The following is a 144179-nucleotide window of genomic DNA, read 5'->3' as shown; positions in this document are numbered from 1 at the left end:
GCTGATTTACGCCTAGAATATGTAAATCAGCTAGATACGCCTATTCACGAACGTAAGCCCGGCCGTCGCAGTAAAGATACGCCGTTTACGTAAGGGGTTTTTAAGGCGTAAAGATAAACCACCAAAAACATGGCGCAGCCAATGTTAAGTATGGACGTCGGAACCGCGTCAAATTTTTAAAATTTTACGTCGTTTGCGTAACTCGTCCGTGAATGGGGCTGGCCGTAATTTACGTTCACGTCGAAAGCATGACGATTTGCCGACGTCATTTGGAGCATGCGCACTGGGATACGTCCACGGACGGCGCCGTTCGATCGAAACGTCATTTACGTGGGGTCACAGTTAATATACATAAAACACGCCCACAGCTTCTACATTTGAATTAGGCGGGCTTACGCCGGCCCTAGTACGCTACGCCGCCGTAACTTTGTGAATACAGCACTTGCCTCTCAAAGTAGCGGCGGCGTAGCGTTACTACGATACGCTACGCCTGCCTAAAATTACGCCGAGCTACGTGGATCTGGCCCTATGTTTTTTTTTATAAAGGTGTCAACTGGCAGCTCTACCTATCTGATGACTTCCATGGATGGTCCACGGGAATATAGAATGAAAGATAGAAACTCCACTCCACAAAGAAAAGTCAAACAGGGATTATTAGTTTAAAATAGCCATGGAAAAGCCAACAAGTTTTGGAGGTCGTAAAAAAATTTAATAAAAATAAAAACCCTCTTCAGGGATATAAACATAAAAAAATGATATATGTGTTTATAGCCCTGAAGAAATGCTTTACAAACATTGAAACGTGTTGGATTTTTAAATAAAATCTATTACTATGGGCCTGCCATTCCCGACCAGGGTACCATGGAACACTAGGGCTCCCCCAGAGGTTGCTAGGGGTTCCTCTATCTGTGTCTGATTGACCTCCTGTATGTTGGTGCCTGCATAGTTATGAGGCCAATGCCACTTGGCAGAGCCAGCCTTAGCTGAGTGCAAGGGTAGCATCCTTGCCACCAATGTAAGGAGCGTTCATCTCATTGACCACCAATATAAGGAATATTGTACCCACTGATTACCAAGATAGGGAATATTCTTCCCACTGATCACCAATGTAAGAAACATTCTTCCCACTGATCACCAATGTAAGGGACATTCTTCTCACTGACCACCAATGTAAGGAACATTCTTCTCACTGATCACCAATGTAAGGGACATTCTTCTCACTGATCACCAATGTAAGGGACATTCTTCCCACTGACCACCAATGTAAGGGACATTCTTCTCACTGATCACCAATGTAAGGGACATTCTTCTCACTGATCACCAATGTAAGGGACATTCTTCTCACTGACCACCAATGTAAGGAACATTCTTCTCACTGATCACCAATGTAAGGGACATTCTTCTCACTGATCACCAATGTAAGGGACATTCTTCCCACTGACCACCAATGTAAGGGACATTCTTCTCACTGATCACCAATGTAAGGGACATTCTTCTCACTGATCACCAATGTAAGGGACATTCTTCCCACTGATCACCAATGTAAGGGACATTCTTCTCACTGATCACCAATGTAAGGGACATTCTTCCCACTGACCACCAATGTAAGGAACATTCTTCCCACTGATCACCAATGTAAGGGACATTCTTCCCACTGATCACCAATGTAAGGGGCATTCTTCCCACTGATCACACATGTAAGAAACATTCTTCCCACTGATCACCAATGTAAGGAACATTCTTCCCACTGATCACCAATGTAAGGGACATTCTTCCCACTGATCACAAATGTAAGAAACATTCTTCCCACTGATCACCAATGTAAGGAACATTCTTCCCACTGATCACCAATGTAAGGGGCATTCTTCCCACTGATCACCAATGTAAGGGACATTCTTCCCACTGATCACCAATATAAGGGACATTCTTCCCACTGATCACCAATGTAAGGAGCATTCTTCCCACTGACCACCAATGTAAGAGACATTCTTCCCACTGATCACCAATGTAAGGGGACATTCTTCTCACTGATCACCAATGTAAGGAACATTCTCCCCACTGATCACCAATGTAAGGAGCATTCTTCCCACTGACCATCAATGTAAGGGACATTCTTCCCACTGATCACCAATGTAAGGGACATTCTTCTCACTGACCACCAATGTAAGGAACATTCTTCTCACTGACCACCAATGTAAGGAACATTCTTCTCACTGATCACCAATGTAAGGGACATTCTTCCCGATGACCACCAATGTAAGGGACATTCTTCCCACTGATCACCAATGTAAGGGACATTCTTCCCACTGATCACCAATGAGCCATCAATTAGGAGGTCAATCCGCCACAGCTCATGGAACCCCTACCAACTTCTACAGGAACCCTAATTGAGGATGGCTGGTCTAGGGCAACTAATTTGGAGCCATCAAATGGGAGGTCAATTGGCCACAGCTCAAGGAACCCTTGTCAGACCCTAGTTGAGGATGGCTGGTCTCGGACAACTGGTTTGGAACCATCAAATGGGAGGTCAATCAACCACAGCTCAAGGAACCCCTACCAACCTCTGAAGGTATTCTAATTGAAGATGGCTGGTCTATGGCAACTGATTTGGAGCCATCAAATGTGAGGTCAATCAGCCACAGCTCAAGGAACTCCTACCAACTTCTGGAGGAACCCTAGTTGAGGGTGGCTGGTCTAGAGCAACTGATTTGGAGCCCTTAAATGGGAGGTCAATCAGACACAGCTCCAGAAACCCCTGAAGGAACCCTTTTTGAGAATGGCTGGTCCAGGGCAACTGATTTGGAACCATCAAATGGGAGGTCAATCAACCACAGCTCAAGGAACCCCTACCAACCTCTGAAGGTATTCTAGTTGAAGATGGCTGGTCTAGGACAACTGATTTGGAGCCATCAAATGGGAGGTCAATCAGCCACAGCTCAAGGAACTCCTACCAACTTCTGGAGGAACCCTAGTTGAGGGTGGCTGGTCTAGGGCAACTGAGTTGGAGCCATCAAATGGAAGGTCAATAAAACACAGCTCCAGAAACCCCTGGAGGAACCCTTTTTGAGAATGGCTGGTCTAGGGCAACTGATTTGGAACCATCAAATGGGAGGTCAATTATCTACAGCTTAAGGAACCCCTACCAACCTACGAAGGTATTCTAGTTGAAGATGGCTGGTCTAGGGCAACTGATTTGGAACCATCAAACGGAAGGTCAATTAACTACAGCTCAAGGAACCCCTGCCAACCTCTGAAGCAGGGGTCTCCAAACTATGGCCCTCCAGTTGTTCCTACAATTCCCACCATGCCTAGTCTGTGGATGTCAGAGTTTTACAATGCCTCATGGGATGTATAGTTCTGCAACAGCTGGAGAGCCATAGTTTGGAGATCCCTGCTCTGGAGGAACCCTAGTTGGTTATGGCTGGTCTAGGGCAACTGATTTGGAACCATCAAATGGGAGGTCAATCAGCCACAGCTTAAGGACCCCTACCAACCTCTGGAGGAACCCTAGTTGAGGATGGCTGGTCTAGGGCAAGCGATTTGGAGCCATCAAATTGGAGGTCAATCAGCCACAGCTTAAAGCGGGGGTTCACCCTTAGAGGGCACTTTTTCCCCTTAGATTCCTGCTCGTTTTCTCTAGGGGAATCGGCTATTTGTTTTAAAATATGTGCAGTACTTACCCGTTTACGAGATGCATCCTCTCCGTCGCTTCCGGGTATGGGCTGCGGGAATGGGCGTTCCTTCTTGATTGACAGTCTTCCGAGAGGCTTCCGACGGTCGCATCCATCGCGTCACGATTTTCCGAAAGAAGCCGAACGTCGGTGCGCAGGCGCAGTATAGAGCCGCACCGACGTTCGGCTTCTTTCGGCTACGAGTGACGCGATGGATGCGACCGTCGGAAGCCTCTTGGAAGACTGTCAATCAAGAAGGAACGCCCGCTCCCGAAGACCCATACCCGGAAGCGACGGAAGAAGATGCAGCTCGAAAACGGGTAAGTACTGCTCATATTTTAATACCAATAGCCGATTCCCCTAGACCGAACGAGCAGGAAGCTAAGGGGAGAAAAAAAAAAATTTAACAAATGGGTGAACTCCCGCTTTAAGGACCCCTACCAACCTCTGGAGGAACCCTAGTTGAGGATGGCTGGTCTAGGGCAATTGATTTTGAACCATCAAATGGGAGGTCAATCAGCCACTGCATAAGGACCCCTACCAACCTCTGGAGGAACCCTAGTTGAGGATGGCTGGTCTAGGGCAAGTGATTTGGAACCATCAAATGGGAGGTTAATCAGCCACTGCTTAAGGACCCCTACCAACCTCTGGAGGAATCCTAGTTGATTATGGCTGGTCTAGGGCAATTGATTTGGAGCCATCAAATTGAAGATCAATCAGCCACAGCTTAAGGACCCCTACCAACCTCTGAAGGAACCCTAGTTGAGGATGGCTAGTCTAGGGCAATTGATTTGGAACCATCAAATGGGAGGTCAATCAGCCACAGCTTAAGGACCCCTACCAACCTCTGGAGGAACCCTAGTTGAGGATGGCTGGTCTAGGGTAAGTGATTTAGAGCCATCAAATGGGAGGTCAATCAGATATAGCTCAAGGATCCCCTACCAACCTCTGGAGGAACCCTACCTATTTGAGAATGGCTGGTCAGTGGCAACTAATTTTCAGAACGCTCATTAGAAATGATATTGAATAGCCTCAGAATCCCCTGTCAAACTCTCGAGGGAAATTACTCCATGGACCATTTGAAGCTGTAGCTGTCTCTGTTCTGTAAAATTCAAACTGCCCCATTATGGGGACTGGTCATTATTCTAATGCCGCGTACACACGGTCGTTTTTTGTGATGAAATAAAACAACGTTTTTCATCATGAAAAAAAAAAGAAGTTTTTCTAACTTCATCATAAAAAACGACGTTGCCCACACACCATCGTTTTCTGAAAATGCTCTAGCAAAGCGCGGTTACGTACAACATGTACGACGGCACTCTGCTCCATTCAAGCTCCCGTCTCATAACTTGCTTCTGAGCATGCGCAAGTTTAAAACATCGTTTTAGCCCACACACGATCATTTTTTATGACACAAAAAATGACATTTTGAAAAACGACATAAAAAATTAAAGCATGTTCAAATTTATTTTTTTTGGTCGTTTTTTAGAAGACAACAAACGATGTGAAGCCCACACACGATCATTTTAAATGACGTTTTTAAAAAACGTTGTTTTATTTCATCACAAAAAACGACCGTGTGTACGTGGCATAAAGGGTACATATTGGGCCAGATCCACACGCGGCGCATCTTTACGGCCGGCGTAGTGTATCTCAGATACACTATGCCGCCGTAACTTACAGCGTATTTCCTGTATTCTCAAAGAATTTGCGCCGTAAGTTACCGCGGCGTAGTGTAACTGTGTCAGCGTAAGGGCGCGCAATTCAAATGGATGAGATGGGGGCGTGTTTTATGCTAATACGTCATGACCCGACGTAAATGACGTTTTTTCTGAACGGCGCATGCGCCGTCCGTCGGGGTATCCCAATGCGCATGCTCGAAATTAACCCGCAACAAGCCAATGCTTACGACGTGAACGTCATTCTACACAAAGCCCTATTCGCGAACGACTTACGCAAACGACGTAAAATTTTCAAAATTCGACGCTGGCCCGACGTCCATACTTAACATAGGATACGCCGCATATAGCAGGGGTAACTATACGCCGAAAAAAGCCTTACGGAAACAACGTAAAACAATGCGCCGACCGGACGTACGTTCGTGGATTGCCGTATCTAGCTAATTTGCATACTCAACGCGGAAATCGACGGAAACGCCACCTAGCAGCCAGCGTAAATATGCACCTTTGATCCGACGGCATACTAAGACGTACACCAGTCGGATCTAGCCCAGCTTCAGGCGTATCTTGTTTTGTGGATACAAAACAAAGATACGCCGGAGCAAACTAGAAGTTACGCAGCGTATCAATTGATACGCCAGCGTAACTGCTTCGTGGATCTGGCCCATTGTGTTCATGATGATTTGCACTTTCATGATGGGAATGTAAATTAAGATCCGTTGAGTTGTACTGTCTGTTTTGTGGTTACGGTTGTAACTGTTTTTGTATACTATTGTTAAAAGCAATAAATTATATTGATTGCCATACGTTGCCTCATAGTAGTCGGCCAGGAAAGGGTTACGCCAACCCTCCCCTTTAATTACAACCACATCCACCTCATACAGATCGCTCGGTGAATTAAACCTTACCTGGATTTACAAAACCTGTATAATATATATATTTATTTGCGTGCCAGTAATTAAAAAGATGAGCTGGACGCCACCGGCGACAATGCGGCGTCTTTGCAAACACGACGCTCTAATAGGAGCCAGAGCCCATTCTAGACGCTGCGTATGTTCTCCATCTCTGGTCTCCTATACCCTCCTCCCGCCCCTGACTTCCACCTCCCCCCTCCTCCATCTCCTGTCTGGTTTAAGCCAGTTCATGGTGAAACACTGCAGACTCCGTATACACGCCCAGTGAATGTATACACGCCCAGTGATGGCGAGGCTCCCACGTGTTCCGACTCATACCAAGTTCTTTTTCAGTCTTCTTTTTGATCTTTTGTTTACAAACATTTTTTTAACATTGTTGTCATTTACAGAATAACAAAAAGAAACAAATAGTTACATCTACATGTAAACATTGTAATAATATAAACATTCACCGGCCACTTTATTAGGTACACCTTGCTAGTACCAGTGACTTGTCGGTATGGTTCCCCTATCGAGATGGTTCCTGTAAGGACTGTGCAGGCGCAATCCTTGCCGACGGAAATCTCCGAACCTCGGCCGGCATCCAGGCTCATTCCTTAACATCCCCGTGGATTGGAGGATGTTAAAAAAAGAGCCAGGAGGCCGAGTGAGCGTAGCGAGCCGTCCGAGCGAAGCGAGGACGTGAGGCCGACTGGCCACTTACCTCAAATTCCACGTCGCCCTGGAGGTTCGGTGATCTCCGTCGGCAAGGATTGCGCCTGCGCAGTCCTTACAGGAACCATCTCGATAGCCGGAACCATATCGTCAGATCACCAGGTTGGGCCCCCTTTTGCCTTCATTCTTCATGGCATAGATTCAACAAAGTGTTGGAAACATTCCTCCGGGATTTTGGTCCATAGTGACATCATGATAGCATCACACAGTCGCTGCAGATTTGTTGGCTGCACATCCATGATGCGATTTTATTGGATGAGATCTGGTGACTGTGGAGCAGTGTTCATTTTGGCAGAAAATTTTGATTTAGTTTTAGTCTTAAGCCGCGTACACACGACCGTTATTCATGACGAGAAAAATTCAATTTTTTAAATTGGTCATTAAAACCACTTCCATACCAGGCACTTACACAGCTTCCTGCCCAAGCCAATTTTCAGCTTTCAGCGCTGTCGCACTTTGAATGACAATTGCGCGGTCATGCTACACTGTACCCAAACAATTTTTTTATCATTTTGTTCCCACAAATAGAGCTTTCTTTTGGTGGTATTTGATCACCTCTGCGATTTTAATTTTTTGCGCAACAACTAAAAAAAGACCGAAAATTTTGAAAAAAAAAAAGTTTTTATTTTTTTCTGTATTTTTTTTTGTAAATAAGTAAGTTTTCTTTTTTAATTACGGGCACCGATGAGGTGGCACTGATGAGGTGGCGCTGATGGGCACCAATGAGGTGGCACTGATGGGCACTGATAGGCGGCACTGATGGACACTGATAGGCGGCACTGATGGACACTGATAGGCGGCGCTGGTATGCGGCACTGATGGGCACTCATAGGCAGCACTGATGGGCACTCATAGGTGGCACAGATGGGCACTCATAGGCGTCACTGATGGGCACATATGGGTGGCACTAATGGGTACATATGGGTGGCACTGATGGGTACATATGGGTGGCACAGATAGGTGGTCACTGGGCATGGATGGGCACTGAGAAGTGGCACTGATGGAAACTGAGGGGTGGCACTGATGGACACTGAGGGGTGGCACTTGTTTATTTACAATTTTTCCAATCAGTGCCCATGTTGCCAGTCAGTGCCCATTTGTGGGCACTGATTGGCATATATTGTGCATATTTTTGACATGTGAATGGCCATGGGGGATGTACCTGGCCATCCACATGTTTCCTCCAATTGCTGGTGGTCCTGGCGGCTTCCCTGTGGTCTAGTGTGGGCAACCGAGGGGGGGCTGCGCTGATAAACAATCAGCGTGAACCGCCCCTGTCAGGAGAGCTGCCGATCGTCTCTCCTCTACTCGCGTCTGTCAGACGCGAGTGAGGAAGAGCCGATCAACGGCTCTTCCTGTTTACATCGTGATCAGCCGTGATTGGACATGGCTGATCACGTGGTAAAGAGCCTCCGCCGGAGGCTCTTTACCGAGATCGGAGATGCAGGGTGTCAGACTGACACCCAGCACCACCGATCGCCGCGCTGCGCGTCCCCACGGGCGCGCGCCGGCATTAAATCCTGCAGGACATCAATAGACGTCCAGTCAGGATTTCACAACCACTTCCCGGACGTCAATTGTCCATTGACCGGGCGGGAAGTGGTTAAAAACGATCGTGTGTGGGCTCCAGAGCATTTTTCTCAACGTGAAAAATGGGCATTAAAAATTTAGAACATGCTCTAGTTTTTTGCGTTGTTTTTCATGTCATGAAAAACGGTCGTGTGTAGGCTTTAACGACGGGAAAAAAACATGCATGCTCAGAAGCAAGTTATGAGACGGCAGCACTCGTTCTGGTAAAACTAGCGTTTGGAATGGAGATAGCACATTCATCACGCTGTAACAGACTGAAAAGCACGAAGACTGAAAAGCTCGAATCGTCTCTCACCAAACTTTTACTAACACGAAATTGGCAAATTCAGCCCAAAGGGTGGCGCCATCCGAATGGAACTTCCCCTTTATAGTGCCGTTGTACGTGTTGTACGTCACTGCGCTTTGCTCCAGCATTTTTTTTCATGATCGTGTGTAGGCAAGGCAGGCTTGACAAGAATCACATCGAGAAAAACGTTGTTTTTTCTAGGACATTAAAAACGGTCGTGTGTACGCGGCATAAGACTAAAAGACTAATGCCGCGTACACAGGATCATTTTTCGGCTTGTAAAAAACAACGTTTTTTAAAAATGTCATTTAAAATGATGGTGTGTGGGCTTCACATAATTTTTCTGGTTCTGAAAAAACGGAAAAAAAAAAATTCGAACATGCTGCATTTTTTAACGACGTTTTAAACAATGTCATTTTTCGGGTTGTAAAAAATGATCGTGTGTGGGCTTTAACGACGTGAAAAACCTGCGCATGCCCAGAAACAAGTTATGAGACGGGAGCGCTCGTTCTGGTAAAACTAGCGTTCATAATGGAGTAAGCACATTCATCACGCTGTAACAGACAGAAAAGCGCAAATCGTCTTTTACTAACCCAAATTTTGGGTTGTCACCAGAACAGTATTAGAAGGAAAATCTTCCCATCAGGACACTAGATCTGGTGACAACCAGGAATTCTGTCACTTTAGGGGGATTTCCCCTCACTTCCTGTTTGGCTATGGGACAGGAAGTAAAGGAAAATCTCCCCAAGGGGACACATGGCAAAAAGAAATGAAGGGGTTACAACCCTCCCTTTCTCTATCCAACATTTGTTTTCTTTTAGTTGTACATTGAGGAGGAACTTGACCCGGCATTCCAAAAAGTAAAAGTCAGCAGCTACCAAAGGCTGCGTCATTCTCGCCTAGGTGAGGAAAGAGGAAGTGGGAGAAAATATCTGCTGAAGAAGAGGAAAATATGTGGGGAGGGGGAGGGGGACTGGCTGGGATCACCCTGCTATATAACCTATTGTATGGCACTATGGAGGGTCTGTAGGAGCACAAATCCATCCCCAAATCCCCCTTCCTAGCAGAAATCCATCCCCAAATCCCCCTTCCTAGCAGAAATCCATCCCCAAATCCCCCTTCCTAGCACATTTCCACCCCCAAATCCCCCTTCCTAGCACAAATCCACCCCCAAATCCCCCTTCCTAGCACAGATCCACCCATTAAATCCCCCTTCCTAGCACAAATCCACCCTTAAATCCCACCTCCTAGCACAAATCAACTCAGCCTAAATTTCCCCTCCTAGAGCAAATCCCCCTGAAACAAAAATTTCCACTTCCAGCACAATTCTCTCCCCCCCCCCCCCATACCATATCACCTCTTCTAGCACAAATACCCCTCCCTGTCCCTTCCTCCCAACACAAATCCCACTAAATTACCACTCCCAGCAATTATTACTCCCTGTGGCCCCCCAAATTGCCCCTTCCAACACTAATCCTCTCCCCCTCAATCTCCACGCAGTGCCCCTCACCTCACATGAAACCAAAGTGCCCAGGGCAGCCACCCCTCCTGCTTCCCCCCTTTTCCCAGCCCTGTCCAACAGGCCATGTTTTCAGGATTTCCCTCAAATGAAACAGCTGTGGTAATCGCTAAGGCAGTGAAACTGATGTAATCACCTGTGCAAAATAATGAGAAGCCTGAAAACATGACCTGTTGGGGCACCTTGAGGACTGGCCTGATACGCCGTCGTATCTCTAAGTCCGGCCGGTCGTATCTATGCGACTGATTCATAGATTCAGTTACGCATAGATATGCCTATGATCCGCCAGTTGTAAATGTGTTACACCGTCGGATCTTAGGCTGCAATTCCAGGCCGGCCACTAGGTGGCGCTTCCGTGTCTTTTACGCGTCGAATATGCTAATGAGCATTTACGCAGATTCAGAAACGAACGCCCGCCCGTCTTTTTTTTTACGTCACTTGCGTTCGGCTTTTTCTGGCGTATAGTTACCCCTGCTATGTGAGGCGTATCCTATGTTAAGTATGGCCGTCGTTCCCGTGCGGAGTTTTGAATTTTTACGTTGTTTGCGTAAGTCGTTCGCGGATACGGATGGACGTAATTTACGCTCACGCCGAAACCAATGACGTCCTAGCGACGTCATTGGGAGCAATGCACGCCGGGAAAATTTGCGGACGGCGCATGCGCAGTTAAATCGGCACGGGGACGCTCCTGATTTAAATACTACACTCCCCTAGCCGCAGAATTTGAATTCCGCCGGGGGATTTACGATACGCCGCCGCGAGTTTTGAGGTAAGTGCTTTCTGAATACAGCACTTGCCTCAAAAAATTGCGGCGTAACGTAAATCTAAAGATCTGCTAACCTATCTGAATCTACCCCACAGCATCTACAAAATAGGGGATCATTTTATGTAATTTGTATTATTATTATTTTTATTAGTAATGGCAGCGGTCTGCGACATTATGGCGAACACATCGGACACTTTTGACGCTATTTTGGGACCATTGTCATTTATACAGCGATCAGTGCTATAAAAATGCACTGATTCCTGTGTAACTGACACTGACAGGGGAGGGGTTACCCACTAGGGGGCGAGGAAGGGGTTAAGTGTGTCCTAGGGAGTGATTCTAACTGTGTGGGGGCTGGGCTACATGTGACATGACAGAGATCAGTTTTTCCGATGACAGGGAGCAGTAGATCAGTGTCCAGTCACTAGACAGAACAGGGAAATTCCTTGTTTACATAGGCATCCCCCTGTTTTGCAGCTTTGTGACACGATTGCGGGGCACCCGGCGGACATCGAGTCCATGTGTCCCGCGGGCACGATCATGGAGCTCATGGCAGGGGCGCGCGCCATTCTGCCAACATACAGTATATGTAGTGGCGGCAGTCAGCAAGTGGTTAAGCATTCAGCTGCAAGGTTATATCCTACCACTCCACCCCAACTCCTCCTCCCCCACAATCCCCCCCCCCCCACGAACAGAGGAACATACTAACTGTACTAGTACTACATACTCCTATATAATAACTGAGTTGTCTAAATAATTTGGTAAATAGACACAGAGGTATCCAGAGAGCAAAATCTGTACCATAGAGATACAACTAGAAACATCTCTGCACCCACTACATCAGGAAACAGTCCTCCTGACAACACGTGGCTCAGCATTCCAGCAACACGTCAGCACGCCTAAGTTGTGTCCCATGTTGTAGTAACCTTACCCGTGTCCATCTGCCTCCAGTCCTCTGTATTCACCATTGTTTGCTATACTGCGCCTATTGTGCCTAGCGCGCTCTTTGCTCCCAGTGTCTCCAGTGCACCCTTTGCACTTCAGTGTTTTCTGTGCGCCCTGTACACTCCAGTGTCTTCACTGCCCCAAAGCTCCTCACTGTCTCCAATGTGCCCTGCGTGCCCAGTACTTCCAGTGTGCCATGTGCTTCCCACTGACTTCAGTGCTTTGTGTGTTTCCTGTGCACCCTATGCTCCACAGTGTCTGCAGTGCGCCCTGTGCCCCCTCAGTGTTTCCAGTGCACCCAGGGCTTTTCAGTGTCTACTGTAAACCAGTGTTTCCAGTCTGCCCTGTGCGCCCTTGTGCTTCATTGGGAACCATGTGCTTCCCAATGACTCTAGTGTGCCCTATGCTCCTCAATGTTTCCACTGTGCCTTGGGCCTTTCCAGAATCTCCAGTGTGTTTTGTGTTCCCCAATGTTTCCGGTGTTCCCCAGTGTCTCCGGTGTTCCCCAGTGTCTCTGGTGTTCCCCAGTGTGTCTCCGGTGTTCCCCAGTGTGTCTCCGGTGTTCCCCAGTGTCTCCGGTGTTCCCCAGTGTCTCCGGTGTTCCCCAGTGTGTCTCCGGTGTTCCCCAGTGTCTCCGGTGTTCCCCAGTGTCTCCGGTGTTCCCCAGTGTCTCCGGTGTTCCCCAGTGTCTCCGGTGTTCCCCAATGTCTCCGGTGTTTCCCAGTGTCTCCGGTGTTCCCCAGTGTCTCCGGTGTTCCCCAGTGTCTCCGGTGTTCCCCGGTGTCTCCAGTGTTCCCCAGTGTCTCAAATGTGCCTGGTGTTCCCCAATGTCTTCAGTGTGCCTGGTGTTCCCCAGTCTCTCATGTGTGCATGGTGTTACCCAGTCTCTCATGTGTGCATGGTGTTCCCCAGTATCTCCAGTGTGTTCAAAGTTCCCCGGTGTCTCCAGTGTGTTCAGCGTTCTCAAGTGTCTACATTGTGTTCAGCATTCCCAAGTGTCTCCAGTGTGCCCCTTGTTCCCCAGTGTCTCCAGTGTGCCCCTTGTTCCCCAGTGTCTCCAGTGTGCCCCTTGTTCCCCAGTGTCTCCAGTGTGCCCCTTGTTCCCCAGTGTCTCCAGTGTGCCCCTTGTTCCCCAGTGTCTCCAGTGTGCCCCTTGTTCCCCAGTGTCTCCAGTGTGCCCCTTGTTCCCCAGTGTCTCCAGTGTGCCCCTTGTTCCCCAGTGTCTCCAGTGTGCCTCTTGTTCCCCAGCGTTTCCAGTGTGCCCCTTGTTCCCCAGTGTTTCCAGTGTGCCCCTTGTTCCCCAGTGTCTCCAGTGTGCCCCTTGTTCCCCAGTGTCTCCAGTGTGCCTCTTGTTCCCCAGCGTTTCCAGTGTGCCCCTTGTTCCCCAGTGTTTCCAGTGTGCCCCTTGTTCCCCAGTGTCTCCAGTGTGCCCCTTGTTCCCCAGTGTCTCCAGTGTGCCCCTTGTTCCCCAGTGTCTCCAGTGTGCCTCTTGTTCCCCAGTGTCTCCAGTGTGCCTCTTGTTCCCCAGCGTTTCCAGTGTGCCCCTTGTTCCCCAGTGTTTCCAGTGTGCCTGTTGTTTCACAGTGTTTCCAGTGTGCCTGTGTTCCCCAGTGTCTCCAGTTTGTTCTCTGTCCCCCAGTGTCTCCAGTGTGTCTGGTGTTCCCCAGTGTCTCAAGTGTGCCTGGTGTTCCCCAGTGTCTCCAGTGTGTCTGGTGTTCCCCAGTGTCTCCAGTGTGTCTGGTGTTCCCCAGTGTCTCCAGTGTGTCTGGTGTTCCCCAGTGTCTCCAATGTGTCTGGTGTTCCCCAGTGTCTCCAGTGTGTCTGGTGTTCCCCAGTGTCTCCAGTGTGTCTGGTGTTCCCCAGTGTCTCCAGTGTGCCTGGTGTTCCCCAGTGTCTCCAGTGTGTCTGGTGTTCCCCAGTGTCTCCAGTGTGTCTGGTGTTCCCCAGTGTCTCCAGTGTGTCTGGTGTTCCCCAGTGTCTCCAGTGTGTCTGGTGTTCCCCAGTGTCTCCAGTGTGTCTGGTGTTCCCCAGTGTCTCCAATGTGCCTGGTATTCCCCAGTGTCTCCAGTGTGTCTGGTGTTTCCCAGTGTCTCCAGTGTGTTCAGTGTTCCCAAGTGTCTCCAATGTGCATGGTGTTCCCCAGTGTCTCCAGTGTGTCTGGTGTTCTCCAGTGTGTCTGGTGTTCCCCAGTGTCTCCAGTGTGTCTGGTGTTCCCCAGTGTCTCCAGTGTGTCTGGTGTTCCCCAGTGTCTCCAGTGTGTCTGGTGTTCCCCAGTGTCTCCAGTGTATCTGGTGTTCCCCAGTGTCTCCAGTGTGTCTGGTGTTCCCCAGTGTCTCCAGTGTGTTCAGTGTTCCCAAGTGTCTCCAATATGCATGGTGTTCCCCAGTGTCTCCAGTGTATCTGGTGTTCCCCAGTGTCTCCAGTGTGTCTGGTGTTCTCCAGTGTCTCCAGTGTGTCTGGTGTTCCCCAGTGTCTCCAGTGTGTCTGGTGTTCCCCAGTGTCTCCAGTGTGTCTGGTGTTCCCCAGTGTCTCCAGTGTGTCTGGTGTTCCCCAGTGTCTCCAGTGAGTCTGGTGTTCCCCAGTGCAGTGCAGTGCAGTGTGCCTGGTATTCCCCAGTGTCTCCAGTGTGTCTGGTGTTCCCCAATGTCTCCAGTGTGTCTGGTGTTCCCCAATGTCTCCAGTGTGTCTGGTGTTCCCCAATGTCTCCAGTGTGTCTGGTGTTCCCCAATGTCTCCAGTGTGTCTGGTGTTCCCCAGTGTCTCCAGTGTGTCTGGTGTTCCCCAGTGTCTCTAGGGTGCCTGGTTAATGCTGTGATCCTGGGACATGGCCCGGGACACAGTTTCAAAGGGAGAAGTTGTAGGACTGTCCCGGACAATCCGGGACAGTTGCCATCTATGCTAACACTCTCTGCAGCACTTGTGCCATGGAGAAGAGGGAGTAACGCTGCTGAAAAGTTCCCTGCAGTGCTCAGATCATAGTGGGGATCCAGTATTGCAATAGTTGCATAATTGAACGTCAATGCCAAATATCCCACATTTTGTGCTCCTGACAGAAAATGAGCTCAGCTGTGATCTTACCGTCTTTCCTAATCTATTCAGCCTTGACTGGCCACACACAGGAACACAAATTCAGACTTCTCTACATGCTTCCTGACAGAGGCAGGGGTGACACCATAAATAGTGTCATGGTGTCTCAAGTGTGCCTGGTGTTACCCAGTCTCCTCTCCAGTGTGTTCCTCACTCGCGTCTGACAGACGTGAGTAGAGGAGAGCCAATCGGTGGCTCTCCTGACAGGGGGGTCTGCGCTGATTTTTTATCAGCGCAGACCCCCTTTGGATGCCCACACTGGCAATGCCACCCATCAGTGTCCATCAGTGCCACCTATCAGTGCTCATCCATGCCCATCTGTGCCCACCTATCAGTGACCATCAGTGCCACCCATAAGGACCCATCAGTGCCGTCTATGAGTACCCATCAGTGCCACCTCATCCGTGCCCATCGGTACCGCCTTATCAGTGCCTCTCAGTGCAGCCATATCAGTCATTGAAGAAGAAAACGTACTTATGTACAAAAAAAATTAACAGAAACTTTTTTGTCTTTTTTTATTTTTTTGTGCAAAAAAAAAAAAATAATCGCAGAGGTGATCAAATACCACCAAAGAGAAAGCTCTATTTGTGGGAACAAAATGCTAAAAAAATAGTTTGGGTACAGTGTTACAATGTAACTCAGAGTGAGCGTGACTATCGCGGAAAATGTATCCGTAGCGCACCGAGAACACGATACAAAGATTCAAACATTTACACAAAAAGTACAGTGAGGGGGAAAAAGTTCTTGACCCCCCGCTGATTTTGTACGTTTTCTCACCGACAAAGAAATGATCAGTCTATAATTTTAATGGTAAATTTATTTTAACAGTGAGAGACAAAAATATCCAGAAAAATGCATGTATAAAAAGTTATAAATTGATTTGCATTTTAATGAGTATTTGATCCCCTATCAATCAGCAAGATTTCTGGCTCCCAGGTGTCTTCTATACAGGTAAGAGCTGAGATTAGGAGCACTCTTTTGAAGGGAGTGCTCCTAATCTCAGCTTGTTACCTGTATAAAAGATACCTGTCCACAGAAGCAATCAGATTCCAATCTCCCCACCAAGACCAAAGAGCTGTCCAAGGATGTCAGGGACAAGATTGTAGACCTTCACAAGGCTGGAATGGGCTACAAGACCATCGCCAAGCAGCTTGGTGAGAGGGTGACAACAGTTGGTGCGATTATTCGCAAATGGAAGAAACAGAAAATAACTGTCACTCTCCCTCGGTCTGGGGCTCCGTGTGAGATCTCACCTCGTGGAGTCTCAAGGATCATGAGAACGGTGAGGAATCAGCCCAGAACTACGCGGGGGGAACTTGTCAGTGATCTCAAGGCAGCTGGGACCAAAGTCACCAAGAAAACAATTGGTAACCAGGGGCGGACTGACAACTCATGGGGCACCCGGGCAACAGGAGATTATGGGGCCCCCAGGCAACAGGAGATTATAGGGCCCCCGGGCAATAGGATATTATGGGGCCCCCGGGCAATAGGAGATTATGGGGCCCCCGGGCAATAGGAGATTATGGGGCCCCCGGGCACTAGGAGATTATGGGGCCCCCAGGCAATAGGATATTATGGGGCCCCCGGGCAATAGGAGATTATGGGGCCCCCGGGCAATAGGAGATTATGGGGCCCCCAGGCAATAGGAGATTATGGGGCCCCCAGGCAATAGGAGATTATGGGGCCCCCGGGCACTAGGAGATTATGGGGCCCCCGGGCACTAGGAGATTATGGGGCCCCCAGGCAATAGGATATTATGGGGCCCCCGGGCAATAGGAGATTATGGGGCCCCCGGGCAATAGGAGATTATGGGGCCCCCGGACAATAGGAGATTATGGGGCCCCTGGGCAATAGGAGATTATGGGGCCACACAATATACACACACACACAGTATACACACACAGTATACACACACAGTATACACAGACACAGTATACACACACACAGTATACACACACACAGTATACAAACAGTACACACACACACACAGTATACACACACACAGTATACAAACAGTATACACACACAGTATACACACACACAGTACACACACACACAGTATACACACACACAGTATATACACACAGTATACACACACACAGTACACACACACACACACAGTATACACACACACAGTATACACACACAGTATACAAACAGTATACACACACACAGTATACACACACAGTACACACACACACAGTATACACACACACAGTATACACACAGTATACACATACACACAGTATACACACACACAGTATACACACACAGTATACACACACACTATACACACACACAGTATACACACAATATACACACACAGTATACACACAGTATATACACACACACGCACACACACAGTATACACACAGACATAGTATACACACACACAGACACAGTATACACACACACAGTATATACACACACGCACACACACACAGTATACACACAGACACAGTATACACACACACAGTATACACACACAGTATACACACAGTATACACACACAGTATACACACAGACACAGTATACATACACACACAGTATACACACAGACACAGTATACAAACAGTATACACACACACACAGTATACACACAGACACAGTATACACACAGACACAGTATACACACACACAGTATACAAACAGTATACACACAGACACAGAATACACACAGACACAGTATACACACACACATTATACACACACAGTATACACACAGACACAGAATACACATACACGCACTGAAAAGGTACTGGAGAGGCGGGGTAGCTATAATCTTGGGATTTTTAAGAAAACACAGATTTTTACATACTGCCCTGGTCTTACTGAGGCTGGCAATCCTGATGGGGCCCCCTAGTGGCATGGGGCCCTCAGGCAGTGCCCAAATGGTCAGTCCGCCCCTGTTGGTAACACACTACACCGTGAAGGACTGAATTCCTGCAGCGCCCACAAGGTCCTCCTGCTCAAGAGATCACATGTACAGGCCAGTTTTCTAATGAACATCTGAATGATTCAGAGGAGAACTGGATGAAAGCTTTGTGGTCAGATGAGACCAAAATCAAGCTTTTTGGCATCAACTCCACTTGTCATGTTTGGAGGAGGAGGAATGCTTCCTATGACCCCAAGAACACCATCCCCTCCATCAAACATGGAGGTGGAAATAATTATGCTTTGGGGGGGTTCTGCTAAGTGGACAGGACAACTTAATCGCATCAAAGGGACGATGTACTGTCAAATCTTGGGTGAGAACCTCCTTCCTTCTGCCAGGGCATTGAAAATGGGTCATGGATGGGTATTCCAGCATGACAATGACCAAAACACTGTCCCAAGGCATAAAAGGAGTGGCTCAAGAAGAAGCATATTAAGGTCCTAGAGTGGCCTAGCCAGTCTCCAGACCTTAATCCCTTATAGCCAGATTCAGAGAGAGTTACGCCGGCGTATCAGTAGATACGCCGACGGAACTCGGAATCTGCGCAGTAGTAAGTTTAAGTGTATGCTCAAACTGAGATACACTTAAACCTATCTAAGATATGACAGCCTGCGCCGTTGTATCTTAGGGTGCAATTTTTCCGCTGGCCGCTAGGTGGAGCTTCCGTTGAGTTCGGCGTAGAATATGTAAATGCCTAGATACGCCGATTCACGAACGTACGTGCGCCCGTCGCAGTAAATATACGCCGTTTACGTAAGGCGTTTTCCGGTGTAAAGTTAGTCGAACAAATAGCTGGCCTAGTCAATGTTAAGTATGGCCGTCGTTCCCGCGTCAAAATTTGACGTTTGCGTAACTCGTCCGTGAATGGGGCTGGACGTAATTTACGTTCACGTCGAAACCAATACGTCCTTGCGGCGTACTTTGGAGCAGTGCACACTGGGATATGTACACGGACGGCGCATGCGCCGTTCGTAAAAAACGGCAATCACGTCGGGTCACCAAACATTTACATAAAACACGCCCCCCCCATCCTCATTTGAATTAGGCGTGCTTACGCCGGCCCCATTTACGCTAATCCGCCGTAAGTTAGGAGGCAAGTGCTTTGTGAATACAGTACTTGCCTCTCTGACTTAAGGCGGCGTAGCGTAAATACGATACGCTACGCCGCCTTAAAGATGCGGCGCCCTTCGTGAATCCAGCTAATAGAAAATATGTGGAGGGAGCTGAAGGTTCGAGTTCCCAAACATCGGCCTCAAAACCTTAATGACATTTAGGTAGATTCAGTAAGAGTTAGGCCGGCTTATCAGTAGATAAGCCGGCCTAACTCAGAATCTACGCCGACTTATGTTTAAGTGTATGCTCAAACAGAGATACGCTTAAACATATCTAAGATAAGACGGCTTGCGCCGTCCTATCTTAGGTTGCAATTTTTTGGATGGCCGCTAGGTGGCGCTTCCATTGCGGTCGGCGTAGAATATGTAAATGAGGTGATACGCCGATTCACGAACGTACGCCCAGCCGCCGCAGTAGATTTACGCCGTTTGCATAAGGCATTATCAGGCCTAAAGTTATTCCATCTATTTGGTGGAATAGCAATGTTAAAGTATGGCCGCCGTTCCCGCCGCGAGATTCGAAATGTTTACGTCGTTTGCGTAAGTCGTCCGCGAATAGCGATTTACGTCGTTTACATCCACGTCGAAATCAATAGGCCCGTACGGCGTACTTAGCCGCAATGCACACTGGGAACTGTAGGCGCCTGGCGCATGCGCAGTAAAAAAAAACGTCAAAAACGTGAGGTCAAGCCTCATTAACATAAAACACGCCCCCCTCAAACACATTTGAATTAGGCGGCCTTACGCCCGCCGCATTTACGCTACGCCGCCCTAAGTAAGGAAGGAGGCAAGTACTTTGAGAATACAGTACTTGCCTCTCTTACTTAAGGCGGCGTAGTGTAAACACGCTAGGCTACGCCGCCTTATAGTTGCGCGCCCCTACCTGAATCTACCTATTTGAGAGGATCTGCAAAGAGGAGTGGGACAAAATCCCTCCTGAGATGTGTGCAAACCTGGTGGCCAACTACAAGAAACGTCTGACCTCCAATTGCCAACAAGGGTCCAGATTCAGGTACATTTGCGCTTTATTTGCGGAGGCACAGGGTAACGATTTTGCCCTGCGCACCCGCATATTTTGCGCTGCCCTCGATTCACGGAGCAGTAGCTCCGTAAATTGCGAGGGCGCCCTGGCAAAATTGCCCGGCGTAAGCGCGCGCAATGTAAATGATCCCGCCGGGGGACGGGAATCATTTAAATTAGGCGCGCTCCCGCGCCGAGCGCATGCTCCGTCGGGAAACTTTCCCGACATGCATTGCGGCAAATGACGTCGCAAGGACGTCATTTGCTTCAAAGTGAACGTGAATGGTGTCCAGCGCCATTCACGATTCACTTACGCAAACGACGTAGATTTTAAATAACGCGATGCGGGAACGTGGGTATCCTATAGCATTGGCTGCGCCTGCTATTAGGATGTGTAACCTTACGCGAAACCCGACGTACGCAAACTACGTAATTTGCGTACGCAACGTTGTGAATCGGTGTTAGTATGAAATTTGCATACTATACACAGATCACAGTGGGAGCGCCCCCTAGCGGCCAACGCAAGAATGCAGCCTAAAATCTGCGTGGCATAAGAGCCTTATGCCACGCAGATTTTAGGCTGCAGTCGGCGTAGCGATGTTCCTGAATCAGGAGCATTCGCTACGCCGAAGCAAGTAAGCAATTGCGCTGTGTAACCTATGGTTACACAGGCGCAATTGCTTCTTGAATCTGGCCCAAGGGTTTTGCCACCAAGTACTAAGTCATGTTTTGCGAAGGGGTCAAATACTTATTTCATAATTCATAACTTTTTTGAAATGCGTTTTTCTGCATATTTTTGTTGTTATAAAAAAAATAAACCTACCATTAAAATTATAGACTGATCATTTCTTTGTCAGTGGGCAAACGTACAAAATCAGCAGGGGGTCAAATACTTTTTCCCCCCCTCACTGTACTAAAATTGGCGATTTTTCACTGCTGATTACTCGGCATCCACAACATCAAAAATGCTTCATCCTGCTCTGCGGCGCTGCGATCTTGCTCACCATGTGACCGATATGCTCCAACCTACTTTTTTTTGTGATCTCGTAAGATCGAATCCCGATGTACGTAGTTGTTTAAGAAAAAAAAAGGTTGAAAAATAATAAAAGACGACGAAAAAATAAAAAAATAAAAGTGGCCCCGCTCTATCCACATTGCGTCATTGTCTTAATCTCTCTGCAAACAGGAAGAAGGAAGCGCCATGCCTGTGTGAATTCTTCATTAGTTCTGCACTTTCTGTGTGCGCCATCGCAGTACACAAAGGGGAATCGGCGCGCACACCGCGCACACAGCCAGTTCCAGCCAGTTTGATTGTAAAGCAGCTGACACTTTGCAGCATAGGAGGGAGGAGGGAGGGGGGAACAGGGGGGGAGGAGGGAGGGGGGACAGGGGGGGGAGGGGGGGGGAGAGGAGACAGACTGCATAGAGAACACCAGCAAACACAAGGATGCAATATGCATAGAGGAAATAGGACACCGCGTGCGGAGAAAAGGAGGGACAGACATAGGACAGGAGGATGGATGGACATAGAAACATAGAAGGGTGATGGCAGAAAAAAGACCGAGTGGTCCATCGATGAGCCGGCCGCACCGCGTGATAGAAGAAAGCCATGCGGCCGTTTTAGATGCCGTCTGTTCTAGATGTGTGTGTCGCACTCTGCGGCAGATCCAGAGACTGGGGTTGGTTGGTAGATGGAAAGTAGAGCAGGGAGAGGAGAAGCAAAGGGAAGAGAGGGCTGAAGAGGAGAAGAGAGGTGCAGTAGAGAGACAGGAGAGGGCAGAGGTGAAGTAAAGAGAGAAGGAGAGAAGAGGAGAGAGGAAAGAGGAGAAGTAAAGTGAAGAGGGAAGGAGAGGAGAGAGGGAAGAGAAGTAAAGAGAAGAGGAGAGGGGGAAGAGGAGAAGTAAAGTGAAGAGGGAAGGAGAGGAGAGAGGGAAGAGGAGAAGCAAAGAGAAGAGGGAAGGAGAGGAGAGAGGGAAGAGGAGAAGTAAAGAGAAGAGGGAAGGAGAGGAGAGAGGGAAGAGGAGAAGTAAAGAGAAGAGGGAAGGAGAGGAGAGAGGGAAGAGGAGAAGTAAAGTGAAGAGGGAAGGAGAGGAGAGAGGGAAGAGGAGAAGTAAAGAGGAGAGAGGGAAGAGGAGAAGTAAAGAGAAGATTGACAGGAGAGGGCAGAGGTGAAGTAAAGAGAGAAGGAGAGAAGAGGAGAGAGGAAAGAGGAGAAGTAAAGTGAAGAGGGAAGGAGAGGAGAGAGGGAAGAGAAGTAAAGAGAAGAGGAGAGGGGGAAGAGGAGAAGTAAAGTGAAGAGGGAAGGAGAGGAGAGAGGGAAGAGGAGAAGCAAAGAGAAGAGGGAAGGAGAGGAGAGAGGGAAGAGGAGAAGTAAAGAGAAGAGGGAAGGAGAGGAGAGAGGGAAGAGGAGAAGTAAAGAGAAGAGGGAAGGAGAGGAGAGAGGGAAGAGGAGAAGTAAAGTGAAGAGGGAAGGAGAGGAGAGAGGGAAGAGGAGAAGTAAAGAGGAGAGAGGGAAGAGGAGAAGTAAAGAGAAGATGGAAGGGAGACGAGGACAGAAGAGGAGAGGTGAAGTAGAGAGACAGGAGAGGCTGGGGAGAGAGGGGAGAAGGCAGAGGAGACTTGAAGAGAGGAGGGGAAGAAGAGGAGAGAGGGAAGAGGAGAAGCAAAGGGAGGAGAGGAGGAATGGGATAGGAGAAGCAAAGGGAAGAGAGGACAGAAGAGGAGAAGAGAGGTGCACTAGAGAGATGGGAGAGGGCAGAGATGATGTAAAGAGAGGAGGAGAGAAGAGGCGAGAGGAGAAGAGGGGAAGAGAGGAGAAGCAAAGGGAAGAGAGGGCAGAAGAGGAGTATAGAAGATGAGAGAGGGCAGAGGTGAAGTAAAGAGAGGAGGAGAGAAGAGACGAGAGGGAAGAGGAGAAGTAAAGAGAAGAGGGAAGGAGAGGGAAAAGGAGAAGTAAAGAGAAGAGGGAAGGAGAGGAGAGAAGGAAGAGGAGAAGCAAAGGGAGGAGAGGAGGGATGGGATAGGAGAAGCAAAGGGAAGAGAGGACAGAAGAGGAGAGGTGAAGTAGAGAGACAGGAGAGGCTGGGGAGAAAGGGGAGAAGGCAGAGGAGAAGTGAAGAGAAGGGGGGGGGAGAAGAGGAGAGAGGGAAGAGGAGAAGCAAAGGGAGGAGAGGAGGGATGGGATAGGAGAAGCAAAGGGAAGAGAGGACAGAAGAGGAGAAGAGAGGTGCAGTAAAAGGAGAGATGAAAGAGAGGAGAAGCAAACGGAAGAGAGGACAGATGAATAGAGGAGAGGTGAAGTAGAGAGAGGGTAGAGGACTGGGAGGAGAGGGGAGGGGATAAGCAAAGGGAGGAGAGGAGAAGCAATGGAAGGAGAAAGGAGAAGAGATGGGAGAGGAGAAGCAAAGGGAAGAGAGGAGCAGGAGAGGTGAAGAGAAAATTTTTCAACGTGCTGGAAAATCTATTAAAATTAGTGATAGAAGGAAGAGTATGTGGGGTGTATTGGTAATTAGATGGAGAGGAAAGGAAGGGTGAAGTAAGGAGAGGAGGAGAACAGTAAGAGAAGAAGCAAAGGGAAAAGAGAACAGGAGAGAAGAGGTGAAGTAAAGAGGTGGAACAGGAGGGGGGGAGGAGAGAAGAAGCAAAGGGAGGAGAGGAGAGATGGGAGAGGAGAAAAGGGAGGAGAGGTGAGGGGAGAAGAGGGGAAGAAGAAGGAAGGGGAGAGGCGAAGAAAGGGGAAGGGAGGAGAGATGGGAGAGGAGAGATGGGAGAGGAGAAAAGGGAGGAGAGGTGAGGGGAGAGGAGTTGGGAGAAGAAGGAAGGGGAGAGGCGAAGAAAGGGGAAGAGAGGAGAGATGGGAGAGGAGAGAAGAGAAGAGAAGAAAATTGAGAAAATAAGAGATGGTAAAAGAGAAGAAAAGGGAGGAGAGGTAAATGGAAGGGAGAGGAGAGGGGGGAAAGAAGAAAGGGGGGAGGAGAAGAAAAGGGAGGAGAGGAGAAGCAAAAGAGAGGGCAGGAAGGGAGAGGTGAGGAGAAATAGTTTCAGAGGAATGGAAAATCTCTATTAATGAGTGATACAAGGAAGAGTGTGTGGGGTGGATTGGAAGATAAATGGAGCGGAGAGGTGAAGTAAAGAGAGGGGGAGGAGGAGAGGTGAGTGGGGAAAGGAAAAGCAAAGGGAAGAGAGGGCAGGAGAGAAAAGGTGAGGAGAAAAGGTTTCAAAGTACTGGAAAATCTATTGAAATTAGTGATACAAGGAAGAGTGTGTGGGAAGGCTTGGTGGATAGATGGAGAGGAAAGGAAAAGAGAGGTTAAGTAAAGAGAGTGGAGAGGAGGGCGGCAGAGTAGAGGAGAAGCAAAGGGAAGAGAGGGCATGGGAGGAGAGGTGAGGTAAAGAGAGGGGAGAGGAGGGGGGAGGAAAGGAGAGAGGGGAGAGAAGAAGCAAATGGAGGAGAGGAGAGAGAAGGGAGTAGAGGAGAAGAGGAGAGATGGGAGAGGAGACAAAATGGGAGGAGAGGAGAGGGGAGAAGAAAAGAGAAGAAAATGGAGAAGAGGAAAGGTGAGAAGAGAAGAAAATGGAGAAGATAAGAGATGGGAAAGGAGAAGAAAAGGGAGGAGAGGTAAAGAAAAAAGATGGGAAAGGAGGGAGGGGAGAGGAGAAGAAAAGGGAGAAGAGGAGGGAGGGGAGAGGAGAAGAAAAGGGAGGAGAGGAGAGATGGGAGAGGAGAAGCAAATGCAAGAGAGGGCAGGATAGTAAAGGTGAGAAGAATGGGTTTGGAAGTGCTGGAAAATCGATTGAAATTAGTGATACAAGGAAGAGTGTGTGCGGTGGATTGGTAGGTAGATGGAGAGGAAATTAAAGGAGAGGTGAAGTAAAGAGAACAGAGAGGATAAGCAAATGGAAGAGAGGTCACGAGAGAAGAGGTGAAGAGAAAAGGTTTTGAGGTGCTATAAAATCTGTTGTAATGAGTGATACAAGGAAGAGCGTCTGTGGGGTGGATTGGTAGATAGATGGAGAGGAGATGAGAGAATAAGTAAAGAGAGGGAGAGGAGGGTGGAGTGGAGGAGAGAGGGGAGAGGAAGGAGAAAAGTAAGAAATGGAAGAGAGTTCTAGTTGTGTACCTCACACTCTGTGGCTGATCCAGAGATTGTGGTTGGCTGAAAAGGTTTTGAAGTGCTTGGAAAATCTGTTGTAATGGGTGATACAAGGACGAGTGTGTGGTATGGATTGGTAGATAGATGGAGAGGAGAGGTAAAATAAGCAGAAGAGAGAAGAGGGGGAGAGCAGGGGAAGTAAAGGAAAGAGAGAACAGAAGAGGCAGGGTATGAGAGGAGAGGTAAAGTAAAGAGAGGGGAGAAGAGGGGGTAGAGAGTACAGAGGGGAGTGGAGAAGCAAAGCAGAGAGAGGGCAGGAGAAGAGAGGTGAAGTAAAGAGAAGGGAGAAGAGGGGGTAGAGAGCACAGAGGGGAGTGGAGAAGCAAAGCAGAGAGAGGGTAGGAGAGAAGAGGCGAAGTAAAGAGAGGGGAGAAGAGGGGGTAGAGAGCACAGAGGGGAGTGGAGAAGCAAAGCAGAGAGAGGGCAGGAGAGGTGAAGTAAGGAGAGGGGAGAAGAGGGGGTAGAGAGCACAGAGGGGAGTGGAGAAGCAAAGCAGAGAGAGGCCAGGAGAGGAGAGGTGAAGTAAGGAGAGATGAGAGAAGGGGGAGAGGAGAGGTGAAGTAAGGAGAGGGGAGAAGAGGGGGTAGAGAGCACAGAGGGGAGTGGAGAAGCAAAGCAGAGAGAGGGCAGGAGAGGAGAGGTGAAGTAAGGAGAGTTGAGAGAAGGGGGAGAGGAGTAGTAAAGTGAAGAGAGGGCAGGACAGGAGAAGGGAGGGGAGAGAATAGAAAAGGAGAAGGGAGGAAAGGGAGATGAGAAAAGAGAAGGAAGGATAGAGGGTAGGAAAGGAGAAAAGTAAGAACTAGAAGAGAGAGTAGAGAGAAAAGAAGGAGGGAGAAGAGTAGAGAAAAGTAGTGAGAAGAGGAGGAAAGGAAAAGGGATAAGTATATGAGGAGAGGTAGGTAAGTGGACAGAGGAAATGAGAGGGAAGGGATAGAGGAAGTAAGCAGAGAAGTGGGAAGAAGGGGAAAGAGAAGAGGGGAGTAGAGGAAGTGAAAGGAGAGGGGAGAGGAAATAAAATAAAGTAGAGGAAAGGGTAAAACAGATATTAGTGAGGAGAGAAATTGAGAAAAGGGAATAAAGAAATATATAGGTGAGGTAAGGAGGTAGGTCAGTTCAGTTTTGGGCCCCAGTTCTCAAGAAGGATATCGGAGAACTGGAGAAAGTGCAGAGAAGGGCAACCAAACTGATAAGAGGAATGGAGGAGCTCAGCTATGAGGAAAGATTAGAGGAACTACATTTATTCTCTCTTGAGAAGAGGAGAATAAGGGGGGATATGATCAACATGTACAAATAGGGGTCCTTATAGTGAACTTGGTGTTGAGTTATTCACTTTACGGTCCACACTGAGGACAAGGGGGCACTCTTTACGTCTAGAGGAAAAAAGATTTCACCTCCAAATACGGAAAGGTTTCTTTACAGTAAGAGCTGTGAAAATGTGGAATAGACTCCCTCCAGAGATGGTTCTGGCCAGCTCAGTAGATTGCTTTAAGAAAGGCCTGGATTCTTTCCTAAATGTACAGAATATAACTGAGAACTAAGATTTGTAGGTAAAGTTGATCCAGGGTAAATCCGATTGCCTCTCGGGGGATCAGGAAGGAATTTTTTCCCCTGCTGTAGCAAATTGGATCATGCTCTGTTGTTTTTTTTTTGCCTTCCTCTGGATCAACTGTGGGTATAGAATTGGGTATATGGGATTGTATGATATTATTATTGTTTTATTTCTTGTGGTTGAACTTGATGGACTTGTGTCTTTTTTCAACCTGACTAACTATGTATCTATGTAAGGTCAGGGGAAAAGGGAGCTGAGGAGAGGGAAGAAGAGAAGCAAGGAGAAGAGAAAAAAGAAAATGAGGGAGAGGAGAAAATTAAGGCAAGGGAAGAAAGGAGAAAGAATTAGAGGAGAAAGGAGAAGATATAGGGAGAGGAAAAAAGGAAAAGAGAGGAGATGATAAGAAAAGTGAATGGAGGACAGGAAAGGTAAGTAGATAAGGATAGTGAAAGAGATATATAGATAGAATAGGTTGATAGATGAGTAGAGGAAGTAGGAAAAAAAGACAGGAGAGAACAAAAGATTAATCTGAAGTGAAAGCTATTTAGGAGAGGAAAAGAAAGGGAAAGAGAAGGGAGGGAAAAAGGAGGGCAAAGAAAAAAGGAAAGGAAAGGAGAGAATGATAGTGAAAGAGAAGTACGGATTAAAGGAAAAGAAGAGGGAGGAGATGAGAGGAGAAAGTAGAAGAGGAAAGTAGAGGGGAAAGGAGAGAAAGGGAGGCTTAAGGGGAAAGACAGATAAATGGAAAGGAGAAGGGAAAAGATGAGAGGACAAGAAAAAAGAGGAAAGGAAAGAAGAAAAGTGAGGTGAAGAGAAAGGGCAAATAGATGGAAAGGAGAAGGAAGGAGATCAGAGTAGAGGAAAGGAAAGAAGAAAATGGAGGTGACGAGGAAGGGCAAATAGATGGAAAGGAGAAGGGAGGAGATCAGAGAAGAGGAAAGGAAAGGGTGAGGAGAAAAGAAGAAAAGGGAGGGGAAGAACAAATAGATGGAAAAAGAGAAGGGAGGAGATACTAGGAGAGGAAAGGAGAAAAGAAGAAAAAGAAGGGGAAGAACAAATAGATGGAAAGGAGAAGAGAGGCCATACGAGGAGAAGAAAGGAGAAAATAAGAAAAGGGGTGGGAAGAACAAATAGATGGAAAGGAGAAGGGAGGAGATACGAGGAGAAGAAAGGAGAGGAAAGGAGAAAAGGGAGGAAAGAACAAATAGATGGAAAGAAGAAGGGAGGAGATCAGAGTAGAGGAAAGGAAAGGGTGAGGAGGGAAGAAAGGAGATGTGAAAGAGAATAACACAGGGATGGAAAGGAGAAGAGATGAGATACGAGGAGAAGAAAGGATAGGAAAGGAGAAAAGAAGAAAAGGGAGGGGAAGAACAAATAGATGGAAAGGAAAAGGGAGGAGATACGAGGAGAAGAACGGAGAGGAATGGAGAAAAGAAGAAAAGGGAGGGGAAGAACAAGTAGATGGAAAGGAGAAAAGAGGAGATACGAGGAGAGGAAAGGAGAACAGAAGAAAAGAGAGGAAAGAACAAATAGATGGAAGGGAGAAGGGAGGAGATCAGAGTAGAGGAAAGGAAAGGGTGAGGAGGGAAGAAAGGAGATGTGAAAGGGAATGACACAAGGATGGAAAGGAGAAGGGAGGAGATACAAGGAGAAGAAAGGAGAGGAAAGGAGAAAAGAAGAAAAGGGAGGGGAAGAACAAATAGATGGAAAGGAGAAGGGAGGAGATACGAGGAGAAGAAAGGAGAGGAAAGGAGAAAAGAAGAAAAGGGAGGGGAAGAACAAATAGATGGAAGGGAGGAGATACGAAGAGAAGAAAGGAGAGGAAAGGAGAAAAGAAGAATAGGGAGGGGAAGAACAAATAGATGGAAAGGAGAAGGGAGGAGATACGAGGAGAAGAAAGGAGAGGAAAGAAGAAAAGAAGAAAAGGGAGGGGAAGAACAAATAGATGGAAAGGAGAAGGGAGGAGATACGAGGAGAAGAACGGAGAGGAAAGGAGAAAAGAAGAAAAGGGAGGGGAAGAACAAATTGATGGAAAGGAGAAGGGAGGAGATACGAGAAGAAGAAAGGAGAGGGGGAAGAGAGAAGAGAGGTGAAGAGGCATTTTTCTGGATGTAAAGGTACAGACAGCTGTTGATGACTGGAAGGAAAACTTTCTGATAAATGTTATCTTCCTGATTTGATTTCCTTGTGTAGACGGATAGGGATCTGTGCGGAGGGAGGAGGCGTTCATAGCAGGAAATGTGAGCTTGTGATCAGGGCTCGGTGAACGCCAAAGCCGGACTTTTCATGGATGATTGTTTGCAGCGCTTTGTTTTCATCCATTAAAAGCCGATCCACATACAGGAACCTTTCAGCACGGCTCTGAATGTTTTATGAAGATGGGAAAATAAAAGCGAATTTCACATTAGAAATAAAGGCCGCGCCCAATTACCACTCCGCCATGTCCGTGTCTATCGCTGGATGGTTACCAAATGAAACAGACACGGCAGGATCGCTGAATGTCTGAGACGGAGATCTGCTATAGGGTCAGACTTTTTGGGCCCTAAAAGAAAATTCTATTTTTGGAGTCCCAGGAGCAAGCCATGTATATTTTGTATCTTTCGCCTTCTGTTTTCATTGCATACATTATTTCAGACCCAGTAATGTCACCCAATGAAGACAGTTCTGTTAATTCATTTTAAATCTATTTTTTAAATTCAGGTGTGATGACCTGAATATGATTGGTCTCCTGCGGTCTCTGTACAGCAAAGCTTAGACTGGGAGAGGAAAAATGAGAAACAAGGAGTGCGAGGCCTTAGGCAACCGCCTAATTTGCCTAATTAAAGAGCCGCCTCTGGTTGAGAAGTAGGGTGCTGATAGCACAAGAGAGCAGAGTGACCACATGAGGAGCTTATCACTGTGCTGCTTTTCCTTTCAATGTCCATTTACAGACTGGGGCGGGTCCAGGGTAAACTGGGCTCAGAGGAAGTGAGTTGAATAATCTGAGAACGTCTAGCAGCCGAGAAAAACGACTGCAGGGGAAAACATTGGAGTATTAAAGCAAAAGCTTTTTTTGGTTATTTTATCTTTTAGACCCCTTTCACACTGAATAGTTTTTACAGCGTTTTAGCGTAAAAAACAGCGCTATTAAAACGCTCATAAAACGCTCTCCATGCATCTCAAAGGACTTTCACACTGAGTCCTGCAAGCAGCATCTTTGGAGCAGCTTTTGGGTGCTGAAAAAAACGCTCCAAAAACGCAACTCTCCATTGAAATGAATTGAAAGCGCTGTAAAAACGCCTTACCCTTTCACACTGAGGCACTGCAAAAACGCCCTAAAACTTTAGGGTCTTAGCGGTGCTTTACCAACACATTGGGATTGCAGATGAGGCTTCACTCGAATAACGCTTGAATAACGCTCGAAAAACGCTCGAATAACGCTCGGAAAAAGGTGGGATAACGCTCGAAAAACGCTCGGAAAAAGGTGAACAAATGAATGGAAAGGAGAAGAGAGGAGAAACTAGGAGAAGAAAGGAGAGGAAAGGAGAAAAGAAGAAAAAGGAGGTGAAGAACAAATAGATGGAAAGGAGAAGTGAGGAGATACGAAGAGAAGAAAGGAGAAAAGAAGAAAAAGGAGGGGAAGAACAAATAGATGGAAAGAAGAAGAAGAGAGGAGATACGAGGAGAAGAAAAGGAGAAAATAAGAAAAGGGGTGGGAAGAACAAATAGATGCAAAGGAGAAGAGAGGAGATACGAGGAGAAGAAAGGAGAGGAAAGGAGAGAAGAAGAAAAGGGAGGAAAGAACAAATAAATGGAAAGGAGAAGAGAGGAGATACTAGGAGAAGAAAGGAGAGGAAAGGAGAAAAGAAGAAAAAGGAGGGGAAGAACAAATAGATGGAAAGGAGAAGGGAGGAGATACGAAGAGAAGAAAGGAGAAAAGAAGAAAAAGGAGGGGAAGAACAAATAGATGGAAAGAAGAAGAAGAGAGGAGATACGAGGAGAAGAAAGGAGAAAATAAGAAAAGGGGTGGGAAGAACAAATAGATACAAAGGAGAAGGGAGGAGATACGAGGAGAAGAAAGGAGAGGAAAGGAGAGAAGAAGAAAAGGGAGGAAAGAACAAATAGATGGAAAGGAGAAGAGAGGAGATACTAGGAGAAGAAAGGAGAAAATAAGAAAAGGGGTGGGAAGAACAAATAGATGGAAAGGAGAAGGGAGGAGATACGAGGAGAAGAAAGGCGAGGAAAGGAGAACAGAAGAAAAGGGAGGAAAGAACAAATAGATGGAAAGGATAAGGGAGGATTAAGAGTAGAGGAAAGGAAAGGGTGAGGAGGGAAGAAAGGAGATGTGAAAGGGAATGACACAAGGATGGAAAGGAGAAGAGATGAGATACAAGGAGAAGAAAGGATAGAAAAGGAGACAAGAAGAAAAGGGAGACGAAGAACAAATAGATGGAAAGGAGAAGGGAGGAGATATACGAGGTGAAGAACGGAGAGGAGAGATGAAGAAAAGGGAGGAGAAGAACAAGTAGATTGAAAGGAGAAGGGAGGAGATACAAGGAGAAGAAAGGAGAGGAAAGGAGAAAAGAAGAAAAGGGAGGGGAAGAACAAATAGATGGAAAGGAGAAGGGAGGAGATACGAGGAGAAGAAAGGAGGGGAAAGGAGAAAAGAAGAAAAAGGAGGGGAAGAACAAATAGATGGAAAGGAGAAGGGAGGAGATACGAGGAGAAGAAAGGAGGGGAAAGGAGAAAAGAAGAAAAAGGAGGGGAAGAACAAATAGATGGAAAGGAGAAGGGAGGAGATACAAGGAGATACCAGCACTTTGGGATTGCAGATGAGGCTTCACTCGAATAACGCTCGAAAAACGCTTGAAAAAAGGTGGGATAACGCTCGAAAAACGCCCCAGTGTGAAAGGGGCCTTAAAAGCATATTCAGCTTTATCTTGTCATTTGATGTGAATATGTATGTAAGGCACGGCATGAATTATCACAACTATACTGTATATGTACCTGTAATGAATAAATAATGTATGACTGGAGTTCTGCTTTAATTGTTTTATTGATTGGAATCTGTCATTTGAATGATGTTGGTGATAGAGGATGCAAAATAAAAGGAAGTGACACAGTACAGCCTTCAGGAAATACATTCCCAGTGGCCCTGTGAGGTGCTCTGTGAAATCTGTCTATAATATTATTATAATACTATACTATTATTGTCTATTATAGAGGATTATAATTACTTCAAATATGATTATTAAAATAAACTTCTTGAAATTGTTCTTGAATTCTTTTTTCCCCCAAATGTGTTTTATAGTTAATAGTCAATCCTTGTTACCTGTATTTATGTCGATTAGACTCCTCCCCCACCCCACCCCAATCCTCTATTTCAGCCTATTGTTCTCCTCGTTCTTTTCTCTCTGGTGATGACTCTCTTTTTTCCCCACCTCCCTTCCTGTCCTTCTTTAGCCTCTTCCCACTCAGCCCAGATTTCTTTTTAAAGGGGTCTTAATGCCCAGGGTTGGGATTTGGGAATGACAACTGATCACATGATCACTGTGATTGGCTGTCACAGAGGTCATATGACTGGTAACCTGTACTGCGGCTCCCAATTATTAATAGAGCCCCAGAGATGTCACATACGGTATATCATTGCCTGTAGTCTTCTGTGCAATCATTGGGCTCAGGTGCAACCCTCTGAGCCATTCCTATCATAGACTTTGCTGGGCAAGGCTTCTCAGTGATGATTTAGTGTTGTTGTGTCCGGTGGTGAAAATGGAACACTTGTATTACTCAATCATTATACACTGGAATGACATGTCAACAGCAAAGAAGATCTAATGGAAGACATATTTATTTTCTGCCTTTGTAGAGGTAATGTTGGGCCTTCAGTACCATGAAGCAGTGGTTTGCCAATTTTGGGCCGGATGCGGCCCCTTGCTTGCGTTTATATGGTCCTTGGGGCACCATTTCTCCCACTGACACCCATGATGGGCTTTATTCCTCCCACTGACACCCACAATGGGCTTTATTCCTCCCACTGACACCCATGATGAGATTTATTCCTCCCACTGACACCCATGATGGGCTTTATTCCTCCCACTGACACCCATGATGGGCTTTATTCCTCCCACTGACACCCATGATCGGCTTTATTCCTCCCACTGACACCCATGATGGGCTTTATTCCTCCCACTGACACCCATGATCGGCTTTATTCCTCCCACTGACACCCATGATGGGCTTTATTCCTCCCACTGACACCCATGATGGGCTTTATTCCTCCCACTGACACCCATGATCGGCTTTATTCCTCCCACTGACACCCATGATGGGCTTTATTCCTCCCACTGACACCCATGATCGGCTTTATTCCTCCCACTGACACCCATGATGGGCTTTATTCCTCCCACTGACACCCATGATGGGCTTTATTCCTCCCATTGACACCCATGATCGACTTTATTCCTCCCATTGACACCCATGATGGTCTTTATTCCTCCCACTGACACCCATGATGGGTTTTATTCCCCCCACTGACATCAATAATGAAGTGCTATTCCTTCCGCTGATGCCAATGATGGGGCACCATTCCTCCCATTGATACTAATGATGGGGCCCTCTTCTTCCCACTGATATCAATGATCGGGGCGCTATTTCTTCCATTGATACCAATGATGGGGCACTATTCTTCCCACTGATATTAATGATCAGGCGCTATTCCTTCCCACTGATACCAATGATTGGGCGCTATTCCTTCCACTAATACCAATTATGGGGCGCTATTCCTTCCACTGATACCAATGATGGGCACCATTCTGTCAACAGATACCAATGATGGTGCATTATTCCTTGCACTGATACCAATGATGGGACACTATTTTCCCCACTGATATCAATGATCGGGCGCTATTCCTTTCACTGATACCAGTGATGGTGCGCTATTCCTTCCCACTAATACCAATGATTGGGCGCTATTCCTTCCACTGATACCAATGATGGGGCACAATTCCTTCTACAGACACCAATGATGGGGCACCATTCCTTCCACTGATACCAATGATAGGGCACTATTACTTCCACTAATACCAATGATGGGCACCAGTCCTCCAATGAATACCAAGGATGGAACATTATTAACATTATTTCTTCCACTGATACCAATGATGGGGCACTATTCCTCCCACTGGCACCAATGATGGGCACCATTCCTCCCACTGATACAAATGATTGGGCACTATTCCTCCCACTGACAACAATGATGGGGAACCCACTAATGCCAATGACGGGGCACCATTCCTCCCACTGATACCAATGATGGGCTTCATTCCTCCCACTGACACCAATGATGGGGCACTATTCCTCCCACTGACATCAATGATGGGACACTATTCTTCCCACTGATACCAATGATGGACACCATTCCTCCAAAGGACACCAATGATGGGGATCCCCCTAATTCCAATGATGGGGCACTATTCTTCCCACTGACACCAATGATGAGGAACCCACTAATACCAATGTTGGGCCATTTTCTACAGTCTGCCTACAGGTCATCTTTCTGTTGCACCCCAATGCACCCTGCATTTGTCGCAGTGCAGTACTAACTTGCCATATGCTACAAAAAAAAACTGCATGCACAATTTTGGACCCACTCTGGTGTATTGGAAAGCCAATTGAAATGAATGGGCTGCTCTAACGCATTGCGCATTACCACGTGTGTATTTAATGTCCCGAGGCAGACAGCCCAGGCTTGTGTGTGTGAATGGGCCTTTAATGTGTTTTTCAGTACTAATTGTATAATTATTCAAAATCAGTTTTTATTTAAAAGTTTCCATAATCCTCAGCATACCACATAATGATGGCAATCAGAGCGCCAGCAATGTAAGCCAGTAAGGCTGTACTACACACTGCTGCTACATGTTTCAGGCATTGGGGGAAGGGACGTGATTAGGCAGTAGCATTACAGGAGGAAAGCACAAGTAGAAGCTCATTCACATTCTAATGACTAAGCTGGAGACAGGGAGGTGACAGAGGAAGCTGCGGAGCTCCTGGCTATAAATGGGGACAGCAATGTGTGAATCATTGTAACTTTTCAGAAGCTAACGAGGGTTCACTAGATCTATTAACAAAGACAAAACCTCCATTGATCTGACTTCCAACTGGCTGGATCTACTTTGTTTTGTCAGACACACATTTTAAAGAGTTAAAGGTAAAAGTCCCGCACACCCTACATTAGGCCTCCTATTACCTTTGTGAGCCTCTCTGAAACATGACTTCAGGGCTGTTCCCCGGGTCCCTGTCCAACCTGTATATATATGGCACCGCTCAAGGACTACATCACTCACCCTGCTGCTCCGTTACCTCTATACCAGGGCCGATCCTAGGGTCACAGACGCCTGGGTGCAGAAATATTTCTGGGGCCCCGCATGGGCGTGGTCATCTTACTAACTCCTCCCCTTTATAAATGTTTCTATGGCTACGACTCAAACACAGAGATGCTCCAATAAGAAGTCTTCATTAGTGTCCCCCATCAGAGTCCTCCCCAGCAGGTGTCCCCCATCAGAGTCCTCCTCAGCAGGTGTCCCCCATCAGAGTACCCCCCAGCAGGTGTCCCCCATCAGAGCCCCCCACAGTAGGTGTCCCCCATCAGAGTACCCCCCAGCAGGTGTCCCCCATCAGAGCCCCCACAGTAGGTGTCCCCCATCAGAGCCCCCCACAGCAGGTGTCCCCCATCAGAGTCCCCCCCAGCAGGTGTCCCCCATCAGAGCCCCCCACAGCAGGTGTCCCCAATCAGAGCCCCCACAGGAGGTGTCCCCCATCAGAGTCCCCCCCAGCAGGTGTCCCCCATCAGAGCCCCCCACAGCAGGTGTCCCCCATCAGAGACCCCACAGCAGGTGTCCCCCAGCAGGTGTCCCCCATCAGAACCCCCCAGCAGGTGTCCCCCATCAGAGCCCCCCCAGCAGGTGTCCCCCATCAGAGCCCCACACAGCAGGTGTCACCCATCAGAGCCCCCCACAGCTGGTGTCCCCATAGATTAGTACTTGTCTAATAGATCCCTGTAGCTCAGAGCCCCCCACAGCAGGTGTCCCCCATTAGAGTCCCCCCCAGCAGGTGTCCCCCATCAAAGCCCCTCACAGCAGGTGTCCCCCATCAGAGTACCCCACAGCAGGTGTCCCCCATCAGAGTACCCCCCAGCAGGTGTCCCCCATCAGAGCCCCCACAGCAAGTGTCCCCCATCAGAGCCCCCCAAGCAGGTGTCCCCCATCAGAGCCCCCCAAGCGGGTGTCCCCCATCAGAGCCCCCACACAGCAGATGTCACCCATCAGAGCCCCCCACAGCAGGTGTCACCCATCAGAGCCCCCACAGCAGGTGTCCCCCATCAGAGTCCCCCATCAGAGCCCCCCAACAGCAGGTGTCCCCCATCAGAGTCCCCCCCAGCAGGTGTCCCCCATCAGAGCCCCCCCACAGCAGGTGTCCCCCATCAGAGCCCCCCAGCAGGTGTCCCCCATCATAGCCCCTCCAGCAGGTGTCCCCCATCAGAGCCCCCACACAGCAGGTGTCACCCATCAGAGCCCCCACACAGCAGGTGTCACCCATCAGAGCCCCACACAGCAGGTGTCCCCATAGATTAGTACTTGTCCAATAGATCCCTGTAGCTTGAGCGCACTGAGAGCAGAAGCACATTACAGGGGGGCGGGGCATATGTGGCATCTTTGGTTACTTGGAGGGTGGCACTCGGAGAGCATTTCTGGGAGTGTACGGGATGATTGGCAGCAGCTCCAGCCAACCCAGAAGCCTCTCATCACACCGTCTATGGGAGAAGAGTCGACACATTCAGAGGGGGTGGGGCAGACAGGAGACTGCTCCATGCGCACCGGACAGAATTAATTAGTGAAGCCTAGTACCGGAACGTGTTCCGGTACTAGGCTCCGCTGTGGTACCCAGCCCGGATTCCGGGTATGCGCTCTTGTCAGTTGCCAGCAGGGAGAGCAAGCGGGATAAGGAACCACAGCACCATCTACATGCGCTCCGCCTCTGGACACAGACAAGGAGGAGGGAGGGGAGCACTTTGGAGCTTTGGCGCCCCCCCCCCCCTGCAGCGCCTGCGTGCACCCTGCCTAGGATCGGCCCTGGCAGGCCCTGTATGCCGACAGGAACATGGATGCAAAAACATTTTTTGTTGGCTACTGAAGTCCTTTCATTGGCTAGGGTTCCTAGTGGGGTTTAGTAGAACTAGTTTCATAGGCACACAGAGGAGGGTTCTCTAGCTCAGTGGTGCCCAACTGGCCCCTGCTGGACTGAGGCCCCTCTTCTGCTGGGCCAATGACCAGTTGCAGAACCCTTTAACCTTCCACAGTGCCTCCCGGCAACTATGGTGCTCCCCAACCTCCCATAGTGGCCCACAGTGCCCTTGGGGCCCATTAACACTAACGCCTTATTGTATTGTGCATTTCCCCAAAACACATTACATGCATTTGTGCAATATGGTGGCATTCATTCTGCCAATGAACATGCGTTGCGTTGCAGTGTGCTTGCACAATTTCTAGTCAGCCTGTAAAAAGCTGCAGTTAGCTAGTTTGCCACCAGAGAGGGGCTCTGTTCCAGAATAGGGTCTGGTTACAGAAAGCAGTGTTGTATCATCAGGTGTTAGGTCCATTTTAGTTAGAGCCATAGGCGTGTGCACAGGGTGTGCCAGGTGTGCCCAGGCACACCCTAATCACCCTGTACAGCACAGATTCTCTCTACTGCCCTGGGCCCCCCCTTCCCCCATAGTGCTCTCAGCTTCCCTCCTCTCCTTTCCCACCAGCTGCTTCTGCGGGCACACACAGGGGGATGTTTTAGGATGAGTGGGGAAGGGGCCGGTAAATATGTGATTTACTGGCCCCTTCTCTTTCTGAGTGAACACAGTGAGTGATTGGTAGCGTGTGTTAGAGCTTTAGGGTGCACACCCTAATCCAATAGGCTGCGCACACCTATGGTTATAGCCCTCCTGTATTGGTGTCATGGGTAAGTCAGGGCCCAGTTATAGGATAGGCTGAGAGGAGCCCTAGTGCAGTTGGTGCATGGGAGCCAGAAACACCATCATCAGGCAGATGTAGACAGCAAGTGGAGGCCCTGGACAAGGTTGGAGGCCGGCGAGAGGTAGACCTGCAACTAGAAGAGCTGGCTCTGTACTTCCTGATGGAGGTGGGGGCTAGGGCAGGTTGAAAAAGGCCTTTTAGCCCAGGGCAAGAGTTCCCTGGAGGGTTTGGGGAAAGGTGTACACATGGAAGAGGTGACAGCAGAGATCCCATATTAGTGAGTATTAATTACCCCGGGTGGAGAGAGACTGTTTAAGTGAAGATTGTTTATTGAAAGTGCTACATGATGCTTTCACATATGACTACTGCACACTGTCCACTAAATGTTCCCTGAAAGAAGTCATTTGTAATGAAACACATAGGGGGGAATGGAGTGCTGACGTCATCATGTAAACCAGAAGTGATGGTAAAAATGCCATATTTTTCGGCCGGAAGTATTTGCTATTGTGCAAACTGATTTTATATACAGTATTGTGATTGTATTTTTAAGCCTTAATAAATAATTTTAAATGTTTTTTTATGCTATGGGGCATCTGTCTCTCCTTCCCTCTAAATCTGGGGTGTCCAAACTTTTTTCTAAGAGGGCCAGATTTGATGAAGTGAAAATGCGTGAGGGCCGACCATTTTGCCTGACATTCTTTGAACCATTAAAATTCAGTCTAAGTGTGTTCGATCGAGCACTAATACACTGCCTAACAAAAATTATCTTGCCTTTGTGGCTGTGTGTGAGTAAAGAGATGAGCTCATGCGTATTATTTGGATATACCGTATTTATTGGTGTATAACACGCACCTTCACTTTAAGAGGGAAGTTTCAGGGAAAAAAAATATTTAAAATAAAGGTCTGTGAAGCAAAATAAGGGTCAGTGCCCACCTGCAGCCTCACAAGTGCCCATCTGCAGACCCACCATTGCCATGAATGCAGCACCCCCAATTGCCAGGAATGCAGCACCCACTGTTGTCAGGAATGCAGCACCCACCATTGCCAGGAATGCAGCACCCACTGTTGCCAGGAATGCAGCACCCACCATTGCAAGGAATGCAGCACCCACCATTGCCAGGAATGCAGCACCCACCGTTGCCAGGAATGCAGCACCCACCATTGCCAGGAATGCACCTACAGGAGAATCTCCTGATTATTATAATAGTAAGTCCCGCCTCCTTTGATGGACAGAACAGTCGTCCAATGGCAGCGCCGGAGACAGGACTTTCTATTACAGAGGCCGCCCGTAAACAGTAAAATTCTGTGTGTGTACAGCACTCGTCCCGCCTCCTCCTGTCCCCTCCAAGGCAGCCAGCATATACATTTTTTGTGGCCCCGGCGCTGGGAGATCGTTGGGGGCTACAAAAGATTTATATGTCCAAATAACCAGGCGGGCCGTTCAAACCCGGAGCGCGAGCCGCGATTGGCCCACGGGCCGCGATTGGCCCACCGGCTGGACTTTGGACATACCTGCTCTAAATGATAGTTGGAATGTGAGATGAGGAGGATATACAGGATACTGATGTTCCTAAACACCACCAGTGGAAGTGACATGTCCCAGGTGAGGGTTTCACCATGAACCTTCATTGCCTACTCTTTAGTTAGAGGGTCATTACCCGTTGGTTAGCCTACATCTGTTCCTTTAAGGTGGTGGCTCTCTCCAGGAAGTGGTGGTGGATCTTCAAACACTTACCTATATAGATTGTCTTGGCTATTTTCATGTCAGGTGGAAACCTCTGGCATTGAGTGGGGTACAAGGTCGGGGAGGGTTGCAACCCGAGGGTCACTGTTCTAGGAGGAGAGGAGCAGGGCAGGGACTTGTGCTTTTGGCATAAAAATCTAGACAATCGCAAGCCCCTATTACAAGCCCATGCTTTTGAACGGGCTGCCCTATTGCACCGCACATTAACACGTGATACATTTTTATTGCCTATATGGTTTTAGCCCATAGAAAGTTCACAATGATGTCGAGGTGACCTTGAGGCAATGTGATCTTCATTGTGACCGTCATCTCACCTCGACATAAACCAGATAACCCCTCCATTTTCATTGTGTGTGTCCACGCTCCATCAGCCCCGGCGCGGCAGCTGTTTACACCTAGGCTTGGCAGGAAAGTTATACATTATACAGTGTGAGGCTTTGTGCAGCTCCATCTACATCGTTCATCAAACAGAGCGCTGCAATCTGAGCATTCCAATACATCTGTATGTGAAGAATAAAAATGACTGATTTCATTGTCTGAGTATTTGGGGTAGTTTCGTTTATTTATTGTTCTTTGTATTTGCTGTGAATTTTTATGGATGGGTAAGGGGGTGGGTATTTGGGGTATTCTTTTATATAGAAAACGAATTTAAAGTTTGTGGTTTATTTTGTGTTTACTTCATGTTATAGCACATTAGATTTTGTGTGGTTTTAGTACAGACCAGTGGCAGAGGCGTAACTAGACCTTCAGAGCCCCAGTGCAAGAAACCATGAAGGGCCCTCCTGATCCTCCCCCCATTTTAGCCCTGGGCTTTTAGTTCTGGGAGGGCATCCATGGACATTCTCCCAGAACTCTGCCTCCTGCTTGCCCCCTGGGGCACACATCCAGCGCACTCTGTGACTTCTGAAGATCACCGATCATGGTAAATAGTCAATCACAGCAGCTCTTTACCATGTGATCAGCTGATCACATGTAAACAGACTTGCCATTTATCGGCAGTCCTTTCTTTCCATGCTGTGTCTGTGTGAGGAAAGGAGAACTGTTAACCGGCAAGACTGTCAGGGCACTGATTATCAATGCAAACCCATCAGTGCCGCCTATCAGTGCCCATCAATGCTACCTATCTGTGCCACCTAACAGTGCCCATCAATGCTTCCTATCTGTGCCACCTAACAGTGCTCATCAATGCTACCTATCAGTGCCCTTCATTGCTGCCTTTCAGTACCACCTATCAGTGCTCATCAATGCTGTCTATAGGTGCCCATCAGTGCCACCTATAAGTGCTGCCTATCAGTGCCCATCAGTGCTGCCTATCAGTGCTCATCAATGCTGCGTATCAGTGTCCATCAGTGTTAATTAGTGCTCATCAGTGTAGCCTATCAATGCCACCTATCTGTGCCACCTATCAGTGCTCATCAATGCCACCTATCAGTACTGCTTATCAGTGCTACCTATCAGTGCTCATCAATGCCGCCTATCAGTGCAGACTATCAATGCCCATCCGTGCCGCCTATCAGTGCTCATCAATGCTGTGTATCAGTTCTAACAATCAGAGCCGCCTAGCAGTGCCTCCTCAGCAGGACTCTGAGCTGAGAGAGTCTCTCTCATACAGCTCAGAGCCTGCACTGATAGTTCCCCCTCCCTCCTACGGATGAGAGAGGAGAGAGCTAATCTGCTCCTTCTCCTCCCACCCCTCTCCTCCTGTGTGCACCATGGAAAGTGTGAAGCTAAGCAGCTGAATGATCAAGTTTAGCTGCTTAGCTGCACACTTCCCTCAATGCACACAGGAGGAGAGGAGCGGGAGGAGAAGGAGCAGATCAGCTCTCTCCTCTCCCATCTATAGGAGTGAGGGGAAACTGTATCTCAGATACGTTACGCCGCCGTATTCAGAAAGAACTTGCGCCCTAAGTTAAGGCGGCGTAACGTATGTGGTCCGGCGTAAGCCCGCGGAATTCAAATGTGGATGATGTGGGCATGTTTTATGTAAATTAATTGTGACCCCACGTATTTGACGTTTTTTACGAACGGCGCATGCGCCGTTCGTGAAAGAATCCCAGTGCGCATGCTCAAAATTACGCCGCAAATATAGCAGGGGTAACTTTACGCCATAAACGGCGTAAAAAAATGCACCGGGCGGACGTACGTTTCTGAATCGGCGTATCTACCTAATTTGCATATTCCTCGCGTAAATCCACAGAAGCGCCACCTAGCGGCCAGCGTAAATATGCAGCCTAAGATACGACAGTGTAAGACGCCGGTCGGATCTTAGGGAAATCTATGCGTAACTGATTCTATGAATTAGTCGCATAGATACGACCTCGCAACTCAGAGTTACGATGGCGTATCTGGAGATACGCCGTCGTAACTGCTATCTGAATCCGGGCCTGTGGCTCCTGCTGGATTTAGCTTCTAATCCCCTTGTGGACGGACATTTTATGGTTACACAACTTATCACATTGCTATAATCATTTTATATGGACTATAAACTGAAGGATTTATAAATAAATGGTTGTGGAACGACTCATTTGAGTTTCCATTATTTCTTATAGGAAAATTCTCTTTGATATACAATTGCTTTGGATTACAAGCATGCTTCCGGAATGAATTATGCTCGCAATCCAAGATTTTACTGTATTCCATTGAAGCCAAAGCATTTTCTACTCACAATGCCGCGTACACACGATCGGTCCATCCGATGAAAACGGTCTGATGGACCGTTTTCATAGGTTAACCGATGAAGCTGACTGATGGTCCGTCGCGCCTACACACCATCGGTTAAAAAAACGATCGTGTCAGAACGCGGTGACGTAAAACACAACGACGTGCTGAAAAAAACTAAGTACAATGTTTCCAAGCATGCTTCGACTTGATTCTAAGCATGCGTGGATTTTTAACTGATGGTCGTGCCTTCTAACGATCGGATCGGTTTAAAACAAGATTGCTTTTTTTTTAACCTATGGATAAATAACCGATGGGGCCCACACACGATCGGTTTGGTCCGATGAAAACGGTCCATCAGACCGTTCTCATCGGTTTGACCGATCGTGTGTACGCGGCATTAGAGAATCTGAAGGACAGTAAACTGACCCTTTATTTAGAAAGTTTGAAGACCCCTGCTTTAAGCTAATGTCTCCTGGGATATCTGATATGGATATCCCAAGAGGTTGCTGGAGCAAAGAACATGTCATTTTGCCTGGGTGTGAATGAAGAAGGGGTGGGCAAAGCGAGAAATTAAAAAAGTGTGTTAAAAAAAAATTACCTGCTTTTAAGAACGTGAAAGAGGATAGAGCTCAAAGGATGTAAAGTGCTCAGTGCTTTTGATAAGTGAAGTTCTCCTTCATATCCATGGATGGTTGTGAGAAGACATGTAGACTGAAACTGAAAAGGCTCAAGCAATAGCCAAGCATTTTTAGGCCTCCTAGCATTAACAGGACCTTAAAGCGGATCTCCACCCTAATTACATCATTTGCTTAATAACAATGGCGCTATCTGTTATGCTAAAAACGGTTATTTTTTTTTAGCTAAATGTGTACAGTACCTGTACATTACTGTACCTTCCGGTTTGCATGTATGCGTGAGTTTTCCGGGCATTGCATCACTTCCTGTTAGATGCAGTGCGCTCTGCGCAGCCGTGTTCTCAAATCTCGCGCTATTTCGAAAGCCGCTGTTCCCCGTTGCTTGTGCTCGTGCACATGCGCGAGATCGAGCGGTGGATGCTGGGGCATCAGCATCCACCGGAAGAAGGGATTGCAGGCCTGTGGGCTTATGCCCACAGTTAAAATGGAACCAAAACGGAAGGAGGAATATAAGTTTATATTTAACACAGGATGGCAGTGGAGCGGCCGCGGGAGACAGAAAACGTGAGTTCAGCAAATTAGGGGCATTAACCGTTTAACTAGGCATTAACAAAAACATTTTTTTGGCGTGGGAGATCCGCTTTAAGCTGACTATTCATGGGGCCGAAAGGGGGGGTCTTATTTTTCAAATATGAATGATCTGATCCTTTGAACATCCCTTGGGCTAACCATGGTTAAGCAGCTGTCTCATGGAATGTGAATTATGGTAAGGCAAATTCCTTGCTCACATCTCTGAAGTGCCAGCACTTGCCAGTACAGTATATATTTCCCCCTGGCTGATGGGTCAACATGGTCATACACATGATTAAGCACTAATTTATAGTGCGAAACGCGTCAACAGTTTTACTCCCGTGTTGTGTGCTGTGACTTGTAGTGCATTTTTCCTTTTTTAAATAAAGACAACCATCAAGGTTTTTTGGAGTGCGGCTGTCCATATTTTCTTTTTCCATTTGTCAACATGGTCAACATTGAGACCTTTGCTCTCCCTTCCACGAGGAACATAGTCGCAAATCTGTGCTTCCTAGTCTTGGGGGGAAAAATGACAATAGGAAGACTATACTGCCTGCCACTATGCCCCATAGGTGTGAATGGGCCTGTGATTCAACCACCTCCAAAGGGCGCGGTTGTGGCGCATTGAAGAGGGATTTAAGGGCCCTTTCACACTGGTAAATTTTTCCTGCTTTTTTCTTTGCAAGATCATTTGGGACTTTTCACACCACCGCATTACAGGTGGAGTGCATTTGAAAAGTCCTGCATGCTGCACCTTTGGTGCGGTTTTGAAAACTGTACCAAAAACGCAGCTTCCCATTGAAATGAATGGAAATTGCGGTAAAATTGTGGTGAAAAGACACTTTTTGAGTCACATGTACATATTTCACAGGGGCAGGAATTAAAAAAAAAAAAACACACCAAAACGCACAACAAATGCATCTGAAACACAAAAAAATTGTTATTAAAAATGCATATGCGTTTTTACTGCGATTTTGCAACAGGGCAGTGTGAAAGTACCGTACCGTGCGGTACAAAAATTAGTCATACTCGAGAGTATGTTTGAGAAGTTTATTGAAAGTAATAGTTCAGACGCGTTTGGGTGAATCAGAGGAATTTGTTGAAAGCTATTTGATCCTCATGTTCTAGCAGAGTGTGAGGATCGGAAATCTTTTAATGGGCCTTATGCCCTGTACACATGGTCGGAATTTCCAATGGAAAAAGTCAGATGGGAGCTTTTCATTGGATATTCCGACCCTGTGTATGCCCCATCTGACTTTTTCCGTCTGAAATTCTGACGGATGCTCGGAAACAATTCGATGCATGCTCGGAAGCAGTGAACTTATTTTTTCTCAGCTCGTCATAGTGTTGTACGTCACTGCGTTCTTGACGGTAAGAATTTGGTATGATTGTGTGTATGCAAGCCAAGCTTGAGCGGAATTCCGTCAAAAAAAAACATCCGGTTTTTCTCCAACGAAAAATCCGTTCTTGTGTACGCGGCATGTCACATTGATGTTCCAATTATTTCTATGGATATAGTGGACGGTGTTTCCTTTTGGCACGTGAAGTCAGCTGACCCACATCCCTGAATTACAGAGTTTTTTTCCTCTAAATGGGACATTAAAATGGGGCACTGCTTCACTAAGAATCAGGTAGTAGTAATTATCAAAAATATATTATTTTATTTTATTGAAAAAAGTTAAAAATATTAAAGATATACACAGCATGAAAAATACAGTATGTAAAAATAACAATGCGATAGTGGAAATACAAAGTGCAATAACCAAAGACTCTATTGAAAGAGATGTGGCAATAGAGAAAAACCCAACGTGTTTCGAGTCTACTGTAATAGTTCTCTTCTTCAGGGGTGAGTGGATACGTCAAGACGATAGTATGTCTATAATTGAGAAAAACAAAAGTATAAAAATACATACAACATTTTTATGCAATGTATACGGTTAGTGTTTAACTTTAAATGCTGTTATGTTGTATATGTATTTTTATAATTTTCACAATTTTAGACTATGGCCCGGATTTACAAAGCACTTACGCCGACGTATCTACAGATACGCCGCGTAAGTGCAAATATGCACCGTCGTATCTTTGCGCCGGACTCTGAAACCAAGATACGCCTGAAAATAGGCTTCTCAAAAATATTCCGATTGCACACCTTCCAGAAAAATGGCCAATAAGTAAAAGGGTGCTGAAACGATTACCGGCTGGGAACCGGAAAGCAAATCATATACACATATTCGCCAGCACACCAAGGATCAATTTAAAAAAACGTCCAAAAATTTTATGCATATTCAGCGATCCAAAAAAGCAACGTTTCGAGGTCGCGCTGGACCTCTATCGCGTCACGAGTAGCCGAAAGAAGCCGAAGGTCGGTGCGGCTCTATACGGCGCCTGCGCACCGACGTTCGGCTACTTTCAGAAAAACGTGACGCGATAGATGCGACCGTCGGAAAGCCTGTCGGAAGCTTGTCAATCAAGAAGGAACGCCCAGACCCGAAGACCATACCAGGAAGCGGCGGAGAAGATTGCTCTCTAAAACGGTAAGTACTGCTTCGATTTTTAAAAAAAATAGCAGATTCCCCTAGACAAAATGAGCATGAATCTAATCTTAAAAGTTTATTTTTAGGGGAACCTCCACTTTAAAGATGCTGATAGAATAAAGGTTTTCCGACAGCCCCCCGTTCATGAGAATTTGACTTCTAAAGAGTGGGAATGGCCATAGATGGATCGAAATTCAACCACTCCCTGCTGAACAGGTTGAATTTCGATCCATCTATTGCCAGCTTAATACTGTGCCAAGCTGGATCAGTGTAAGTATGCAATACAGATCATAGCTGAAGTTCAGCTTTAAAATAGAGAACGAATGCAGTCCCATTGTAAGTTGCAATAGATTACATTTGGGTTTTTGAATGTGACTCAGTAAGTTTCGGTTTGCAGACATTCACTTTTCCAGCTATAGCTTTCATGTGTCAGACGGTTTTAATGGATTTATACGATTCACTGTCTAGGCCGCTGCAGCCGAACACCCTAAGTGTGTCACTGTGCGCCCGCCGTACGCGCACAATACATGCCAAATGCAACGTCTCCACTTCAGAAGACGCTGTCCCACCCAATGCTGGGTGTGAGGCTTGTACGACGTCCCTGGCTTTTTACAGAGCCCACAGCGCTGCGCCCAGACAATAAAAGGATTACTGCAGCATCCGGAATGGAAAAAGAAATTAAGTGGGTTTATTAGTAGGACACATAATATAAAACAAATGATCCAATCAAAGTCACAAATAGTCTAAAGTGGGTATGGGGGAATAATAAAGCAAATTGAAATCTATGGAGCGGACTGGAATGTAGTTCAAAAGCAGGGTTTTGGGAATACTGCTACTAAGAATACACTGATCAGCCATCAGTGTACAATGGCATCTGAAAGTGGGTGGGATATATTAGGCAGCAAGTAAACATGCTGGGCCAGATCCACAAACGAATTACGCCGGCATATCTATGGATACGCCACGTAATTTTTAAAATGCCCCGTCGTATCTCTGTTTTGTATCCACAAAACAAGATACAACTGAATCTGGGCTCGATCCGACAGGCGTACGTCTTAGTACGCCGTCGGATCAAAGGTGCATATTTACGCTGGCCGCTAGGTGGCGTTTCCGTCGAATTCCGCGTTGAGTATGCAAATTAGCTAGATACGGCGATCCACGAACGTACGTCCGGCCGGCGCATTTTTTTACGTCGTTTCCGTAAGGCTTTTTTCGGCATATAGTTACCCCTGCTATATGAGGCGTATCCTATGTTAAGTATGGCCGTCGTTCCCGTGTCAAATTTTTAAAATGTTACGTCGTTTGCGTAAGTCGTTCGCGAATAGGGCTTTGTGTAGAATGACGTCACCCTCGTAAGCATTGGCTTGTTCCGGTTTAATTTCGAGCATGCGCACTGGGATGTAGCCAAAAGCACCTACAATGGGCACCTGGGCATCAGAACTGGACCACAGAGCAATGGAAGAAGGTGGCCTGGTCTGATGAATTATGTTTTCTTTTATATCATGTGGATTGCCAGGTGCGTATTTGTCACTTGTATATAATATACAGTGAGGAAAATAAGTATTTGAACACCCTGCTATTTTGCAAGTTCTCCCACTTGGAAATAATGGAGGGGTCTGAAATTGTTATCGTAGGTGCATGTCCACTGTGAGAGACATAATCTAAAAAAAAAAAATCCAGAAATCACAATGTATGATTTTTTTAACTATTTATTTGTAGATACAGCTGCAAATAAGTATTTGAACACCTGAGAAAATCAATGTTAATATTTGGTACAGTAGCCTTTGTTTGCAATTACAGAGGTCAAACGTTTCTTGTAGTTTTTCACCAGGTTTGCACACACTGGAGGAGGGATTTTGGCCCACTCCTCCACACAGATCTTCTCTAGATCAGTCAGGTTTCTGGGCTGTCGCTGAGAAACACGGAGTTTGAGCTCCCTCCAAAGATTCTCTATTGGGTTTAGGTCTGGAGACTGGCTAGGCCACGCCAGAACCTTGATATGCTTCTTACAGAGCCACTCCTTGGTTATCCTGGCTGTGTGCTTCGGGTCATTGTTATGTTGGAAGACCCAGCCTCGACCCATCTTTAAAGCTCTAACTGAGGGAAGGAGGTTGTTGCCCAAAATCTTGCAATACATGGCCCCGGTCATCCTCTCCTTAATACAGTGCAGTCGCCCTGTCCCATGTGCAGAAAAACACCCCCAAAGCATGATGCTACCACCCCCATGCTTCACAGTAGGGATGGTGTTCTTGGGATGGTACTCATCATTCTTCTTCCTCCAAACACGGTTAGTGGAATTATGACCAAAAAGTTCTATTTTGGTCTCATCTGACCACATGACTTTCTCCCATGACTCCTCTGGATCATCCAAATGGTCATTGGCAAACTTAAGACGGGCCTTGACATGTGCTGGTTTAAGAAGGGGAACCTTCCGTGCCATGCATGATTTCAAACCATGACGTCTTAGTATATTACCAACAGTAACCTTGGAAACGGTGGTCCCAGCTCTTTTCAGGTCATTGACCAGCTCCTCCCGTGTAGTCCTGGGCTGATTTCTCACCTTTCTTAGGATCATTGAGACCCCACGAGGTGAGATTTTGCATGGAGCCCCAGTCCGAGGGAGATTGACAGTCATGTTTAGCTTCTTCCATTTTCTAATGATTGCTCCAACAGTGGACCTTTTTTCACCAAGCTGCTTGGCAATTTCCCCGTAGCCCTTTCCAGCCTTGTGGAGTTGTACAATTTTGTCTCTAGTGTCTTTGGACAGCTCTTTGGTCTTGGCCATGTTAGTAGTTGGATTCTTACTGATTGTATGGGGTGGACAGGTGTCTTTATGCAGCTAATGACCTCAAACAGGTGCATCTAATTTAGGATAATAAATGGAGTGGAGGTGGACATTTTAAAGGCAGACTAACAGGTCTTTGAGGGTCAGAATTCTAGCTGATAGACAGGTGTTCAAATACTTATTTGCAGCTGTATCATACAAATAAATAGTTAAAAAATCCTAAATTGTGATTTCTGGATTTTTTTTTTTTGATTATGTCTCTCACAGTGGACATGCACCTACGATGACAATTTCAGACCCCTCCATGATTTCCAAGTGGGAGAACTTGCAAAATAGCAGGGTGTTCAAATACTTATTTTCCTCACTGTATATCTTGCGCTCACCTAAGAAATCATTTAACCATATGTGAAGCTGCTGCAACTCTAAACACTCAACTTAAATTTATAAGAAACAAATAAGTGTGCAACCTAAAAGATATTGCAGTGCTAAATATTCAACAAGAAGTCCACACTCAAAGGGATTGTAAAAGGTACAAATTTTTTTGTACGGGAAGGGAAGGGAAGCTATTTAGGAAAATAGCTTCCCTTACCTTAGTGCAGTCCTCCTTCACTTACCTCATCCTTCCATTTTGCTTTTAATGTCCTTATTTCTTCTGAGAAATGCTTACTTCCTCTTTTTCTGTCTGTAACTCCACACCGTAATGCAAGGCTTTCTCCCTGGTGTGGAGTGTCGTGCTCGCCCCCTCCCTTGGACTACAGGATCGTCAGGACGCCCACTAACACACAGCTCCTTTCGCTATCTGCAACGAAGAGAGCGTCCTGACTCTCCTGTAGTCCAGGGGAGGAGGCGAGCACGACACTTCACATCAGGGAGAAAGCCTTGCATTACTGTGTGGAGTTACAGACAGAAGAACAGGAAGTGAGGATTTCTCAGAAGAAATAAGGACATTTAAAAGCAAAATGGAAGGATGAGGTAAATGAAGAAGAACTGCACTAAGGTAAAGGAAGCTATTTTTTAGCTAAATAGCTTCCTTTACCTTACTGCAGTCCTGGTTTTATGTCCTCATTGTTCGTTTTTGCTCTGATGTTGCTGTAATCCTTCTCTGTTCTGAACACTTCCTGGTTGTCTGTTTCCTGATGAAAAAAGTCATGGGAGCTTTCTCTCTGTGGTCACTAATCAAGGAGGTGTGATTACTGTGTGTCTAAAACCCCACAGCACCAATCAGTTTCGTTTTACAAACCATCACTGCCCTGTATTGGCTCTGAGTCTCTGTACATCACAGAACCAGGAAACAGCATGCAAAAACGAAACTGAAACTGTAGGTACATTATATGATTGATTTTTAATCATTTTTAAAGGGAATCAGTTAACTAGTATGTCTCTAAACCCTGTAAACAGTTATTTCAGCAAAAAAAAATAATAATTCCTTTACAACTCCTTTAAGCCAGCTACCCTGTTACACTCCAGAGGCTCCGGTAAGAAAGCTCCTGTATTCTGTGACGTCACCACGTACCAGCCTGCAGGATGAGGTCTGGGGCCGTGTGTGTGTTTTTTTGCTTTCTTACCTTCACTTTCTTGTAAGTGCAATAAGATACTTTTAAATAAATAAATGAAAATGTTTATATGCTACACCATGAAGTTTCTTCCTTCTCAAAATCCTTTATGTTGGAGCGCATCTATAGCAGGATGATCGGTGGAGCCGGAGATATATTAGAAACATATCGTATCCAGGCGAAGCTACTACTTTACCAAGAAAGAGCTTTCTTACTGGAGCCTTGGGAGTGGAACACCTCAGCTGGCTTAAATCAAATAGAGCGTGTTAGATCCCTATAATCTGGGATCAAGCCTTTCTGTTAACAGATGCTTGGTTCTTTTTGTGTGGGAGAGAGCACCGTATGGAGCACTGATGTTTTGTGAATCCACTTAAAGAGCACTTTATGGACACTTTTTTATTGTATTTGTCACTTACCTGGGGAAGCGATGGCACCAGGATATGGGAAGAAGACAAGCCGGTGGATGCAGTGTGATGCTTTGGGCAATGTTGTGCTTGGAAACATTGGCCCCTGCCATTCACGTGAATGCTACTTTGACACGTACTACCTACCTTGCTGACCAAGTACACCTCTCATGGAACTAGTATTCCCTGATGCAGTAGGCTGTTTTAGCAGGATAATGCAACCTGCCACACTGCAAAAATGGTTCAAGAATGGTTTGAGGAACACCAAAACGTGTTAGGCCATAGATGGTGCGATTTTCTTTCCTGCAACCAAGAAAATCACTTGTTTCCCCCATTAACACAGTCAGTGTTGATGGTGGAATCCCTCCAAAGGAGCTATTATCTTCTCCCGGTGGAGGAAGCCCTGGGAGAACACAATGATTATTGCTAGCGCATATAGCTGCCGGCAATAATTTAATTCTGAAATTCCAACACGATGGTTGTACCCAAGTTGATTGATGGATCGACTTGGGTACATTCAGCCTGCCCACAGATGGTTAGAATCTCGACTTCCTAGCTTAAAGGGGTTGTAAAGGTTTGTTTTTTATTTTCTAAATAGGTTCCTTTAGGCCCCTTTCACACTGGGCGCAGGAGGTGCGCTGGCGGCATAGCGGCACTATTTTTAGCGCCGCTATACCGTGGTTTTTACCGCGATATTCGGTTTTAACCCCGGCTAGCAGCCGAAAAAGGGTTAGTAACGCCGGCAATGCGCCTCTGCAAAGGCGCATTGCCAGCGGTATTACGGCAGTTTGCCATTGATTTCAATAGGAAAGAGCGGTGTAGGAACGGTAAACACCCCGCTCCTTCACCGTTCCAAAGATGCGGTTAGCAGTACTTTTGGAGCGGTCCTGCTAGTGCACCGCTTCAGTGTGAAAGCCTTCGGACTGAAGACTGCAGGGCATGATTTTTTTCAGGCGATAAAGCAGTGCTATTTTTAGTGCTAAACCGCCTGAAAAACGTGTCAGTGTAAAAGGGGCCTAAAGCTAGTGCATTGTTGGTTCACTTACCTTTTCCTTTGATTTCCCTTCTAAATGTTTGTTTTCTTTGTCTGAATTTCTCACTTCCTGTTTCTCCTTAGTAAACTTGCCCCCATCATCTGAGCTGTTCTGGCTGGGGGTTAGTCAGTGTGCTCGCCCCCTCCCCTGGGACTACATCCCTGTGGGTTAACGCTGTGTTTGTAAGTGAACCAACAATGCACTAGCTTAAAGGAACCTATTTAGAAAATAAAAAACAAACCTTTACAACCACTTTAAGGCTTCATGTATACACAGCCTACTTTGACTACCGGCCACGGGAAAATGCAAATTGTGGCATGGTTTTGACACGGTTTGGGTTTTCTGGCAGCCGGCAGTGAAAACGTTCCTATCCCGACCGTGATTCTTTCCACGTTCAGGAGAGGAAGGTTTAGGGAGTTTGAAGTTCCTCTAACCACAGCAGCTCCTAAACTTTGGTAAAAAGAGTTTAGGAGCTTTGGCAAAAAAATGCCAAAAGCCTTAGAGGTGTTGGTTCAGATTCCAGATTCTCCAGATCTCAATCCAATTGAGGATCTGTGTGATGTGCTGGAAAAACAAGTCCAATACATAGAGGCCCCAACTCACAACTTAAGCCGCGTACACACGATCAGTCCATCCGATGAGAACGGTCTGATGGACCGTTTTCATCGGTTAACCGATGAAGCTGACTGATGGTCCGTCGCGCCTACACACCATCGGTTAAAAAAACGATCGTGTCACAACGCGGTGACGTAAAACACAACGACGTGCTGAAAAAAACGAAGTTCAATGCTTCCAAGCATGCGTCTACTTGATTCTGAGCACGCGTGGATTTTTAACCGATGGTTGTGTCTACTAACGATCGGTTTTGACCAATCGGTTAGGAATCCATCGGTTAAATTTAAAGTAAGTTGGCTTTTTTTTAACCGATGGTTAACCTCCCTGGCGGTATGATTCTGTCTGGAATTACGTACCAAAAGCGGTACAATTATTTTGCAAGGAAATTTGGCGTTTTATACTGTAGGCCTGCAATTCTTAGGAATAGCTCATTTAAATCTGACCAAGCAAGAGTCTTGTAGGCATCCCGGGTATGATTTTTTTTTTTAAAACAAAATTATAAATTATAATATAATAAATAATTATAAATAATTATAACAAATAATAATATAATTATAATAAAAAATATTCAATAATGTAATCAACTCAAAATCACTGAAATTTGCTCAGTTGCAGAATTGTCGCTGTCATTACTTTTATTTTTTTTATGACAAATTTCCCCACAAATCGCTATCGCACAATTCTGCAAGTGATTATAATTTATTATCGCTGTTTTCTAGCTGCTCTAAAACCATTTTTGACATAAAGGAACACTTTTGGACAATCTACAGTTTCCAGGCAGAAAGAACAGTTTTTATTATATAAAAGTACATGTAGGACACTGGGCAGACCACTAGGGACAAGGGGGGGGGGGGGGTATTTTTTACATACAGTACTGTAATCTATAAGATTACAGTATACTGTATGTAAAGTGTTTGTTTACTTTTTTGAATTTGGCGCCGTTCTCCCCCCCGTGCGTCGTAACGTCGCAGGGAACGGAGATCGGCGGCACACGGGGACACTGTGAATCGAGCGAGGTCCCGCTCGCTCACACAGCGGGGATGCATCGCAGGATCCAGGGACAAGGTAAGTAACTTGTCTGTGGATTCAGCGAGCAGGTAAGCCGCGCCGCTGCACACTCTGCACAGCTACCCCGAGCGTGACTCGGGGATACCGATAGTAGCATTGAAAAAAAAACCTGAGTCACGCTCGGGGATACCGCCAGGGAGGTTAAATAACCTATGGGGCCCACACACGATCGGTTTTGACCGATGAAAACGGTCCATCAGACCGTTGTCCTCTGTTTAACCTATCGTGTGTACGAGGCCTTACAGGACTTAAAGGATCTGCTACTGACGGCTTGGTGCCAAATACCACAGCATACCTTCAGAGGTCTAATGGAGGCCATACCTCGACTAGTCAGGGCTACTTCGGTGGCAAAAGGGGGACCTACTCAAAATTAGGGGGTTAGTCAAAAAGTTATGGCTGATCGGTGTGTAATAAGCAGTGATACTCAATGTCAAGGGGCAGCCACAAAAGCAGATAGAATTTTTGGATGAGCAGAAAGAGAGATAGAAATGTGTAATTTAAGTTAATTATCGAGCCTGTGCCTTGTCAAAAGAAAGGAAGTAAACAAAAGGGAAATCATTCAGTTGATCTGGTCCACGTACCAAGACCATGTTACCCTTCATATATTTTTAACAATGAAAGTACACATACTTTATGTAATAATAATTAACTGTGACTGTTAAAGTTTATATCCTTTTATTTCATTTTGCTGAATTCTCAGTATACACAACCTTTGTACTCTAAATAGAACAGGTACTGGGTTTTTACAAGCTCGTAATTTCTTTTACAACTGTTTGAGATCAATAAAATGTGTTAAAAAAAGAAAATGGGAAATTGTTTTAGTATGGAGGAAGAAGTGTTCTTATTATCTTACCACCCCCCTAAAAAATCGCAATTCTTAACCATCCAAGCTTGGGTCATGTGACTGAACATTGATGATGGATGAGCAGTGAGGGTGTAGAAATTCTAAACTCAAGGCCCAGATTCTCGAAGGCGTTACGACGGCGCAACACCATTAGCGCCGTCGTAACTCCTCATCTGGCCCCGGGTATCTATGCGACTGATTCTTAGAATCAGTTGCGCATAGGTACCCATTAGATCTGACAAGCGTAAGGCTGTTACGCTGTCAGATCTTAAAAGTAATTTTTTTTCCCGCCGCTAGGTGTCGCATCGTCGCTTTTCCCCGTCGTCTATGCAAATGAGGTAAGAACGGCGATTCCCGAACATACGCGAGGTCGACGCAGCGAATTAACGTCGTTTGCGTAGCGTACCCGACGCGTAAGGTTGCCCCTGCTAATTAGCAGGGGCAACCAATGTTAACTATGGCCGAATTGAATCAAAATTACGTCGTTTGCGTAAGACGTCCGTGAATGGCGCTGGACGCCATTTACGTATACATCTAGGCAAATGACGTCGGGGCGACGTCATTTAGCGCAATGCACGTCGGGTAATTTACCCGACGGAGCATGCGCAGTACGCTCGGCGCGGGAGCGCGCCTAATTTAAATGGTGCCCGCCCCATTTGAATTGGGCGGGCTTGCGCCGATCAATCTAACGATACACCGCCGCAAGTTTACAGGTAAGTGTTCTGAGAATCAGGATTTAAACCTGTAGACCTGCGGCGGTGAAACGTAGAGCTCATACATTACGCTGCCCAGGAGCAGCGCTAATGTATGAGAATCTGGGCCAACATTTTTGTAGCTGTTGGAGAGGAAAGTAATTCTTTCCCTCCCATGATGTAAAATTGGCCATGATTTAGGAAAGGAATCTGTACTTTTTTGATTTGACTCAAAATTTGGTAGGATTTAAATTATAATGGAACCTTCTATATTGGACACACAATAAAATGAGGCACATTTGCAATGACCACCAATGTAAAGGCCTAACACCTTCTACACTGACCAGCAATACATGGAGGCATTCTTCCACTGACTACTAGTGTTGCTCACGAATATTCGCATTGCGAATATTCGACTCGAATATAGCATATTCGAGAAATCGCGCTATATTTCGAATTTCGCGGTGAATATTCGCAATTCCGAATATTCGCATTTTTTCAATTTGATTTTTAAAACAGATCACATCCTATCGACGTCTAAAAGCATTGCTGGTATGATTAGAGACCCTGGGCCGAGTAGCTAAGCTGAGGCGATCCTATTATGTTGCCAAATTGAAAAAAAAAAAATTGCGATTGCGAAAATGATTGCGAATTTTCGATAACTGTGGTAGGAGAACTCTGATTGTCTCTGATGCAAAAGGGGGGGGCTTTGTGTATGTGTATGTGTATGTTATGAATATTTGTATGTTTGATATTATTATTTTTTGTAAGAAGGAAAAAATTGCGCATACCTTAAAAAAAGGGGAGAATACAGCAGCAACTCAAAAATGTTATACAACATAAATTAATACAAGACAGAAAATGGAGTCGCTCTACAAGAATAAAAAATATGTCTAGTGACAAGACATGTGGGCAAATTATAAAATAAGCAAGCGCAAATAACTTGTGAAATACACAGTGAAACAAATATATAAAGAAATATAGTCCCAATAATAGAAAAATAATCTTTCATAAAAATGTCTTTGATATGTGAAGTGAAAAAAAGTCCAAAGCATGCAGCATGAACGTGTTCAATCTTTAAGGTGTTTGATTGACAAACGGCTGTGACAGATGGATAGAGTAAAGAATCACCACCAATGCAAAACACTTTTTATTTTCTATTGTAAAATATCAAGAATATTCTGAGCCAATCAGAGTGCTCCTTCCGCATTTGCCGAATATTCGCAATTATTTTGTATTGTAAAATATCAAGAATATTCTGAGCCAATCAGAGTGCTCCTTCTGCATTTGCCGAATATTCGCAATTATTTTGTATTGTAAAATATCAAGAATATTCTGAGCCAATCAGAGTGCTCCTTCTGCATTTGCCGAATATTCGCAATTATTTTGTATTGTAAAATATCAAGAATATTCTGAGCCAATCAGAGTGCTCCTTCCGCATTTGCCGAATATTCGCAATTATTTTGTATTGTAAAATATCACGAATATTCTGAGCCAATCAGAGTGCTCCTACAGCATTTCTCGAAATTGCGCAATAAATATCGCATTCGCATGTTGCGATATTTCGATAAAATATCACGAATATTCTGAGCCAATCAGAGCGCTCCTCCAGCATTTCTCGAAATTGCGCAATAAATATCGCATTCGCATGTTGCGATATTTCGATAAAATATCACGAATATTCTGAGCCAATCAGAGCGCTCCTCCAGCATTTCTCGAAATTGCGCAATAAATATCGCATTCGCATGTTGCGATATTTCGATAAAATATCACGAATATTCTGAGCCAATCAGAGTGCTCCTACCGCAGTTATCAAAAAATCGCAATTATTTTCGCATTCGCAATAGCGAAAAATCGCAATCATTTACTTTCGATAAAATATCACGAATATTCGAATTTAGCAAATATATCTCGAATATTCGAATATATATTCGAGATATATCGCGAAATCGAATATGGCATATTCTGCTCAACACTACTGACTACCAATGTAAGAGGTCCTTTCTCCAATGACCACCAAAATATGGGAACATTTTCCTCTGACCACCATTGGCCATTGACCCTTCAAGACTGACATGTAATATAAGAGACAACAATTGTAAATGTTCCATTCTACTATGACCACCAATGTAAGGGGGCCATTCTACATCATACACCAAAATACAAAGGCACATTTCCAGTTACCATCAATGTAAGGGCCCCTTCTTCACTGATCACCAATGTAAGGGGTCCTTTCTCCAATGTCAATCAACATAAGGGGCACTTGCCATTGCAACAATTGTAAGGGTGGTCATCTACCATGAAAACCAATCAGTGTTAATTTTGTCGACTAAAACATTTTAGTCAACTAACTTAATATCATTTTATGAATTAATTGTTAGCCTCTTTGGTAAAATACAAACAGTATTTGGTTAATAGTGGTGCCAACATCCTAGACTTAATTAAATAGAGGTAGGGCTCAAGGGACCCCAAAAACCCAAAAAAGCCCAAAATTGAAAGAAAACGGGCAATAGGACTATTACGGTACAAGTTGAGTAGATAGACTCAAAGAGAGTAAATATATCAAAAAATAGGTAAATATATTAACATAGTATCAAAAAAATAATGAAAACAACAAAAACAATACAAATATTGTGACAACCATACGTGTCACCGAAACTACAATCCCCTTGGGGAGATCCTGGTGGATGTAAGGGTCACGATACAGGGGGTCTCTACTAGTTTTCGCGAGATACGTTGCTTCATCAGGAGAAGTTCTGCAAATTAATATACAAACAAGGTATAAACAGGTTGAAACACATATAGAAAAGTTCATGTAGGTCAACCTACCAACAGGAACAAATATATACATTGATAAACATTGGGGGATAAGGACTGTGTCGCTTACCTAGGAGCAAGTATCCCGTCAGCTCAGACGCCAAAACCACAGAGCAGGATGTCTCCCGCGGCGGCCAAGGGGGCGGATGCAGAAATGGACCTATCAACTAAATATTAAGGCGACTATAAATATAGGCTATATTAGAAGTGGGGGCAGTGGGAGTGCAGTTGTGAATATGTGAACCAAGACCAAACAAGTGTGTAAAAGGTGGGGTATAGGTGTGACGGATGTGATGAGGGGGCAAAGGGAAAGAAGGGAGAGAAAGGTAGGGGGGAAGGGTGGGGGAGGAAAGAGAGAGGGAGGAAGAAGGGGGAGAGGGAAGGAAAAAAGGGAAAAGGGGAGGGGAAAAGGGGAGGGGGAAGGGGAAGGAGGAAAGAAAAGAAGGGAAAGGGAAGGAGGGGGGGAGGTGGAGGGGTGAAAGGGAGGAAGGGGAGGGAAAAAGCGGGGTGTGGAACAAGTTAAAGGTGATTACCTGTGTGGGGTACAAAACAGGAATCAGAGGAGGGTCCCAGGACCAAAGTCCCAATGGACACAGTGCTACAAGGCACCAGCAGTAGTGGCATAGATGCTGGTGAAAAGGTAAAAAAATCTGTTGCAGTGTTCCCACTGTCACCTCACAAGTCAAAAGCCAATAGAAGCCTAAGGTAGTAAAACGAAGTAGAAAAGCAATCAAACAGATGAGGTCATCCAGGGCTCAGGAGTATGGTGACAATAGGCAATAAAGACTTACATAGTACTTGGTGAAGTAGATGTGTCCTAAAATACCATTTAGTCTACTAAAATACGACTAAAACAAAAACAACTGAGATGATTGAAATACGACTAAAACGGCATTTTAGTCAAAAGGCTAAAATGGGACTAAAACTAAAATGCCATTTAAGTCAAAAGACTAATGCTGCGTACACACGACCGTTTTTCATGACGAGAAAAATGCAATTTTTTTAATTGGTCGTGAAAAACGGTCGTGTGTAGGCTCCAGAGCATTTTTCTCGACGAGAAAAATGGGCGTTAAAAATTTAGGACCTGCTCTATTTTTTCTCGTCGTTTTTCACGTCGTCGTTTTCCACGTTGTGAAAAATGGTCGGGTGTACACTTTAACGAGGGGGGAAGAAAACGATCGTGTGTATGCAAGGCAGGCTTGAGAGCAATCACGTCGAGAAAAACATTGTTTTTTCCAATGACATGAATAATGGTCATGTGTACGCGTCATTAGACGAAAACGAAATTGAAACTTGTAGGTGGATTCACAGAGAGTTAGGCCGGCGTATCAGTAGATACGTCGTAAAAAACGTCAACCACATCGGGTCACAGATAATCTACATAAAACACGCCCCCACATCCTCATTTGAATTCGGCGCGCTTACGCCGGCCTATTCACGCTACGCCGCCGTAATTTACCAGGCAAGTACTTTGTGAATACAGTACTTGCCTAGCTAACTTACGGCGGCGTAGTGTAAATACGATACGCTACGCCGCCGCAAAGATGCGGCGGGCTACTTGAATCCACCTATTGATGTCAAAATTAACACTAGTCTGTAGTGCATGTTGATACCTCAATAACATAAATAATAACATATTCGATTTTTCACTCCAGCAGTATATAGAGAGTTTGGAAATTGTAGAGAAATGCTTAAATAATGCATTACAATTTAACTACACTTAGTTGACTAAAATGATTTTAGTCAACTAAAATGATTTTAGTCGACTAAAATGTACTGGAGATTTTAGTCGACTAAAATGTACTGGAGATTTTAGTCGACTAAAATGTACTGGAGATTTAGTTGACTGAAACTAAAACAATTGCAGAAGACTAAAATGGGACTAAAACTAAAATGCCATTTTAGTCCTAAGACTAAAACGAAATCGAAAATTTGCTGCCAAAATTAACACTGCTACCAATGAAAGGGAGAATGTGGCCACCTTTCCCTTGACCACCAGTGTAAGGAGGCCCTCAAACACTAAAACAAATGTAAGGATGCACTTTCCATGGATTACCAATGTAAGGGGGCTCTTCTGCATTGAACACCAATATAAGGAGGCACATTTCCAGTGACCACTAATGTAAGGGGTCCTTCTGCACTGACCATCAATATACAGTATGGAGGCACGTTTTCACAGACAACTAATGTAAGGTGTATTTTCTCCAATGGCCACTAATATAAAAGGGAATTTTACACCAACCATTAAGGGGCCCTTCAACAATGACATCCAATATAAGGGGCACTTTCCATCTGCAACTATTGTAAGGGTGCCCTGCTACCATGACCACCAATGTAAGGAGGCCCTTCTACATTATACACCAATATACAAAGACACATTTCCAGTGACCACCAATATAAGGGCCCCTTCTTCAATGACAACCAACATAAGGGGTCACCTTACCCTTGACCACCAGTGTAAGGGGGCCCTTCAACACTGACAACTAGTGTAATAATGCACTTTGCATGGACCACCAATGTAAGGGGGCTCTTCTACATTGAACACCATTATAAGGAGGCAAATTTCCAGTGACCAATAATGTAATGGGTCCTTTTTGCACTGACCATCAATATATGGAGACTTGTTTCCACATACCACTAATGTAAGGGACCCTTGTACACTGTCCATCAATGTAAGGGGTCACTTCAACACTGACAACCATTATAAAGTTTCACTTTCCATGGACCACCAATATAAGAGTGCCCATCTACCACGACCAGCAATGTAAGGGGGCCCTTCTACACAGGCCACAAGTGTAGGAAGTCCTTTCTCCAATGACTGCCAATATAAGGAGAAACTTTTCCATGGGACACCAGCAGTCAATCTAATTGGCCCTTCAACATTAATAACCATTATAAGGAGGCACTTTTCCATAGACCACCTTCTACACTGACCACTAATGTGGGCTTGGCCCTTCTCCACTGACCCCCTAATATAAGAAGGTCCTTCTACACTGACTGCCAATGTAAGGACTCTGTTGCCCACTGAACCCCAATATAAGGAGGCACTTTTCCACTGACCACCTTAAAAAAAGGGGGGTGGGGGGGCTTTAACACCAATGTAATCAATGTAAGGGGTCCCTTTAGCACCATAAACAATGCATGGGAGCACTACACTGTCCACCAATGTAAGAAAGTGCCTTTTACTCTGACCACCAATGTCAGGGAAAACCATCGTTTTTATTGTCTCTGTTCCGTTAAGTGCCGTTTCACACCGGGGTGAGTCGCGTCCCATTCTATGCAATAGAACCGTTCTAATTAGAAAAAGGTTCTTGTACGACTTCGGGAGTGGCTCTGGGCGACCTGCATTGACTTCTATACAGAGGTAATTTTGCAGGTTGCCTCTGAAGTCGTCTTCATAACGCCTTGCGGAGTCGCCCCCGAAGTCGTGCCGCCTAAGGCCCCGTACACACGAGAGGATCGATCCGCTGGAATTGATCCGCGGACCGGTTTCAGCGGATAGATCCCCTGGTGTGTACGATCCAGCGGATATTTTTCCGTGGATTTTTTTTCCCGGGGATGGATTTCCAGCGGATCAAAATTTCTTAGCATGCTAAGAAATCTATCCGCTGGAATCCAGTCCAGCGGATTGATCCGCTGGTCTGTACAGACTCAGCGGATCAATCCGTCCGATTCCATCCCTCGCATGCGTCGTAATGATTCGACGCATGCGTGGAAATCCTTATATGACAGCGTCGCGCACGTCGCCGCGTCATCATCGCGGCGATGGTGCGACACGTCACCGCGGAGGGAATTCCGCGGGGATTTTGATCTCATGGTTAGTACAACCATGAGATTAAAATCCGGACCGTTTCCGCGGATCGATCCTCTCGTGTGTACTAGGCCTAAGTGTGAAGCGGCTCTTATGATGGTCTTCATTATTTGTTTAATTTCATTATTATTGCCTTTCATGAATTATGGTCTACATTTCACAAATAATGGTTCCTAGAACTGAGGAATGGTAGGAAAAATTACCTGTCCTGGGTTTCAAATACCTAGTAACACAATATTGTATCCATTATTATATCTGCAACCTATTCATCATTCTAATGTACAATGGGCTGGAGATATAATAACTTTTATCAGGGGTTCCCTGAGGTGAAAAAGATAATTTAATGATTTAACCACAGTAAACAGTCTGTTAAATTCTTCTATACTATCTTCATAGAGTATGTATGTTGATCTCTTGGTGTAGAATTCCCTCAAGGTGTCCAGGTTTCCTCCTACTATTTGCGCAATGCGTTGGCACCAGATAAACATGGGAACAAATATCAATTACAAAATAATTAATGCAGCAAATATAAATGTATATAATAATCCATCACACACCATCCAGAGTCTTTATAAATTATATTTAGCAGGAATATCACCTCATAAAAGAAGAAAAACACTTACATAAAGTCCTACAAAGTAAAAAAAAGTGCTTCATAAGCTCTATGGGATATACTTCAATGTATTTTAGGAAGGCTTTGAACCTAATGACATTGGTCATACAAGCCAGCAGCCTGCCCGATAATCTTTCTTTCCTTCCCTATGTATTTCAATTTATTTTAGGAAGGACCATGAACTCATTGACATTAACCTTAGAAGACCATGGCCTTACCAATAACCTATCTTTCCCTGCCTATGTTTTTCAATGTATTTTTAGGAAGGCCTGTGAACTCAGTGACATCTGCATGAAAAAAGTGTAAACCTGATCAATAACCTGTTTCTTAAAGGGGAGTTCCACCCACAATTTCACTTTTTAAATATAAATACCCCTGTAATACACAAGCTTAATGTAGTCTAGTAAAGTTAGTCTGTAAACTAAGGTCCGTTTTGTTAGGTTGTTAGAGCATTTAGTTAGTTTATAATCTAGAAATAGACTGTGGCCATCTTAAGTGTGGGCATCATGAAGCCAGACTGTATGACTTCCTGGATTTCAGCCTTGCAGATCTTGCACATGCTCAGTGCTGCACAAGCGATGTAATAGGTTTCAGTCAGGTTTCCATAGCAAAGGGAGTGTCAGAGGAAGTTGCCGCCCCTTCTCAATGCAAATAGGCTATTTGCAAGGACTACTGGGATACATGATGCCTATCCCAGAAACCCTTGTGAATAGCCTTGTGACTTAACAGCCTAGGCTAATAAGGAGGAGGAAGTAATGAAGGACTACAAAATAAAGGTATTTACAAGCAACAAAATAAATAAAAATTGTCCATTCTGAACACTATGAGATTAGGGCATGCAGCACAGACAAACATAAAAAAATGGGTGGAACTCCACTTTTACCACTTCCCATCTGGGCCAATTCTGGCACTTCTCTTCTACATGTAAAAATCAACCTTTTTGCTAGAAAACCACTTAGAACCCCGTACAATATATATATATATATATGTAGCAAGGTGCCAGGCCTTCTTTGGTCCAATGAGAACCTCCAGGGCCAAAGATACCCTGTTTCCCCAAAAATAAGACCTACCCTGAAAATAAGACCTAGCGTTATTTTCCAGGAGGGCTGCAATATAAGCCCTACCCCAAAAATAAGCCCTAGTTAAAAATGCTTGTAAAATCCTATAATCCACTATATTACAGTAGTTTATAATGTACAATGTGTGTGTTTCTGTAATATAATTGCGGGGAAGAGAGCTCTGGCGGGTAACAGAAGTGCAGAGCGGCGCTATAACAAATGTATTTGGCACAATTATATTACAGAAACGCACACATTGTACATTATATACTACTGTAATAGAGTGGATTATAGGATTGTACAAGCATTTTAACTCAGTTCACACTGGGGATTCCTGACAGGCAGGGAGAGAGAGGGGGAGAGAAGAGACAGCACATTACATGGTAAGACCTACCCTGAAAATAAGCCCTACTGTGTCTTTTGTTGGCATAATTAATATAAGACCCGGGCTTATTTTCGGAGAAACACGGTAGCTGACATCCTTCTGTATATGGTGGGTTGTGAGGCATAGTGGGTGCACAGTAGTTAAAGTCATTGGGCACCAGACACTTCTTGAATGCAAAAGAGATTTTATTTCTCTTAAAGGGGCTGTAAAGGTTTGTTTTGTATTTTCTAAATAGGTTCCTTTAAAGTGGTTGTAAACCCACTATTTGGACTTTTACCTACAGGTAAGCCTACAACATGGCTTACCTGTAGGTAAGGATAATATCTCCTAAACCTGCACGGTTTAGGAGATATTACCCCCGCAATGCGGGCGGCGCATGCGCAGGGGGGAATCCACGGCTGAAGGACCGGCATCGCCGGACCCTGCCGATTTTAAATCTCCCGCGCGCACGCGCGGGAGTGACGTCATCGCCGCTCCAGCCAATCACAGCGCTGGAGCGGCGATACCCGGAAGACACGCCGGAGCAAGATGACATCCTGCTCGGCGTGGACCAGTGGTACACACCTCGTTCCGAGGTAAGTATTTCATAATAGGCTAGTATGCGGTGCATACTAGCCTATTATGCCTTTTGCATTGCAGGTTTGGGGGAAAAAAAAAAAAGTTTATGCGGTTTACAACCGCTTTAAGCTAGTGCATTGTTGGTTCACTTACCTTTTCCTTCGATTTCCCTTCTAAATGTTTTTTTCTTTGTTTTCTTTGTCTGAATTTCTCACTTCCTGTTTCTCCTCAGTAAGCTGTTCTGGTTGACTAACCCCCAGCCAGATGATGGAGGCAAGCTTAGGCCCCTTTCACACTGGGGCATTTTTCGAGCGTTATTCAAGTGTTTTTCGAGCGTTATTCGAGTTTCATTCGAGTGAAGCCTCATCTGTAATCCCAATGTGCTGGTAAAACACCGCTAAGACCCTAACGTTTTAGGGCGTTTTTGCAGTGGCCACTTGCACTACCCATAGAAGAGACTATATGGGCCCTTTCCTGTACTGGTGAGGGGCCCCTTTCATTATCCGTAGAGGGAACATTATGGGCCTCTTCCGGTACTGCTGAGGGGCCACCTTCACTATCCATAGAAAAAACATTAGGGGAACTTTCTGTTCTGGTGAGAGGCCACCTTCACTACCCATAGAGAAGACAGAAAGGGCCCTTTTCACTACCCATAGAGAAGACAGTATGGACCCTTTTCACTACCCATAGAGAAGACAGAAAGGGCCCTTTTCACTACCCATAGAGAAGACAGCATGGGCCCTTTTCACTACCCATAGAGAAGACAGTATGGGCCCTTTTCACTACCCATAGAGAAGACAGCATGGGCCCTTTTCACTACCCATAGAGAAGACAGCATGGGCCCTTTTCACTACCCATAGAAAAGACAGCATGGGCCCTTTTTACTACCCATAGAGGAGACAGTATGGGTCCCTTCCTGTACTGTTGAGGGGCCACCCTCACTACCTATAGAGATGATAGCATGGGTCCCATCTTGTACTAGTGAGGGGCCCCTTTCACTGTTCATAGAGGGGCAGTATGAATCCTTTCCTGAACTGGTGAGGGGCCCATTTCACTGCAAATAGGGAAGACGGTATGGGTACCTTCCTGTACCAATGAGGGGGTCCTTTCATCACCCATAGAAGAGACAGTATGTACCCATTTCTGTACTGTGAGGGGTCACCTTCACTACCTATAGAGAACACAGTATAAGCCTCTTCCTGTACTGGTGAGGGGCCCCTTTTACAGCTCATAGAGAAGAGGGTTTTGGCATCTTCCTGTACCAAAGAGGGGCCCTTTTCACTACCCATAGAGGAGTCAGTATAGGCCCCTTCCTGTGCTAGTGAGGGACCAGCTTCACTATCCATAGAGGGGACAGTATGGGCCCCTTCCTGTACCAAAGAGGGGCCACCTTCACTACCCAAAGAGGAGACAGTATGGGCTCCTTCCTGTACTGGTGAGGGGCCTCTCTCATTGTGATAGCAGGGGTCCTCTAACTACGGCCCACGGGCCGCATCCAGCCCGCCAATGTGATTTTCCGGGCCCGCGGACTGCCCCTTTAATATCGCAGCAAATCCTCTCCCCTCTGCTACCTTTTTATCACACAAGATGAGAAACACGACAGGACCGGACAAAAGGTGGGTCTTTTGAGTTAAGCAGCGGGGCAGTTTCAGCAATCAAACACCTACCTTTCACTAACAAACTCCCGCCCTTTGTCCGGAATTGCCATACTTTGCGTCTTGTGTGATTGAGGTAGCAGACAGGCGGATTGCTGGGATGTTATAGAAGGGGCAGCAGTGTAATATCGATGGGGGGATCTGTGATAGGGGGAAGTCTGTGATGGGGGGGGGGGGGTCTGTTATGGGGGGCTATGTGAGGAGAGGAGTTTGTGTGTTGGTTGGGCTTTGTGATTGGGGGAGTCTGTGATGGGGGATCTGCTATGGGGGCTTTTGATGGGGGGAATCTTTGATGGAGAGGAGTCTGTGATGGGGGATATGTTATGGGGGTCTGTGATGGAGTAGTGTTGAGCAGAATATGCCATATTCGATTTCGCGATATATCTCGAATATATATTCGAATATTCGAGATATATTCGCTAAATTCGAATATTCGTGATATTTTATCGAAAGTAAATGATTGCGATTTTTCGCTATTGCGAATGCGAAAATAATTGCGATTTTTTTATAACTGCGGTAGGAGCACTCTGATTGGCTCAGAATATTCGTGATATTTTATCGAAATATCGCAACATGCGAATGCGATATTTATTGCGCAATTTCGAGAAATGCTGGAGGAGCGCTCTGATTGGCTCAGAATATTCGTGATATTTTATCGAAATATCGCAACATGCGAATGCGATATTTATTGCGCAATTTCGAGAAATGCTGTAGGAGCACTCTGATTGGCTCAGAATATTCGTGATATTTTACAATACAAAATAATTGCGAATATTCGGCAAATGCGGAAGGAGCACTCTGATTGGCTCAGAATATTCTTGATATTTTACAATACAAAATAATTGCGAATATTCGGCAAATGCAGAAGGAGCACTCTGATTGGCTCAGAATATTCTTGATATTTTACAATACAAAATAATTGCGAATATTCGGCAAATGCAGAAGGAGCACTCTGATTGGCTCAGAATATTCTTGATATTTTACAATACAAAATAATTGCGAATATTCGGCAAATGCGGAAGGAGCACTCTGATTGGCTCAGAATATTCTTGATATTTTACAATAGAAAATAAAAAGTGTTTTGCATTGGTGGTGATTCTTTACTCTATCCATCTGTCACAGCCGTTTGTCAATCAAACACCTTGAAGATTGAACACGTTCATGCAGCATGCTTTGGACTTTTTTTCACTTCACATATCAAAGACATTTTTATGAAAGATTATTTTTCTATTATTGGGACTATATTTCTTTATATATTTGTTTCACTGTGTATTTCACAAGTTATTTGCGCTTGCTTATTTTATAATTTGCCCACATGTCTTGTCACTAGACATATTTTTTATTCTTGTAGAGCGACTCCATTTTCTGTCTTGTATTAATTTATGTTGTATAACATTTTTGAGTTGCTGCTGTATTCTCCCCTTTTTTAAGGTATGCGCAATTTTTTCCTTCTTACAAAAAATAATAATATCAAACATACAAATATTCATAACATACACATACACATACACAAAGCCCCCCCCTTTTGCATCAGAGACAATCAGAGTTCTCCTACCACAGTTATCGAAAATTCGCAATCATTTTCGCATTCGCAATAGCGAAAAATCGCAATTTTTTTTTTTTCAATTTGGCAACATAATAGGATCGCCTCAGCTTAGCTACTCGGCCCAGGGTCTCTAATCATACCAGCAATGCTTTTAGACGTCGATAGGATGTGATCTGTTTTAAAAATCAAATTGAAAAAATGCGAATATTCGGAATTGCGAATATTCACCGCGAAATTCGAAATATAGCGCGATTTCTCGAATATGCTATATTCGAGTCGAATATTCGCAATGCGAATATTCGTGAGCAACACTATGATGGAGGGGGGCTGTTATTCTGGGCTTTGTGATGGGGGGCTTTATGATGGGGAGGATCTGTTATGGGGGCTTTTTGATGGAGAGGAGTTTGTGGTGGGGGGTCTGTTATTACAGGCTTTGTGATATAGAAGAGTTTGTGTTGGGGGGGCTTTGTGATCGGGGGTCAGTTATTGGGGGCTTTGTGTTGGGGGGCCTAATATGGGGGGAATCTTTGATGGGGGGATCTGTTATGGAGAGGAATCTGTGATGGGGGGGGGTTCCGTGATGAAGGGGTTCTGTGTTGGGGAGGGGTTCTGTGATGAGGGGAGTCTGTGAAATACTAATAAGTTTATGTTGATTATAATTGTTCTTTATTTTAAATATTGTATTGGTTTTTCCTATTTTTTTGCACTTAAGATGTGTACATAGGTTCATATTTTTTTATACTATAGTCCGGCCTCCCAACAGTCTGAGGGACTGTGAACTGGCCCCCTGTTTAAAAAGTTTGAGGACCCCTGTGATAGTGCAACGGTATGGGCTCCTTATTGTTCTACTGAGGGGCCCCTTTCACTGCTTATAGAGACAGCACGAGTCCCTTTCACTACTCATAGAGGAGACAGCATGGGCCCCTTCTTCTACCGAAGAGGGGCCACCTTCAATACCCATAGAGGAGACAGTATGGGCCCCTTCCTGAACTGAAAAGGGACCACCTTCACTACCCATAGAGGAGACAATATGGGCCCTTTCCTGAATCGAAAAAGGGCCACCTTCACTACCCATAGAGGAAACAGTAGTAGCCCCTTCCTCTAGCGAAGAGGGGCCACCTTCGCTACCCATAGAGGAAACAGTATGAACTCCTTCCTGAACCGAAGAAAGGCCATCATCACTACCCATAGAGGAGACAGTATGAGCCCCTTCCTCTACCGAAGAGGGGCCACCTTCACTACCCATAGGGGAGACAGTATGAGCCCCTTCCTCTACCGAAGAGGGGCCACCTTCACTACCCATAGGGGAGACAGTATGAGCCCCTTCCTCTACCGAAGAGGGGCCACCTTCACTACCCATAGGGGAGACAGTATGAGCCCCTTCCTGAACCGAAGAGGGGCCACCTTCACTACCCATAGGGGAGACAGTATGAGCCCCTTCCTCTACCGAAGAGGGGCCACCTTCACTACCCATAGGGGAGACAATATGAGCCCCTTCCTCTACCGAAGAAGGGCCACCTTCGCTACCCATAGAGGAGACAGTATGAGCCCCTTCCTGACCCGAAGAGGGGCCACCTTCACTACCCATAGAGGAGACAGTATGAACCCCTTCCTCTACCGAAGAAGGGCCACCTTCGCTACCCATAGAGGAGACAGTATGAGCCCCTTCCTCTACCGAAGAAGGGCCACCTTCGCTACCCATAGGGGAGACAGTATGAGCCCCTTTCATTATTTACAGAGGAGACATTGTGGGCCTCTTCCTGTACTGCTGAGAGCTACCTTCACTATCTATAGAGAAGACAGTATGGACCCCTTCCTGTACTGGTGAGGGACCCCTTTCATCTCCCTTAGAGAAGACAGTATGGGCCCCTTTCACTACCCATAAGGAAGACAGTAGGGGCCCCTATCAGCTCTCATTGTGATAATACACAGCACCCTACACGAGGTTTCCATGTTTACCACCCCTCCTCCTTCCACCTCAGCCGCCCCGCCCATATACATTACACCAACCCCCCCACCCCAACGTCATTGGAAGTCCCTCGCTAAAGGGCGGCCTCCTCCCACTACGCCCCGCCCCCTCTAGTCGCAGCAGGCCGATCAGCGCGCGCCATGCAGCCGCACCCCCTGAATCACTCCCTCCTTGTCCCGCCCAATCTCTCCGGCTCCACCCTTCGCCTTTCTCCACCTTTCCCGCCAGACGGTCCCAGCCAATAGGTGGGGCCCGAGGCATGTTTCGCCCAATGGAGAGGCTCCGTTCGTTTGGAGGCGGGTGGGCGTGGCGAGGCGTACAGCGCGTGCTGGCGGCGACTCAGTCTGGTTGTGTGTGAGGCAGAGTGAGGACGTGTCTGTGAGGAGCTGTTAGAGCGCGTGAGTGTGTGAGAGAGCCCGGCGGGGGACTCCGCCCGCATCGCTGACATCTGTCTACACGACCCACTTTGTGTGCGCGCGCTCCGTCCTTCACAACGCACAGAGACGGCGGGGTGAGTACCGGAGGAGGGATGAGTACCGGAGGAGGGATGGCGGGCATCAACACGTCTGTATTATTTGTCATGTGTGACGGGGGTGGCGGCAGTGTGTCAGATTTCCGAGTGACACCATAGAGAGGGGAGACCATCCACCCCCCCTCACAACATGGACCCCGCATATACAAGATGGAGACCCCCAGGGAGCCGATACTGTACCCCACGTGTACTGAGGGGGTGATGGACACTCCGGGTTCTTCCCTCAGCATGGGCACCCCCAATATTTCAATATGGACCCCCGTATGTATTCAGGGGTGGTTGGTGTGGACACCCCAATGCCCTCGGTATGGACCCCCTAAGTCTGCCCTCGGTATGGAACACCAGTATTCAGGGGTGACTGGTGTGGACACCCCAATATTGCTAGAATGGACACCCCATATGTATTCAGGGGGGTTGGTGTGGACACCCCAATACGCAATACCCAGTGTAGGCCTTGCCACCAATATAGCCCCCCTGTACACCCCACCAATATCTGCACTGATGTTCTGTCTGTCAGTATTCACAAAGGGGGACTCGTAGGCACCCCTCTATTCAGGGTGGGAAACCCTGTATTCCTAATACAGATATAGGCAGAATCAATATTGACAGCCCTCTATACAGAGGGTACTGATGCACCCCAATTTTCTTTTATAGCAATCGACACCCCTGTCCACACAAAGTGGAACAAACACCCCAAAGTAATCAGTACAGATACCCCAATATCTTTGGAATACATGAGTGTCTATAATCAATACCCCCCCTGTATTCATGAATATCTGCACCCCTGTATTCTCGAATACCAACATAGACCGTATCTGCACCCTTGTATTGTCTTTTAGTCTGTCGGGATGCCCTGTATCCTCCATTGGCACCCCTTTATGAATACCCATAGAGGCACCCCCGTTTTGCTTATTGGGGGGTGTGTATATGTATGTATGTATGTGTGTGTGTGTGTGTGTGTGTGTGTGTGTGTGTGTGTATATATGTGTATGTGTGTGTGTGTGTGTGTGTGTATATATATATATATATATATATATATATATATATATATACTATCTATCTATCCCCTGTGCTCTCCATTACTGTGTGCACCCCTGTTTTTCCTCTTTATATCCATATGGGTACCTCTATAGCACCCTTTTTATTACCTATTAACATCGATATGGGCACCCCTGTACATTGCCATGTGCACATCGGTATTGCCGATCTTTATAGACACCCCATGTGTTCCATCTGTATACATACCCATGTGTTGGGTATTAGTGTCTGTATAGCCCCCCTCAATTTTCATCAGATTAGGCACCCATATATTGCCAGCATAGGTATCCCAGTACTGTCCAGCATAGGCCCCCTATTACCTATAGATGACTTCTATACATTTACCAGTATAGGCACCCCCTCTATTGGTGTTGGGATGGGGCGCCCCGGGAATTAAAATCAGCATGGACATCACTGAATCCTCCAATATCCAGACCCATCTATAGAAATGCCCCCTGTATCCTCCATTGGTCCACACACCAGCATTGCCTATTTATGCCCCCTGTATCCTCCATTGGTCCACACACACCAGCATTGCCTATTGGACAGGCATCCTCCGGTAGTATAGCTACCCTCTTTGTTGCCTATATCAATATAGGGGCCTCTTTATCCGCCGTCGAATGAGCTCCCCTTGTGTGCCCTATCGGTATATTTTTAGGTGGGTTTCACATTGAGATCTATAAAGAGATCCATATTGCCCACGATCTCCTCCTCTTCCATTGATCCGGGCACCCCCCTCCTGTCCTCCCCACATGTGTCTATAGACCGCCTGGCTGTCACATTGTTATAACATTATATCATTTGGCACCCCCCGTCTGCATGCTCTCCCTCATTAAAGTCGCCATCTGTTTGTCATTTAACACGTATGTGAGGACTGGAGTCGCATCTATACGTCGGCTGGTACCCCGTCTACTGCTGCGGGGAAATTGGCGGCCCTCCGATTAGTATGAAAACTGCCATTCATTTGTTTCTAGTCAGCAGTCGTGTCAAGTCTAAATTGACGTCTGTGTTTCCGCCCGTCAGCATGTGTGCTTTAATTGTAAAAGGCCGCCCCTATACCTACCCCCCTCCCCCTCCATGAAGAAGTCGGCAGCATGTGTGTAAATGGCCTCCCATCTGCATGCGTCGTCTGATGTAAAAATTGCCGTTGCTGTGTCACTGTCGTGTGATTTTATTATCCTCCTCGGGTATATGAGTAACATGCATCCTCCTCTAATCTGGGGTGTCTATATCCCCCTATTCATAGAAAAACCGGCTTCCCCCTAGTCTTTCCTATACGTTGGTCTCCTGTCCCCACCCCCCCCCCCCCCCCCCGGCCAACATGTGATTTGCATAAATCGTTGGTTTCGTTGTGTACAGCCCTGTGCCATATTGTGTTCTCCTCATACAGCCAGGCTGTCCAGGGATGGCAATTTGTAATCGAAGAAAATAATATCCCTCGTATTCCCATCTGTACATGTGACGGATGGCTCCATTCTCCCCCGGGGTCCAGAGCCGGAAACACACCCGGGACTGGAAGGCTTGTCATACGGAGGGAAAACTCTGTCCTCCAAATCCAGGCAGAGAGGAGGAGGGGGGGGGGGCTGTTTTACATTATGTATGGGGAGAGAAGGGGGCAGTTGCAGCGCCATATGACAGGATGGTACGGGCTCGGTGGTATTGTGTGGGTGAGCGGGAGGCAGGCTCAGTGCGAGGGAAGGAGGATGTGCTTCTCTGTAGGATGACGTTGGGAGGCTTTCTTCTGCTTTAGTTTTCTAATAGATTTCTGGGCTTACTTTGAGGTTTTACGGGTGCTGGGAAGGTAGACACTGATTTTTTTTTGGGGGGGGGGGGTTAAAGTAGCTGAAATAATGGCTTTAAAGGGTTAATCTGTGCTTTACAATTGGCTTCCTATTATGTTGCATTGTACAGATGTCTCAACATGTGCTGGGGGGGGGGGGGGGCAAAACACTGTGTAAAGATATTTTTTTAACTTCTAAACTCCACTGGAAGGGCTTATATTAATATAATGGTAAATATATTTAATTAAAGGGATAATTACACTTTTCCCCTCTGATCTCTGTACATTGCAAGAATTTTAGCAAACTGGTTCAGATTCCGACTTTTTTTTAATGAAATAGCGGTTTGTGTCCGCATCCAAAGTAATGTCTTTATAATCAGCTGCTGCACCTGCAGGGCTCTGAGGAAAGTGGAAGGGTCTGCGTCCCTACCTGCATCTTACCAAAAATGACTATTTCCCTTCCAGGGGATGCCCAAAATCTGACGTGTAGCTTTTTGGGAGATCAGTGAGCCAATCACAGAAGCAGGAAATGACCTTTCTGAGGGGGGGGGGGGGTGTCCTGTATACTATCTGTGTGCAGAACACCTTTAGGTTGCCATATTGCATTTTATAGAAAATTACAGCACTGCAGATTGAAAAGGAAAGATCATTTGTATTCAATTACAATGTGACTTGTATGGCCATCGAATGCTTCAATTGCCCCCCCCCGGAAGTGTTGTTACCCTTTAACCACGTCAGTTCCGGATGTTTTCCTCCCTTCATGACCAGAGCATTTTGGCGATGCAGCACTGCATTCATTTTGACAATTTTGAAGATTTTTTTTTTTTTTTTTTACTTTGAGTGGGGGACAGGCGTGGAATAAGCCATACTTTGCATAATCTCAATTAGTATTAAGACTTTTTCTTCTCCCCTCCCCCTGTCTTTTGTTTGGCTGTTGGTTTTGTCCATATACAACCAGATTCCGATTTTACAATCGGCCGGTTGTTGCTGAGCTCATGAAGTGAAGGGCTGTCCTCTGGTCTGCTCTGGCTAGTTGGATGAGTTATTTGGCTAGTGGGTCAGCATCCTGAGGTTGGTGGTTTTGCAGTTGCTTTAGTGGTTATGGGTTAAAGGCCAGCTCTGGAAAATACAGGCCACCCTTGTAGTGGGGGCCTCACACTTGAAGTGGTTGCAAACCTCAGACATGAAATATGAACAAAGCGTATCCCTCTGTAGTGTGTACCTGTCTCTTTCCAGACCACCAAGTGTTATTTCTGCTGCTTCATTCCTCTATCAGCATGAATCTCTTATGAGTTTTCCTGACACCAAGAGAAGAAAGGTAACAGTGGAGGGACCTCCAGCTCACACCTTGTGGTTGACAGCCTCGGCTCTGTGGAGGGATCTGTCCCTTCTCAGCAATCGGAGCTCGCTTTGTGCACTTTCCACGCTTAAGCTCCATGTCCTGTGCTTTCTGAAAGCTCACAGCTTTATAAATTCTGGTAAAACAGGAAAAAAAGAGAAAATACTGCGCTCCCTAATGGTGTCTAAGCACAATACAATTGAGTGAGATAATTACAATGCATCTAACCCAGCAGTAAATGCAATATTGCAGCAGTGAAAAATTGTGCGACAACACAAATAATTATGCAAAGGAAACGTGAAAAACTGCGCTATAAACCAACATGTAAATACACAGTGGAAAATGTCTTAAAATATAAACACCACATTCGGTGCATGAATGTGAATGTAACCCATGTGATTTTATATTGAATAGAGGTCCAATTGCCAATAAATAAATGGCAGCAAAAAAAGAGAAAGTCCTAATATGTGTCAAGCAAAAACGATTCCACAATGACAAAAACCTGAAGAAAAATCTAGGATGACACTAATAACACGTGTGGTATTGGTGTCATCCTAGATTTTTCTTCACGTTTTTGTCATTGTGCAATAATTTTTGCTTGACACATATTAGGACTTTTTTCTCTTTTTTGCTGCCATTTATGTGTGGGCAATTGGACTTCTATTATTTAATATACAATCACATGGGTCACATTCATGCACCAAATGTGGTGTTTTATATTTTAAGACATTTTCCACTGTGTATTTACATGTTGGTTTATAGCGCAGTTTTTCACATTTCCTTTGCATGAATTCTGGACCTTGAAGGGCTGTAGATAAGACTGCAGATAAACAGGTACAACTTATGTAGGAGTATTTGTTTCATCTGGGTATAACCTGAGGCTAGTCACTTCACTGGGTAATATGTAAGGGTTTACGGGCACTTTTATCATTGTGGGATGAGTAATGAGGTGTATTTACTGTGCTCCTCGGTCCATTTTGTGGCTGAGCCATTGCCGCCCTCATGTACAATGTGCAGCTCTGCATTATACTTGATGACATTGTGTGAATACATCCATGAGTGCCTTTTAGAGGGGGCTTTGGGGGAACTAGTAGCACATGTGGAGCAAATGTGCTGGAGTTTGATAAATGGTAATGCAGCCTCTTCCTCTTATAGTTGACATGCATTGGGGGGGGGGTGGTATCTCTCTGGACCACACACGACCCAGTGTGTCAGAAAGAACCTGGCATAGTGATATTTTGCATGTAATGAGATGTAACCCCCCATCAGGTTTAGTTTTTAACGGGGTGACAGCGTGTCTGTGTACATGGATGAAACTCCTGACGTATACATCTGTGTGTAATGTGTCTTTATAATATTGAAACGCTTCTATTGGTGATTAGCTTCAACCTTATTATCTTCTGATAAAAGCTATTTACTAAAATCTTGAGGTTTTCATGCCGTGATCATGGCTGGTTCTCCTGTGCTGTCTCATGCCTGGTGTCCGGGGGGGGGGGGGGCTTCTATAGATAAGGTGTGATCTCATTCAATTTCAGTGACTCAATAGAATCGTCACACGCCGCTACTATTGCTAAGCGCTTGCTGCTCTGTGGATTATACGGCTCAGGAGGTGAGCCGGTGACTTGCGGGAACATTTGGTGAATTTCACATCGGCTCTCCATTTTGCTTCAGCTGCTGAAAACTGCAGTTTTTTTTTTTTTTTTTAGAGAGAAATCCTGTTTTTACTATGGCAGCCGCCCATGGCTAATTATATGGCTGTGCTCCGGGGTCTCTGCCACATGAGAATGCATTTGTCGGTGACGGGAGCCATAGTGCATGCAGAGCAGTGCGGATTGGGGTGGTGAGGAAGATTAAGTACCACTGATAGAAACCTGTACAAACTAGGTGCTGTTTTTCTCTGCTCTGTGTAAATCTAGTCCACCCAAAACCGATAGTTCAGTGTATGATGGGTGCAGTGTTGTGTCGCCACCTAATGGTTTGTGGTGGTAACTACAGATATTATCGCGTATATTACTTTGGTTAGGTCTCCAATACACGGATGATTCCTGCGGCAAGAATTACTATATTTTTGTGGCTGGAATGAGCGGTGCGTGTGAATAGTGACGGTTGCTCAAGTAATGAGCGGCTCATGGCAACTGTCACTGTTTGCATGTATAGCCTCACGGTTACTGTGGTATGTGACCAGATCAAGACAGCAGTCCCTAACCACAGGTAACCCCATGGTGTCCAGTTATAAACAATCAGTAGATATGAGGAAGAGACAGGGATGGACAGCCGCTCTCCAGAAAAAACATTAGGTTGTCTTTATTGTAAAAAAGGATAAAAATGCACTACAAAACAAGCAGAACTCAAGGAAAACAGCCTACGCATTTCACACTCCAATTAGTGCTTATTCATGGCTCAATCAGTAACAGCCGATGTCGGGTGCTTGTATAAAGTAATGATGGGATATCGTTGCAGCCGCAAGAATATAAATGGTGCCATTAGAATTCAGTGTGGGTGAGGCCTTATTTTGCTTTGTCATCTGTACATGGCATAATCTGTACATGGCATAATCTTAAAGTGTTTCTAAAGGCAGATTGCTTTACGGTAAAAACAGAATCTGTATTGGGGTGCATTTTCTGCATGCAGAGCCCCCCCTATACTCTCTAGAGCATGGGTCTTCAAACTATGGCCCTCCAGTTGTTCAGGAACTACAATTCCCATCATGCCTAGTCATGTCTGTGAATGTCATATTTTTACAATGCCTCATGGGAAGTGTAGTTCCACCACAGCTGGAGGGCCGTAGTTTGAAGATCCCTGCTCTAGAGTCTGATCTCAAACCAGTGATGTGCCTGGGAGCAGAGGCTCTCTCCCTCAGACAGCCAATGGCTTCCACTGCTTGTCTATCAAACAGGGAGAGGTGGGGGCCGAGCCTCGCTCTGTGTTGTATGGCTTACTATGGGGGCGTTTGGGGAGGATCCAAGAGAAGCAGTGGAGGACAAGCAAGTAAGTCACCTTAATGTCACAACCTGACTTTTTTCCTTTGGGGTGGCTCCAATGGCTAGTGGGGTTTTTGTGGAGCCAGTGTCCATCAATGTGGGGTGCACTAGCCGCACAGCGACTATCCTACAGACCGCTTTGTAGCCTGCCCAACTTTCCATCCACGTGCTTCTGACATGAGGGGAGAGAGACCACCAGGAAAGATCTGATTGGTAATGCATCAGCAAGGAATCGTGGGACATGTAGTGCCACAGGCATCTGAGTGTGTGCTCCCAGAATTGAGATTAGGGGTGATCTGCACCTACAGTAGTGAGCTGTCCAAAGCAAATGGTCAAATTTTAAAGGAGTGATTGAAAAGGAAGGTATTGAGATGTATATTTTAAAGTCATTGTAAAGTCTTGTTTAAAAAAAAAAAAAAACGCTGTGCTTGCCTGCTCTGTTGCAGCTTGTTTTGCACAGAGCAGCCCAGATCTTCCTCTTCTGGGGTCCCTCTTTGTTGCTCCTCCCTCCTGTCAGATGCCCCCAGTCAGCAGATTCCTATGGGGGAAGCTGATTTACAGCTCCTTGTGTCCATTCAGTCACGGAACCCCGCCTCTTCTTTCGATTGACTGACTTTGACAGTGGTGGGAGCCAATGGTGCTCCTGCTGTCTCGGCCAATCAGGAGTGTCCTGGACAGCTTAGACATTTGTGGACATCGTTGGAGAGAGATGGGGATTAGGTAAGTAATTAGGGGGTGCTGGAGAGACTGCTACATGTTTTTATCTTAATGCATGGAATGCATTAAGAAAAACCTGCCATTACAATGCCTTTATAAAGTGGTTATAAAGGCCACACCCCTGACTACATCAATAAACTCATCCCCCCCCCACCCGCCCATACACAGCTGAGTCTGACCTCAATCCATCGCTGTGCATGAGAGCAGAGGCTGTCTCTCCCTCCTCATTGGCTGATATAGCAATGCTATTGGATCTCACTACTGTCAGACAGTGGTTAGGGAGCAAGGGTGGGGCCAATGCGACTCAGGAGCAGACATGTGCGAGTGCCCCCATAGCAAGCCAATTGCTTTGGGGGCATACGGTGAGGGAAGGAGTGCCAGGGGAGGATCTGTGTGTATATGTGTGATAATATGCAGTGTGTATATAATTTTCTTCTTTTTGTTTTTTTCTCCATTCAGTTGCATCTGACTCTAAGCAATTCTATAGGCCAGCTCTCTGGACACCATATCATGTTCTTGAGAGCCTCTTCCAATGGAATTTTCCTACTTCATTCCTCCCCAATTGCTCAGACTTGGTACAGACATGCAGAATGCGTCAGCCAATTTGTACACACATACTAATGCCTATTTAGAAAGGAACCAGTGAACCTACCAGCAGGTCTTTGGAGTGTGGGAGGAAAGTGGAGCACCCGGAGAAAACCCACACATGGAGAACATGCAAGCTCCATGAAGAGTGTCCTTGCTGCGATTCAAACCAGGAACTGCAGTGATGCAAGGCACAAATTCCCCACTAATACAATATAATGCTTTCTAACCAAAATGTAACCAAGTTCAAAAAGGGGTTTTTGAACTTGGGACAGCTGGCAGTAGACGGTGCCATTTTCTATCCATCAACCTATTCCCCCCCCCCCCCCCATCAACAGCAATGTTGATATTGGGGGAAGGGGGGGTCGCTACCGCTGAGCCTTTGTGATCTAAAATCTTGGCAGGCTTGGTTGTGCCCAAGTTGTACACAAGTTGATTAAGCGATTAATCTGTCTGCCCAAAGAGGGTTGGAATCTGGGCTGGTCCCTGCTGAACTGTCTGAGATTCAAACTTGGGCTGGCTTTAGCAAGGTCAGTAATGAGGCCTTTAAGAGTGTTTCCAGCACCCCAGTGCTGCAAGGCAGAAATGCAGACCATTCAGCCCCTTTATCATTGTTCATCAATAAAAGGGCGGGGGAGGGAACAGGACCTTAAAGTGTTGGTGAACTGCAGCGGAGAGAAATTGGGTCTCTCCTGCCTGCCAGGCAGACCGTGCTGTGTGGTAGAGATGTGTAATTTTTCTGTGTGGATAGGAAAATCTTGTGTGTTTATCTGTTTGCTTTAGTTGTGTTTTAATGAGATTATCAGATTTTGTTTTTAGTGAATAATGAAATCCTGTCCTATGCGGGTCTTGTCTGCCTCTCCAGTATTTCTAGAAATTTAGATAAAGGGTTAAAAAGAATGCCTTCAACTTTTGCTCAGAAAGTTCCAGCACATATTGAACATTTGCATCATTGTTTTCTGAAGGGGAAGTATGACTGCTTTGGTAGAAGATGATGTAGGTCACATGAATGTCCTGGAGATACTGCTGATCGATTCACTAATAGCGGCAGTTGGCCGGGCATTGACGGCCTTTTAATAGGATGGGTGGCATTGAGCGCTGTAATGTCGGCATACCATAGATCTCCGCTGTCCCTGCATGGAGGCCGCATTGCTGATCTGCAGGGGGAGCTTCATGGGGCAGAAGTTCCGTAGTGACCAGGCTCATTTGTGCTGCAATCGGATAATGAAATTGTTTACTGTAGGCTACTGCTTTTTGTTTGATGGAATCCGCTTTATTGTCTTTAGTGAAGTGCAGGGTGTGCATTCTAGACATCTTAATGATATTAAAGTCATTTGTGTGTGTGTGTTAGAAGAGAAAAATCCTCACTGGATCGGATGAGCTTGGGTAGGAAAGCTTCAGCACAGATTTTCACCTTAATGCATAGAATGCATTAGGGTGAAAAACCTTGAGTCCCTTTTCACATGATCGGCCTGCAAAGATCCGTGTGTGCACAGGCTGGTCTGAGCGTGCCACCCGATGTATGGGCAGATGAATGTTGGTGGAGATGTGCCTACCTGCCACCCGATCCAACAAGATCTGCTGAAAACAGACAGATGGTGATACATTCGTCCATTGGATGAAAACGCGCGCTGTCCGTTTTCATCTGATTTTCCCATAGAGCACAGCAGGGTTCTGACGGGTCTGTCCCTGCAGTGAGCGTAGATGGACCTGTCATACGCCTGCTCAGCTGGGGATTAACAGCGATCCCCCGCTAAGCTAGAGGAGTCCTCTGAGGGGATATGCCCTGTGTGAAAGGGGCCTCAGGCTTTAGAACCACTTCAAACCTCAAACCAAAAATGTCATATATTGCAGGTTATCAAGCATTGGATGTGGTGGCTGCATTTTTTAGGCTTTTCCCCCTGTTTTCTGGCCAGTAACACGCCACCAGTATTGGTGAGACAACTCTGGATTAAGGAGCACAGGGGGCAACTTCAGACAGTGGCTTTGTCAATTGGGGGCAGGGGGCGTTTTGGATGGACTAGCAGTTTTGGATACACTAACAGATTGAAGCCAAACTCCAGCTGATACTTATAAGTGGTTACTGCAGCGTTGGGGTTCCTTTTTGTAGGATAAAGGCTTTATCTAAAATGCTGATCATGGTAAGCACCTGTTAGTATCTTATTGTTTGAAGAAAAAAAAAAGTGCGCTACCAAAATTAAGCAATAAAAATTGCATATATAAATATTTGGATGTAGGAACTAACAAACAATAAATTAGATCAAGTGTCCTTAATCCTATATCAAATGTGTTATGAATGGGTGGGTCCTTGCACCATGGCATCAATGTGCTGGCTCGTATGCGATCTCAATCCTCCGTTGGATGACTGGATGGATGCAGGAAACTTATAAACACGAAATCCCCACGTGTAAAATGAAAAGGATGGCCGCTTACCAGATCCGTCGGACCCCCGCAGGGATCAGAAAGGCTCAGACAGGGATGTCCTCGGCTGAATGAAAGCGATAACTCCCGGTCTTCTCCTCTGTTGGAAGTCCAGGGACAGCTCTGCCGTTATCTCCCAACAGTTATTCCAAGGTACAGCAGCCTCACCAGATCATGTGGGAACGTGTAGGTTAAAGGGAGAAAGAGTACTTCATAGTGCAGTAATTCGTTAAAAGGTTGCTCTTTATTCCACTCAAAGAAAAAACTGACATCTAAAAAAACTGCACTGTTACAAAGTTTCAAAATGTGACTTGGAATCGTGTGCAAATCAAACCAGCATCAGCTCAGGCCGATCAGCTGGGGGGCGTGGTGATGTCAGCGATTCACGCTCCACCTGATGCTTTGTTTCTCCCGAATGGGCATCAACAGGGAAAGGAGCCCTACGCCACCTCTCCCTGTTGATGCCCATTCGGGAGAAACGAAGCGTCGGGTGGAGCGAGAATCGCTGACGTCACCACGTCCCCAGCTGATCGGCCTGAGCTGATGGCTGGTTTGATTTGCACACGCTTCCAAGTCATATTTTGAAACTTAGTAACAGTGCAGTTTTTTTAGATGTCTGTTTTCTTTGAGTGGAATAAAGAGCAACCTTTTAACTAATTACTGCACTATGAAGTACTCTTTCTCCCTTTAACCTACACGTTCCCACATGATCTGGTGAGGCTGCTGTACCTTGGAATAACTGTTGGGAGATAACGGCAGAGCTGTCCCTGGACTTCCAACAGAGGAGAAGACCGGGAGTTATCGCTTTGATTCAGCCGAGGACATCCCTATCTGAGCCTTTCTGATCCCTGCGGGGGTCCGACGGATCTGGTAAGCGGCCATCCTTTTCATTTTACACGTGGGGATTTCATGTTTATAAGTTTCCTGCATCCATCCAGTCATCCAACGGAGGATTGAGATCGCATACGAGCCAGCACATTGATGCCATGGTGCAAGGACTCATCCATTCATAACATATAGGATTAAGGACACTTGATTCAATCTATTTCAGTTCCTGCATCCGAATATTTATATATGCAATTTTTATTGCTTAATTTTGGTAGCGCACTTTATTTTTTTCTTCATATATGTTCAAAGCCCAGTATTAGGCTTTTGTATTTAGGTGCAGCACCGTCACTTTAATTGGCTTTTAATTTTTGTTCACACATCATTATTTGCACTAGTGCACTTTGCCTTTAAGGGGATAGCGCGGATTGTCTTTGCTATACAGTATCTTATTGTTTGTCTCATCTCTCTAACTGGTACATTCTGCTGGAGAGCTTGTTTTTTTTTTGAAAGATATCACTTACTGGCTGGATCACCAGATAAAAATAGGAGAACCTAAAAATGAAAACAAATGCAGCCATCACTTAAGAATTGGTAAGCTGCAGTATATTTGTTTGATTTTGGGGTTAATGCCATTTTAATTCTGTGCGGTCGTTTTGCTAAAAGTACATACAGTATGCTGGTTGGTGTTTCTCCATGGCTTAGTGTCTAACCTTTAGAAAAATTGGTAGCTGGAAGGCAAACATTTTTCCTCTAATTGGCTGCAATGCAGTGCAGGCTGTCTGGCATAGTTCCCATAGTAAACTTGCTTGTAGTGATCAAGATGGATTGGAGGAAGGTTTTGCCTATGGCTGGATGCCAGTCATGTGTCTGGCTACTGCTGAGGGATGAGTGACCCTATGGTTGGAACCCCATCATCTTCAAATAAGTCTAACCATGGCCTTTCTCCTGCTCCTCTGGCATGGACTTGTGTGCCTAGTTGCTGAGGCACTCGGGAATTAAAATAAAAACCTCAAACACCTGATCACTCAATTCTGTCTTCAGTGAGCAGAGTCGCCGACTCGCTGCTCGGCCCCTCCAGCGCTCACTGGAGTGTCGGGCCGGGAAGAGGAAGACTCATATTCTCAACAGCGCACTGGGAGGCGGAGTCAGCTGCTGGTCAGACGTCTGGATGGATCCCAGATTCCCAACATTAAAGTCTCTCTGCAGAGCCTAGACCGGCTCAGTGACATCTGACTTTGGCCGCTGTCAGATGAATACGGGTCACAGGAGTGCAGAACTTAGTGCATTCATGTGGCCCACAGGGGAAGTAGGGCCAACAGAGCTTTCGCCCCAATTCTCTCCTTTTGCCCTCCAGAAGATGACAGGCCATTTTTTGCGATACAACACTGTTTTTTTTTTTTTTTTGTTTGTTTTTTTACCGACAATTGTGCTGTCGGGCAACACTGTACATGAATAAAATGTTTTTTCCTCATGGAGCTTTATTTTGGTGGAATTTGATCACCTCTGCAGTTATGTTTTGTGCTTTTAAAGACATTTTGAACAAAAAAAATGTATCTTTACTTTCTGCTTTAAAACATCCAATAAAAATGTAAAACAAATTTAGACCAATGTGTGTGATTGGTTTGTGCAAACATTATAGCGTCTACAAACTGTCTATACTGATTTTTCTCTTGATTAGTGACTTGTATTGCTGCGATATTGTGGTGGACAATCTGACACTAATATAGTGATCAGTGCTTGAAATGTACACTTTCACTGCACTGACACTGGCTGGGGAGGAGTTATACATCCAGGGTGATCAAAGGGTTAACTGTGCCTAACCAGTGTTTGTGTGCTATGTGATCTGTTTTTATGAAGGGAAGTGATGGGTTTTCTTGCCCTGCTTTGCTCTGTCCAGCTTCTGTCCTCCACAAACAGCAGGTGGCGGTGGACATCCATTGGCCGGCAATCTCTGATTGGCTTCTGCTGTGCTCCCCCCTACCTGGGAGAGCAGAATTGCTTATATACAGAACGGCCGTCCTGTGGCTGTGAATTGGCTATGGAGCTGGCAGTAAGTGGTTATATGGCATTTGCCTGGGCACAGAAGCACTTTTGTCTTTACACAGCATTTTGACGTACACCCCACCTAACCATGGCTTTTGGGGTCATCGGTTGATTATGCTTCTGTTCTCTGTAATATCCCTGCTAAGGATACTTGGAAAATATCCATAAAACATGGGGGCAGTTTTCAGCTCCTGGAAAAATCAGTGCATTTAAATAAATTATGCCAAACAGAAGGGCGCCTGGCCTGTAAAGCCTTTTCTGGTAACTGTATGCCCACATTCAGCTTATCTTAAACAAACCAGGCAGATGGCCATGCATTGCTGCTTACGTAAACATCTGATTTTATGGCCTCTGTCCCAAGAAGGCTCCAGAATGAGTAGTGGGGTAACTCCATGTCCTCTTAATGTCACCTAGTTATTGGGTAACCTGTTTGATAAACATGTCCCATTTCATCTTCTTTAGTAAAGGGTGTTTTTGCCTTTATCAGGATAGTGCCTATTCAGGTAAAGGGGTACCTGTAGATTAAAACGGACTATGCCGTTCTGGCCAAAGCTGGATAAGGCTTTTGCTATAGGTGTAGGCCATCTACCTACCTCCCAGAGATGGCTTCCATCCTGGTTTTGTTTCTAGGATGTTGCTATGGCACTTCTAGCTGTAAGGGCCGGTTCACACTGCCATGAATTCTATTGTGAATTTCATCCGTTGCGATTGCTCAAGTTCACAAGTCATTTTACTAACGTAGTTTTCCATGAGTGCCGATCACATCAATGTGTTGTGAATTTAAGGTGCGTTTTAAAAAAGGGTCCTGTGAGTTTGATCCATGTGCGATGCAAATTCAGCTCTAGACTGGCATTCCCTGAAATAGCGGTTACTTCCCGATTTTGAAGTTGCAGTAGTGTGAACTGCTCAACCTCCATCACAGGAGGGAGCTCTAAAATGCCTGCACATGTGTGGTCCTCCATCGCAGTATCAGTCGAGAGATGGCATGTGCAAAGGGGGGTTGAATTGGCTGGGAATTTCCTAGCGGCAGGGCTAGATGGGAGTTTTGTCCTGCACCCTATAAGAACGATCAATCAGCAAAACTGTCTATCAGCGTTCTTATTGTGCACAGGATCGCTAGCTTGAAATATCTGCTCAGCACGCATCATTCAGATATCCCTGCTAAGTCCATGATGTCTTTGGGCTGGAAGTGGTTAAAGAGGAAGTAAACCATGTCGTCCCCCCCCCCCCCCCCCGCAGAGTAAAAGCATAATGTACTAGTATGCATAGCATACTAGTACATTATGTGACGCCTGCAAATGTCTGCACTGCCCCTCTCCTTCCTTCCAGCTCTGTGACTGGCCGAAGCCATGTGACGTCACTCCGTGCATGCACCACGGTTAAGGTGCATGTGAAGAAACAGCATGGGGGGTGGGCGGTTTCTTCACATCGCATGGCGCAGTATACAGTAAATATCACCTAGACCGTGCATGTTTAGGACGTATTTACAATACCTATAGGTAAGCCTAGAATGCCTACAACTTGCAAAGGAAGGTTTACACCCTCTTTACCTTTATTGCTATCACATTGGATGAACGACATTCCTTTAAGGGCATGGGCCATGATGGGTCCTTTTTTATGGAGAGATCTGGCCTTCACTACAACCGATCAGACGCAGATCGGTTGCTTTCCTGCCTCCTAACGGCCAGGTAAACATTGGTGTATGTAACACAAATTCTCATGGCTTCCTGTTTCTGGGGTCACAGAGGGAGGAACAACGTAAATTCCTCAGTGTAGTGATGCCGTTGTGCCAGTCGCATTACTCCAGGGCTTCGTGATCAGAGGGCAGAGCCTGGGACCGCCATCCGCACCATTAAAGCGGGAGTTCACCCAATTATATATTTTATCTTTTCCCCTTAGATGGATGCTCGTTTTGTCTAGGGGAATCGGCTAGTTTTAAAATATGATCCGTATTTACCGTTTTCGAGATGCATCTTCTCCGTCGCTTCCGGGTATGGGTCTTCGGGAGCGGGCGTTCCTTCTTGATTGACAGTCTTCCGAGAGGCTTCCGACGGTCGCATACATTGCGTCACTAGTAGCCGAAAGAAGCCGAACGTCGGTGCGGCTCTATACTGCGCACCGACGTTCGGCTTCTTTCGGAAAATCGTGACGCGATGGATGCGACCGTCGGAAGCCTCTCGGAAGACTGTCAATCAAAATAGGAACACCCATTCCCGCAGCCCATACCCGGAAGCGGCGGAGAAGATGCATCTCGTAAACGGTAAGTACGGATCATATTTTAAAACAACTAGCCGATTCCCCTAGACACAACGAGCATCCATCTAGGGGGAAATAGTGTCATGTGCGGGTGAACCTCCTCTCTAAGAGGTCCAGGTACAACTTTATTCCAATAAAAATCAGGTGCACCATCCTAAATATCTGTCAAACACATTCTGAGGGTCCAAAAACAGCCCCTTAAATCAGGACTTGATTTAAAGCCATGTAAATAGAATGGAAGTGAACTGGACCATCAATGTTTCTCCCAGTTGTTTACAAGCTGGTTTGGCGTCTCCTAGCCGTGGTGTAGCGCTTCAGATCTTCTCATTTCATTGTCTGGCAGAGGAGAAGACCTTATTATTCACCGACACATTATAGGTACTTGTATAGCGCCATCACGTTACACAGCACTTTACAATATACTGTGCATTCACATTGGTCCATGCCCTCAAGGAGCTCGCTGGCTAAGGTACCTAATCTCGCATTCATACACACACACACACACACACACACTAGGGCCTATTTAGACAGCAGCCAATTAACCCACCAGCATGTCTTTGGAGTGTGGGAGGAAGCCCACGCAGGCACAGGGAGGACACGCAAACTCCATGCAGGTGGTTGGAATTCAAACCAATGACTCCAGTGCTGCGAACAAAGGTATTGTCCCTCCCTCAGCCTGTGATTGGACAGTAAGGGAAGTAGCAGACTTGAGCTCATCTGTTGGATCCCATACACAATATTTGATCTTCTGCAGATTTTTATTTCTTCAGATTTGGCAAAACCATATGAGGTCAAACCTTAAAGCCGGAGGTTCACCCGAAAAACTAATTTTTAACAGATTGAGGCCAATTACGGGAAGCACAATCGGGTGTTTTTAAAAAATCAATGCAGTACTTACCTTTTTAGAGATCGATGTTCTCCGCCGCTTCCGGGTATGGTCTGCGGGACTGGGCTTTCCTTTTTGATTGACAGCCTTCCGACCGCCGCATACAGCGCGTCACGAGTTGCCAAAAGTAGCCGTACGTCGGTGCGCAGGCGCCGCATATAGCCGCACTGACGTTCGGCTTTTTTCGGCAACTCGTGACGCGCTGTATGCGACGGTCGGAAAGCTGTCAATCAAATGGGAACGCCCAGTCCCGAAGACCATACCCGGAAGCGGCGGAGAACATCGATCTCTAAAAAGGTATTTCATCGATTTTTAAAAAAACACCCGATTGTGATTCCCGTAATTGGCCTCAATCTAATGTTAAAACATTTTTTTCGGGTGAACCCCGCTTTAAAGTTGTAAATCCATGAAAAACAAACTGCAAGAGCAAGGCGTAATGAGCTTGTGTGCATATAGTAGCTCATTAGGAACTCACCTTAGACGTTGGATCGAAGGCCCTGCAGTGGTCCTAGCACACCGATCTGCCGGGCAACATGTCTCCTGGCGTTATTTCCGGGTATCGTGGACTCCGGCGATGTGATTGGCTGGAGCCACGGTGATGTCACTCCCACGCATGCGAGCTGGAGCTGCTGGTAATAGCGCAGCGGCACTTCAGCATGACGACGGCACATGCTGATAAATGTGATAGTTGCTAAACCGTTTAGGATAAGGGTGTCATGCAATTTCATCGTGGGCCGCATCAGCATTTATTGCGTTCAAAAGGCCCGCTGTATCTGTAAGATTAGATGTCCATCACATGCTTTCCCCTTACATTGGATGTCAAGAGCCACCCCACCATCAGAGTAGAGTCCCCCACTCTCCCTTACATCAGTGCACCCCCCCTTTCCTTCTGCTGCTGCTGGGAAGAAGCTGGATGCATTGCATGAAAGCAGAAAATGGGGGGGCTGGAGCTCTCCTGCAGCTGCACGAGAGGTATGAGGGCCACGTGAAATGGCCTGGAGGGTTGTGCTTGACACCTGTGGTTTAGGAGATGTAAACAGTAGCTACAGCTCAGCCTTTTTGTAGGTTTACCTGTAGTGAAAAGTGTCAGCATGCTTCTTGTACTGCAGCACAACTGGTTCATTGTGCTTATTCTCCCCTTCCAAGTATGAGCTCTGCTGTACAGAGTCTGCAACATGCTGGTACCAGGTCACATTCGGGTACTTGTGCTGCTTGTTATCAAACATTGAGTGCAGAACTCCATCCATTCATCTTTTATATCTGCCTGGAGTTCAGCTTTAATTTGTTTCACATCTGACACCCATAACCTCGTAGATAGTAATGTCGCACACGCCAAGGTTCTGCTTATGAAATCCTCTCGGCTGGCACAGACCATAATATGTAGATTTGTACAATCGCAGCTCGCAATTATAGATCTTTTAAAAGGTTTGCCAACTTTCCTTAGTTTTTATATAACCTTTCCAATTGTTTTCAACTGAATGATTGGATCTTTTGTTCCCCACCCCCAGCATGGGGTTAGATTTCTGTACAGTCAACCTAACCTTGTAATATGGAGATTAGCCGGGGACTTTTTTTCCCTCCTGCAGTCAGTAGAAGTTATCCGCTTGCTTTCTGAAAGGACTGCTGGCTCCTGAATAAACTTGTCGGCACCTGCCTGGATTGTCATCCTATCCTTTGATGTCATGTTCAGCCGGGGTAATGTGCACACAGATGTTACCAAAGGCAGAAATTGTAGTTTTATTAAAACCGAGGAGGAAAGAGTATAGAACTGTCCCTGGAGAGAGAGCCTGGTGTCATAATGTGCGTCATAATCGCTTCTAGGGCTGCTACTAACGATTATTTTCATAATCAATTAGTTGGCCGATTGTTTTGATCGGATAATGGCCTTAAAAAAAAAAAAAAAATTGCATTTTGAAATTTTTTTGACCCAATTTGTTGGGCAGATTACAAAACTCAGATTGCTTGAAAAACACATTGCATGCTTTTCTGCAGCTTCTCCATTGAAGTATATTGAACCAAAAAACAAACAAAATGGCACCATTTTGCGTTAAAAAGTCCTTGCCCTTTCCAAATACGCAGCAGCCGAAAAAAAAAATCATGGATGTGAACCTGTCCCATAGGAAAACATGTAACGGAACTGTAGTGTGTTTCTGCAAAAAGCACCAAAAAACAGGTGTGACCCAGGCCTGAGATGTTTAGTAACATAATGAGGTTAAAACATAAATAAGTACAAAGAGCAAATCGCTACTGTAAGGAGGGGTTCATCTTTTTTACTGTGGGACAGTGAAAGTAATATTTACAGTAGCGATTGATTTTTTTGTACTATAAAGGGCTAATTTTTAACCTTTTTTTACTGGCCGATCAACTATGAAAATTGTAATCGATTACGAAATTAATCTATTAGTTGTTTCGGCCCTGTTCGCATCGCATATCATGGCAAACGTGACTAGCAAGCGATCCCCTCCAGCACTGCGGCTTCAGGCTCTCAGCTGCTCTGCAGAGCTTCACCTTTTCTGGCCTTTCCGTTTCAGGTTTAAATTTTTAGACCTCATGATTGGCTGGGCCACAATGACGTCACTCCCACTCATGCAGTTGCATCATGGCTGACGGATGTAAGGCCTCTTTCACAAGTTTTGCAAGTGCTGGCGCTCCTCTGAAAAGTGATTCACATTCCCCTGACAAAGCACCTTCTCCCCATGTTGAGGACAAGGGCCTCTTCCCCACAACCTTGGCCTAGTAAATGTGGGAGTAGCTTATTGGAATCTGGAAGCCCCCTATAACAAGGGGACCCCCCCCCATATCAATGAGTATGGGTTCGGTACCCCTACGCATTTCTCAAAAGTAAATAAAAACACAATAGTTATTTTGAAAAGTCGTTTTACTTAAAAAAAAAAAAAATTGTACCCCCAATAAAAATCCATCTTCAGTCGTGAGTAGTGGCCACCAACCTGCACACTATCCCCCCCACTGACAGCAGAGATGACTTCTCATTGGCTCACTGCCAGCTCTTCCCACCGCTGGCAGGCATGAGTCACTGGTTGGGTGCTGGCAGGTGCCTGCTCCTAACAGCACCAATCGCATGCAAAATGCATCAAATACCAAATGTAGAGGCAATTTTGATGAAGTCTTAAGGACCACAAAATGGCACCAGTAGTGTGGGACCCTTCCCCCAAAGTCGCATTGCAGCTGTGCTACATTGATGTAAATGGGTACCTGTGCAAGGGGGTCTGTCGGCACAAGTTTGACCATTGGATGACAGGCAGTTATCCCAGCCAGAAAACTGACCATGCTAGGATGGATGTGCACCCATGCTTGGTGTGGTCAGTTCTTATCAGGAAAACAAAGGAACTGGCAGTAACACCAGGGATTTCACACACAGGAAGCAATGCAAATAGCAGGATACTTTCTCATACAAGTACATGGTACAGCAGGCACATATCGGGAATATAAAATGTTAGGGTAACATTCCTTAATTGCTGGAAACGTTAATAGCTTTAGTCTACAAGCTGTTAGTTTAATGACCAAACAAAAAACAATTTATTGCAATAGAATGTGAAAATGTAAAGCAGTAGCAAAACTGCTTTTTTTTTTTTTTTTTTTTTTTTTTTTTTTTTTTAATAATTGTAATAAAAATGTAATTCTGACATTTAGGAAAATGGGGAATGATGGACATTGTGATCTCTGCCCTGCAGAGAGAATTGAAAGGGTTAAAGACCCCCCCCCCCTGTGTGTACCGTCTGTCACTGGCTGTGTTTGATGAGCAGTATGAAGAAATATTTCCTCAGTGTTTGTACAGCGAACGGATCAGGACACGCTCTGTATTTTCCACAATGTAACGCCAGCTATACACGAGTAGATTTATTATCACTAAAGTTGAAAAAGCGCCGATTTTTGACTCCATGAATGGCTGGAAAATAAGTTAAATGACATTTCCTTGCTAGTGTATGGCCAGCATCTTAAAGGGGTTGTAAAGGTACAATTTTTTTTCCTAAATAGCTTCCTTTACCTTAGTGCAGTCCTCCTTCACTTACCTCATCCTTCCATTTTTTCTTTTAAATGTCCTTATTTCTTCTGAGAAATCCTCACTTCCTGTTCTGTCTGTAACTCCACACAGTAATGCAAGGCTTTCTCCCTGGTGTGGAGTGTCGTGCTCGCCTCCTCCCTTGGACTACAGGAGAGTCAGGATGCTCTCTACATTGCAGATAAAGGAGCTGTGTGTTAGTGGGCGTCCTGACTCTCCGGTAGTCCAAGGGAGGAGGCGAGCACGACACTCCACACCAGTGAGAGCCTCACATTACTGTGTGGAGTTAGACAGAAGAACAGGAAGTGAGGATTTCTCAGAAGAAATAAGGACATTTAAAAGCAAAATGGAAGGATGAGGTAAGTGAAGGAGGACTGCACTAAGGTAAAGGAAGCTATTTAGGGGGAAAAAATCATACATTTACAACCCCTTTTAAAATGTGTGTGTGTGTGTGTGTATATAACCATTCTGTTTAAATAGAAGGCACAATTCTGTATAAATATAAACCTTATAAATTAGTTTATAATAAAAAGAAAAAAAATCAATCGCCAAATTTGTTCTCCATCTGCATAAGGGGTGGGGGGGCGGCGGCAGTACACTGGGCCCCCCCCCAAGTAGAAGGCTGTGCAGTCGGGGAGATGTCAGGACAATGGCAACTGGTGCACTGTGTTTGTGACCTGCGCATATGCCACTAACTTCCTTCTATTGTAGAGGGGTGGTAAAAAACTGATCATCTGTGTGCCCCTGCTTTACTTCTTTGTCTCCTACTTGCTGATTATGATGTCTGGTTTGATGCAAGTTTTTATTTGAGTATCCAGAGCAGTGCCACTGGTCCTTCAGACATGTGTAAATCTTCAGACATAAAGAATAATTTTTAATAACCGTAATTCAGAGGGAAAGGGTGTGTGACATTTGGCTCTTATTGTAGCTGTTAGATATTTGGGGATGTTTTAGCGATTGGAAGATAGAAGCTCATCCTGTCCTCCAATTCGATTGCTTTGAGAGTAAAAACGTGACATTTTTGCGGAGACATAATGGCCAATTCAGGCATTGCCTCAGTTTACCGGAGTTAGCCGTAATCTGAAGATAACAGGAAGCCGATAACGGCAGGACTATTGATGACAGCAATGGAAAGGGATTGCTGAAATGTAACTTTTTCGCTGTCTATATTGTCTGCTTCCTGTTATGTGAAGACCGCGTACTGGTGAAGTTGCTACATTGTATCGGGAGTTGTTTCCCAACATTAATATTGTGGGAATATTTATGTAATGCAGGATGTTGTGATTTAATTGCCTGCACATTGCATCGGTTCTCCCTGATGTGACACTTTGGCTCATTATTTTTCCTTTTCTGTCTTCTGCAGGTTTAATAGCTTTTAGAGTTGGTGTTCCCAAGTCTCAGCATCAGTCCAGGCTCCAGGCCACACCTCCAGCCGCAGATCAATGTAAGTATCCCATAATGCTTTACAAGTATTTGGGGCATCTGTACTTTTCTCAAGCTGAGTGGCTGTCACTATAGTAACACTACCCCTCCAGAGGAGAGGGCGTGTTTATCAGATTTTTTAATTTTTTTTTGCTTTGATTGCTGTTACAATGGTCACTGTTGCGGCAATGTTTTCAACTGTCATAAATGGGTTACATAACAGCTGGGATTATTAGTGATCTGTGATTGGCTTCAGCTAATTACATGGTATTTTCATTGGCCCAGGTACCATGTGATGGCTCCGAGCCAATCACAGAATAACTCTCTAGTAAGCACAGCTGTTATGAATGAGCTTCATTCATACCGGCCTTGTTGGCGTTGTGATCGCATAGCAATCACATGATCCCTGGGCTGTTTAAAGTCTCTGGGTACCAAGAGCTGCAATTTGCGTGAGCGTTGTGCTACATTCCCCAGGCTGGATCCACCTGCCCGTGCTGCCCAACCACAGTAAATGTACTGTCAGACAGCAAGTGGTTTAAAAGGGTTGTAAACCCTCCTGTTTCAGTCACCAGCCCCCCCGTTTTACTTACCCGAGCCCTGGAATGGCACAATTCCAGGGCTCGGATTTGGCACAATTATATTACAGAAACTAATCCATTATATACTACTGTAATAGTTCATACTGGGGATTCCTGTCAGGCAGGGAGAGGGGATGGCACATTACATAATAAAAATAAGCCCTACTGTGTCTTTTGTTGCCAAAATTGATACAAGACTGGCTTATATTCGGGGCAACATGAGAGACATAACTGCATGTGTGTTTTGGGGGTTTCTGAATTTTTGAGCAAAAAATGTCTGGCCTTCAAATTATTAAATGGGGTTTCTTTTGCAGGTTTGTCATTTTTTAAATCCGATGTGTAGACAGATGCAGTACTGCCATTTAAAAATATTCACACCTGGAGTTTTATTTAAGTTGTTACACTGGTCTAGCTTAAAGGGGTTGTAAAGGTTTGTTATTTTCTAAATAGGTTCCTTTAAGCTAGTGCAATGTTGGTTCACTTACCTTTTTCCTTCAATTTTCCTTCTAAATGTTTTGGTTGTTTTTTTTCTGAATTTCTCCCTTCCTGTTTCTCCTCAGTAAGCTTTCCACCATCATCCGAGCCGTTCTGGCTGGGGGTTAGTCAGCCGGAACAGCTTACTGAGGAGGAACAGGAAGTGAGAAATTCAAAGAAAAAATTTTTTTAGAAGGGAAATCGAAGGAAAAGGTAAGTGAACCAACAATGCACTAGCTTAAAGGAACCTATTTAGAAAATAAAAAACCTTTACAACCCCTTTAAAGCCCATGTAACTATGTATATACCATACCTGGCTGATAAGCCTGCAAGCTGGAAATATCTGTTGGCGCCGCCGCTTCCAATGATCTCCACTATCTTCTGGATCCTGTGCTGAGCTTTTGCCCTGCTGTGATCTGAACACAGGATGACAGGCGCCCTTCAGAGAACACTTTGCATTTTCTGAATGAATACAGAATCATGCTCTCATAGAACAAGTTGGGGAATATAAAGTAACCCGCCCCGCCTGTCCACATGATATTGTGTTTTGATAGTATTTGTTGGCCTGAAATTTAGCTATAATAAAACTGATATGAAGTTTACATAATGTCAGATTAGGAGCAAGGTGTGGTGCCTGGACTGGCAAGTAAAACGCTATTGCCTCTGTTTAATTACAACTAATCTCCAGGGAAGCCGCTAAGTAAACACCTTAAACATGTAAACTCTTATGTGATTTGGTCACTTGTGACACGGCAGGTTAGGGACCTTTAATTTTCTACTAGTAAAGTGACATTAAATCTCAAATCTATATACATCTGCTACTTTATGGCCCTGTAATATATTTTTCACTTAATCGTTTTGTTTTTCTGCTAACATGCTGTTACCTCCTGAACTTCTGTCCCCCCTTCACTTCTGTTTGGAATGATCAGTGCACATTAGCTGTACAAAAAAAATGTCCACTGCTCTCACCTATAACTAACTGGCCCTTACAGCAAGGCGCATTGGAAGGCAACGCATAACAAAGGACCAAGGAAAAAATCCAAGAATACCAAGCTCTACTTGCCAATCAGCTTGTGACCAACCAGAATACCCTGTCTTAACAGTATGCGTTTAAAACGGGGGTTTAGTTGCACAAATTTGCAAATGCATGCGTAAGCTACAGAGCCCTGCCAAGGCACCCTGGTCTCTCTGACTTGTAAGGCTCCACAGTGGAAGCACATGTATTCTGATAAAGGCAAATGGACTGGTGGGAGCCCACCCCTCAAAGGTACATGGTCCCATTGAACACCCAGCAGGTAGCACAATGGCTGCAAAGGTGTCAATGTGTTGCCAGTGTACATGTACACTGCTTAATGCACACTACACAGCCTATTATCCAAAGTCCATCTCAAGAGTGAATAGTGGCAGATGTCTACAAACATTTCTACGTACAGTGGAGAATTTAATGTAGCCCCATCGAACAGTCAAATTGGAGCAGAGCAATAGAAGGAATTGTTTTTGAGTTGATTTATCACCTTAATGTATTCTATGACTTGAGGTGAAAAATCTCCCCCGAGCCCCTCTTTTACTTGCATGAACCTGATCCTTCCAGCGATGAGCACAGCAGCTCCAGCTGTCTTGGGTCCTTATTGGATAGATCGCAGCAGGAGCTACTGGATCCCATTGCTGTCAATCAAATCCAGTGACATGGGGTGCAGGTCCAAGTACTGTCTGTGTCAATGGACACAGCAGCAGGACTTGGGAGTGTGGCCCCATGGAAAGCGGCTCTCTGTGGGGGGCACTCGGAGGAGCCAGAAGCACCACTGGGGGACCACAGAAGAGGATCAGGGCCGCTCTGTGCAAAACCCTTGCATAGAATAGGCAAGTTTAATATGTTAAAAAAATGAACCTTTACAACCCTTTAAGAATACATACTGGAATGTGTATATTAAAGAAAAGTTAGTGTCACTTAGGCAGCACAGCTTGGTCACACTGTCGCCTCCAGCTTGCTAATTGGACCGTGACTCTTCCCCTGAGTTTTCAGAATGTAGTATGTACTAGCACATTATGTAAGACTTGTCTTATAAGAAACCCTCCTGTGGCGCTCACGGCTGCTGGGGATTCCTTTACCCGGTCTTGCAGGCTGTGACTGTTTGAATAGCGGAGCGGCAATGAAGTCACCCCCACACATGAACTGTAGCAGCAGAGCGCTCTGCAGTGACTGCATACTCGGTATGCCTTCCCTTCAGAGCAAGGTGTGCGTGCACCGATGGTGCGTGTTTAGGAGAGATTCATTGTACTTTCAGGAAAGCTTACCTGTAGGTACTGGTGATCAAGAAGTGTTTACTACCGCTATAAACATTAGCTTGCTGGCACTAAATAAATAGAACTAGGACTGGTTCAGAATGACGACCCTTCCCTCTTCTGAGGGGTTACAGGAAGCCAATATGAAGCATTTGGGTGCTTATAAATTAGACTTTTTTTAAAAGTTAATAATTTAATGTGTTCACAGCCAGACTAATAATCTGTCTAGTGTGTGGTTGAATTTTTAAATCTTTGTCATGCCCAACTGAAATGAACAAAGCTGTAGGATGATACTGCCAAGCTTGACACAGCGTTCATATACGAACATTGATTACCTTATTAACATCTTTGAAGGCGAAGGTCACATGTCGCACTCCTAAATAACAGGAAGCATGATTGTATACAATTACCCAAAATGCAGATGCTTTGTTAGACGATTCAGATTCCTCCTCCCTATCCCCACTGTTGTTCAGCCATTCTTCTGTACCACAGCTTTATCAAGACACTCTCTGAAGGTGCCAGTTTGGGTTCAGAACTTTGTAGATAATAAAGGTTGGTTTCCTAAAACTGAAGGGTGCAACTCTGCATAGAGACCAATCAAATTCTAACCTCAGATTCTTCAATTAAGATTCAAATATGGAAGCTGATTGGTTTCTTTGCAGAGCTGCACTAGATTTTGCACTCTCCAGTAAATCGACCCCAATGTATAAAGCTGACGTGTCACTATGCTTGGCCTGATTAGGGGTGAGCTTAGGGGTGTTTGGTTCCTAGTCCCAAACACGTCTGTCACCTGGACCAATCATCTGTGGCCAAGGCATTCCCCCTCCCACAGCTGTGTACACACACCCTGTGTATGCGTGCAGAGCGCAGAATGCCCCAGCTGCATAGGATTGGTCCAGTACAGGTGACCGCTCTCTGGCAGACAGGTTCAGGGACTAGGATCCAAACGCACCCAAGCTCCTTCCTAATGCTGATGCTCATTTGCATTGTGTTGTAAAAATGTCAGCTGCAATATGCATTCTTCAAACCATATCTGACCCTTTAATGCCCAGAAAAGCCTACTGAGTAAATACATTTCACAACCAAGTCATTTGTACCAGAGACCTGCTTGGCACAGTGTTACTACAGTGTATCGCCTATAAATCTGTCCACATAGTTGTATGCGATCGCAAAGATCTTCTTATTTTTTTTGTATGTATTTGTTGTAAAAAAACAAGAGAAAAATATATATATTTTTTTAGATTTTCATGATCTTGGCTACTTTAAAGCTGTCTGAATGCAAATACACGTGGCAGCACAGCAGTGATCTTTTATTAAATAGAACGTCTGGCCTGCTGTGAACACAAGAGGTTGGCTGCTCGGCACAAGCGGCATTCAGAGAATGTTTTGTGTTTTTGAATGAATGCGATACATTCTATTGCAGGGATATGCAATTAGCGGACCTCCAGCTGTTGCAAAACTACAAGTCCCATCATGCCTCTTCCTCTGGGTGTCATGCTTGTGGCTGTCAGAGTCTTGCTATGCCTCATGGGACTTGTAGTTCTGCAACAGTTGGAGGTCCGCTTATTGCATATCCCTGTTCTATTTTATTTTGTATCAGATTTTATTAAAGAAACCTTAAACATGCAGTCCAACAAATGAGGTTCCATACCAATTAATGGCATATAAAGTGTAACACATCACATCCACTAGTACAAAGGAAAATTGCAATATATCTCTACATGTCGCTGCTTCCCTCCCCCATTTTTCCCCTGCACTCCCACTCCCCCCTTAACTAACCTCCAACTTCGTTGGATTTAAGCGGAATACGCAAAGAACAAAAGCAACATTTATATATTAGAAGTAGGGGGGTACACTCCGTATCATGTAAACAGTCTGTCTAGTACCAACTCTACTGGGCTAAGGCCAGGAGCATCCAGCTATGGGGACCATGGGGTATTGAATTTTTCTGGGCGGCGCCCCGATGCTGGAAAATATACTTCTCCAACCGCAGGATGTCCCAGATTTGAGTTATCCATTCTTTCAGAGTGGGAGGGTCTGACCCCTTCCAGTGTCTGAGGATAAGTTTACGTGCTTGAAATAGTGCTCTGGCTCTGGATTGCTTGGGCATGTGCTCAATTGCGGTCTAATATTCCCAAGATGCATGGCTTGGGGTCTATTGGCACAGCAACCTGAAATGCACTGTTGATAGAAACAACCCCAGACCAATAAAGATGTAGCTTGGTGCAGCGCCACAGTAGGTAGATAAGGTTGCCATGGTCTCTAGAGCACCTAGTTCATTCTGTATGTTCTGAGACCCATCCTGTGCAGTTTTGCAGGAGTAAAGTGTACCCGTACAGTTGGGATAGGCGTTGTGCCACATCTGAACTGCCTGCGCCCACATTACTTTCCCATAGGGGTGTCACCCTGGCAGGGAAGCCCTCCAGGTGTATGGATGAAAGTATAGCGCTGAGATGGGAATTCCTTGAAATGAGACCTCTGTAATGAAAAATGGGGGGGGGCTGGAGATTGTATCCACAAAGTTCCTTCTGACTGGACCCTAACCACATAGTGCTGCTCTATATATGGAAAATAGACTGAGGAAGGTTGAATTTAGCCTGTAAGGATGCAAAGGAATATTCAATTTGCTGATTGAAAATATGTGAACCAGAAGTGTGTAATTCCACACTGCTTCCATCTTGGTCCACATGGCAATAATCAAAGTTCCTCCATAATGGCCATTGTTCCATATAGGATAAAACCCATAAATCCATTGATGTCCTGCAGCTTTCTGGCCTTATTCCATACCTCCTGCATTAACACATAGGTGGGAGTGCCTCCAGCCCCATAGCCACGAATGTGACACTTTCTTTGATTGGACGAAGTGCAGAGGTGGGGACAGTGACACTTGCTGTCTAGGCATTACTGGGGACATGCTTCAGGCCCTTTACATATCTCTTCTACATTTGTGCTCCCTACCGTCCCTTTTTAACAAATACTGAAGATGCTCTTGGCAAGATGCATGAACAAATTTCAGAGGGGGGAAAGAGGTAAGATGGTGTTAAGGAACCAAACCATTTATCTACTATAGAACAGTATCAAATATTTCTCCTTCACTGCAGGACATAAACAAGGAAAACACAATGGTGTCAGCAGTGGCCCCGATGGCTCCACAGTAAGTGCCACGGGGCTGTAGGTTGGGCACCAGGGCCCTAGAACGACCATATTCAGTAACAAACCACCTTTCTGGAAAGATGTTTGGCGGTCAGTATGTCGGGTTTGGTATGTGCATGGCCTTGAGCGCTGTCAGCTGTTTCTGATAAGTTCACAATTCGAGTTTGGGAAGCAGCATTTGGCATTCGGGTTTTTTTTTTTTTTTTTTTAACCCTCGCTGATTTTAAAGCAAAATTTCAGATTTCAGCCACTTTATAATTTTCTGGATTACTAGGTTAGGGTTCTAAAGGCAAAAGCATTTTTACCTTGATGCATTCTATACATTAAAGTTAACCATCGACCCCCCCCCCCCCCCCTATACTTGAAACCAATCTCGAACCAGCGATATAAATGAGAGCAGAGGCCCCCTCTCCCTCCTCGTTGGCTCAGTTGGGGGCAGAGCAGACAGCGGTGACAGGCTCTGTTCTCAGTCTTGGAGGTCGGGGGGGGGTTGGGGGGGCGGCAGATGCAGACCTAGCCAAGTATGATTCTTGAAACACAGCCCCATACTTCTAAGGAACTCCCAGCAAATAAACATTTTTTTTGTCCAGTTCTGCATTTAGTAAAATGATTAAATATCTGCACATGAGTTCAAGTTGAGTTGGAAGATGGCACTGTGTGCCTTCTTGCAGTGCGGCAATCACAACAGGTTAGTTGGCAGGTGGAGACAGTTAGGTAGCTTTAAGGCAATGCTTTAGTAGGCAGAGGAGCTGACCACAGAGGTGTAGAACTGGTATAGCAGCATCTCCTTTCATCGTGATTCTGTTTGGTAGATATGAATCAAAGCAGCTGGGCAGAATGACACACATTTTGGCAGAAATGGTGCACATGTAAATATTACGTGTGTGTGTATAGCCATTTGGCTGGCGGTACTTTGAATTACTGCTGCTTGCTAGCTCCTGGTAATCCGTGTGGTTAAACCTGCATTGTAGGTTTGCCACGTTACAATCCTAGTAGGTCTTAACGTAATCCACTCGGCATGTTTCTGGACTATATACACACCTACTGAATGATGGGCCGGCTGCCAGCAGCAATGTGTAGGGCTCTTTGATAACAGGAAGTCATGTGACGCTGACGAGGATTTGCTGCGGATGTCATGACGTGCCCGTTCAGTAAAAGCCAGGCGGTAATCTTGTTGTCTTTGTAATTGAGGCTCATTGATGTGTGTGACGCCTTCGTGCGCTGTGCTATGCATGTCCTCTCCAGGTTCCCTTCTGCCCCCAGGGTGGGGAGGTGTGTCTTTCTAAAATTACATGGAACGCTGACACATAAGTGAGAGCTTTTGTGCCTGAGCTTTCTGGCTGCTTTAACATGCTGTAAGCCTCACTTTCTAATTGTTGCTGTGTAGTCGCAAACTGAGATGTGAATCAAGGCAAAATTATTGGTGGTAGGTACTAAATCCAGGAGCCTGCATTCACTATATCTGGTCTCCCACAGTACATGGAACATGGAAATGCAATTATTTTAGTAAATATAAACTGATAAATACCTTTTCTCATCAGCAGTATATAGCAGACTGTTGACTTCTATTAGTGTCTGGTTAAAGCTTGTAGGGGGAATTTTCATTCTTCTCTGACTGTCCTATCGGGGTACAGAACCTCTGCCCCTCTATCTGGATAGTGCTGGATGGCCCTGTGCTTATCGCAGGAGCTGATCTGAAAGTGTAGGAACTGTTGCTGATTATGTCAGATGCTCGTCTCATTGCTGATCTCCCGATCTCACGGATTAGTCCATGCATGTTGCATCCAGGCTCCGCCCACCTTACGCAACCGCTCAGTGTCTGCTGTCCCTCTCTGCCAATCTGCCAATCCCTCCTCCCATTGGCTGCCACTCACCCAATGAATTCCAATTTGCTAACCACTTACAAAGTGCTTCACAACTCAGCCCCCAGCTACATAACTAATCTAGTGTCAAAACCAACCATACCGTTCCTTCGTTGCTCCCGATACCTCCTACTCTCTAGCGCCCTCTTCACCCCCTCACACGCTCGCCTCCCCAGGACTTGTTACAAACCTCTCCCATCCAATCAAACTCCCTACCCCAATCTGTCTGACTTTATCTCCTGCTTTTAGATGATGCCTGAAAAGCATTCTTTAGAGAATTCTGCCCCACCTAACCTAACAAATTTCATCGGCTCATCCCCCACAGCTATTACCATTTGCCACATGACCAACCCTCCTACATTGTAAGCTCCAACAAGCAGGGTCCTCTGATCCCTCTGTTTTGTAACTGTAATGTCTGCCCTCATGTTGTTGGTGCCATATAAATCCTGTACATCTCCCACAGTCCTTTTTCAGCAACCTCTTATCTGCATTCACATGCTCCAGCTTTGCTGCACATTTCTGTGGACCAGCTTTCTGGTGGTGACGACAACAGTAGGGCACCCGCTTCAGTTTAGTTTCCTTCAGGAGATGCGTGTGACAACACTGGCGCACAGTTGGAAAAGTTGTCGCCCCTTAGTGATACTAAACACAGGCACTGTTTAATTTACATGTCCCCTCTGTTTCTGGATGATGTCACTAACTTAAAGCGGTGTTCCGGCCAAATAAAAATTAAAAGCCAGCAGTTACTCATACTGCTGCTGGCTTTTAATAACTGGACACATGCCTGTCCTGGAGTCCAGTGATGTCGGCACCACAGCTGATGCTTCCATCAGCGGTTGGGTGCTGCCACCACCATTGCGGGTAAGGGAACCCGGCAGTGTAACCCTTCGGCTTCACGCCAGGAACCCTACTGCACGAGGCCCGCTCCTCTCTCTCCTTTTGGCCCGGTGGCTGGAGGAGGAGTGAGCCACGCAGTGACGTTAGCAGGCTGCGGCCTGGACTCCCGGTAGTGGGAAAGGATACTTGTCAAATACTTTTTTTTTTTTCCTCATTGATCTACAGCTGTCACATGACCCAGATCTTTGCCTGCCTGTCTGCAGGGAAGCATAAGCAGGGGGAGCTTCCAGTCCTCTGCTGCTGGTGACATGTTCAAAATAAAAAAAGCCTTTTGAGTAAAAATATCAAACTTTTTAAAATTTGTCATACACATACATATTTGAAATCAGATCTTGTATTTTTTTGGTAATAACATGGTGTGGGTGGTTAGTGGGCATGTAAGAGGGAGTGGGCTATTAGGTGCAACATTCTCATGTGAGTCAAGGCCAATGTGGTGGGTTCTTGACATGGGCTCACTGGATGTGAACTGGTGCTGGCCAATGAAATTGGGGCAGTGCCTGCCACTTAACCACTAGCCGACCGCGCACCGTCATTATACGGCGGCAGGTCGGCTCTCCTGGGCGAGAGCCCGTAGCTATACGTCCTATCGTATAGCCGCCACTAGGGGGCGCGTGCGCGCCGCCGGAGGCGCGCGCTCCCCGCTCGCTCCCCGCTCGCTCCCGTGCGTGTGCCCGGCGGGCGCGATCGCCGCCGGGCACACGCGATCGCTCGGTACAGAGCGGGGACCGGGAGCTGTGTGTGTGTAAACACACAGCTCCCGGTCCTGTCAGCAGGGGAAATGCTGATTTTCTGTTCATACAATGTATGAACAGAAAATCAGTGTTTCCCCTAGTGAGGCCACCCCCCCCCCCCCACAGTAAGAACACACCCAGGCATACTTAACCCCTTCCCCGCCCCCTAGTGTTAACCCCTTCACTGCCAGTGGCATTTTTATAGTAATCTAATGCATTTTTATAGCACTGATCGCTATAAAAATGCCAATGGTCCCAAAAATGTGTCAAAAATGTCCGAAGTGTCCGCCATAATGTCGCAATACCGAAAAAAAAATCGCTGATCGCCGCCATTACTAGTAAAAAAAATATTAATAAAAATGCCATAAAAATTCCCCCTATTTTGTAAACGCTATAACTTTTGCGCAAACCAATCAATAAACGCTTATTGTGATTTTTTTTACGAAAAATATGTAGAAGAATACGTATCGGCCTAAACTGAGGAAAAAAAATGTTTTTTTATATATTTTTGGGGGATATTTATTACAGCAAAAAGTAAAAAATATTCATTTTTTTCAAAATTGTCGCTCTATTTTTGTTTATAGCGCAAAAAATAAAAAACGCAGAGGTGATCAAATACCACCAAAAGAAAGCTCTATTTGTGGGAAAAAAAGGACGCCAATTTTGTTTGGGAGCCACGTCGCACGACCGCGCAATTGTCTGTTAAAGCGACGCAGTCCCGAATCGCAAAAAGTACTCTGGTCTTTGGGCAGCAATATGGTCCGGGGGGTAAGTGGTTAAGGCATGCTTGAGAAGGAGGCATTACCTTCTTGAAAGACGTAGCCACACTCCCCAGCATCTGACATAATCGGCAACCGTTCAGATCGGCTTCTGTGCCTCTAAACTGCTGACGGTTCTACTCCCCGTTGCTCCAGATTGCTACTGCCTGCCCTGGGTTCCTGTGATGGCGGCTCCTAAATAAATGATATGCTTTTTTTTTTTTTATACTCTCCTACATCTGAGTTGATAACTTGGATGTTCTCTTGTCTGAGGCCACGGTGGCCAAGCCTAAACCATATGCATTGGTGATGGGCTGTGGTTTTGATGCATGCGCACAAGTCACTGATTTGGTGGATGTACAATCTCTTTCTTGTAAACTCATCAGTTTGATCCTCTGTCATTCCATACGTATGGATTTTATTTCCCCATTCAGAATTTAGTTTCTCGTGCCTGCTAGCTTACAGTTGGCCAGAAGAGCTGAATAATTTCCTTCCTGCCTGTTTGCCAGCTGTAGGTGTGTTTCGGTGATCGGCGAGGACGAGGTTTCTGGTGCAGCAGGTTATGTGACACCAAACTTCCAGTGACTGCCGGTGAATCCTCTGTGGCCACACACACCACCTGCTGCCGCATTGCATGAGTGAGAATTCTCATGACGCTAACCTGACACAACACAAATACCTTGTTTTGCTGCTTAAAGTGATTGTAAAGGCTCGTTTTTTTTCTGATAAATATAACAAACCTTTTATATTTGCCTGCTCTGCTTTGTGCAAAGCCACTGCAACAGCCCAGATCCTTCTCTTCTCGAGTCCCCCTTTGTTGCGCCTGGTTCCTCCCTCCTGTCAAGTGCCCCCAAAGCAAGCAGCTTGCTATGGGGGAAGCCGAGCTAAAACACAGCTCCCTGTGTCCATTTAGACTTTGAGCCCTGACTAGCTCACTTTAACAGCAGCAGGAGCCAATGGCGCTGCCAATCAGAAGGGAGTATCTCGCACTGCTGAGACACTCGTGGACATCGCTGGACAGAGACCTGAGGTAAGTGTTCTGGGGATGCTACACATAAGGCTTTTTAACTTGATGCATTAAGATAAACCAGACTTTACAACCCCTTAAACAAGAAATCTCGTCCTTATCTGACAGTTAAAGGGAACAAAGCGCTTACTGTTGACTATGTTTTTAGTCTGTAAACTGGGAATTGCTTTGTTTTATCATCCTTTATGTCTGCAGACCTGCTAAGTTTAACCACTTGCCAATAAGCCGCTCTCATACGTGGCTGCCCGCGATCGCCTAGTACAGGGGCAGGATGGGAATCTGCCCGTGTAAACAAGCGGATCCCTGTTCTGACAGACATAACAGATCTACTGCCCCCATTGATGGGGGAACAGTGATCTGTCATATCCTTGGTAGCCCTGCCCCCCTACAGTTAGAACACACCCAGGGAACTGTTAACTCCTTGATCGCCCCCAAGTGTTAACACCTTCCCTGCAGTGTAATTTTTACATTGATCAGTGCATTTTTATAGCATTCATCGATGAAATGGCGTTTATCTCCCAAAAGTGTAATGTCGCAGTCCTGCTAAAGCGCATATCGCTGCCATTGCTAATAAAATCACGTCCCTAAATCCCATAGTTTGTAGACACTAACTTTTGCGCAAACCAATCAATATACAGCCATTTCTTTTTTTTTTTTTTTTTTTTTTAAGTAGTCCATTATGTATTATAACAAAGTTAAAAAAAATTGTTTTTCATAAATGTACGCACTTTGTATATAGTGCAAAAAAACAGAGGTGATCAAATGCCAAAAGAAAGCTCTATTTGTGGAGAAAATGCATCAAATTTTTGTTTGGGTACAAGCGACAGTGCTGCGTTGCAAAAAATGGCCTGGTCATTAAGGGGCAAATCCTTCTGCTCCTTAAGTAGTTATAAGATTAAAATGGTCATAGTTAAGGAGCTCTCATGAGCATTACAAATTGTAAAAAAAAAGGTCCACACATTAATGACAAACAGTATTAAAACGTAATGTATTTTGTTCCCCCCCCCCTCCTAATAAAAGCCCAATTTGTGGGCATTACTCATGGTTTAGCTCGATTTTCTGTCACCCCCCCCCTCTGTTGCCGTGCAGTAAGGGTTCTCTCAGTGCCAGTAGATCTGCCTGCTTAACGGGGGATTTTCCTGCTTATTATTATTATTATTATTATTATTATTATTATTATTATTCTACAGGATTTGTATGGCGCCAACAGTTTACGCAGCGCTTTGCTAAGCAGACGAATGACAGGTCCACTATGCAGAGCTGATGCAGCCCACTTTTTTTCTACAGGGAGGTCGGATATAAACGGACCCTTTGTCCGTTTACATCTGACTGTCATTCGATTCAATCCACCAGACTGATGGGGAACGGCTCCCTCATTTGTCTGTTTTTGGCTGATCTGAGCAGATGTTGGGGTATAAACACACATGTCCGTTTTTACCTCCGCCGCTCCGTGGAGGGCAATGGAGCGTCTGATCGGGTCTACCTTAAAAAGACAGGCTGGCTTGATTGGTGTGCCCGTGTGAAAGGGGCTCCAAGGCTGATGGCAGACGTAAGACACTGACGCTAGAAACAAAATCAGGAATGCCAAATGGCAGCCTGTCTATGGAATCGCTTCCCCTCCAGCTGTGGCAACTGAATTGCCTCTCGGGAACAAGTCTCAGGCACTAGGGAGAGGAGTGTTTCCATAGGGACAGCCTTTTAGCAATCCTGCCTGCAACTTCAACCAATCGGCAACCAAATCGTTGGCAGAAATGTCCTGAATCTGACCTCGGCATCAGTTGCCAGGTCTTGTCCTCCTCCCAGCCTGTGACTGTACAGAGAAGCAGCAGATTGATCTTATGTTGTCCTGTTGTCTCCTCCATTCAGCATGTACCTTGCAGCACATGAGCACTGCCCCACATTTCAGGGACTTCTTTTTTACCCCTCTACTGCTTGGTGTAAGTTCTGATGTATAGACTACAAGAGGCTGTCAGGTCGGGTTCAGGTACTTGGCCACCCCCCCCCCCCCCAACAAAAATTAAGTGAGCAGCTACACGTACTGTAGCTTTTGAATATTGCCTGTCCTGGAATCCAGCGTTATCGGCACCCCAGCCAATGTTGCCTTGCGTCTCCACAGCAAGTTCCCTACTGCACATGCGCAAAGTGCACTTTCTGAATAGTGGGGAAAGGAGGGGCCAAACCTCAGTAGTGTCACGGGGGTGAGATCTCGAAGTGGGGGACGGGTACCTGCACCCCCATTCCCTGATGTAAAGCGCTGCGCAAACTGTTGGCGCTATATAAATCCTGTATAATAATAAGGATCAGTTTACTGATCTCTGCTGTGTGGGCAAGATGCCTGGTCTGTGTCTGCTCCACTTATGCAGAGCAGACGCACACAGCTCGCTCGCTTCTATGGGTGGTCAGATTTAAATAATCTATCTGTCCGTTTACACCCGACTGCCCTCTGATCAGTTGCACTAGACTGAAGGACAGGATTGATATCCGTTGACACCTGCCGTTCCATAAAGGATACTGGAGGTTCCAATTGGCTCCGCCTGTGTGAAGGCACCACTTGCATTATAAGGAAATACATTTAAATTAAGTCACTTGCATGCTTTGTGTAATGGTTTTGCACAGAGCAGCCATGATCCTCCTTGGGTCCCCTGCTGGCGCTGTGGGCCCCTTCTTGCAGTCTCCCCCATGGCAATCCACAATCTGCTTGCTGTGGGGGCACTTGTGCGTGCTTGCTCCCGAGCCGTCTTTCTGCATCTGTAAGAGCTCAGCCTTGCCCTCCGTTCCCATCTCACTGGCTGTGATTGACAGCAGCGGGAGCCTATAACTCCTGCTGCACCCCAGCCAATGCACTTTAGCCTTTGCAACCACTTCAATGATGTATTAAATGGTTGGAGCTGAATCAAAGTTCTGAAAACGGGCAACTAAGATGCCTGTCATTCATCTATTGAGATGAATGGGACCTTGTTGCAGCCATGAGACACAAGCTTTCCTCGTAGTTGCCACTTGCCAGTCGACAAAGTGGTAGTAGAACCTCCTGCTAATTGCTGCTATAATTGCCCTATGCTTAGCGATGGGGTTTTTAGAGGGCAGTAAGCATTATCGCCAGTGTGAAAAACCCAAGCAAAGGTGTGTGCAGCTTGAGGACTGTTGCTTCTCCAGCACTTTCCTTTGTAATCCATAGAAGCTCGGAATTTGAGTGGAAATGCACTAGAATGTTTGTCTTTACAGTCCATCTACAAATTCCCCCGGGTTATTTTCTCCTCACTTCATGCTCAGTGAGAATTGCCTGGAACTACATTGCTAACTGGCAAAACCAGAAAAAATTCATCTTCTGAAAGAAATATTTGTAATCAAAACAGACTTGAGTGTAAAACTGCGCTGAGGCACTGAACTCAACGACCTCGCTTTATCTGGGTTATACTAGGCCATACGTGCTGAGCAAAGAGACTGGAGATTGATTACTTTACTGATTGCACGAGGAACATGCCATTTATTGCTTCTGAAATGTCTTGGGAACCCAGTCACCCGACCATTCATTTCAACAAAAAAACCTTCCCAGGTTATGAGCATTTTATGCAATCCCCTCCCCCCCCCTCTTCTCCTCCCTTGTGTAGACGTTGTGATATCTGCTAACTCGGATCTGTCACTCAATCAAGTGATGCACTATACATGAAGTCTCATTTGCGTCTTAACTGCTACATATGTAATTTCTTTTGGGGGAGGGGGGGGGGGAGGAGCTGGGCCAGTACAGACAGTAATTGGGCTTGCTCAGAAGAGGAGAAAGCTATGACCTGCAAGGAGGGAGTGATCACCTGTTTTCCATCCTGTGGTTTTTTTTTTTAACCTCTTTGAACTGCTGACGTCAGGTTTAGAAAGATTGGGACAGAAAAACCTTCAGGAGGGAAGACCAATTCCCTGTCAGTCACCAAGCACCACGTAGCAGTCGGTGTATATGGATATGTCCAGAGTTGACGGATGAGCTCATGAGGTTGCTGCTTCTCCTAAAGTGATTGTAAACTTATTTTCTTTAACATATACTTGCCTCCACTGTGCAGTTTGTTTTGCACAGTGGCCCCGATCCTTTTCTGGGGTCCCTCTGTAGATCTATCAGCTCCTCCACGCATTGTATAACCCCCCTAGGAGAAGCGCTGTCCCAGGGGTTACCTTGCGGATGTGCTCCCAGCAGCTGCAGGGTTGAGACTTCATTCACACTTGCGTGACTCAAAGTCGTTCAATTGCGCTCTTTGGATCAAAGTCGCATTAAAGTGGCATGGGTACCTTTCAAAGTCCCACCAGTTTGCACAGGTCCTTTTTGAAATGAATGGGCTGTGACTTGTATTAAGTCTCATGGCAGGTCGCAAAAGTGTGAATGGAGCCTGAATCTGGCAAGCTGTCAGACTGATCCGGCTTCTGGGTCACTTCCACACCCTGTCGCTGCCAGTTTGTCACTACTTCACGGGTGCATGCAGTTTTAAGGTTGGACATGTTTGGTATCATTTTACTCAGCATGACTTTTTTTTTTTTTTTTTTTTTTTTTTACCAAAAATTGGGTAACTTGTGTGTTTTTGGGTGCTCTAAAACAAAGTGCCGGTTCACACAGGGGCAACCTGACTCAGAGCACAACTTTGCAAGGCAATTTGGAGGTGTCTTCAGCGTGACTGAGCAACTTACAACGTGACTTAAAGTTGCCTCCAGGGCAGGCGACTGTGGCTGTGGCCAATCGCAGAATAATCAGCTCTGTGGGAGGGAGGGGTTTGCCTGGGTAAACCATTTTCTTTTTCCTGTAAAGTTGCTTTAATGGAGATCCAACTTGGAGGCAACTTCCATTGAAATCTATGGGTACAAGTTTCCTAACTGTCACCTTGTAGTACAGGAACCTTTTCTGAAGTCGGAGCAACTTTAGTAGAGTGCATCATTTACTCCAATGGAATTTCTTATGTCCAGCGACTTGGAGCAACTTGAGGTCTATCAAGCTGGATCCCAAGTAGCTGTAGTGTGAACGGCACTAACTTTAGTTTCATATTTTGTTACTGAAATTTTAAATTTCCTAAACAATTGCACTAATGTCATAACACCATTTTATAGAGTGCTTTCAGAAATGTTCTGGGGGTTTATCTAATCTTCAGGCCTTAAATGACTTTAAACATGTGCAAAGAGAAACTGCTGGCAGCGAAAGGGTAGTAGAATTCCAGGCTAAACAGAACACCCCCCTCCTTACTATGCAGACTAACCTGTGTAAGAGATAAATATACTTGCCTATTTTCAGCCTGACCCAGTATCTTCCTGTGATCCTACTCCCCTGTGCCAGCTGTGGAGGCTCCAGGGGAGAAGGGGGGAGCGGAGACAATGGATGATGTCACCACTGCCAGGTATTCCAGACGTTGACTGCTGTCTGCTCTGCATCCTTCATTGGCTTGCACAGGGGATCACATGACTGGACAGGGGTGGGCTGAAAATGGGTGTATGAGTATATACACCTTTCTTACACAGGTTAGGCGGCATAGGTGTTAGGAGGTTGGAAGGAGGAGCTTTTTGAAGACTAATTGGGTTTAGAAGTCTAACCTAACCTAAACTAGGCTTGGCTTGAGTTCCTGCCCAGGCTGGAGGAGGGATACATCCTGTACGTGTTGCTAAACTATGGTGAGGCAAAATCCGGTCTGCTTAAATCTCAGGTCTGGATGGACACATCTGTGTGTGTGTATAGCAGTTTGCCTTGATTTCAGCTTTAATCGTCTTCTATATGGTACACCCTGTCTGCAGGTCTCTTGGATTCAAAATGCTTATCTGGTTTCTGTGTGCTGCCATAAAGCAGAGGGCCCCCAGCCAATAAAGTCATGCAATGTGCTGAACTATAAACACTGCATTCTTGCAGCATGGCTAGGTTACCCATAGACGATGCCAAGCGCATCTTGGCAGAAGGAGATGAGCATCAGATGCCCATCGTTGGCTGTTGACACGCTTTGGGAAGGTTTTTAGGCACAGTGCCCACCTAACACACTGGCTTGATGCACCCATTCTACTCCAGATTTGAGGAGGATATAATGCGCCCAGAACCAAAGCCAGTGCCCTGTTTGTTACAACCAGTAGGATTTTCCCAATCCAAAACTAGTTAAAGGGTTGGATCTTCTAGTAGGGTGACCCCATAGAACAGCTGAACCTTTTTGAAGAGTGAGGAGCACCTGGGGGCGGGGGGGGGGGTTCTGAACTCTCCACAGCAGCCTTCTTTCTCTGGTGCCGGTGTTCTGACGAATAAGGACCCCCCCACTGTACTGCGCAGAGATTGCTGCTCAGGCAGGTCTTGGGTGTAAATCTTCTTAGGAACTGAGGGTGATGGCTACTAAAGTTAGTGTGAAACGCGTCGGCTGTCCTCGGTTCCGTTGCTGTGACTTGTAGTGCCTTTTCCCAGTTTTTTTACATTAAAGTTACGTTAGATTGGAGTGCGGCTGTCCTCTTCTTTTGTTCCCCCTGTACTGCGCAGGCGTGAACTGAGCTCAGAAAAAAGCCGAACGTAGAGCTGAGAGTAGGATCTAGACGGCGCCTGCGCAATGACGGGCGGGTGATTTGAAATGTCGATGTAAATGGTTATTGCAGCAGGTCCAGGGCGACGTGGACCTCGCAAGTGGCCAGTCGGCCTCATGTCCTCGCTCGGCCTCATGGCTCATTTTTAATATTCTCCATGTCCACGAGGATGTTGAGGAATGAGCCTGGATGTTGGTGTGCGAATGCTCCATCTAGAGCTAACCTCGGCTCTACATATTCGGCTAATTTTCTGAGGCTCAGTTGATGCCTGCACAGTACAAGGGTGTCCTTATCCGCCAGGGGAACTCTTTTGGCAAGAAACTGGCTCCATGCACTCTGCTCTGGTTTATCCGCAACCTGTTGATTACAATCCGGGCTTGCTGACCTGCCATCTCAGAGCATGGTCATGTGCTTTCCTGGTTTGAGGTTGTAGGCCACATCAGCGGGATGTGGTTGAGCACCCTTGCCATAGAACAAGGGTGCCCAACCGTTTGAAGTGCGAGGGCCACTTAAGCGACTTGGTAACTGGTCGTGGAGCGGGTGGATGGCAGATCATGTCCGCTCTGCATATGCAGACACGGACACAGCCGGATCAGATTGGAGGTAGGACACGAGTCGGTTTACATCTGTCACTACTTAGAGGTGAATGGAGGGTCCAGTTGGGTTGGGCTGCTTTCACACTGATGCGCTGCGGTTTACACGCACAGCGAGTGCAGCACAGTTCTGCGGGGAGAGCCGTATGTAAACACGGCTTCCCCGTGCTTCACTGTGGCGGCGTATCGATCGAGTGATCCCTTTTATAAGGGAGACTCGATCGATGACGTCAGTCCTACAGCCACACCCCCCTACAGTTGTAAACACACACTAGGTGAACCCTAACTCCTACAGCGCCACCTGTGGTTAACTCCCAAACTGCAACTGTCATTTTCACAATAAACAATGCAATTTAAATGCCAAAAATGTGTCATTGTCCGAAGTGTCCGCCATAATGTCGCAGTCACGAAAAAAATCGCTGATCGCCATTAGTAGTAAAAAAAAAAAAAAAATTATAAAAATGCAATAAAACTATCCCCTATTTTGTAAACGCTATAAATTTTGCGCAAACCAATCGATAAACGCTTATTGCGTTTTTTGTTTTTTTTTACCAAAAATAGGTAGAATACGTATCGGCCTAAACTGAGGAAGAAAAATTTTTTATATCTGTTTTTGGGGGATATTTATTATAGCAAAAAGTAAAAAATATTGCATTTTCTTCAAAATTGTTGCTCTATTTTTGTTTATAGCGCAAAAAATAAAAACCGCAGAGGTGATCAAATACCACCAAAAGAAAGCTCTATTTGTGGGGAAAAAAGGACGCCAATTTTGTTTGGGAGCCACGTCGCACGACCGCGCAATTGTCAAAGCGACGCAGTGCCGAATTGTAAAAACCCCTTGGGTCATTTGGCTGCATATTGGTCCGGTGGTTAATGACGGTATTCTATTCATCCCAGAGCAGGAGCTTGCGGGCCACTAATTGGGCACCCCTGCCGTAGAACATTCCCCCTCCATGTCCACTGTGGACTACTAAGAATGGTGCTATGTTATTTCTGTAACTCCTCCCTTTACTGAAGGGATGGGCATTGAAGGATGCTCATTGGCTGGCCAAAAGCCATCCTTGATTTGTGAATTTTTGGTGTGCTTTAGGCTGCATTCACACCTAAGCGACAGCCGCGTACGCGTGTAGCGGCAGATTTGCCGCGATTACAAATGTTTCTTTTTTTTTTTTTTTTTTTTCTAAAGTATTCCCATTGCTGTCTATGGGAAAATGCGCCTGTCGCGTGAAAAAAAGGGTCCGGGACTTTTTTTCAGGCGACAGGCGTTGCGCGTCTATGAGATGTGAACCATCTCCATAGACGGCAATGGGAATTCTCCCCTCAAGCGACAGAAGCGTCCCGCGTCGGGCGTTTTGTCGCTTAGGTGTGAATGGGGCCTAAATGTAGCTTACTTGAGGGTTGACCCTCTTAGACGGCATTGTTCAAATGCTTATTGGTTGCTTCAATTACAAAGAAGTATTGAACTGCAATTACTTCAAGACAACCTAAAACTGACATTTGGATTTCATGTAGTTTATGGTAGAGGTCTTTGGTAGATCTATAGTGGCAGCACCCGACCATGCCACCACCTTTGCAGTCTAACTCTTCCTCCTGCGTCTGGGGTAGTCCGTCTTCCTGCATAGTATAGGCTGATGGGTAAATCAAGAACAGAGGGGCATACACCCCCCCCTTTTCCCCACCTTAGAATGTCTGATGGGCAGTGGGAAGCTTGAAAGATCTATTGATCGGAGTTGCTAAGATACCAGAGATGGGCGATTACTTTCTGGAGCTCAGATATAGATTTGGGCATGAGTAACCCATTAAGGTATTTATAGATGCTTTTCTGGTCGGTTTTGTGGCACGGATGATGCTGTTTGGGGTGGGAGGCGGGCGGTGATTTACAGATTGGAGAGAACACTGCATCAGTTTGGAGGATGGGACCTGCATGTACAACGTGGCTGTTGAATATCTTCTCTGTAACCCTTTATTGTCTTTGTATCCCTTCCTGCATGCTTCTATCATGGGGGGGGGGGGGAGGCAGACAATCATGGTGGGGGATGGAGAAGCTGCCTGGCAAGGTTAACTCCCTCCCTGCCACTGCCTTGCTTACAAAAGGCTATATCAGGTTTCCAGTCTCCTTGTCGGCGCACATGGTGGAGGGGGTGGGGGGAAGCTGCCTGCATTGTGTTTCAGCTTCAGGGACTGATGAGAGACAGGAAGGGGCTGTCTGCCTTCTTTATGTCGGGGAGGCTGGGCTTTGTCTGTGGAGGTGATCCCGCCAGCATTGTGCTGGTTAGCAATGTGTCCAAGGCTGGGATCTTTTATTTTCTCCTCTTCACAAGAGCCTTTGTATCGGCAAGGCAGGGGGTGGCTGCTTCCAAGCATCTCTCTATATTGTGATTAATTCTTTAGGGCCCTGCCTGATGAGGAGTGGGCTGGCTGGCTTGTAGGGGTGTGGCTGCTTCAGAGGGGGGGGGGGGGGGGATGTTGCAGAGTCCATGCATGTCTTTTGTGTGGCTTATTCCAGGTTTTAGGCAGGATGAATGGGGGAAGGGGGCGCATGTGGCTGCCTTCTACCATTACACTGAATCCATTGTCTGCCGTCTTGCATCTCTTTGCGGCTGGGGCTGTAGAACAGCTGCGTCAGCACCGCCAGCATGCGTCGCAAGGAAGCTAAAATCCAGCAAGCCTGTCTCTCTAGCGATCTATAGGAGCAACCTACCAATCAACTGCTAGCATTACACACTTCCTTCTACGCTTTATTTAGAGGAAATCCTGGAGTATCTGTTCAATGACTACACAATAAAACGCAAGTCATTTGACATTGCAGATCTTTTATTCTGTTCCAGAATCCATTTTATGTGTAAAAAAAAAAAAAAAAAAAAATGTAGTTCCCTAGCTTTCTGTATAACGCACATTGCATGTTTTAGGCTAAAAGCATTGCTGCAATAAGATCAATTAGTTACATCAATACACAGGGTATGTTTTTACATTACCTAGCGCTTATTTTTAGCTTGCCTGAGCTAGCAGTTTCCACTTTTCTGAACAATGACTGGGTAAGTGCTTCATCGGCCTGGTTTGTGGACTAATGCAGAGATGGATTACCATTATACAGGATTTATATAGCGCAGCATGTTGCAGTGTAAAGGGGGCAGTATGATTCCAATACAGAGGGAGTAGGAGGGCCCTGCTCATGGGGCTTACAATCTATTAAAAAAAAAAAAAAAGTTTTAAATGTAGAATTAAGTCACACTTGCCTTGGTACTTTTTGTGTGTAAAAAAAAAAAAAGCTTTTGGGGTATGTCACCTTTTATTTTCTAAATGGGTTCCTTTTAGAGCCGATTCACATAGAGGCAACTTAGCCGTTCTGTACTATGGAACCGTTCTAATAGGAGCGTCTCAAGCCGCTCCGACTTGGAAAAAGGTTCCTACATGACTTTGGGGCGACTTGCATTGACTTCAATACAGAAGTCAATGCAAGTCCCCCTGAGTCTCCACCAAAGTCGTACAAGAACCTTTTTCCAAGTCGGAGCGACTTGCGTCGCTCCTATTTGAACGTTTCTATTGAATAGAATGGGACACGACTTGTCAGGCGGATCAGTCGCCTGACGAGTCGCCCCAGTGTGAACCGGCTCTAAAGGAACCTATTTCGAAAAATAAAAAAAACCTTTACAACCCCTTTAAGGTCCCAGCAGTAATTTCCAAAAGTTTTAGCAGAATGTTCAAACTCGAACAAACCAATGTACATGGTAATAAAAGTAGCATAGTTGGTGAGATAAGACTGAGGGAGGGCTAAGAATTATCACCAGTGTCAAAAGTAATGCCGCGATCGTATGATAATCGGATCGTTTTAAGAGCCGACATGCACCCAACAAATTTTGTACGATGCCAGATCGTATGATTTTCGTTCATTCAGTACAGTTGTCGTGTGAAAATGCATGACATCACTTCCGAGTTTTTATTCTGTCGTATGAGAATTTTCGTGACTTTAGTAAGCTCATCAGATTCCACGTGAGATTAGCATGCAAAAAACGGACAATTACTCATCCGATAATCAAATTGTGTGTACAGGGCATTAGTCTGTAGGGTTCAATATTGAGTTGGCCCACCCTTTGCAGCTATAACCCTTTGCAGCTTGACCCTCCCTTCTAGAGTGTAAGCTCGAATAAGCAGGGCCCTCTGATCCCTTTGTAAGTGTACTGTCTGCCCCCATGTTGTAAAGCACTGCGCAAACTGTTGGCGCTATATAAATTCTGTATAATATAACCGCTTCAACTCTTCTGGGAAGGCTGTCTCTGCTCTAACTTATCCCAAAAATGTTCCATTAGGTTGAGGTCAGGACTCTGTGCAGGTTAGTCTAATTCCTCCACCCCAAACTCTCACCCTGGCTTGGCCACTCCAGCACCATAATGTGCTTCTTGAGCCACTCCTTTGTTGCCTTGCCTTGCCTGTGTTTTGGGTTATTATCCTGAATACCCATCCACGGCCCATTTTCAATGTCCTGGTTGAGGGAAGGAGGTTCTCACCCAAGATTTGATAGGACATGGCTATGTCAATCGTCCTTTTGATGCAGTGAAGTTGTCCTGCCCCCTTGGCAGAAAAACTCCCCCAAAGCATAATGTTTCCACCTCCATGTTTGATGGGTGTGATTTTCTTGGTCATGGGCAGCATTCCTCCTCCAAACACGGCGAGTTAAATTGATGCCAAAGAGCTCGATTTTTGGTCTCCTCTAACCACAACACATTCACAGTTCTCCTCTGAATCATTTAGATGTTGGGAAATGTCAAACGGGCGTGTACATATGCTTTCTTGAGCAGGGGGGCCTAGTGGGCACTGCAGGATTTCAGTCCTTCAGTGTAGTGTTGCCAATTGTGGACTATGGTCCCAGCTGCCTTGACAAGATTCTCCTGTGTATTTCTGGGCTGATTCCTTATGATCCTTGAGACCTTGCATGGAGCCCCAGACCAACTGTTACCCTCATCAAGCTGCCTGGCAATGGCATTGTACCCCCTTCAAGCCTTGTGTAGGATGTCAGCCTTGTCCCTGACATCCTTGGACAGCTTCGGTCTTGGCCATGGTGGAGAGATTGGAATCTGAATTGCTTCTGTGGACAGGTGTCTTTTATACAGGTAACAAGCTGACATTGGGAGCACTCCCTTTTCCCCCTCCTAATCTCAGCTTGATGCCTGTATAAGACACATGGGAACCAGAAATCTTGCTGATGGGGGCTCAAATACTTGTTTCGCTCATTAAAATGCAAATCAATTTTTATAACTTAAATTTTTTTCCCTACACTCAACAGGGAGCTGTGACTTTTGGCAACTCTCTGCTCCTCCGGTGCTGCTAGTCCTAGCTAAGGCTCCATTCACACCTCTGCGACAAGATACGCCGCGTACGCAGTGTATTTTGCCGCGAGTGTGTAACTTTTTTTTTTTTTTTTTCCAAAGCCTTGCCATTGCTTTGTATGGCCGAACGCCAATGCCGCCTGAAAAAAAGGGTCCGGGACTTTTTTTCAGGCATACGGCGTCTATGAGATGTGAACATCTCCATAGACAGCAATGGGAATTCTCCCCTCTAGCGGCACAAGCGTCGGGCGTTTTGTCGCCTAGATGTGAATGGGCTCTAAGTCGGGATCTCTCCAGAGCTTGGAGCCACTGAGTGAGTGCTAATGTCAGCTGAAAATGGGTTAGTTACAGGAGTGCAGAACTCAGGCCACTCTTGTGACCTACAGAGCTCTGGCCCTACACTTCCTCTAATGCTTCTGAACTATAAACCTGAAGCAAGCATGCTTCAAATGTCAGAATTTATCAAATACACTTGTTCTCTGTCCGAAACAATCGGTAGGCAACTGCCATTCCCAAAAGGAGTGGTCAGCAATGGCAGCCTACATTCCCAGACCAGCCATACACAGGTGTTTTTCTATGGTTCATTCTGCACTCCTGTGACCAGATTTAAGGTGACAGCTGGCTGCAGCCTGCTGTTGGCTGATGTGTCAGCTTGTCCTGGCTCTAGAAAGATCCTGATCATATGGACCAGCGCCTGTCTCTGCCTCTCGACCTATCTGCTGAGAGGCTGAGCCGGCCCCTCCTGTCTCCTCCACAGCACAATGCTCCAGTGAGTGCTGGAGGAGAGAACTGGTTGCTGACGGTCACTGCTTAGAGTGTAGAGGAGAACTGAGTGTTCAACCATGTTTTGATCGCTCGAAAGGGAATAGTATCTTGTAATGGAAGACCCTGATACGTTACCAACACCCCTGGTTTAGCTAGGAAAAAGGAGAGGATCCCCCAGGGTGGGGCTTTAACGGTAACAATGATAGGAGAAAATATAAGGTGTAATAAAATTTATTATGTAAAGAATACAAAACAAGAAATATGAAGAGCAAAACAATTTTGTTTAAAAACAAGGTACGTCAATAAGTAATGTATGTGTCCGCAGGGATGAGTTCAGGCCCTACGCGTTTCAGGAGTTCCGTCCCTTCTTCAGGGGCCAGAGTCCATGCGACAATATACTGTATACAGTAAAAGATTATAATAAAGCAAATTACAACATGTATTCATATATCGGAAAGGAAAGCAAAAATTTAAAATCTACACATTAAAATGTTTTGATCGCTCAGTTCTGACTGCAGAGCCAGCAGTGGACTGACGCAGCATTCACCTTGGTGAGTATAAATGTTTGGTTTTTAAATCTTGAACTTCTGCTTTACCTGAAATAAAAGGTGTTGAGGCATCTGCTCATCCTTGAACCTATAGGTACAATGCTAATGAGCCTCTTATGCAGGTAAATGCCACTTGCCTAATGAATTGGGCATATGACTTATTCGTAGGACGGCTGCTTTCAGACAAGATGGAGAACCTCTGTGTATTAAGCACTTCCAGTTTTAGAATGTGTGTATTATAGACCACAGAATGCCCAACCGTCGCCTAATCATTGCAACAAGCCGGGTATGGCTACCCAAAGACTGAACTAAGCATGGGCAGTGAGGCGTTGAATGTAATCATCCTTGTTCAACTGGTGTGTCTGTTGGCCCATACACACGGAATCCTTTTCTCTTCTCTGTAGAAAAGACTTATTGGTTACTGCCACAGATTTTAGTGCATTGGAAAACCTTTTGGTGATTAGAAGTGTTTCACTTTAGACTGTTGATCCAGGGCGTATCTAGTTGCCTTTTTGGAATGAGGAAGAACCCCCAGTTCTATTTTAACAGAAAACCTTTTTCTTTATTTCAGACCACGTCCTAGGGCCACCTCCGTCTGTACATACCAGGGCCTTTTGAAGATGTGCAGCTCTGGACGTATCTGGTTCCTGACAGACCGAAGGATAAAAGATGACTACCCTCAGCAGGAGATACTGCGAGCCCTCAAAGCTAAATGCTGCGAAGAAGAGCTGGAATTCCGATACCTGCTTATGGATGATGTGGTCCTGACCATTGAGCAAGGCAACCTCGGTGAGTTCATTGAGCAGTTTTTGGCAAGATCCCCTGCCCTCCCCTCCCATTAATTATCCCTCTGGTATGTCTGTTACATTGCACAGGCCACTACCCTAACATTCTCTGTGGGCGAAGGATAAGTTGAACAGGTGGGTGTGCAAGAGGGAGAACCCTTTTGAAGATCATCCCAATTGTAGAGATGGTGGTTTAGTGTAAGGGGATTTTTCCAGTTAGAGGGTATGTTCATCCTTTTTTATTACTAGCGGACCTCCAGCTGTTGCAAAACTACAAGTCCCATCATGCCTCGTAGTGTCATGCTTTTGGCTGTCAGTCTTGCTATGCATCATGGGGGATGGAAGTTCTGAAACAGCTGGAGGTCCGCTAACTGCATATCTCTTTCCTAAACCGTGCAGGTTTAGGAGATATCCAGGATAGCTACAGCTAAGCCTTAATATAGACTTACCTGTAGCATAAAGTTATAAAAATGGGTTTACAACCACTTTAGGAAAGGCAGATTTAGAAAACGAACGACTTTAGCATGGTATCGTCGGGTACTTTTTGTACATGATGCCCAAAAGTCCCCCCCCCCCCTAGTCACTAGCTTGTTTTCAGAGTTGGTCAGCCGTTTACCTTGGCATCCCACACATTCTGGAACTTGGCGTTTTAGAACCACAGCATGCTAGGCGCCTTTGCCTGTCTTCTCTCCCTCCCACCCCTTCTCTATTTTGCCAGTCTTAAGCCCAGACTCTGCATTCTGAAACGCAGCCAGTTGTATGAGTGGAAAATGCAGGAGTAGCATCACTGTACCACAGCAATGCCTTCCCCTCCGAATAAACGTTCTACCAGCTGTCCATGGAAGAATGAGGAGTCAGAGCAAGACCCTCCTGTAGAATGTAATGGCGGTTTTCTGAAAGCATCGGTGGTTCTGTTTTTTTGTAACCGTTTGGCCTGTTATCTAATGCAAAGAACTTTTGTTTCAAGGCTGCACATGTTTGTTTGGTCACAAGGTTGGCTTCTTTAGTAAAGCGCCTGGAACGCTTATATTTAATAACAGCTGAAGTTTTAAAAACACTTTTTTTTTTTTTTTTTTGAGATGTCCTTGCAGCTGATGATAGTCAAGTGGAGACTATTCTGTTTATAACGGCACATGGAAATTGTGTTGGAGTGAAGCTGTAGTGAGTGTTTAGTGGTAATGTTTGTTTTTAAACCAACCCTGACTAAAGGGAAAAACTGAGTTGTGCCACCCTCTAACAGAATATTTGTCCCGCAGACGACTCCAATCATTGTGCTTGTGCAGAGCCACCACTGGTATCCCACACTTCTGGTTGTCAGATGGGGGTCTCCCAAAGATCTCTGTATTTAACTGCACCATCTTCTGTATCTGACACTTTGGTGAAATATCAGGTGTCTAAACTGATCTGATGTCTCATTCTATGTCTCTGCAGCCTCAGCTGCACTGAATGAACAGGAATGGCTTTGTACAGAGGCTCCTGTCCACACACTGAATCGCAGCAAGCTGTTTACTATGATTTAGTTAAAAATGAACAGTGAGTGGTACCAATCGCTCACTGTGTTCCTTCAGAAGGGGCTGGTAAATCTCATATTTACTGACCCTTTGCGCACACATGCATCCATACCCTCCCCCCTCTGGCTCTCCGTCCTCAGGATCCCCTGCAGTGGCCAGTGGGGGACGGCAGCAGGAAAGGAGCAGTATTTACTGAAACTGATCCCCTTTACTCTGTCAGCAGCTGAATGCCAGCGGGATGGAGGGGAGGAAAAGCAGGGTTTTAGCTGTTGCTGGAGGAAAAGGGATTGATTCCAGTAAATGTTTCAGGAGTTGGTAGGGAATTGGCACAATCTACCAGTCACCTGCTTGCAAATTCATGGGTTGCTGACCCACAGATTCTTGCCTCCCCAGATCTTCTATCTGTTACTGGTGCTTAAAGTGGAGTTTCACCTAAAAATGGAACCTGCACTTTTTGGAACCCTAGCCCCGCACTTTTGGTACCCTAGCCCCGCCCTCCCCTCTAGGGTCACATTTGGCACCTTTCAGGGGGAGCAGATGCCTGTCTAATACAGGTTTTTACTCCCACTTCATGGCATAGATCTAAGTGTACGCCACTTCCGGCACCTACTCTGTACCCCCACTGTCTTCTGGGAGACGCACAGCTCCCAGAACACAGCAGGGACCAGTGAAGACGAGCAGCGCGACTCGCATGCGCAGTAGGGAATCGGTAAGTTAAGCTGCAACACTTAATTTCCTGATTTCCTCACCGAGGATGGTGACGAGCAGCCAAGAGCCGAACGATTGCTCAGCTTCAGCTGCCGACATCGTGGGCACCCTGGACAGGTAAGTGTCAATGTATTAAAAGTCAGCAGCTGCAGTATTTCGCCTAGGACAGGTGAGTGTCCTTAAGTCAGCAGCTACACTGTAACTGCTAACTTTAAAAAACAATAATTGCTCTAGATTCTCCTACAACCTACTGTGGTTCCTCCTGATGACCTGTCAGTAATTTGTCCTATGCCATGGAGGTCAGCTGGAGGTACCAGTGAGGCAGGACCCAAGAGATTGATGGTCCCGGAAGTGTCCGTTTCCCAGTGTGTTTCAAGGGCCATTTCTTCTGGAGGGAGCCGTTTGGCATATCTGATAGCGGCAAAGTAGAGGCCCAACTCCAGGTTTACCATGACTTTAGTTTGTTTGGCCCAGTTGCATATACAATGCTGTATTTTGGCAGCAGGAGGGAGACCTTTTTATTTTTTTTTTCTGGAACAGTCAGGCTGGAAGCTTTGCATTGTCTAAATGCATACAAGGCTTCCTAAGTTCCTCTGATTGGCTGAGACGGACAAATGATGTAACGTTCCCCCACCTCAGAGGAAGCCTTGTATGCATTCAGAAGATCTTCCTGGGAATGGCCGAGCCACGTTCCAACCAACTTTTGTTCTGGGAACAGGATAAAACGGTTCTGCCAGAGCACAGCACTGAATGCTATACGTAGCCGATTCTGCGTTCAGTATATACAACGCTCCCAGCAGGGGACTCGAAATAACGAAATTTGTGCTGTTCCTGATATGTACAACATCCAAAGCTGGCTACAGATGGATCGAAATTCAGCTGGCCAAATTTCAACCCAATGAATATGAATGGACTGGTTGTACTGAAGTCGATCTCTCGACTATCGGTTCTATCAATGATCATTTTATTCTGATGGCATGGAAACTTCCTGCTGTCAGAATACAATAGCGCAGTGGGATGGATTGCCCTAATACTGACTTGGGTGGTTGATGGGGGGGGGGAGGGGGAGAGAATCGAGTGGCTTTCCTTCAACCTGTAGTTCAAGGAAAGAAATTTACATAATGTATGTCCAACCCAAGGCCTCACTGTGAACCCATATGGAATTTAAAGGTGTCACTCAAGGCTCTAGTAGGCCCTTGATCTACTGCTGGGAGGGCAGGTGGGGAGAAAGCTCAGCTATATGAAGGAAAGGATGGGGTAAGTGTGTGCCGGTCAGACAGTGAGGGGGGCTGGGGTAAGTGTGTGCCGGTCAGACAGTGAGGGGGGGGCTGGGGCACACAGGCTGCATATGATGGGCACACAGGCTGCATATGATGGGCACACAGGCTGCATATGATGGGCACACAGGCTGCATATGATGGGCACACAGGCTGCATATGATGGGCACACAGGCTGCATGCTGTTTGTGATCAGGATTTTTTCCTTTCCTTCATAGCCTATGGCTTCATCTGTCTCCCTCTGGGTTCTGAGCTATACAGAGGGATGACTATCACAGGAAGGGCAGCAGTGCCTTTGATTTGTAGGCTGCCCTCCTATAGCCTGACTTTATCTTCATTGTGCTATGCTAGAGGCAAGATGGCAGAAATCATCACCAGTACACAATGATTGGAGAAAGGCATCACTGACCCTCATTCCTCCTCTTCTCTGCATAGGCAACAATCAAAAGCATGCGGCTAAGTGTTCCTGTAGCCACCACCCAAGTGTTGCCCCAGGAGTGATTTGATTGTGCCTTAATGGTGGCCCACATAATTCCCCCCCACCCCTCAGAATATGAACGGCACAGACACTTTGCACTGAGACGCCACATACCATGACTGCGATAGTCAGGCTAATTACCTTCTGAATGTGTCCGTTTTTGGCTGTGTCGGCACATCCCAGCCTTCTCCCTTCACCTTTTATCAATCTTTCTGCTCCGACGAGGCTTTCCTCCCATCAGCATTCTGAGCACTGCTCCCGTCAGCTGCAAGCCATTCAGAAGCTGCATTGCGGCAGCCATAAAAGTGCAAATGATGTGGAAGCAGGAAGGTGCCTCTTCCTTGTAGTTGATGCAGCGGAATGCTGCTCCTTGCTGTGCCGGTCGTGGCCTTTTCTTAAAGGAAACCTGTTGTGATTAAATGATGCATGTGCTAGTATGAATACACAAGGTGCTGCTTATATACACGGCACGTGTCAAATTTCTGCTTCATCATACTAGGGGCCCCAGAGCAAAGTTCAACTTGACCTGGTCAGAGCTCGGGCATAGTGACCTTGTGCAATAGATTACCGAGGTGCCTGCATTGTGCTCTGGCATGTGGAGAGGCAACAAGGGTCAACATTTGCCAACTGCTGCCTTGCTTCAGCGTTTTGAAACGCCAAGTTCTCATCACCGTGTGTGGTTTGTTTTTAAACTCCCGATTTTCAATTCTTTCAATAATGGATGTTCAGTAAAGTTACCTCGGGGTGATCTCTCGAATACTACAACCTACCTAGGAACGCCCACTCAAGACTGACATGCCCATAAAGGCATTTTGATATTTGAATAACTCATTCCAAGTGCCAACCTACTGCTTGCATCAAGCCTGATTGCCCCTGAGAGGGAACTGTGATTTCAGGAAGCTATGTACATCACCTTGCTGGCCCCTCCCACCACCCATAGTCTGCCTGCGCTGCATAGAGAAGCACAGAAGGTATCTAATAAAACTGAGTCCTGAAATTATACAGCTTGTCTGAGCTTTCAGGGAGCGGAAATTGCACACTGCTGAGCTCAGTGAGCTAATTGGAGGGAAGGGACACCCTGCACACAAACAGCTGAGACTGACAATCGGGTTGTGTGCTGGAGCTCCTTCCCCTGTCACCTTTTTATCTATCGGTGTCAGGAAAACTTGTCAAGTGTTAAAGGAAGCAGACAGAAATTCCACTTGGTGCTCTGGACATGGACAAGTACACACTATAGAAGAATATGCTTTGTTTATATTTCATGTCTGAGGTTGACAACTACTTTGAACTTCAAAGTCAGAGACAGTTATTGGAGAATGAATTGGCTATGGTAACTTAGGTTGATAGATGCAACTCCAAGTTCAACCGACCAAGATAATCGGTGGTCATCCTTCCGCTATCCCCTCCTATAAGCATGTGCACAGCAGGAAAGCCCTGATTGGCCCAGAGTGCTGCCAGACCCTCTCCCAGTCTGAGCTGTTCAGTGCCATATTGGAGGCTGATTATTAAGACCTCTTTGGGTATTCAAGCTGGTCCATTTCCAGATTATAGGGGGGGGGTGATTAAATGTTTACCAGCCCAATCTGAAGTCAATCCTTAAACTGCTGACAACCTACCTCACACATGTGAGATAACAAACCAGTGGTGCTCCTGGGGCATACAATGTTTCTGTGATGGCATGCTTATGTCAGACCTCTCTCTGCTCCCACTAATGACCAATAGCCAATGGGATCAGCTCCCAGTCAGGTGATTCTGATCACCGATTCTTCGCCCAACCAGTAGTTTTGAACTTTTTTAAAGGGATGCCGGGCAGGGAGGGGTTAAAACTTGTTTCAATGGTTCATTACAATCAGGATACAGAAATGATTCGCAAACATTCTTTCGTTATTTCTCACCGACAAATGAGGATTCATCTAGCACAGCTTACAATATAGAGAGGCTTAGCGGGGACATAGGAGCAGAAGAATAAGTCAGAGGTCACTGAGCCCCCAACAATGGAAGGTTTAGTCCAGGCCAGGGCCGCAGCTTCTTTCTATGAAAGCATTTTTGCATGTATATGTTGGAAGAGGCTTACGTGCCGGTGCATTCTCTATTATACGAGGAGGCTGACCGGCAGTTTCCTGTTTGCGCGCTGACCTAGCAATCACTTTCTTCTTGAATTTCCCATGCACGAGAGAGTTAATCAGTCTTGTGGCATCTGACTGCAAAATCCTGCGTACACACGCACACTACGCCTGACCTCGGGGGCCCCCGTGTGAACTCCCATTTCACCAAAACGGGAATTGTTTTGCAAGATCGTCATCGCCCCGTGGTCTTCTGGGTAAAAGAGCGCTTTGCTTTCTAACAATTGTTTTCACTGGCAATTCTGCATGGAAAAAATAAACAATACATTTCATCTTCAGATTTTGTAAAGTAGTGTGCTTCAGAAACGTAGACATGAGAACTCGGAGGATATGGGTCCAAGAGAGCAGTTTTCTTTCTCATGGAAATTTTTAGTGTGGAGTTTTCCTCCAGTGGGAAATCTGAAAACCTCCTAGATTTAGTGAATTTGCATATTCATGAGCCTGTGTGTGTGTGTGTGTGTGTGTGTGTGTGTGTGTGTGTGTATATATATATATATATATATATATATATGTGTGTGTATATATATATATATATATATATATATATATTTTCTTGTTAGTGATTCCAAAGTATTTTACCTTCATTGTACAGCAGACCCTCCCAATATTGACCCGAGCCCCTATCTCGCTCCAGCAATGTGTACAAGAGCCTTGTCTCTCTGGGGACTCTCCCTTCCCATTGGCTGAGACAGCCTCAACGGTCATTGACTTCCACTGCTGTCAATCGCAGCCAATAGGGGCAGGGCCGAGTGACGGCTCTGAATACACACAGCCAGGGCTCTGGAGCATGCCTGCTTGGGTGCCCACATTGCATGTTGCTTTCTCGGGGTGCATGCTGCAGGAGGGAGAGGCCAGCCTGGGACTTGAGAAGGAGCAGGTAAGTATAACATGTTTGACTTTAAAATAAAAGCCTTGTTTACATGCGAGGTATGGGAAGTGGACCCCGTGGTTAAGCCATGATTTTAACAGCCACTTCAAAGGATCACTACCCCCTTAAAGGCAGAGGCCAAGGGTGTACGCATGCCGCTTTGCTTTCTGGCTGTGATGGGAATACCGCCCCTCAAGCGAATGGGGCTGCTGTGCAAGTTCCCTGTAACTACATGCTAGTGTGAGGATCAAGGAGTTAAAGCAGGTGGTGCAACATGCAACCCCTCTTTCACTGCTCGTCAAATGCTCTCTGAAGATGGATGTGAATGTAGATCACTCTTTAGGGTGCACCACAGCGTGCTTTCTGGCACTTTCATCAATGGGGAATTCCTGTCCCCGAAGCAAAATAAAGTTGGATGAGCAGTGTTCACCCATTAACAAGGAGCTTTGTATTTTCTGGATGAATGCAAGGCTTCCTCTGGCTCGGGCGGATTGACATTCAGCTGCCTCTCCACCTCAGCCAGTCAGAAGAAGCCTTGTACTCATTCAGTCTTAGGGCACAGGCTTCCCGTGTTAATTGTAAGCTCTAATCTTGACACAAATTACATTTTCTTTTTCTGTTTTTGCAGGCCTGCGTGTGAACGGAGAATTTGTTACGTCCTACCCACAGGTTGTGGTCGTCCGTGTGCCTACCCCGTGGGTGCAGAGCGACAGTGACATCACCGTCCTTAGACATCTGGAGAAGATGGGCTGCCGGCTAATGAACAGGCCACAGGCCATCCTCAACTGTATAAATAAGTTCTGGACTTTCCAGGAGCTGGCTGGTCATGGTGTACCCCTGCCTGATACATTCTCCTACGGTAAGTGTCTGCTTTGGTCTGGATGCTTTGCCCATGCAAAAGTAATTTTACAGGACTATTCTTTCGACTTGGCGAAAGGTGATTAAAATTTTTGGGAACAGCTAAAACACCTTCATTAGAAATTCTGTTGCTTCCGAAACCCAATTTTTTTTCTAAAAGGGCCTTTTATAGAACAGTGGTCTCACTACATTTATACTAATGACTTTTTTTTTTTTATAAAGGTGGTCATGAAAACTTTTCAAAGATGATCGATGAGGCAGAAGTATTGGAGTTTCCTATGGTGGTGAAGAACACTCGGGGTCACAGAGGTAAGTGTATTCAAGTCTCTGGCTTCCTGGCTGTGTAGAGACCTCTTTCTGGGTTGGGGAACAGAAATCTGTTCCCCTGTTGCATCTAAACTGGGATCTAAGATGACCGAGCAGAGAAATGGTGACTGTCAGTCTTTTTGGCTCTGCCCCTCCCTACCTAGAGCATTGGACTTTGGAGGGGGTAGGAGTGGCTGGCTGATGTTCTCAGCGGAATGTGGAGAGGCCAAGGCAGCTCCTGGTCAGGGATCTGGGTGGATCCACACATTAAAGCCTGGACCGACTTTAGCCCGCTGTAGGAGTGCACACCTGTGACCCACAAGAGAAGCAGGGCCAGAAGAGCTTTGGCCCTTACTCTCCTTTTTATTGGGGTAGATATTTGGTCATGTAATCCCTGCCGAAAAGAGCAATCTGAGTCACTTTGGCTAATCACCTTTTCATCAGATCATGTGACAAAGTGCCTTGGATTTGGTTATGTGATCTGCACACTCTTTCTCTCTCAAGATAGGTGAGCACTTCAGCTTTTCTATCCCCCTTTTTCTTCAATCTGGTAAAATACTTGCAAATTAAAGGGGAGTTCCAGCCAATATTTATGTTAAAAGTCAGCAGCTACAAAAAGTGTAGCTGCTGGCTTTTAATAAACACACTTGCCTGCTCCAGCATTCCAGCGACGTGCCGCTCCTCTCCCCCCCTCCCCGGCCGGCGTCTTCATTGTCACTGTGGGCACCCGGCCGTGACAGCTTTCGGCTTCACGGCCGGGCACCCACTGCGCATGCGCGCGCGGCGCTGTTTGATTGGACAGGCGATCGCCTAGGACCTGTCACGTGTCCTAGGCGATCGCCTACAGGGAGGGGCTGCCAAAAGGCGATTAAGCTTAATCGTCTTTGCAGCCCCTCGGCGGAAGGAGGAAGTGGGACAGGAAGTCCCCTTCTCCTGAAGCCCCCACTCCCCCCCCAAAAAAATTACATGCCAAATGTGGCATGTAAGGGGGTGAGGAGTGGGATAAGAGGAAGTTCAATTTTTGGGTGGAACTCCGCTTTAACTTCATATTACTAGTCGTTTTTTTTTTTTATGAAGTGTAATGCTTGAAAGTGTTACAGGGGCAGCTTCCTGTATCGCTGTCATTAACTGTCTGTCTGGTTGGGAGTCCATCCTGCTAGTTTCCAGTTTGTCTTGACAAAGAATTGACAGTGCAGCCGTAGGGCTCAGGGAGTTTGAGCATGTGCTTGGTACAACATGGATGGGTATATAAAGACCACCTTTTGCTGCCACATGTGTACAGTGGGTGAGAAAGGGATTAACATTTAAGACACTGCTGTCAGACTGGCTTCTGGTGAAAAGGCAATTTTGAAGGCGCCATAAAATACCTGAAGCCATTATTGTACATGCCATCTCCATCAATATGGTACCCACCTCTGTTTAGCTGATTGTGACTGATATTTGGGGTTTCTGCAGTGAAAGTATAAAATAGGGATGTAGAGCGCTGGATCATAATTCAAGGCACAATCATGTATGGGCATCTTATTTAAGACTTTTTTTTTTTTTTTTTTTTAAGGGGCCATGAGCGCTTCTGATGAAAAAAGGCGTTTTGAAGGCGCCATAAAAGGAGTATTTGCCTTAAGTGGTCTCCATCTTTTAGTGAAGCCTAATAGTTTGCTTGGACCAAGCTGGTCCAGATGAACGATGTGTGCACTGTATATAGATTCAGCTGCATACAGTATATAGCGCTGTGTTCAGACAGCGGGACAGGAGCTCTGCCCAGCCATTCACATGAAGCTTTGTATTCGATGGATACAAAGCTTCCTCAGGCCAATGATGCAACCATCTCATACTTGGACTATCTTGGCCAATCTCATACTTGGCCATTCAGAGGAAGCTTTTGTATCTGTAGTTAAATATGGTGGCACTTGTAGAGAAAACGTATCCCTTTTATTTTTTCTCCAATATGGTGTTGTGGCATCTATTCCATGGTTTTTGGTGCCAAATACCATTTCCTATATAGATTTACATAAAGTACATGCAAGTTTGCAGTAGATGACATCAGATGAACATTGTTGAATGTGCTGGCTTTTATGACCATCTTTCATTAGAGGGCTGAGCACCTGTTGGATTAAGCAGTACTTTAAGTTTAACCTCTTTTTTTTTTTTCTAGGTAAAGCTGTGTTTCTAGCTCGGGACAAGCACCATCTGGCAGACCTGAGCCATCTCATCCGTCACGAAGCCCCGTATCTGTTCCAGAAGTACGTACAGGAGTCTCATGGACGGGACGTTCGAGTTATCGTCGTGGGTGGTCGTGTGATCGGCACCATGCTGAGGTGTTCTACAGATGGAAGAATGCAAAGCAACTGCTCTCTAGGTGAATACAGCGTGCGTTTATCACATACATGCTCATTAAGCAGTCTGACGGCTACAGTGGCTATTGGTTGCCGGTTGTAACGAATGTTCTTCCACATAGGCGAATTGTGGACATCATTCTTAGTACAGGTTAACAAAGACGGACTATTTTTTTTTTTTTGTTTTGTTTTTTTGCATGTTACTATTTACAGATAAACCTGAACCAAGCTTGTCTTCCATTACCTTGCATGACTGCACACTCCCTTGAGAGGAGACTGTCAGATGATATGGATCAGGACTGGGGCCATATTGACTTAACAGATGTACAGGGCTTGTGTCTAAAGGTACCTAGACACAGTGCTGACTTGTTAATAGACTTTCTTAATGTTTAGGGAGAGACTTGTGTGTTGGAAAATTAATTATCTTACCTTTAGCACATATGCAAAGTTGGCATCTAATACTGCTGCCCCTGACATAGCCCATTGTTTCTTCTGTTTGTATGAATGTAGGCTACTGTGCTTGCCCCTTCCCTGGGCCACCAGTCGTGTAACATCTCTGCAATAATTCTATTTTTACAACTAGTGGTTTAATTACGGCCGTTGGCTGCAGTGGGAGTCTCGGGCTTCGGGTCTGTCCTGCACCCCAACAATAAGTGATGGCAGAGCAGTGTGCAAAAATGTGGGTGCAGTCAGAAGGCCACATCCTAATGTTCCACAAACTGTCTGGCAGTCCCTCCTATTGAATGCTTGCCTTTCTATTGCCTTATGATAGCCGTTGTTTGATACCGTAGTGGTTAACACCAACACTTAATGCTTCCTCCATCCCTCCCTGTGGGTAAAAATAACATGTACAATATTACTTCAGCAAATGGAAAAGTAATGCGTTTTTATTTCTAAACCTCACAGGGTTTAGCTTTAGGGATTGTTGTAAAACTGCTGAAATACAGGCAGTCAGAGGTGCCAGCACATACTAGTAGCTTTCGGTAAGCTCAACTTCACCCAGTTGAAAAGCTGTTCTGGTTTGGCTGTCTTCATCCTTTTCAGGATAAGGCTTGAAGACCACTTCCTGCCTTCTACACATTCCTGTGGGCCAATGAGGCAGCCTGTCATAGTGATTGGACCAGTAGGAATGTGTAGAGGCGGGGCATAGCTGTAAACATTTGGGGTGAGGTAGAGGATACTTCCCCAACTTCATCACCCTCCTTCTATAAGGGGTTCACTTGATGTCTTGGAACAGTGGTCTCAACTGCGGGCTGGATGCCACCCTCTGCTTGCATTTATCCTGCACTTGGGCCACTATTCCTCTCACCTGGACACCAAGGGAGTGGGGCACTATTCCTCTCACCTGGACACCAAGGGAATGGGGTACTATTAATAATTTTACCGTTATTGCCATCTGCCCCGCCACCTCACCATATTTGTCTTTAACAGGAGGGATCGGAATGATGTGTACGCTAAGCGAGCAAGGAAAGCAGCTGGCCATTCAAGTCTCCAACATCTTGGGAATGGACGTGTGCGGTATCGACCTGCTGACCAAAGAAGACGGCTCCTTTTGCGTGTGCGAAGCCAATGCCAACGTGGGTTTCATCGCCTTTGACAAAGCCTGCAATATGGACGTGGCCTCCATGGTGGCCGACTACGCCATCTCCCTCCTGCCAAGCCGACTGACCAGACGAATGTCCCTCCTCTCCGTCGTGTCCAGCGCCAGTGAGACCAGCGAGCCGGAGCTCCCTGGGGGCACCTCTGTCTCGGGAGTCGACGTGCCCGCTCCACTGCTCCATCACGACACCGGAGACAGCATGAGCGCCAGCTCGAGCTCTGTGGACAGTGATCCTGACACTGCCACGGAGAGGGAGCTTCTCACCAAGGGATCAATCTTTAACATGAACCAGCTTCTCGCCAGTGAAATCAAGCTTTTGGTGGAATAAATGGCATTGGGGAGGGGGGGGGGGTGGTGTGAAAAGTGGGTTGGGAATGGGGGGAGGAGGGGTGGGTTTTGGGGGGGGGGGGGAGCCTGTTGGGGTCAAGCACGTGTAAATATCAAAAGGGCCATTACTGCTGGTGTTGTGGGGTGGGGGGGGTAATTCCGGATCCCTGTTGTAAATGAGGCTGCACCACTGAGCTATGAGTGTGGGAGCTGGGGAGACTTCTTCCATATTACCTTGAACGTGTTGTTTAAAGGAGAAGTATATCGGCATATTTTTACTATAAATAGTTGTACCAAAATGTAAAGATCAAGTCCTCACAAAAATTGGTCTGACCCCTGGCTGGCTTAAGTCTCGATTGTGGCCTCCATCTTCCACCTGTGGAATATCAGAGGTGGGGTCACAATAGTAATAAAGAGCCAACATATACAGTACATGGTATTGTTGGTCTCCGAGCCTTAACAAGCTCTGGGGGGGCAAAACCATATCCACAATACTGAAGTTTGTTTTGGCTGATTTTGGTACTTTTTTATTCTTGCATACAACTGCTGTTTCCAGTTTGTATATGAATTTATCTGCTGCGGTTTGAGTATTTCCGCTTTCGGAAGAGTCAAGTCGTTGGCTTTTGGTCTATCGTTGGGTGTGCGTGCTTTTTTTGTTTACAAGACGTACGTTGCAACTTTTGAGCATTACCAATTTATTTTTTATTTTTTATATGGGTTGTTTTATTATAACCGCTTCTCCCAAGATTGAGTTATATTTGGGTGTCTCGTATAGCTCAAGTACCTTTTTGACGCTGTCACTTGACAAGACGATTGGAGCCGATGGCTGGAGCCGACCTTGCTCATGGTCAGCTTGTTTTGGTGGGAGTCAAGTTTAGGTGTCATAGTGGGAACAGCTCAGTTTATAGAATACCCATTTTTCTTTCTCTCTCCTTGAGGGTTAAAATATACTTCACCTTTATACAACACCAGGTGTAGACAAGGGCATGGTCTGTATCAAATTTGAAGGTATGTTCGTGACTGTCAATGTGTCCATTAAAAGGACCTGTTCCCTGAGCTTGAGCCAGTTTCAAGCTAGTGAAGTGTTGGGTGACCTTTTTTGCTCTCCAGCTGTTAATGAAAGCTGTAATTAAGATGAAGGTGCTTGGTATAATGTGGATTAAGATCTCATAGAGTTGCTATGAAAATTGGTGGATAGCTTGCCGCTGTCCTCTAGGGAAGTGTTCCTACTCGTTCCGCTTAATAACCAATGGAAAGCTTGACCACTAAAACGTAACACCTCAGCACTCATGCTGTCCCTCATATGATGGTGTATGTGTAGTGCCCAAACCAATGCTGCCCTCCTTAAGGGGGGTCATTTCAAAAAACACAGTAAAAAGAAACGAGGGTTCAACCTCCTAGTGCATTAACGCCACCAAGTGTTGTGTGTGTATAAAGTGCCAAAAAAATGTGGTCTGAGGGTTAGCTTTCCAACCGAAGCTGCTTTGGCATTGCCTAAGCTGAAGTTGAGTTCTGATATGCTTGTACCTTCTCGTGCTTGTATGTTTTTGGCACCGTAAAACTTGATGGTGGTAATGCACCAGATGTGTTCAGGTGGAAACTTTGATCTGCAAGTCCACCAAACGGCTTTCACGTAGAGACTCAAGAGGGTGCAAATACCTAGTGCAATAAAGCCGCCCAATTGTATAAAAAGTGCCAAAAAAACGAGGTCTGAGAAAGGGGGCGTTTCCTTGAAACATGTCGGCTTTCCGTCTGTTTTGGGCTGGCCTAAACTGGAGTTGAGTTCTTGTATGCTTGTAACTTCTCATGTTTGTCTTTGGCACAATTCTAATTTGGTAGTGGTAATGCACAAGGCATTTGCACCCTCCTGTGTCTCTTTACAAACTGGCAGCTGTTTGGGGGACTTTCAGTTCAAAGTACTTTCACTTGCAGAGGATCTGAAGAGCTGTTGAGTTCTGAGCGCTTATTAGAAATAGCAATGTCAAGACTAGGCTGGTTATGAGGGAAGATGCTGCCATAGGACCAGTTGGGGATCCATAGCAGCACAGCTAACCTACTTTTTCATCTTGGCATGGCAGCGACAGATGAGGGGTCAGGTTTCACACAGCTCCTCCCATGAAAGTCAATGCTAAATGTCCACCCTCATTCATTAAATGGGAAGAGTTTTTAACTTTCTCTTTTGGAACCACTTGAGCAACCCAGAGATCCAGGAATAACACTGGCTCTGTCAAAACAGTGTTGGCACTTGCTCGGTAAAGATTTTATCAAACGCATCCTCCTATGAGACCTTAGTCCACATTGCCCTAAAAGTTTTATGACCACTTTTGCTAGTCACAGTAAGCTTTGTCTGCCACTTGGGCTTCCTTAACATATGGATGGCTAGAGGTTAACCAGTGCCACTTGTTGGGCTTCACCACCTGACCTGCTGTCTTTACACTCCTTGTATTGCAAGGTATGTTCACTGTAATCTGGAACAAGGACTTGGGCATTCTAAAGAAGGGAGATTTCAGTATTTTGGAACGCTGGGCACTTGTGGGAAAGCAGTAGGTGAAGTGGCAGGAGTTATTTTTCATCCATTTTATCCTCCTGACTTACTTTGTATGGAGTGATGACACACCAAGGCCGGGTAGGCCTGTCCTTCTGTATCCCTTCTACATGTTGCATGTGCATGAACAGGTATTCAACACTTGTTACAATAACGGCGTACAAGGTGCAGGGAAAGATGGTTGACACCGGCAGCTGTGAAAGCGATACTCCCACCAAGCATGTGGAGACTTTAAGATTAGGCAAGGATGTAGGAAGTGTCCTCCTAGACTATGGGTGGACAACCTTGGCACTCAGCTGGTTTGAAACTACAAAGCCCATCCTACCTGTGGTGATGCCTGTGGCTGTCAGTCTTACAATGTCTTTGGGTTTTGTAGTCGCCACAGCTGGAGTATCGATGTTGCCACCCCTGGTCTAGACCTTTCCCTCATTCAGTACCATTACACAGAACATTGAGCAGTATTATATGTACATAACATGCAGATCTTGTCTATATAATGCGATTGCCAGTCTTCTCTATTCCAGTCAGACTGTTTACTGCTTGAATGTTACATATTGTGGGTCCCAAATGCAGTGATTCCCCAGCAGCTTTAGCCTTTTAATTAGCAGAACCTTATTGCATGAATATCACTTTGGTAGCTTTTCTGGCTTGACAAAGACTTGCGATGGTTCTCCTCTAGGATTCAGCAAGTGGTTTGGTTAAAATTGCACATGGTTCTTTAATGCCGCATAACTCTCAACCTTAAAGTGAACTTGTCATTTAATCATATGAGGCAGCCATTGTGTGATCTGGGCTAGTAGCCTATTGAGCTAAAGGCATCACAGTACACAGTGGGATTTGTTTCTGTGCTTGAGCCAACACCTCTATGGAGTTGCTTTTGAAACTCCAGGTGTCATCAGTGTTTTTAAACCATCCAAGGATGGCACCCTCTACCATCCACGTGGAAGTTAAAGTCACTTTTGTTCTTGTAAGGTGTCCCTTTTTATTTTCTAAAGGTTTAATGGAACCCAATCCAAAGTTGGTATGTTCAGGTTTAAGAACGTGCAGACTTGTGTATGGCCCCCTTGGTGCACAGAATACGACTTGTGTGGGCCCTCTTGGTGGCTTCACCAGTTCTTGAGAAATCAAAATCCTGACGTACCAATATGGCTGCCTCTATTTTAAGAGAAAGTTCTAGGGTGATAACATGGTCAGGTGGGTGAGATTAAGTAGGGGTGGTAATCTGATTCAAGCGATCAAGAGGTCTAACACTGAGTAAATAGTCGCTTAGGCTCCCTCCATTGCTCACCACTCCTGAAGTGCGAAGCATGAAAAATTCACATCAGTTTTTTCATTTTCTTTGCCAAGGCTTTGGGGATGGATCTGATTAAGACCCCTTGTTGACCTCACCCACCTCCTGTATACATTTTTATGGATCTGCGCCTAAATCATTGCCCACTTTTAGATAAACTTGCCTCTTTCTGGCTATGTCCTCCCCTTTGTTTCATGGAGAACCTTTTGCTGCTCATTACAGAAGAACTTTAGTTGGCTTCTTCTCTTGAGCTGTAATGCTGGACTTGTTTGGGTGTTTGAATCCCTTGGGAGAAGAGAAAACATCTGAAAGCAAAATAGTTGTCTGCAGCAAGCAATCAGGTTCTCCCTTACATTGGAGGCTGATCAAGTCCATGTTCTCCTTGAGGACACTTAAACGTATCAAGGGTAGCTTGGGGAGGGTAGTAGAAGAGGAGGGAGTTGCATAAAAACTGGACAACCTCGTAAAAAAAAGCCCCCTTTGCCTGCACCGAAAGCAGCCTTATTCTACCTTGCTGAAACTCCTCTACTGCTCACTTCAGGTTCCCTGATGCCCCCCTTTGCTATCCCTTTCTATATATATATATATATATGTATATATGTGCCCGCAAGGCTATATGGTTTACTTGTGTGTAATGCCTTTTACCACCAGTATGTTCCTGATGGCACACTGCTTTAGTCTAACCTCATGTCGCAGTGTCACCAGCTACAAAGGGAGGTGCGCTCCTTTCCTCACTTTCATTTAACCCTGTCACTGCTGCCATCTTGCAGTGAAAGCGTTAATAGCAGTGTTACATGATGCTGTTTTTATTGCCTTTTTTGAAATGTGTACATTTTGTTTTTTCCTTTTTTTAAAAAATAAACCCGGATTGCTGCTTTTTTTATTAAAACATTTTTTTTTTGTGTTGCACTGGATGGAGGATCTGAGTGGGGACAAAGGGAGGAGGGGAGGATATGGTTAAAGGGCAGGCCAATTTTTAAACCATTCCTTGTACTGCTAGGCACCAGACCATTCATCAAGCTTGGCATGTGTTGTCTTTATACTGTGGAGAAAGCTATGTTGGGTCTTAGACGGCCATCTTCCATTTTACCATGTCCCCATAATGTAGCATCTGGTTTCTGGTGGCCTGAATTTTGGAAATTGTTTTTTTTTTTTTTTTTTTTTTTTTTTTAAGTAACAAATGTTTTAAGAAGCCAGAGGTTGGGAGGCCTATTTCTAGGCCTAAAGTGCAATCTTTCAATAAGTTCCAGTTGTATGGTTACTTCCCATCACCATTAATCTAGCGCTCGCACAATGGGTTCTGATATAATGGTCAGATTTGGGCTATTGCTCTCCATACCCTCTGGTCTTCTGGAATGACGGCCATCGCTAGCAGGAAAATGGAGCATTTTAGAATTTTTACCCTTTTGGGTCTGGTGCAGATCTGCAATAAATGTTACTTTATAAAAGCAATGAACAGACTATACGGTTTTTGGAGATTGACCGTTACTCCATAATGTTTACACTTGTGCAAGAAGGGACTTTGCAATCCTCCATCAGAAGTCCTTGCATTCATTGCCTCCTTGTCTAGTCTGCTGAAGTCCTAGGTTTCTGACTTTTTATTTTTTGAACAGATGGGGGAGGAGGACCAAAGTCAAAAGTTCGATGTCTGCAGCTAATTTTCCTTACATTCCTACCTCCTCCCCCTGCCTTTTTTCTTTTCATTAAGATTAAGCCCATCAAAACCCAATCGCTTTTTTGGTGAGCGGCAAGAAATAAATGACTTGCCATAATTCCAGCCTCTTCGCCTTGGCCTGTTATTGCCACGCTACATAAGGGGGGGGGAGATCAAATACATTTCTATCATTCAAAATTCATCTGACTTCTCTGCTCACACAGAACAGCAAGTCAAACGTTTGCATCAAGGAGAACAGAGCTGTGAATGAAAGCATTGTGACGTGAGGACATTTTTAAGTCTTGCCATCCACCAGACCAAATGTGTAGTTTTGGATGGACATCTTTTTAATACAAGAACTTCAAAGAAAAAAAATTACACTACAGAGGGCATCAGGTTCTTCCCTTTTCTCCACGCCTCCTCCAGTGCATTTTTGTTAATTTTTTTTTTTAAGTCTTATTTAAGCCAACAGCCACACATTTAAATAAAAAGCTGGAATGTAATAAATTGTCAATCTATTGATTACTGCCTGTGATGTTTTACTGCCTAATTTCTTCAATAGGTTTGGTATTCAGATGGTTAGGAGGGTGGGGACAACCATTTTCTGTTCATCTAGGTTTACGATCTGTGATCTTGCATTCGTTCTTGGGTTTACAAATCTATTACAGCCCCCTTCACTAAGAAGCCGAAGACGAGTTGGAAGTGTTGCCATCCTTGCTACAAATTAGATTTTATCTGTCAATTTTCAAACTTGTGCTGGGTAAATGAAAACCTAGAATTTGGTTGCCATGGAACCAGTGAAGACCGCTCTTTATTGTATAGCTGTAGTAAATGGCTTAATTCCATAGTTTTTGCTTTACAGCTGTCGGCTCCATCTTTCAGGAGTGCTGAAGATTGTGTGAATCTCGACTTACCCTGACATCAGCCCTGCTGACACAGTAATTGTTATAGAAATAAATGAGTTTAGGCAGCAGATTTTCTAAGTCTACAGAAGGATACTCTCTTGTTTTGGGATAATTCAGAGAAGCACTCGAACCCTTATATTTAGCTCTTGGGCAGGAAGGCTGTAAACTGCAGAAGCCTCTTTCATTATCAGTGGAAAAAGATTCCTTCAAGGAGAACCTATTAAAGTTTGCTTGTATAATAGTAAGCATTGCATACTTGATTTCATAAAAACTAAACCAACCCACCTTCCCTCTAACTTTTAGTCATGGTTCTCAAAGCCTTGCATGTGGCCAGTGATTTCATAATGGGCTTTATTTACCCATAACTTGATAAAAATAAAAAAAAAATCTTTGGCACGGAACCTACATTCCTCATTCTGCTAAAATTGCTGTGTGCTGTAAATTGCTTCCAGCTTTGCCTTTTTGAAGGCTGTCACTTTGTTGAAGCCCATAGCAGCAGTAAATCTTTAGCCTGTCAGTAGGTCTGCCTCTAGAATTTGGGAAGTGCCAAAAAAAGCAACAGAGCATGTGCACAGCAGGGTAAGACAGTGTATTACTAGATTTGAGGAGTACAAGAACTTTAATGCTTTACGTAGATATACCTGCAAAAGAGATCACTTCAGGCTGGACCATCGGGACATAATTTTCTGATTTCAATTTCCACTTTAAGGTTTTCCAAAGGCAAAGAGAACAGCCCACAACTGGGATACATAAAATGCAACGACACAGTAGACAGAATTATTTATAGTCCCCGAGGGTCATGAGACCTATGTGCAGTCTACCATCCATCTCTGACCCGCTACAATCATGTCCCTCACTGTATGGAAAGAATATAATTGAAGCTGCAATAAATTAAAGTTTTTCTATGATCATACTGACATCCTAAATGTTGGTTTTAAGTGAATCTTACAAATTATCATTGCTGCAGATCAATTAAAATATATATATATTTTTTTAAAGTGGCTGTTAACCCACTTCTACTACATGCTCTCATCCTCTGTACCATTATAATAATTGTGCCTGTGCGCTGTAAAAAATCTGCCCGATTGCATCAGAGTGTGGCTCCAGGAGCTCAGCAGATTGTCTGCTCTCTCCTCTCCGGCACACAGCTGCAGTGGGTGAGCCCTCCTGACGTTGGCCAGAGGGGGGGGGGGGAAGAGCCGATAATCAGCTTAGAGCCTGGAGCCACGCTCATGTAGGTACAATCAGGCAGATTTTTTACAGAACACAGGGACAATTATGGTACACAGGATGGGGAGTGTTTACTATGAGAGCAGCGGGGGTGGAAGCACAGACGGCAGACTGCGAATGACAGAATCCCGCAAACTGACCGCAGTGCCGGTGATTGTTGTGGTGAGAGGGCATAGCCAGGCAGTATCGGGTAATACGGGGTACCAATTGACACAGCACAGGCACTGTGCTGTATAACATGCTTCAAGGGAACAGTATCTTTATTTTGGTTAACAAATGCTTTAAGTATACACTGATGCGCCAAATCATCCAAGTGGACTTGGTTAATGTATGGTTACACAAGTGTAAATTTTTGAAAATTATTGACTTGGCCCCTAAAAAGTTTGTATAGTTGATTTCCTAAGAAAAAATACAATTTGCAACAGGATTATGACCAATATCTTATACTTTACTTTTACCTACATGATTTACGATCAAAGTGAATGATGAAACTGAATTGGCCACCTGGGCTTTAAACGCTATTTTAATCTGTGGGGTCACTGGCCACATCTTGAGGACTCTATAAACACTGCCTTGGTTATTTTTCTTGGCAATAAATGTTAAATAATAAGGTGGTTGTTGGTTTAGATTTACGTGATTTAAGTAGTCCAGCTATGCAAATGTTTTTTTTAATCCCGTTACATTTAATATATTCTGTAATTTCTGAAGACTGAATCATCAAAGGGTTGTAAACTTTCTTTTGCTTGTTTTTTTTGTTTTTGTTTTTCTCTAAATTCTAGCATCTATCTTGTGAGTTTGTAGCTTCACACCAAGCTCCTGGAGGGTGATGTTGCTAGATCCACTCTGGACAACTGACCACATGGAAGCAGTGGTTGAGCCCAGTGGTTCTTTGTCGTGGGTGGTCTGACCAGTGAACAAGGAAGGCAGAACGTGGCAATTAGGAGGAGCTAGGAGTGTGGGGTTCCGTCCAGATGCAGGAACCGGCTGAGGCTGCAGAGAGGAGCCGAGAAGTCTGTTAACATCACTGGATGGTGGCAACAGGAGGCCTGTAGTCCTCATTGGATGAGGAACGAGAGAGAAGAGTTTGCAATTCTACGAGGGGAATGTAGACTTGTTATGAGACCAGAGAAAGGTCTGTGCTAACAGCTTCATAAGGTACCAGAAAGCTAAGACAACTATACATTTAAACTGAGGGAGCTGTTCTCTATATGCAGTGTTATCACCAGCTGATGAGCCAGATGCAAGTATACATCTAAAGCTGCTTAAAGATGAGCGATTGTCATTTAACCACTGATTACATGCTACCTCACTCTTTGCTATGCCAAATCGGCATTTTTTTGGGGGGGGGGCATGCAATCGTTTCCATAGCAACGGTTCTCTTGAATCTTGGGTGAGAGTCTGGCCTATCATTTCAAACCTAGGAGATTTTTGTGATGTATCCCACAACATTCATTTACATTGGTTTGTGAATGCACTAGAAAATTGTCAGATCCTCTTTAAGGTAGAGGTCATCAACCTTGTCCTCAGGACACACTAACAGGCCAGGTTTGCAAGATAACTGAAATACACCACAGGTGATATAATTTGCTGCTCAGTGATTGCAGTGTTCTAGTCTGCATCTCCCCAAGGTAATGCATAAAACCTGGTCTGTTAGTGGGCGCTGAGGACAGGGTTGATGACCACTGATATTGGGTACAGCCTCCATAGCAAATTGTAAACTGAGCCAATGCGGCATTTCTCTAAGGCAGCTAAATTATCTATGCTGCAACCTTTTTAAAGTGAACCTGTAGGGATACAAATGGAGCTGCCATCCCTGACCTAATTTTAAGTGATGGCCATCCAGGATAATCCTCCTTTCTATTGCCCTGTCACTGCAGTGGTGTGGGTAATGGCAGAAACCCTGCAAGGAAAGTCCCTATTACTTGTACTTGATGCAGATCTAGACAGCATGTATCCATCATACCTACTATATATAGCCATAAATATATAGACACCTCTCCAAACTTTAGGTGGTTCTGGTGAAGCATATTGAAAATGCTACAGCATACAAAGACAGTTGTGCCCTTTTTAAACTTGTGGCAGCTGTGCATTCTTTTTCCGTTCTAGCATTGCTGTGCCTTCTACAAAAAAAAAACGCTTCATGAACTTGGAGGAATTTGAGTGGCCTGTACAAAGCCTTGCCATCAACCCTACTGAGCAATCGTGGGATGAAAAGGAATGCCGATTGCAATCCAGGTGCCCTTGCCCAATGCAGGTACCTTGCTTCACAAATGTTGGCAGAATGGGCATAAATTCCCACTGACACTTAAAATCTTAGAATGTAAATGTGCAGATGTCTGCCTTTTTTCCTGGTTTTCCCCTCTTGGCTATCCCTTCATGCAGAGCAGCCTAAGCTGATTATCTGCAAACCAGCTCTGAAACAACATTCCTTGGTCAGTTTGACCATGTATAGTTGCCTATAGGAGGCAAAATAACTGACGCTTCTCAATTTGATCAGGGAGGGATTGGGACCGTCGCAGCAGTTTAAATTTTTCGAGGTCTGCGGAAGGGTCCTCTAATCTACAGTTTACTCCTACTGTGGAGAGAATGTAGCCTAAAGGAGTGCTGTTTTTTTGCTCTCCATGCTTGCAAGAAATGTGCAGTGCCATCCTACCTGTGGCCTACTCTGGCACAGAAGCCATGTACAAACAGTCCCTTATGGCTTGTGTACCATGGCTCCCACTATATATGCAAGCCTTGTTTTTCCCCTTCCCTTGCTTCTAAACAAGCAGGGCTGAACTTTCAGAAATAACAAACCTATATGGGGATGGCGCATGTGGGTGGATGATCCCAGCAACGAATAGTCCTTAAGCAGGAGTAGCATGTAAAATGGACCACATGCTGATGGGCAACTCCTCAGACTGAAGCCATCGCTGCAACAACACAGTACAAAAGAGGGTGCCGATCTAGGTGTAGCATAAAAAAGTATGCTTCACCCAGATCAGCGCCCTCTTTTTTGTTTGTTGCATCCTAACTCTCAGCAATGTCCCCTTGCTGCTCCAAATTTGGTTTGATCCAAAAAGGTGCAGATCATGTCTCAAGCCTATTCATTGATGAAACAAGTGATTGCACCAAATCTTTAGCTTTTTTAAATGGATGACCTGGCTAAAGGCCACCATTGGGCCATAACATACTCTATGTTAAATAAAGCTACTTGAGGTTCCCTTTGGTTTTTCTGTATTTTAAACACTTTAATAAATGTAGGCAAAGTTAACAGACATTAGCCTGCAAAGGGCCCATAACAAAGATAATTTTAATTTAATGATTCCCTTGTTGAGATAAGATGCAGACACAGCCGTATGCCAGGAACTGCTGGAACATGTTGACCTGAGATGTACACTTGCATTTGACCACCGTGTCCTTCAGCTTGTGATAATCGAGCACTAGAGCCGGCTCCAATGAGGCCTCAAGTTTTTAGTTCACTGCAAAAAAGCACAAATGTATAATTTTAACTAATGAAGTACACAACTGCTAACTGAGAACGCAAATGTTGAACTGACCGTACTTTTGTTTCTGCCATTGGCCCTGTGTTGTCATTTGGATGACCGTAAAAGGAAATGATTTCTGCAATTTGGACTAAATTGGTTCAAATTTTCTCAATTCATAAAACCCTTCAGACAACCTCTATATACTAAAAAGGGACAGTGATTGCAATTCATGATTCCTTGTGGTTTAAAGACCATCTTCATCCAAAACGAATACTAGTCTATGTTCAATCACATGTTGGTTTCTTATGTCTGAAATACTCCCTTGATCACACCCCCCACTAGATTCCCCAGCTATATTGTAACCTTGGTGGATGCTACCAAGCCAAATAATATTGTGGTCCAACAGCTTTAACCCCTGACAAGCAACTGACCTTCATTTAATAAGATGCTTCATTTCTAATTCTGTTCACTCAAGCTTATGATTCAGACAACATTGTCCGAGTGCATCTGTCTGTGACCTCCACTACAGCATCACAGCTTGGTCAGGACCACACTTGGCCTCCTTATTGTATGGTGACACCAATCCCTGCAGCCAAATCTAATGGGCTCCTTGCGCTGGCCCTTTTTCTGTCCACCCTGCTGAACATTATACAGTTTTAATTGGAAAAAAGATTGCGTACACTAAATTTTCATTAAATTATAAAAGAATACATTTTATTTTAAGCAAATACATAAATTGGACCATGCAATTTCATATATTTTCATATATTTTAGTTTTGCATAAATATAGTACATATAATGGACCCCAAAGCGTGACCTATTTCTTAAGGACTTAAAGCCTTACTCTGCATTTTTGCCCTAAATGCACTCTTTAAATTTGAGATCTCTGGGAATCCCTGGAAAGATTAATCCATTGGGGAAATGCCCCTTATGTTGGTAAATGGGAAGAATGCTACCCTTACAGGGGTGGCCAGAATGACGCCCGTGCAGTCATGCTGCTGGCTCTAGAGGTGGACCTGGAAATATGCAGGTACCTTTTTAGATGGGAAGTTTGTTGGCCACAGCACAGGGAACCCCCTAGCCAACCCTGGAGGAACCCTTTTGAAAATGGTTGGCTTAGAATGGTTGGCAGAGAATTTCCTTTTGGAGAATTCTATCATCTGGAGTCATGTAGATCAAGGAAACACAATTTTGGATGAAGGTGATGTTTTTAAGTATTCTTTCTGAATGGGCAAAGTATGAATTCAGATTCTCCAATGACTTGTTAAATTCAAGCTTTGGAGGCACAAGACCCACCAAATATAAGGTGTAATTCTAGTCATTTAGTTTTCAATGCTGTGGACCTCATTTATCAACCTGAGAGAAGTTTAGAGAAAGGGAAGGTTGCCATGGTTAAAATCAATTCTGGGACACCTTAGTAAATGAGGCCCATTGATTGGAATGTTCAGTAACAGCATTTGGTGTGAGCTGTCCTCTTATTTTGGATTCGGTCCCCCAAATGTGCAACTCTGGTCAAGAGGCAAAACTTGAGATGGCCAGCTAAATGAAGTTTTCCACCCATCTGCAAATAACCTTCACCCCCAGTTAAGATGTCTCTTAACAGATCTGCCCTACCTCCTTCCAAAGTGCACCTGTCATGCTTGCTGTGCTTTAGCTACCTGTTATCAGGGACAGGTAGTTGCAGCCTGCAAGCACTGGTAGGTGTACAGTGGAAATGGTTGTCAAGGGACAGCTTGTACCTGTTATGGGAGACATCTTAGCATGAAGTAAGAGAAATTTGTAGAGGGATGGAGAACTCCTGTTATGATTTTACCCTCACAGGTGGAATGCGAACCACGCAAGCTCATTACACCTAACGGTTTATAACATTAATTTCATCTAATGAATATGGCAAATGTCTTTTGCTTAGCTGTGCCGATGCAGGGGTGGCATGCCACTGGCGGTTTTGGCTCAAAGCCATTTTTATGTTGTCACTTTTATTTTTTCTTTGCTCACTTGTAATTTTTGTCCTCCTGTGGTTTTAGAGTATATCAATCCTTTTCTCTTGTATGCAGCAAATAACTTTTCGAGT

General features: G+C 45.6%; 1 protein-coding gene across 1 annotated transcript; it reads left to right on the top strand.

The window, feature by feature from the left end:
* The first annotated feature begins 69814 nt into the window (after positions 1 to 69814).
* Positions 69815 to 131033, top strand: RIMKLB (ribosomal modification protein rimK like family member B). The gene is made up of 7 exons (XM_040361735.1): positions 69815 to 69998; positions 92278 to 92358; positions 118414 to 118631; positions 126221 to 126451; positions 126673 to 126759; positions 128909 to 129112; positions 130521 to 131033. Exons 3-7 carry the CDS (start codon positions 118463 to 118465, stop codon positions 131015 to 131017), a joined length of 1188 nt encoding a protein of 395 aa, XP_040217669.1. The 5' UTR covers positions 69815 to 69998; positions 92278 to 92358; positions 118414 to 118462; the 3' UTR covers positions 131018 to 131033.
* Positions 131034 to 144179: the final 13146 nt, after the last annotated feature.

The sequence above is a fragment of the Rana temporaria genome, chromosome 8 (assembly GCF_905171775.1).
Source record: "Rana temporaria chromosome 8, aRanTem1.1, whole genome shotgun sequence".
Classification (NCBI taxonomy): domain Eukaryota; kingdom Metazoa; phylum Chordata; class Amphibia; order Anura; family Ranidae; genus Rana; species Rana temporaria.
The sequence above is the reverse complement of the archived record's forward strand: the minus strand, read 5'-3'. Positions and strand labels throughout refer to the sequence as shown.

What these genes read in the sequence shown, in the direction of transcription:
- RIMKLB (XM_040361735.1), top strand. Translation starts at nt 118,463, where the DNA reads ATGTGCAGCTCTGGACGTATCTGGTTCCTGACAGACCGAAGGATAAAA. An exon ending in CATTGAGCAAGGCAACCTCG is followed by an intron (nt 118,632 to 126,220) that starts GTGAGTTCATTG and finishes CTGTTTTTGCAG; the next exon opens with GCCTGCGTGTGAACGGAGAA. An exon ending in GCAAAGCAACTGCTCTCTAG is followed by an intron (nt 129,113 to 130,520) that starts GTGAATACAGCG and finishes TGTCTTTAACAG; the next exon opens with GAGGGATCGGAATGATGTGT.